This window comes from Chamaea fasciata, unplaced genomic scaffold (assembly GCF_029207755.1).
Source record: "Chamaea fasciata isolate MVZ Bird 193981 ecotype frontalis unplaced genomic scaffold, bChaFas1.0.hap1 SCAF_28, whole genome shotgun sequence".
Lineage (NCBI taxonomy): Eukaryota > Metazoa > Chordata > Aves > Passeriformes > Sylviidae > Chamaea > Chamaea fasciata.
The window spans coordinates 1,867,406-1,978,539 of NW_027094113.1; the positions used below are offsets into that span (position 1 = coordinate 1,867,406).

A 111,134-nucleotide genomic window follows, 5' to 3' on the forward strand; every position below is an offset into this window, starting at 1 on the left:
TGACTTTGCATTCAGAATATAAAGGGCAGAACCCAACACAGTCATGCCGAAAGCTTGGATTTCAGTAAAGCAGCATTTTGTTTTTTGAAGAGGAAAATGTAGAAAATCCGGATCAGCTGCACAAGGGCTCCGGATTGAGTCGTTCCTGGCTGATCCCATTTGGCAATTCCCAAATCCTTTGCCTTGGCTTTGCTCTCAGTGAAGGTACAAACACTCCTTGGGGCCAGGTGGGAGATGTGCTCTGTGATGGTTCTGGCTTCTTTTTGTGCCAAGGTCGGGATTAACACACGAGAGTCACGGTTTTGTGTTCGGACTCGGCGTTTATTAACTCTTATCTATTTACAGCCTCACGAACCATGAGCAAGGTAGAAAGCGAAGGTAAAATGGAGCACCTCTCTATCTCTACAAGGTCTTTTGAAGGACAATCCATCCAATTACGAAATACCCCCTCGATTATTTTTACTTTAAACCCAATAACTAACTACTTGAAGTCTCCAGTGCCGACTCTATCAACCAATTACAGAAAACCACCCGAACCCATGGAGGAGAAGGAAGAATAAGATAAAGAAGAAGGACTCAGACAACGCCCAAAATCCTCCATCTTGCCCCATATACATTTCTATATACTAAAATCTTAGATCTGAGTTTTCCACCCAGTGAGATCACACAATACCATTCAAATCACACCCCCACAACCCCAGTGCCGTCACTCAATTTCAGAACGCTGTTCCACGGCCTCAGATCCCATGCAGTGCCTGCCTGAGGGTCAGTGCCCTTTGGAACAGAAAGCCTGAAATTTTCAGCCTCCAGAGTTCCAACAGTTTACCTCAAACATTCCATATATTCAGTAACCCCCAAAGAAGATTTGACCAGATGGGAGAAGCTCTGGGCTGGCTGGACCTGGCAATAGCTGGGAATGAAAATCTCTTCCCCTTGACTAGTTCAAGATACCCTGGGGAGGGGGTGGAGGATTCCAACCTGCTCACATCAGGCCTGGCTTGTTGGAAAAAACCTAAAAAAAGGTCCACTTTAATATTAAATATTTCCACTACCACCCCTTTCTGTGTCATTGAGAACTGGGGTGTGACAGAGCTGGTTCTTGTAGTCACCGCTCTCTTTTGAAGGGCACCAGCCCGTGCTGCCCTAATTAAACAGGTGGAAAACAGAGGTGCATACCAAGAAATCCTTGGGATCAGTGACATTTTCATCTCACTTCAGTTCATTAAATGCTCTCATTTTTGTCCATTACAGCCTCCCTGCTCTGTGCTGGTTGAACTCACCTGTTTTGCAGCACAGGGACAAAACCTCACAGCTTATTCCTGTCTAAACAAGGTGTCTGGAGCTTCCCGGCTCTAAAGTGGCCGCAGGGTGTTAAATCCTTGGGAGAACTTAATGCCCATAAATATCTGCCAGCAGGAACCCCCAGAGGAATTCCCTGGCTGCTGCTGAAGGAGCAGAGTCCTGGAGAGGGGAAGGACTCCAGTCCTCTCCAGGTGAGGTTTCCCAGCACGGAGGGATCCATCAGCAGGATCACGGCTTTTCAGGGGCAGCTCCCAGCAGGGAAGAGAGCTGCACAGGGAAGAACTCTCTGGAAAACAGGGACAGGAGCCCAGGAAGGGCTGGAGCTGTGTCAGGCCTTGGGATGGAGCTCAGGGAAAGGTTCTTCCCCCTGAGGCTGCTGGGGCACTGCCCAGGCTCCCCAGGGAATGGTCCCAGCCCCGAGGCTGCCAGAGCTCCAGGAGCGTTTGGACAACGCTCTCAGGGATGCCCAGGGTGGGATTGTTGGGGTGTCTGTGCAGGGACAGGGGCAGGACTGATGATTCCTGTGGGTCCCTTCCCGCTCAGGATATTCTGGGATGCTGAGAAAGGCATGGCCCAGGTGAAGAGGAAGGTCACCAACTCACCTGAGATCTCCTCAGTCAGGGAAGAAGCAGCTGTGAGGCTGGGGGTGCCAAAGCTCCACAGGGCATTCCTACCCTCAGAGCCCTCCTGCCAGGCCCAACCTGTAAAAAGGATCTTTTTCCCTTTATAAAGTCACAGAACTGTTTGGATTGGAAGAGACCTTGAGGATCATCCCATTCCACCCCCTCCATGGGCAGGGACACCTTCCCCAGGACCAGGTTGCTCCAAGCCCTGTCCAACCTGGCCTTGGACACTTCCAGGGACAGGACATCCTTTCTCTATTCCTCTCTATTCCTGGAAAAACATGAATTTAACTTCCCCAGGCCTTCATCGTGATTAATCCCTTGAAGGTGGCGAAAGAGATTTTAGAAAGAATGACTGTTACGAAACTTTGGGTCATTAATAATGCTCTGGTTCCCCACAGCCCCCTGGCAGACACACACAGAGTCTCCCATGACTCACAGCCTCACGAACCCTGGCGTTGCTCCTTCTCCAAGGATTTTTGCTGTTCCCTCTCATTCCTTACAAGGTTGGCCTCTGACTCTTCTCACACCAAGAATGATGTGGCGTGGGCAGGGGCTCATTGCTGTGCTGGGATCACTGAGTTTGTCCTTTCTCAAACAGCTCAGAACAGGTTTGTGTCACACAGAGGCCAAAATTCTGCAGTTTGTGCTCTTCTGTGCTCAGCCAAGGAAGGAATTTGGGTTGAAGATAATTTATATTAACATTACATCACCTGCAGCATCATTTCAGCAAGAATTTCTGGGCTGGAGAGAGACAAATGGGCTGCGGGGGTCAGACTGCTCAGGGATGTCTGCAAGAAGATGCAGGAGTCTAAAAACCAGCCCATGAACCCTGGGGGCAATGACACCGACACAATTCTGTTCCCTCCCCTGCTCAGAGCCCCTCCGTGAAATCTGCAGCTGCTCCTGCTGATGGAGAAGAAAAAGGAAGACAGATTTCCCTCTTCCTGCAGGGGCAGGTGAGAGCTGGGTGCAGGAAGGGGAATCTGCTTTACCTTGAATTTAAGCTGAGGCAGCGCCTTCCTCAAGTGTTATATCCTCCGCCTGGGCCTGATAACACACTCGCAATTTAGATAACTATGTGCTAATCGATCCCTGGAGTTCCTTAAAGGAGCTCCCACCAAGGGAATCCCTCAGAAGAAAACGCCCTGCAGCCTTCCAGAGCAAAGCCCCGATCAGGAGGCGTTAATTACCCCGAGAGGAAAGCCTTTGTGAGGAATGCAATGCCAGAAATGCGGGTGTGCAGGACGCACACACATCCCCGAAGGCTTGACCTTCACTCTGCACTTCTCACCACGCCCCAAGGCAGGAGCTTCCAGTAGAACTTCATGCCTCAGGGCTCGGTCTTCCCTCTGCGCTCTGAGCTGCGACATCTCCCTGTCTGCTCTTTCCCTCTCTTGCCATTTGTCTCCCCAAACTTTCCCTTCGTTATTCCCCTCTTGTGATATCTGTTATGGAATTAATTCGTGTTTTATTGTGATACACGGTATAAAGTCGTTCATGCTTGAGAAATAAAAGGTGTCTGGGAATTTTGCCGCCCTTGACGGGAACAGGGGAAGCGATCCATTTGCAACAGAAAGAAGGGTGGCACCGGGAGGAGATGGGTCTCCTCCGAAGATGGGTCTGCCAACAACCCAATGATCAACACCCGACATGCAGCTTACCTACATCGGCAAGGGCGTGCATCCCAATACCTGGTTCCCGTAAATGTGATCAAGTGTCCATCCCTTCACCGGAAAACTGTTCATCGCGAGGAAAAGAGGCTACATGAATACGCAAGGAGAACAAGAGGGACAAAAAGAATGAGGCAACCCACTGTCCAGGTGAAAAACTGTATAAAAGCAGACCCTGGGAAGACCAGATTTGTGAATGGAGGGGGATTCGGTGCGATAGAGGCCGAATCTGAGGTTCACCCAATGCCAATCCCGGGATCGACTCTGCATTTTGCTTGTGGCTTTCTCGGACTTTTATATCACCATTCATCAATAAATCTCTTTATTGATAAAATTGGCTGATCACTTATTACACCTCTTAACCTTTGATTGCTGAGCAGTGGAGATCACCACTGGCAGAGCAGACCTTGGATTTCAATATTTGTTAAATACGGAGGGGTCTTGGGCTGGGTTTCACAGGATTATTGAGGTTGGAAAAGACCTCCAAGATCATCCAATCCAACCTTTGACCAAATCCCCCTATTCCCTCTAAACCACATCCCCAAGTGCCACATCTGCTTGTTTTGTGAGCTCTTCCAGGGATGGTGGCTCCACCACTTCCCTGGACAGTCTATTCCAATGCCTGAGCACTCTTTCACTGAAGACATTTTTCCTGATATCCAACCTGAACCCCCCCTGGTACAGCTTGGGCCCTTTCCCAGTGCAATGCAGCAGGGAGAGAGGTGACACTTGGAAAACCAAGAGGCTGAGCTGCGCTTATGAGTCACAGATTTCAGTGGAACTCATGTTTTAGGTCAGGGTTTGGGCTCAAGATCTCCAGGACAACGCAGTGCTCACACATCCACATCCAAGTCCATTGCCTGGGGCGAGGCTGAGCCTTTCTACAAAGAGGGTTGGAAAAGCACCTGGAAAAATCTTAATTTCTGAAAAAATCTTAAAATCTTAATGCCGCCATTATTCATGTTTGCTCCCTGTGCAATAATTCTGTATTTGCGTAGGAATTTCACACTGCAAGGAGGTTTAAAATGAACTCCAGGCATTTGTGCCATTTTCTTTCAGAAAAGCCCTTTGGGCTCGTGATCAGGTCTAGGATTTAGCTGTATTATTTCCAGGCTGAATGGAGGGAAAGGCCCCACCCAGGAGGTCCTGGGTGAGACAATGCAGAGCCCCTGCTCACACTGACCCAGCTGGGCTGGGAACTGCCCAGGCACGGCTCTGCCCTCCCAAAATTCCTGGCTTGGAGAGCCAGCGCTTGGAGAGCAGGTCAAAACCATCAGGGTAAGGTTCTTTGGGCTACTGCAAAGTTTACACCTCATTTCTCGTGAGGGGAAAGTGCCCACAGGGGATGGCAACACATCCTGGCTCCTCGCCTTCAAATCAAGTGACTTTTCCAAGAAATCACTGCAGTGGGAAGAGCTGGAGCTGTGTCTGGGAGCATCACCTGCGTGCTCTGACTCCCCCCGCTGTGTTTTCCATGGAGGGGTTTTCCATGGGGGTGTTTTGTTTTTCCCAGTGAAGAGTCTGTGGAGACACGGTGCAGCGCTGCGGGTTTTTTTTTTCAGAGACCAGTGGAGACTTAAACATCGACTCTGCACCCTAAATATCCAGGGCCCCAGTTCACTGAATGTCTTGAGGAACCGTGGGATGTGAGTGGCAGCTGAGGGAGCTGGGAAAGGGGCTCAGCCTGGAGAAAAGGAGGCTCAGGAGGGACCTTGTGGCTCTGCACAACTCCCTGACAGGAGGGGACAGCCGGGGGGTCGGGCTCTGCTCCAGGGAACAGGGACAGGAGGAGAGGGAACGGCCCAGGGGAGGCTCACGTTGGACATCAGGAGGAATTTCTCCACGGAAAGGGTAGTCAGGCCTTGGAACTGCCCAGGGAGGTTTGGAGTCCCCATCCCTGGAGGTGTCCAAGGACAACCAGGATGTGGCACTCAGTTGCTCTGGGCTGGGGACAAGGTGGGGATGGGGCACAAGATGGACTCGATGACCTTGGAGCGATCTTCCAACCTAAATGATTCTGGAATTCTGTGATTCTCTCCTATTTTCTGCTTCTAGGCCAATCCCACCCCAGCCTCCCCCTTCCAATCTGCAGTTCGGGAACTCCTGGGATTATTTTTGCTTTAGAAATGCAAATCCGAGATCCTTTTGTGTTCTGGGGCAGGTGCTGCTAGACCAGAGACCTGAGACTTTTGTCTTCTCCCACCTCCAGCACCAACAACATTCCTGCCCCTGGAATGGCCCAGGGAAAACACAGGAGGATCTCAGGAGCCGTTTCTGGCTGTCGGTGCTTCTACTTCCAATCAAGGTTCACACAGCAGGTAAAAAATGGATTTATCTCAATAATTTTCATTAATTCTTTTATTAGTCAGGCTGGAAATCAAGTATTTTCCAATATTATATAATCAAATTGTCTTTCTTCTCACAAAACCTTTCTGTATAATAATTTCTCCAGGTTTTTGTCCACGTGCATTAAAAAAAAAAAAAAAAACAAACCAAACAAAAACTCCAATAAATCAAGAGGCTATTTTCTAGATATTTGTTACCTGCAAATAATCCCTACTGAAGGCAACTCTGCACAGTTTCACTGTAGCTGCTTTTCGGATAGAGGAGCTTAAAATAATTCTAAAATTAGCATAGGAACAATTAATCCTCAAAATCCTACTGTCAGTAAGTGGCCAGAAAATAATAATTTACATATAAAGATGTGGGAAGAGCTTCAGGGTGTTATAGTGGGCTGATCCATGTGTGAATAAATACTCCCCAAAAAATAAGGAGCACTTCAAGGTTTTAATCAAGGAACAATTTACCTCTAAAACCTTTCAGCCTTGAGCAATATTCCCACCTGTAATTCCTTTTAAGTATTTAGTAGTAAACTTGTGAAGGCTTGGTAATAATTGTCATGTTTGCAGAGATCCTGAGAGGGGAGGGTAAAGAAATATTTTGGTCAGATATTTTTGCTAAAAAGTTGCACGGAGATATCAGGGAGCAGCTTTTTTCCAATCGCTGTCTGAAGTCAGTGTTGTAAATGGCAATTTCAAGGTTGCTATCAGAGTAGCAGGTTATTAAAATCCTTATTGTTGTAATTAGTGTGAAATAAAGGCTGTAAAGACTCTTAGGGAAAATATATTTATGTGTTTAAATGATGAATCATAATGCATCAACACTTGACATCACCACTCCCTTTCTTCTGGAAGAGCATTGTCTCTCTGTTTTACTGTTTTGGATCTGTAAAAAGAAGCTTCTCAAAGAGAAAATTAATGCACTTTCTGCCTAAAACCTTCAAACTTCAGGCCTGAAACTTCAGCCCATCCTCTGCATCCTCTAAAGACATGGAAAGGTGCTTTTGGGAGGCTTTAGGATAATTTTCGGGGATGTTTGGGAGAGATGAGAATCTCAATAAGGGATTTATTTCATTATTCTCTATGTCAAAGTGACCCTCTGGCACTGAAACAACTCTGAATATAATAATTTTCTGGTCAAATAATGTGGAAACCAGAGGCCCTCAGCCCACAGGTCTGAGATACTTCACTGGAAGGGCTTTTCCCCAAATCCCAGAGGAACAGGCTGGATGTGGATCCAGAGAGCTCCCTGGATCCATGCTGGGAATCCTTGAACTGGAGGAGCCGTGAAGGTCCATTGCCTTCAGTGGCATTTCCAAGAAATTCTCTCAGACACATCCTCCCCCTCACGCTGCAGGAATGTTTTCTGGGGGTCAGTCCCAATGGATTTGTGCAGTTTTGCTGCCACAGTGCCCAGGGGGATCATAAATGGGAATTTGGGGCATTTCCTCCCCAGGGATGCTGGGGAAACCAGGGTGTTCCAGCTGGAGATTTTAGGTGAGAAATGAAACCAAAGGGATGCTGAAGTTCTTTTTAGGATTAATTTATCCCTCCAAGCAAAGGGAGGGATCCACTGGCAAAGGGAGAGGACAATTCCCACTCAGCCCAAGCTCCTGACCTCTGGCTTGCTTTTCCCGGAGCTTTTCTACCTGGAATGAGTTCACCTGAGCCCAGAACCAGAGCTCAGTGAGAAGCCAGGTAACAAAAGATTCCTAATCCTTCAGGAGGCTCCTTTGTCGTTAAATCTCTTCATAATTTCCTGTGAATGGGCCACGTAACTGCCCTGACCTCGGGATGGTCAGTGGAGCATTAAGGAAGAAAATTCCTCAGTTTTGGGGCTGTGCCAAATCCTCCTCTGCTGAGAGAGGCAAAGCCAGTCCCTCTCCTGGGCTGCGCTGCCACCGCTGCTGCTGCAGCCCCAGCGCAGCCTCTGGGGGCTGCATCTGCACAGGGTTCAGATCCTGGAATGCAGCCTGTTCCATGGGCACCACCCCAGCCTGTTCCATGGGCACCACCCCAGCCTGTTCCATGGGCACCACCCCAGCCTGTTCCATGGATATCCCAGCCTGTTCCATGGGCACCATTCCAGCCTGTTCCATGGGCACCATCCAGCCTGTTCCATGGGCACCATCCCAGCCTGTTCCATGGGCACCATCCCAGCCTGTTCCATGGGCACCATCCCAGCCTGTTCCATGGATATCCCAGCCTGTTCCATGGGCACCATCCAGCCTGTTCCATGGGCCCCACCCCAGCCTGTTCCATGGGCACCATCCCAGCCTGTTCCATGGGCACCATCCCAGCCTGTTCCATGGGCACCATCCCAGCCTGTTCCATGGGCACCACCCCAGCCTGTTCCATGGGCACCATCCCAGCCTGTTCCATGGGCACCACCCCAGCCTGTTCCATGGGCACCATCCCAGCCTGTTCCATGGGCACCATCCAGCCTGTTCCATGGATATCCCACCCTGTTCCATGGGCACCATCCCAGCCTGTTCCATGGATATCCCACCCTGTTCCATGGGCCCCATCCCAGCCTGTTCCATGGGCACCACCCCAGCCTGTTCCATGGGCACCATCCCAGCCTGTTCCATGGGCACCATCCCAGCCTGTTCCATGGGCACCATCCCAGCCTGTTCCATGGGCACCACCCCAGCCTGTTCCATGGGCACCGTCCCAGCCTGTTCCATGGGCACCACCCCAGCCTGTTCCATGGGCACCACCCCAGCCTGTTCCATGGATATCCCAGCCTGTTCCATGGGCACCATTCCAGCCTGTTCCATGGGCACCATCCAGCCTGTTCCATGGGCACCATCCCAGCCTGTTCCATGGGCACCATCCCAGCCTGTTCCATGGGCACCATCCCAGCCTGTTCCATGGATATCCCAGCCTGTTCCATGGGCACCATCCAGCCTGTTCCATGGGCCCCACCCCAGCCTGTTCCATGGGCACCATCCCAGCCTGTTCCATGGGCACCACCCCAGCCTGTTCCATGGGCACCATCCCAGCCTGTTCCATGGGCACCATCCAGCCTGTTCCATGGATATCCCACCCTGTTCCATGGGCACCATCCCAGCCTGTTCCATGGATATCCCACCCTGTTCCATGGGCCCCATCCCAGCCTGTTCCATGGGCACCATCCCAGCCTGTTCCATGGGCACCATCCCAGCCTGTTCCATGGGCACCATCCCAGCCTGTTCCATGGGCACCACCCCAGCCTGTTCCATGGGCACCGTCCCAGCCTGTTCCATGGGCACCACCCCAGCCTGTTCCATGGGCACCACCCCAGCCTGTTCCATGGGCACCATCCCAGCCTGTTCCATGGGCACCATCCCAGCCTGTTCCATGGGCACCATCCAGCCTGTTCCGTGGGCACCATCCCAGCCTGTTCCATGGGCACCACCCCAGCCTGTTCCATGGGCACCACCCCAGCCTGTTCCATGGGCACCACCCCAGCCTGTTCCATGGGCACCACCCCAGCCTGTTCCATGGGCACCACCCCAGCCTGTTCCATGGGCACCACCCCAGCCTGTTCCATGGGCACCATCCCAGCCTGTTCCATGGGCACCACCCCAGCCTGTTCCATGGGCACCATCCCAGCCTGTTCCATGGGCACCATCCAGCCTGTTCCATGGATATCCCACCCTGTTCCATGGGCACCATCCCAGCCTGTTCCATGGATATCCCACCCTGTTCCATGGGCCCCACCCCAGCCTGTTCCATGGGCACCACCCCAGCCTGTTCCATGGGCACCATCCCAGCCTGTTCCATGGGCACCACCCCAGCCTGTTCCATGGGCACCATCCCAGCCTGTTCCATGGGCACCATCCCAGCCTGTTCCATGGGCACCATCCCAGCCTGTTCCATGGGCCCCACCCCAGCCTGTTCCATGGACAATCTCTTCTCTGCTGCATGTATTCCCCTCCCCTTCACAGACAGCCCAGTGCTCATTTACCCCAACACTGAGCCATGTGGGCTCATCCACTTGTTTGAAGAGAATCCCAGGATGGTTTGGGTTGGAAAGGAACTTAAAGCCCATCCAGTCCCACCTCTGCCATGGCAGGGACACCTTCCACTGTCCCAGGCTGCTCCAAGCCTTGTCCAGCCTGGCCTTGGACGCTGCCAGGGATCCAGGGGCAGCCACAGCTGCTCTGGGCACCCTGTGCCAAGGCCTCCCCACCCTCACAGCCAACAATTCCTGCCCAATCTCCCATCCAGCCCTGCCCTCTGGCAGTGGGAAGCCATTCCCTGTGTCCTGTCCCTCCATCCCTTGTCCCCAGTCCCTCTCCAGCTCTCCTGGAGCCCCTTGAGGCCCTGGCAGGGGCTCTAAGGACTCCCTAGAGCCTTTTCTTCTCCAGGCTGGACAATCCAAATTCCCTTGGCATTTCCCTGTCGCTAGGTTCTCCATGACTCCAATCCTCTCCACGGCCTCCTCTGGACTCTCTCCAGCAAGTCTCTGTCCCTGCTCTGTTGGGGGACACGGAGCTGGCACTGATGCTCCAAGTGGGGATTCACCAGAGTGGAGCAGAGGGACAGAATCAAAGCAGTTTTGTTCCTCTCTGAAATATCCCAAACTCCACAGGAAAACTTGGATCTTCTCCCAGGAGAGAAGGGCAGCAGGTGCATTCCTTGTATCTGCATCACTGCCACAATTATTCACGTTCGCTCCCTGTGCAATAATTCTATATTTGTGTAGGAATTTCACACTGCAGGGAGGTTTTAAATACTTCTCCTCACTGCAGAGCTGATCCCAGCACGGAATGTACTGGGAAAGGAAAGGAATGAGCACAGTCAGAGGCACAGGCCCTGGGAAGCACATCCATGTGTGCACAGCCATGGCCCGCAGGAGTTCCAGGAACAGTCTTTGCCTCCAGCTAAATTGGTCCTTACTGGCTCTAAACGTGCTTGGGTAAAATATCATCATTTATCTGCATTGCTGAGCTGGTGACATCAACACAACTCATCATTTTGGATTCTTTCCCTGCTGACCTCAGGGATTTAATTGGTTGGAAAGGGCCGTGGATTTCTTCTGTCCACCTGCATTTCCCAGGACAGCTGAGGCGGTCTCTGCTGAGCTGGCCCTTGGCTGAGGCAAGAAAAGCCTCAGATAATTGATTATCAGCAGTGTGGAGTTGGATTCCTTCTCATTTATTTTAAAATCTGCAGGAGCAGCTCCTTTCCCGAGGCCTCCCCATCCCAAAATCTCAGCCAAGACAAAGATGTCACGACAAGATTCACTGGAGGATTAAAGCAAGACAAATATTTGAGTTTAGAACGTCACTGTTTCCTGATGGGTCTTTTCTATCCCTGAAGGGCCACAAGAGGCCAACACAAACTTTTCCGTGTAGAAATATTTAGTTTTGTTTGCAGAACTGACCAATTGTTTCAGATGGCAGTGAGATTAAGAGCTGTGCAATCCACAGATTTCCTTAAAACTAAGAAAAAAAAAAATCAGTAAATCCTGTCCTTTGATTCCCGACATAAAAAAACTACACACAACTTACTAGATATTAAAAGTGGATTTAAGTTGAAGGAGAATTGCCTTCCTTGCAGGTTTTGCATTCCTACTTTTTCAGTCAGCAGGACAAACACCCAGTGTTGTGTTCTGGCCTCATCATGACTAATTTCAAATTAAGTACATGTAAGAAGCCAAACTTAAGGGTAATAGAGAAACTGGAGGGTTTATCTCCAATTTTTCCTCAGTCTCTGCTGTCTGAAACAGAAGAAATGCAGTTGGCAACTCTTGGGGCAGAGATTTGCTTGGACTAATTCCTGTTTGTATGAACAAAATCTCAGAGTAATGTGATATAAGGCAGATTGATGTTCAACCAGAGAGGAACAAACATCCTTTGATGGTGCTTTTATCCCCTGAGTAAATAACGCTAAGAAACTGCAGAGTCCTTTAAGACATTTCCTGCTTCTTTCTTGGATCATTCCCACATTAGGGACACTGCTCCTTTGAACTCAATTTATATTTCATTTAGTGGGGTTCAGAAAAATCCTTCCAGTTTGAAAATGTAAAAGGGGAGGTGAAACAGGATAAGCAGAATATGGACAGATTGTTCTTCTCATATCTTTAATGCCTGTTATTCCCAGATTGTTGTTGTCAGAACTGCAAGAGGCAAGAAATGTAGGTCCATATGTTAATTTCATGAAAGGCTTAGTGAGTTTTGTGTAAAACTATCTGAACTCTTGCTTTTGGAGAATTCTTTGCTTTCCATATTTATTTATTCCCAGTTGGAACGAGTCTGTAGGGACGACATGTGGCCAAGGAGAACCTGAGCAGGAGCTAAGAGACCAACGTAAAACAGGGTGACAAAATCACAGAATTAAGGCTGGAAAAGACCCTTAAGATCATCCAGTCCAACCACTAACCCAGCACTGCCAAGGCCACCACTAAACCACGTCCCCAAGTGCCACATCCACATCTTTTTTTGGGCAATTCCAGGAAAGTGACTGCACCACTACCCTGGGAAGCCTTGTCAGTGCTTTGAACCATGAAAAAATGCATCCTAATATCCAATATCTGAACCTGCCCTGGTACAGCTTGAAACCACCCAGTGCCTGAAGGAACCAGCAGGAAAGACGGAAAGAAACTATTTTCAAAGGTCTGGAGTGCCAGGACACAGGGAATGGCTTCCCACTGCCAGAGGGCAGGGCTGGATGGGAGATTGGGAAGGAATTGTTGGCTGTGAGGGTGGGCAGGCCCTGGCACAGGGTGCCCAGAGCAGCTGTGGCTGCCCCTGGATCCCTGGCAGTGTCCAAGGCCAGGCTGGACAGGGTTTGGAGCAGCCTGGGACAGTGGCAGGTGTCCCTGCCATGGCAGGGATGGCACTGGATGGGCTTTGAGGTGTCTCCCAACCCAAACTAATCTGGGATTCCATAATTCTCAGATTTCCATGAGATGAACAGCAAGCAGAAGTACAAGAACCTGTCACAAATCCAGGAATTGGATCTACGCAAGGACACGTGGATCGGGGGGGTGTCTGCACCACCAGGTTTTGTTCTTTTCATTGTTCACGATTTTCACTCCAATTCCCCAAATGTCTTTGTGACATCACAGCCTGGGAGCAGAATCATTATGGCTGGAGAAGATCAAGTCCAAGCTTTGCTCCCCCCTGGGTGGGTCTTTGTCCCAGATGACTGATGCTGGTGGCAGGGCTGAAACCCCCACCCGCCCCTCCCTCCAGCCCAACACTTTCAGACCCACCTCGAGCTGAGCCAGACCTTGGAACAGCCATGAAGGGATTCCAGTTTTAGCTGGGGGTGAAAAACAGGCTGAGGAGCTGGGAAGGGCTGAGGAAGGGAAGCCAAAGCAAGACATGAGGTGTCTGTCCCTGCCTTGGGCACAGCGGTGCCACAGCGCTCTCTGGCATGGGGCACCACCAAAAATGGGCTGGTGTTGGAATTATGGCTCCTCCAAAGAGTCAAGACAAGGTTTCTGGGAACTTCAAATCATTTGCAAGACTAGAAACATTCAGAGTAAAAAAAAAAAAAAAAATAAATCTCCCCCTTTTTTCTTCAGATGAAAGGTAAGGAAAGAGGAAACTGGTTGGGAACTTACCTTATTATTTTACTTATCCTAAAATAATAGGATAAGTTCCCAAGCAGCCTTAGGGGAGAATATCTGCTGTCTAAAATGATGCCAGTTTCAAGATTCTCCAAGAAACGGTGTTTTTTTGGGTCTGCAAATAAAAGTCTTCTCCAATCCTAAGGATTCTGTGATTCCATGGATCTCCTCTGTGTTTGTCTCTATGCTCGTGCTAAGGCTTGTCTTGGGCACATTAAAGATGTCAAGTGTCACAAACCCAGGAAAGCAAGGAATTAGATCATGGAAAGGACATGAATATCTCAACAAGTGCTGTCAGGGTGAGAAAGGAAGAGCAAACTCAGCTAAGAAATGGTATCAAATATTCAGGCATGAGGGGAAGAGGATCAGCCTGGCTGGGACTTGGGGGAAAACAAGTTGAACACCTTTGGAACGTGGGAGAGACAACTCAGGAGGGCTGCAAGAACCACTGAGGGTGGAAAAGGTCTCTCAGACCATCAGGTCCAACTGCTCACCCAGCATGGCCAAGCCCACGGCAAACCATGTCCCCAGGCGCCACATCCACAAAGCTTTTAAATCCTTCCAGGGCTGGTGACTGCACCACTGCCCTGGGCAGCTGTGCCAGGGCTGGACAATCCTCTCAGGGAAGAAATTTTCCCAATATCCAACTTGAACCTGCCCTGGCCCAGCCTGAGGCCGTTCCCTCTCCTCCTGTCCCTGTTCCCTGGGAGCAGAGCCCAACCCCCCCGGCTGTCCCCTCCTGTCAGGGAATTGTGCAGAGCCCCAAGGTCCCCCCTGAGCCTCCTTTTCTCCAGGCTCAGCCCCTTTCCCAGCTCCCTCAGCCCCTCCTGGGGCTCCAGACCCTTCCCAGCTCCATTTCCTTCCCTGGACACGCTCCAGCCGCTCCAGGTCTTTCCTGTGAGAGCCCCAGCTCTGACCCCAGGACTGAAGAGGTCCCTCAGCAGGGTCAGCACTGGGGTCACTCCCTGCTCTGGGGCTGTGGCCACACCATGGCTGGGACAAGCCAGGTGCCATTGGCCTTCCTGACCCTCTGGCACAAGTTCATTGTCACCACCTCTCCCAGGACCTTTTGCAGCCTTCCAGCCCCTCTTCCCCCAGCCTGGAGCTGCAGGGGGCTGGTGTGACCCAAGGCCAGGACCTGGCCCATGGCCTTGTTGAACCTCCCAAAACTGGCCCCGTCAGCTGAGGGATCCTGGCCTTCTTTTAAACTGCAGAGCAGAACTGAATTTTCCACAGTGTCTGTGTCAGGTATGGAATAATCCTGGGATCTACCAGCTCCTACAGGCTGGCATTTTGTATTTCATTGGAACAGACTGGAAGGATCCAGCTAATTCAATGATGCCACAAAACAAAGGCTCCCTTTGAACTGTGCTGTTATAACTCATTAGACAAAGTGTCCTTACTTTAATTATTCCAGATGATGGCAAAAAGATTAATTTAATGTTCTACACAAAAGATGTCAAGGTTAATGATTCAATCAGAAGCAAAACTGCTGGCAGGGAGAAGCCTCCATATGAGAGATGTTTTGATGTGAAATTAATAAAAAGAATTAAAGATTTAAGATTTTAAGATGGCACAATAACCCAACCTCCCCCACAAATGCTGTATTTTCCACTGAAGTTCTTCAAGTAAACAAACCTTTGCTCTCCCCATTATATATTTCTCCAAACAAATTCACTCAGACCTTTATTTATTCCACAAAATGCTGGAAAAAAACCCCAAACCCTTCAAACATGGAGCTGGTTGCAGGGGGTGGTGTGAAAATCAGCCTGTTCAACGGCAGCGTGTGTCACCCAATCTGTCCCTTGGCTCTGTGCCTGCAGGGGCTGTGCACAGCCAGGCTCAGGGTGGTATTTAAAACTCTAATTCATCCCACAATCTCCTTACTACAGGAGCTGAGCGGAATGAAGGGTTTTTTCCGATCAAATCTGACTGTCTGTTTTCCATGAGTGAAGGAATCACTGGGCTGGATACACCAAGGGGAACTCCCCCACTGTGGGAATTGTCGCTGCTCTCTGAGTTTCTCACTTCTGCTTAATTGGAGCAAATCCAGGGGAGGCCACCAGGATGTTCAGAGGGATGGAGCAGCTCTGCGGTGAGGAAAGGATGGGAGAAATGGGAATGTTCAGCCTGGAGAGGAGAAGCTCTGGAGTGACCTCGTTGTGGCCTTGCAGGGCCTGAAGGCAGCTACAAGAAACATGGAGAGAGACAATTTCCAAGGGCCTGGAGTGACAGGACACAGGAAATGGCTTCAAACTGAGAGAGAGTAGGGATAGATTGGATATTAGGAAAAAATCCTTGGCTGTGAGGGTGGGGAGCCCTGGCACAGGGTGCCCAGAGCAGCTGTGGCTGCCCCTGGATCCCTGGCAGTGTCCCAGGCCAGGCTGGACAGGGCTTGGAGCAGCCTGGGACAGTGGGAGGTGTCCCTGCACGTGGCAGGGATGGCACTGGATGGGCTCTGAGGTCCCTCCCAGCCCAGGCCATTCTATGATCATAGGGTCGTAATTAATTGTAAAATCACCACTAGGATCCTAATTTTAAACATATGGCTTTAGTAGAGCCATTGGAGGATGTTTAGATGTTTAATTAAAGAGGGATTGAAGCCTCACTGAATTAAAATATTGACATGGTCAAGGCTGGGCTTTGGCCCAGGGATGGTCACCAGGGCCGTGCTTTGCCTTGACCCCAGCTGACCTGGATCTGCCACTGCACCAGCTGGGATTTCGGGAGAACAAGAACCAAGCTCTGGTTTCCCACGCTAAACACGAGGTTTGCCAGGTCCCTTGAATTTTTGAAATTGAATCATAGAACCATGGAATGTCCTGAGCTGGATCCCACAGGGACCATCAATCCAGCCCCTGTCCCTGCACAGACACCCCAACAATCCCACCCTGAGCATCCCTGAGAGCGTTGTCCAAACGCTCCTGGAGCTCTGGCAGCCTCGGGGCTGGGACCATTCCCTGGGGAGCCTGGGCGGTGCCCCAGCAGCCTCGGGGGGAAGAACCTTTCCCTGAGCTCCATCCCAAGGCCTGACACAGCTCCAGCCCTTCCTGGGCTCCTGTCCCTGTCCCAGAGCAGAGCTCAGCCCCTGCCCCTCTGCCTCCCCTCGGGAGGAGCTGCAGACCCCGAGGAGCCTCCCCTCAGTCTCCTCTGCTCCAGCTGAACCAGCCATGTGCCCTCAGGTTCTCCTCAGACCCTTCCCCAGCTCCGTGTCCCTCCTTTGGACACTCTCCAACAGCTTTGGATCCTTCTGATCTTGTGGTGACAATTTTTAGTTAAATCTGTAAAAACTGGATGTAAAATATACCAGAAGATCTCATTATAAAGCCCAGCACAGCTGATTAAGCTTCTGTTCCTTTTTCCTTCTGGTAAATGTTTGCCCCTTTCATTCTGAATTGCTCCAACAAAGCCCCAAACACTTTGTGTTTTCCTGCTGTGTGGTGACAAGGGCCGACCTCTCCCTGCACTCCTCCCACAAAGGCTTTTGTGTTTCCACGTTGCTAAGGAGGGAAGAGCCGGGAGCTCTGTACCTTGTTGGCTTTCCCTTCTCCTCCCTCACGCCCCAAAGTGCTCTGTGTGACTTCAGTCTCTGCCCCTTGGCAGCCTCCACGAGAAGGAATGGATTCCTGTACAGAATTTAATCTGTAGTTAAACAACACGACAGAAGGGAATGGGCAGAGGGAAAAGTTTTCAATGCTGTGCTGTGAAACTACAACAATACCCGAGGTGCTGTTGAATTCTCCCACTAAAGGGAGCCCAGGTTGGGGCACTGCAGGGCAGGGACACCTTCCACCATCCCAGGCTGCTCCAAGCCCTGTCCAACCTGGCCTTGGGCACTGCCAGGGATCCAGGGGCAGCCACAGCCACTCTGGGCACCCTGTGCCAGGGCCTCCCACCCTCACAGCCAAGGATTTTTTCCTAATATCCAATCTATCCCTACTCTCTCTCAGTTTGAAGCCATTTCGTGTGTCCTGTCACTCCAGGCCCTTGGAAATTGTCTCTCTCCATGTTTCTTGTAGCTCCCAATATCCCATCCAATCCCTTCCCAATCTCCCATCCATCCCTGTCCTCTGGCAGTGGAAGCCATTCTTTGTGTCCTGGCACTCCAGGCCCCTCCAGTCTCTCCCTCTTTCAATCTTTCTTGCAGGCTCCCTTCAGGTCCTGGAAGGCCACAATGAGTTTCTCTTCTCCAGGCTGAACAATCCCAACGCCCTCAGCCTTTCCTTACAGCAGAGCTGCTCCATCAGCAGCAATTCCAGCAGGAAAATCCACACCAAACTCATGAGGGTGCAAGTACAGGACAACTAATCCTGAAATAAACTGCCGGCCCAGCTTTAAAAATGCCTGAGCTTTAATTAATGTTTTATGATTGATGTTGTCTTTTATTTGCACACGTTTTTTACTGCTTTGTTTCCTGAGGTTTAGGATGGCCTCTAGTGGCCCACAGGATGTGCAAGGTGAGACCCCGTTTGGTTTGGCTGAGCAGAGCAGGCACAGAGCAGGGACACGGGGACAAAGCCAGGCTGTGCCCAGAGAGCAGCCCAGGCTGGCACTGAACGAGCTCCAGACAGCAAATCCTCCCCTTGTGAAATGTGAAACATTAGACCAGCTCGATAGGAAAAGGGGAATGGATTTAAGGTGAGGACGGGGAGATTTAATTGGGATATGGGGAAGGAATTGTTGGCTGCGAGGTGCTGCAGGAGTGGCACAGAGCAGCTGTGGCTGCCCCTGGATCCCTGGCAGTGTCCAAGGCCAGGCTGGACAGGGCTTGGAGCAGCCTGGGATGGTGGAAGGTGTCCCTGCCCATGGCAGGGGTGGCACCGGGTGACTTTAATGTCCCTTCCAACCCAAACCATTGGGGATAACCTACGAGATGCATTTATCTCTCTGCAAACAAACACTGAGCGTTTCCCAGCTGTAATTTAATTTCTCCAGTCTGGAAAAGCTGCCTTTGCAGAATCTCTGCCCAATTAGGGCAGCAGGGACGTGATCAGGTTTAAGGTTTGTGTTTAACGGCGTCACTTGGGGATGAAATGAGATCAGTGAGCTCACTGTGGTCCCCAAAGGACACATTTGAACATCTCCAGGCACTGCTGGGACATTCAGGTACCTGAACATCCCCTGGAGCAGGGCCAGAGGGAGTCACAGCCCAGTGGGTTCATTGCGAAGCTGGAAATCAGGAGGAAAAGCGGCTCCTGTTGTGGAACTCATCCCAGTTCATCCCTCTGTGGTCAGAATGCAGCAGGAGAGGAGGTGATGAGCATCCCAATCTCCTCCAGAGTCTCTGGCTCAGCACATTTCTGTCCCAAGTCTGTTTGAGTTGGATTTTAATCACAAAATCACACAGGAATATGTTTTTCACTAGCAATTTCCTTTATTTGAGGAAAAAGTGGTGAGGGGGACTGCTCCTGCAAAGCCAAATCATCTCCACGTGCTCTGGGAGAGGTTTTTTGGGTGACCTGAGTGACCCCCTGCCTCTTCTCTCACAGTCATTTTGTGTCACCCAGCACATCTCCTCATGGTCAGTAAAGGTAATGCTGCTGTTGGAGATCAACCTGTTGCCCAAAATTCGGCCCATTAACCCCATTATTTATTTACTGATTTAAAGTCCAAATGTTTTTCCATTAATGTTGCCACAACCCCATTTTTACACCCGGAATTTCCCCAGACGAAGCCTTCTCCAGGCGATGTGGGCGCTCCTGAGGCCGTGGAATGGATTCCCAACCCAAAGTGCATTTCTGTACCTGTAGTCCAGCCCACTGGGCCCCCAGTTCTGCCCAGATAACAACAACTTCCTAAACCAAGGAAGGTTTAAGGTGTGTCAGCTGCTCAGCCAACCCACCTCAGCCTGCATTACCTGAGTGACTTCCATAACATTTGGAATTTGCTTGCAGAGGGAGCAGAGTTGTGAGGAGTCCGGAACAGCCTCTCACTTGGACAAGGAGCCTCAAGGCAACGACATGACCTGGAAACGTTGCTCTGGGCAGTATCTGCCACAAAGTATATTCATAGCCCTGGCATTTTATTTCAGCACCTGCACAGCAACAGGTAGGATGGACCTTGTGGGAATTTTTTCATGGAATTCTCCAGGGAAACTGAAATTTTAATTGAGGTGGAGGGGTGAAGTGTTGGGTTTTTTTTTTTTAAAATTTATTTATTATTTTTTTTTTAAAGGGAGTTATGAATGTGCATTTATATGTCAAATCTGTGTCTAAGTATTTTTAAGTTGGGATTGATACTAGCAGAGTGCATTCAAAAATTCCTGAAAAATATCTGTACCTGCACGTGCACGCAGTGCAGAGGCAGGAACTCAAGGCAAAAGTTAATGAAACACTTTCTAATCATTGTGGATGGTTTTGGGGATGAAAAAGAGAGAAAAAAACTACAAATAGTTAAGGCTTGAGCATGTTCCCCGTGGTGGGAGGGGAGGTTTGCTGTGTATTCTCAAAGCTGTAAAAGGGGACAAGGGTGTGGACTGACACAGTCACACATGCACTGAATCCTTTGGAACTGGAAGTTGTCCTTGGTATTTTCCCTCTGGGTACCCAAAGGAAGGAGACCTGACTCTTTCAAATCTCTTTCAGACTGAAAAAAAGGGAAATTTAGGTGAGATATTGGGCCGGAATTGTTGGCTGGGAGGGTGGGGAGGCTCTGGCACAGGGTGCCCAGAGCAGCTGTGGCTGTCCCTGGATCCCTGGCAGTGTCCAAGGCCAGGCTGGACGGGGCTTGGAGCAGCCTGGGACAGTGGGAGGTGTCCCTGCCCATGGCAGGGGGTGGAATGGGATGGGCTTTGAGGTCCCTTCCCACCCAAACCATTCTATGATTCCATGAACGTACCTGGATCAGGCAGCAGTGAGGCCCAAATTTCTTCTAGGAAGAATTCAGAGAGAGACATTTTAACACGCGCTGGGATTGTGCCCAAATTCCATTATTTGGATAAGCACAAACCCCAATTATCTGCCGTGATTTCTTTACCCCTGACTGCAAATATCTGATATCTGGGAGTTGAGCACAAGGAAGAAAATGTGCCTGAAATTTCTTCCTACATAAACCTGTCTTGATGCTTCAGCACTCAGGGGTAAAAATGCGGTCAAGTCTAGGAATACAAGAATATAAAAATTATTGTGGTGTAAGAAATAACTCCTAGAAAAAAGGTTTCATTGCATTTTTAAAGCCCTAACTCCCCCAAATTTCTCTCACATAAAGGTTCTACCAATATCAGACATTTTAAAATGCTAGAATTAGGTGACTAAAGCAACAGCCATGAGGTGGAAATTCAGAATAGAAAGAAAAAAGCAAAACAGAAAGAGAAACTCTTTACATGAGGTTACAAAACAAACCAAAAAAGTTTCAATCCAGACAGGTTGGATGAGGCTTGGAACAACCAGGGGTAGTGGAAGGTGTCTTTGGCCATGGCAGGGTGTGGGACTGGATGAGCTCTGTGGTCCCTTCCAATTCAATTGTATGATTCCATAAATATATAAATTATTGCAGAGAAGCCTCTGCCTCCTGAGGGGCTGAGGAGGAGCTGCTCCCTCCAATGTGCCTCCCACTCCTGATACTGGAGGATTCCTTGGGCAAGAGGGATTCCAGTCCCTGGCTAGAAGGGTCTTGGCTCTTCTACATCCAGTGGCTGTGTTTGGAGCATATGGCTCAGGATAAAGGATCCCAAAAGAAAAGCAGCCAGCTCAAGTCTCCCCAAAACCTCCAAAATCTCACAGAATCCCAGCATATCCTGAGCTAGAAGGGACCCACAGGGATCATCAGTGCAGCCCCTGGCCCTGCACAGACCCCCCAACAATCCCACCCTGGGCATCCCTGAGAGCGTTGTCCAAACGCTCCTGGAGCTCTGGCAGCCTCGGGGCTGGGACCATTCCCTGGGGAGCCTGGGCAGTGCCCCAGCATTGATTAACTAAATCAATCAATCAATCAATCAATTAACTGAAAAAAAGGAAAAAAAAAAGAAAATTACAAAGTCTTCTCCTCATGTCCCTAATCCCATAATTTCCACTGGCTCCTGAGCCATCTCCGTTTCCCTGCAGGTCTCAGCAGGTTGGTGCCTGGCGTGAAGGCAGAGATTGGGGTGAAGCTGCCAGAGGTCAAACCCCCCTCTCTGGGATTTGTGACAGCGTCAGAGGGGAACTGCGGCTCTGGGACAGGCACAGGTACAGCCCTGGGTGACAGCTCCCTGCCCTGGGCCCTTCTCCTTGGGCAAAGCACCGTGGATGAGGTGGCCCCACGGCCCCTCAAGCCCTCGCTGGTGCCTTCAGAGCCCTCGAGGCACGGCCCAAAGCTCCCCATGGCACAAAGGGCACACACATCGTTGTCCCCCCACCACCAGGGTGACAGTGGGGACCCTCGCCAGCCTCCCCCTGCTGCAGCCCCTGGTGCTGAAGGATCTTCTCCCCTTCCAGCCCTGCACATCTCCGTCGGTGCCAGAGCCCGGGGTCTGCAGCGCAGGAGGAGCAGAACTTGGGACCCTTCTGCAGCAGCCCTTTGGGCACTGACAGGCCTGGTGGCACCGGACACTGGGGACACTGGGGATCCTGGAGGGAGCTCCTTGTTCCTCAGCCTCGGGGGGCTGCCCAGACCCACTTGGGACACGAGGACTGAGTGCAAGAGGCCACTGAACTCCAGCGACCCCTCTGGGATGGACGTCCTGCCGTGGCAGCACAGCATCACAGCAGGTGAGGGCTTTTATGGATTTATTGAGAGTGACCTGCTGATTCTTTTAATTTATTTAGTGTTTTGGCACAGTTTATCTGGGGGCAGATCGTCATCCTCCTAGCCAAAGGTGTCCCTGCCCATGGCAGGCTGAGGAATAAGATGTTCTTTAAGGTTTCTTTCAACCTGACCCATTCTGGGATCCTGTGAACTGTGTCTTCCTTTTAGAAGTGTTTCCTCTCCTCTTCCAGTGTCATCTGAAATGTGTCCATTCCCCTTAAATCAGGGAGATTTCGCATGATTTTCTGGAAACTTTTCCTCTCTGGTGCATTGTCTGTGTCTGGTTACTCCCTCAGGAACTCTTCCCGGGCTGTGGAATTGTTTCAGTTCTCCATTGCAGGTTCTGGATTCCCCCCATGATGACCAGGGGATGTTGGGGTCACTCAGCAGCCAAAGGTTTTTGTTTGAGCACCCACTCACAGGAAACATTGTCCAGATTCTCCTTTTAGCTGGCAACATTGCATCATGTTCTAATTTTAGGGAGTCACCTGCGTCACAGGTGGGTTTGGGTGTGGGGTGCACCTGGCAGAGGAGCTGCTGAGAGGATTTCTGTTCAGGCAGCAGCAATAAACTGAGAGGGTGCCCTAATCCAGACGTAAATGAGAATAAATTAGGGGGAACCACTTCCTTCCACAGCCCTGGAATGTTTTGGATTTCAAATGCAGTTCTCGGTTAATGCCAGCAGAAGGAAGTATTTGGTTACAAAACCAACTGGTAAAACCTGATAAATCAATCAGAGTTTAGTGAGTGTTCATTGACAGGAGACAGGCAAAGAATGGAAGTTGTTATTAATTCCTTCTCGAGCTACTTCATTCCCACTGAGCTTTCCTTTGCCCCAGAAGCACAAGCACAGGAATTATCCTTGTTTCAGAGCCGAAGTTCTCTTAAGGAAGTTAATTCCTGGTTCAAATGGCAGGTTTAAAAAGGAAATTGTAAAAGAACCCACAGTTTTTCTTAAGGTGCTGCATCCCTCCCCAACCAGTCAGGCCTTTCCCTTCACTTTCATTCACTGGGTGGAATTAGGAGGGTGTGCAGCCAGGTGTCCCTGCCAGGGAGGTGCAAACACCCGGTTCTGATAAAAGGAAACGATGCTGGATTATGTAAACGTGACTGCAGAGACATCATGGAAGAACAGCTTTTGTTTCAAGGGCTCTCATGTCATCCCCTGTGGCAGTCATCACCTTTATATCACAAAGGTGTTTGGGAGATAGAACCTATTGCCACGAGGAGGTTTTGCCAGCAAAAATTAATTGAAGTCTTAATTTTTAACAGTGTCAGGCCTCCTTCTTGGTGCAGGTGTGTGCAGAGCTCTTCCATCCAGGATTTTGAGACTCAAAACAAGCAGAGTCCACTGGGCTGTTTGTACTTAAAATTCCAAGTGGAAACAGGGGGGTTGTGCCTTTTTGCTTAACCGTGGAGACCCCCAGAATCATCCTCAAAGCTCCTTTGTTTCAATGTTATTATTTTATTTACGTTGGAGGTTTATTTACCTCCAAAGCTGGGATGATTCCTCTCCAAAGCTGGGATGATCTTCCCCCTCCCCTCCAATTTATCAACCTTTTTTTATGCAGGAAGATGAAGCCAAAGACAGATCACGTCAAAGAGGCGACCCAGGCAGAAATGAGTCGTGAATCACAAATTTTTTCTCCCTTAGTAACACTTGAGGAAAGGTCAAGGATGTTCAATTTACCCAGTTCTTGCACAACCAGGCGGGAATGGGCGCACGTCAGTCCCTCACATCGTGACAGGTGTGCTTGAGGTAATTTCAGCAGCCCTGGGAGGAACTTTGAATCTTTCTGTGTTATCCAAGCAGTGAAGAGGGTCTTTGTATCACAGAAATTTGACAGAGAAATAACATTTATGTGAATGAATCCAGGCTTCTAACACCTATTTAGTTCCTCAGTTAGAAAAACTAAATTTACATTAATTTTGCTGTTAATGTATATGCCAGTGTTTACTGGTTCTTTGCCTGTGAAAAAGGTACTTTTAATATAAATTATCTCCAGCGTTTACACAAAACCCCCTTGGATATTCAAAGCAGAACTGTCCCCTACAAGTTGCACAAGCATAAAATAACTTCTCAATCCAATCAAACGAAACATTTAATCAGTAACTCATAAAAACTCTAACCCTAGAACTGAGCTGGTGATGAAGCCTCTCCATCAGGGATAAAAAAGGTTTGGGGTCTTTCCTGAGTGCAGGGCTTAGTGAGAATTAAATAAAAAGTGATGGAAAATGCAAATGAGAATTTCTTTTCCCTGGGTTCATCTTGAACAAGAAATGTTGGGTTTGGAAGAGATGTGAGAGGAAAGAGGAGCAGGATTCTGGAAGGAGAACATGGACAACGCTTGAGGGATGAAGGAACCGAAACCCAAAGAGAGTCTGTTCACCTGTAGATCAATCCTGATCAAGAATTTAAAGGATAAAGCATCAAACTCATTTATTGGTGATGGCTCAAAATAATTGGAAACCTTTTTAATTCTCATCTGGATTCAGAGGTGTGGCAGTTCCTCCTTAAACTTTATCCACTGCCCCATGGACTTGCAAGAACAACGTGCGGATTTGCTGGTTTTTGCCATTTTACCTGTGGGTTTACCCCTGGGCATTCCCTCAGAGAAGTTCTCCTGCATCCCCTTGTCCATCCTCCAGGGGAGAAATCCCAGGGGATGGACCGAGACCGTGCCAAGCTGTCAGTTTGCAGTTTTGGCAGGTTGGTCTCAAGGAATTAGTGCTGGGAAGGAAGGATGAGCCCAGTGGGGTTTTCTTGTCGATCACCCCGGGCTCCTGGTGCTCAGAGCGACCCACAGAGAGCATCAGGAAATGTTTGCTCGTTGTTCAGAGCAGAGCTGTGCCACTGAAATGTAAACTCAAAGCCCAGCCAAACTCCTGTCTCCGTGTCCACCCTCAACTTAAATATCTGCGAGATGAATGTGTGATTGTGGCCTTCAAGGGTGTAGACCTGTCCCCATTCCTGCTCATTTCATGCTCAGATTCACTCCCGCTGACCTTTTCAAGCAGAGAGTTTCTTATTTACCTTCCCTAGAGGGAAAGTACCAGGTTCTAATTTGAAAATCCTCAGGTTGTCAGGTACAGGTGTGGCCCAAGCCTCCACCAAGGGCTGGCGTTATGCAAGGGGCTGGAGTTTAAGAGCATTTCCCCCTTGACCATCACACTCATCTCGTCCTCTCCTGTGTGAGGGTCACTCCCGTGCTGCCCAGAGCTGCAGATCACAAAGGGAGTTTGGGAGAACTTTTAATCTTGTCAGAAATTTCTAATTGTGTAAGAAAAAAGGATGGATTGGACGATAAATTTATCCCGATCTAAGATGAAGGTTTTGTGTGTTGTCATTGTATTGTGCTGCTCCATTGGTAAGTAAAATGTTTTTAATTATTTAATTTATTAGATACTTAATTACTTAATTGAAAAAATAAATCTAATTTACTTTTTTGTTAGGAAAACTGTCAGTATGTTTTTGTACAGTTTAACAGGTTTTGTAAATTAAATGATGACCACTAAAACTAAAAACAAAGCACGTTTTATTCCCATCTAATCAAACAACACTGATGATCAAATCTACCCAGAATTTGTGATACAACTGAAAAAGTCCAAATTACTTTGGAGTAATGGGCTGATCATGCTCATGGTCTTGCCAACTTTTAGCACTTCTACATATCAGTTAAAAGAAGAAAATAAGAGAGACGACAACATTTATTTTTCAGATTTATTGAATATAAATACAGAGGAATTGCCGAAGCTGAGCTGATATAATTTCATGTCGCAAAAGCCAAAGTATAAATTGCCACATTTATTTTAGCACACAAAGTTAATTTTGTTTTCTGCAAAGAGATGAATGAGACGTTAATATTTACTTTATGAACAGCTCATCTACATTCCTCAGCTGAGTTTTGAAATCATTAAAAGGGGGGGGGCGGGGAATTCAAATCATAATTGTTAATAGAAAATAATCAAGCTAAAAGTATTTTGAGAATTTTACAATATTTTCCAGTTGTGTATTTTTTGAAGAAGTGGGTAAAAATAACATTTTTAATGGCAATGAAATGACAGAGGGTCTGGAGTGCTCCAGTCTCTGAAATTATATTTCTTATAACATAAAAATTAGCTTTGGAAATATCTCTGAATTTAAAATCTAGAAGGCATTTTTTCATCTAAAATTAACTTTTTTTTCTTTTTAATCAAGCTGGAATTACTCGATTTCCAAATGGAAAAGCAGTTTTGTGGTAGTGGTTACTCAAAGGTTTATAAATTTCCTTTTATGGAATAAATAGGACACTTAGGAGTTGAAGTCCAAGTGACTTACAGAACTCTCCCAGAGTAAATTAATTAATTAATTAATTGATTAATTCAAATTACTAGAGACATTTTAAGTGCATTGGTGCCAACATATAAAATGCCTTTTTTCACACAACCAGCAGCATAATTGAAATTAGTTTTAAATCAAAGGCAATTAAGGCTGTTTTAATTCTGAATCAGAGGGTAAACACTGGAACCTAACTTTATTGCTTTAAAGTATGTGGGCTCAAAAACACTTGGAGTTTTTAATATTAATAAAATTATATTTATTTCAAATAATTTGCCATGTCTTGGTAAGATTTAGGCTGGTTCTGTCTGAGCTGGTGAACAGAGATCTGCACGAGGATTCCTGCCCAGAGCCAGATTTTAAGTGCAGGTGGAGGTGAAAATATTCCACTTTCCCCACTGCACTGAAAAGCAATCCAGCTTTGATGTAGAGCATGGAAACTCCTGTTAGGAATTTCTGACTGGGATCAGGAAATCCCTGCTGCGGGATTGCAGTGAGGGAACTTTGATATTTTGGTGAATTCTCGGTGCATTTACCAATTGACCCTTTAGAAGGACAAGGGTCACAAGGAATTCTGGAGTTTGCAATTCAGTCTGAATATTTTAATGTCTGCAAAATTACTGCTTAAATATGAATATAGCCAATTAGTGTTAGAAATGTGTCATTCCAGGTGGCTTCCCAGAGGACTTTGGGATACAGAGAGGTGGGATATGAAGAATTTAGCTCTGTGCATCACCAGATCCCTCTGCCAGGGGAGTCTTTGGTCCCCTCTTTTAGTATTCTGAAAAATCCCTCATAACAAGTCTATCAGGCATGGCCAGGAATGGCTGAAAACCTCCAGGTAGTACAGAAAAAAAAGGAGGAATTTAGCCATTCTCTAGATGTTCGTACAGCAAATAATGTGTATGTTAATCTAGAAAATAATATATAAAAATATAAATGCACCAAGGTACAGGGATTCCAGTATTACACATTTCAGGAAAAACCCTGCTTATTACTGACATTTACAGAGATTTGTATCCTTTTTCAAATAAATACATATATATATATATATATATATATATATATACACACACACACACACTTATAGATTTATATTTATATGTATATTTGTATGTATATTTATAGGTATATTTACATTTATAGGTATATTTAGATTTACACTTATACTTACATCATTATTATTATTATTATTATTATTATTATTATTATTATTATTATTATTATTATTATTTTTGTATCACACAGAATGGTTTGGATTGGAAAGGACCTTAAAGCCCATCCAGTCCCACCCCCTACCAAGAGCAGGGACACCTTCCACTGTCCCAGGTTGCTCCAAGCACTGTCCAACCTGGCCTTGGACACTTCCAGGGATCCAGGGGCAGCCACAGCTGCTCTGGGAATTCTGTCCCAACCCCTCCCCACCCTCACAGGGAAGAATTTCTCCCCAATATCCCATCTCTCCCTGGCTTCTGGCTGTGGGGAGCCATTCCCTGCATCCTGTCCCTCCAATGTTTTTTACGTGCATGCTTAATTCTGAAAACTCTGCAATGTTCAATGTCGTGACCGTTAATGTGAATTTAAAAGACAAGGACAGGTCTGTGCGTAGAAACAAAGCTTGAGGAGCTACTACAAATTTACTCATTGCCACACTGGCTGTCCCTTCCTTTCACTGACTGTCCTGTGACCTCCCATTCTGTTCTAACATTAATATAACCACACCTGTTATTTGTGATATTCTGCTCTTTTCTAAGCCCTCTCATGCGCATCACTTGACTGAGTCTGGAATCCAGAACGACAACAAAGATTTAGGAATGGGGAAGAGACAGGGCATTATTTTTGTATATAACAGACAGAGCTGGGCCTTGCTCTGGGCTGGATCACAGGTGACAAGTCCTGCTGAGAGGGGCAGCTCAGTGCTTTGCTTTGCACTGTGTTCATGTGGCCACACAGCCCCTGACACTGCAGGTGGCTCCAGGTGGGTGCACAGCAAACTCAGGGAGTGCAGGTAGAACAAATAATACCTGCAAAAACCCCACAGAAATTCTCCCCTTCCATTGTGTCGCTGGTCAGTTGCGACAACAAAGAGATTTGGTGTGACTCTGCCTGGCTCAGGTGAGACCCCCACCTGCAGAGATGCCTCCAGTTTGGAAGATCCCAGCACAGGAGAAAGAGTCCAGAGGAGGCACCAGGAGGATTAAAGGGATAGAGCAGCCCGGCTGGGAGAACTGGGGTTGTTCAGTCTGGAGAAGAGAAGCTTTGGGGTGACCCTCTGGCCTTCCAGAACCTGAAGGGAGCCAACAAGAAAGATGGAGAGAGAGAGAGAGAGAGAGAGAGCCTCTTTCCAAGGATCTGGAGTGACAGGACGAGGGGGAATGGCTTCAGAGTGACAGAGATGAGATCTAGCCAAGAATCCAGAGGATGATGAGGCCCTGGCACAGGTGGAGCTGTGGCTGCTCTATCCCCTGGCCTGGAAGTGTCCAAGGCCAGGTTGGACAGGGTTTGGAGCGACCTGGGATAGTGGAAGGTAGAGATGAAACAAGATGGGCTTTAAGGCAGGGAGGATCCAAACTATGGCTAAACTATGATTCCATGATGCCATGAAGTTGTTTGTGAGGATGCTGGGATGTGATAGTGATTCCTTGCATTTGAAAGAGCTTGGTGTGAGTCCCTCTCTCCCTCTCCCCATCCTTCCTCCGCTAACGGCACTACCTGAGGCAGGATGCCAGCCCTGCTCATTTCCTGGTGGGTGTCAGGCCCCAGCATTACTAATGAGCCAGGAATGCTTCACCAGAAAGAATCTCCTGAAGTGACACAACCAACCTGACAGGGGAGAGACCAGGGTGTGATTCCAGTGGCGGTTTATTATAGAATGAGCCCCTCCTTAGAACCACACCATAGAGATGGTTTGGAACATTTGTGTGCACCTCAGGGGAACAGGGGAATTTAATTGGGGTGACAAACCCACGGCTATTGTGTTGTCATCACTGAAAGAGCTATGGATGAATAGCAGATTTTTTTAGGTGTTGCCAATTCAGAAAGCTTGAAAAAAACCAGAGTAGGAATATGTAATGCTTACATAAAAAGCAGCTGGAAAAATGTTGGACTTGTTCAGCGTATTTTGAAAAATGTTGGAGTGTTCAGAGTGTTTTTCTTGACCCCTATATTCACCTATTTAGGTATCTGCTACTCCTTTGAAATCTGGGAATTACAGACATGACTGAAGTCCCTCAGTGAAACATATATTTAAATCCTGAACAGCTCAGTGTTCTTGAGAAGCTGTTCCAGAAAACTCTGAGCAGTCTTTGACCCTCTTTACCATGGGAAACTGGGGACATCAAAAAGATGGGGCTAGGTAGGGATGTGATTTCTCATTGGAAAGGAAGGAGTTTGGGGAGTTCTCTGCTAACTGGCTTTACTGCAAAAAGCAGAAGAATCTTAAAATTAATTACTAAAATAATAAAGTGTTAAGAAATAAGAAAAAGAACAAATTGGTACAGCCTGATTCAATTCCTTTTTGACAAAAGGCTTCAGCCAAAGGGAAACCCTCAGCTGGACTAAGAATTTAATCTGAGAATAAATTTTAACAGTGATTGACACAACACTTTCCTAAAAGAAGAAATCATCCAGGGTAGAGGCAAATCCTCATAGATGACTGTTACTGTTCTTTTCTGGGTTTGGATGAAAAAACTTGGATTAAAAAATCTGTAACAATTAATGCCTAGCAGTAAGTGACATTACATTTTAAATGCCACCAGTTCTCCACCTTAGGGACAGTTTCTCCTAAAGAATTTGAAAGGTTATCTATGGAAAGATAACTGTAAGGAATCTTGCAAGTATTTTGGAAGATAGGATCAAAATTCAAATTATTTGGAAAAAACAATGAATGGCTCTTCCAAATTGCAGTGGAGGAAACTGGGTTACCTTGCACATGCAAATGCTCATGATCAGCTGCAAAGAACATTCTGGTTTTACTGTTCGTCAAAGATCTCTTCGGAGAACATCCAGCTGGACATGTCTATTGATTTGAGTGCAGGAAGGAACAGATGAAGTGCAAGAGCTTTTGTGACAACACCATTGTTGAAGGGGTAAAGGTCCAGTGATCACTCAGTCTGTTGGACTGAGTCCAGAGGGAGCCACCAAGATGAGCAGAATGACAGAGCATTCCTGATATGGAGCCAGGTTGAGGCACCTGGGATTGTCCAGCCTGGAGAAAGAGAAGGCTGCAGGGAGAACTTAGAGATGCTCCCAGTGCCTAAAAGGAGTCCAAGAGAGCTAGAGAGGGACTTGGGACAAGGGATGAGGGAAAGGACATGGGGGAATGGCTTTAAGATTAGAGAGGGTTGACTAAGGATAGGTATTAAGAAGGAATTGTTCCCTATGAGGGTAGTGGCAAAGGGTGCCCAGAGCCGCTGTGGCTTCCCCCGGATCCTTGAAAGTGTCCAAGGCCAGGTTGGATGGGACTTGGAGCACCCTGGGACAGTGGAAGGTGTCACTGTCCATGGCAGGGAGTGGAAAAACCCCTGATTTTCTGGGTCCCTCCTGACACAAACCATTCTGCGACTCTATATTAACATCATATAAGACAGCTGTTCACCAGCAAGTGATTCTTCAGTCTCCTCAGTAAGGAATATTCAATGAGATGTAAATATAAAGATGTATTTCCAAAAAAACTTGGATAAAAGAAATCTCAGAAGTGTGACTTGGTGAAAATAGAAAAAATGCAGCAAGAGAGTATATAAATAAAAAATGTATGCAAAGGAATACATCTGAATAAAACAGAAAGAAAAGAAAAAGAGAAGTTCTAAAAAAACCCTAAAAAATGAAATTATTTTACAGGAAATTCACAGCAAGAAGACATCACAATGACAACAACGACCACTAAAGTAATAAACTCCACAATCCTGTCGACCACAAAACAAAGCTCCAGCCCAAGGGCTTCTGCCACCACGCCAATCCAATCCAACCTTCCTGAGACATCCACTCTTTCCCAGGTCACCACTGCCACAACAGAGGCCACATCCGACACCACTATGGTCCTTGCAACAACAGCGACCTCGGCTCCAGGGACAAGCCCAGCTTCTGCCACCACTTCTGCGCTTCCTCTGACCTCTACTCCGGAGATCACTTTGCCAGCTTCCACGACAACTTCACCCACCACCAGCATCGAATTGGAGAAAACCTCCTCAGCTGCTGCTCTGGACACATCCACAGTTGGGTCCACCCCTGTGTCTACCATGACAAAGTTGGAAGGCACCACCTCGGCTGTGCAGTCCGTATCTCCGCCTGAGTCTACGGCTTCAGCCTCTTCAGCTCGGCCAGAGACGTCTCCACTTGTGCCAACCTCCACAATCCTCTCCAGCACAGCAGAAAGCTCCAGCCCAAGGGCTTCTGCCACCACGCCAATCCAATCCAGCCTTCCTGAGACATCCACTCTTTTCCAGGTCACCACTGCCGCAACAGAGGCCACATCCGACACCACCACGGTCCTTGCACAAACAGCAACCTCGGCTCAAGGGACAAGCCCAGCTTCTGCCACCACTGCTGCTCTTCGTAGGAGATCTACTCTGGGGACCAGCTCAGCAGCGCTCACCACAACTACAAGCGGCAGTACCCTGCTGGAGACAACCTCAACTGCTGCTACTACATCCACCTCCACCTCTGAGCCCAGCACTGTGCCCACCTCCATGACAACAGAATTCTCCACCTCGACAGCACAGTCCACAGCGCGGCCCGAAACAACGGCTCCAACCTCTTCCCCGAGAGCAGACACGTCTCCATTTGAGACGAGCGCCACAGCCTCGACAGCAGAACAAACCTCCAAACTACAGACTGCAGCCACCACTACAATGCAATCCAGCCCCACGGAGACTTCCATGCCTGAGCAGGTCACCTCTCTAGCAACAGAGGAACCACCTGCCACCACCACGGTCCTTGCACCAACGGCGTCCTCTGCTCCAGGGACAAGTCCAACTTCTGCCATCACTCTGACCTCTTCTCCGAAGATCACTTTGCCAGTTTCCACCACAACTTCACCCACCACCCGCATCGAATTGGAGAAAACCTCCTCAGCTGCTGCTCTGGACACATCCACAGTTGGGTCCACCCCTGTGTCTACCATGACAAAGTCGGAAGGCACCACCTCGGCTGTGCAGTCCGTATCTCCGCCTGAGTCTCCGGCTTCAGCCTCTTCAGCTCGGCCAGAGACGTCTCCACTTGTGCCAACCTCCACAATCCTCTCCAGCACAGCAGAAAGCTCCAGCCCAAGGGCTTCTGCCACCACGCCAATCCAATCCAGCCTTCCTGAGACATCCACTCTTTCCCAGGTCACCACTGTCGCAACAGAGGCCACATCCGACACCACCACGGTCCTTGCACCAACGGCGACCTCGACTCCAGGGACAAGCCCAGCTTCTGCCACCACTGCTGCTCTTCGTAGGAGATCTACTCTGGGGACCAGCTCAGCAGCGCTCACCACAACTACAAGCGGCAGTACCCTGCTGGAGACAACCTCAACTGCTGCTACTACATCCACCTCCACCTCTGAGCCCAGCACTGTGCCCACCTCCATGACAACAGAATTCTCCACCTCGACAGCACAGTCCACAGCGCGGCCCGAAACAACGGCTCCAACCTCTTCCCCGAGAGCAGACACGTCTCCATTTGAGACGAGCGCCACAGCCTCGACAGCAGAACAAACCTCCAACCTACAGAATGCAGCCACCACTACAATGCAATCCAGCCCCACGGAGACTTCCATGCCTGAGCAGGTCACCTCTCTAGCAACAGAGGAACCACCTGCCGCCACCACGGTCCTTGCACCAACGGCGTCCTCTGCTCCAGGGACAAGTCCAACTTCTGCCATCACTCTGACCTCTTCTCCGAAGATCACTTTGCCAGTTTCCACCACAACTTCACCCACCACCAGCATCGAATTGGAGAAAACCTCCTCAGCTGCTGCTCTGGACACATCCACAGTTGGGTCCACCCCTGTGTCTACCATGACAAAGTCGGAAGGCACCACCTCGGCTGTGCAGTCCGTATCTCCGCCTGAGTCTCCGGCTTCAGCCTCTTCAGCTCGGCCAGAGACGTCTCCACTTGTGCCAACCTCCACAATCCTCTCCAGCACAGCAGAAAGCTCCAGCCCAAGGGCTTCTGCCACCACGCCAATCCAATCCAGCCTTCCTGAGACATCCACTCTTTCCCAGGTCACCACTGTCGCAACAGAGGCCACATCCGACACCACCACGGTCCTTGCACCAACGGCGACCTCGACTCCAGGGACAAGCCCAGCTTCTGCCACCACTGCTGCTCTTCGTAGGAGATCTACTCTGGGGACCAGCTCAGCAGCGCTCACCACAACTACAAGCGGCAGTACCCTGCTGGAGACAACCTCAACTGCTGCTACTACATCCACCTCCACCTCTGAGCCCAGCACTGTGCCCACCTCCATGACAACAGAATTCTCCACCTCGACAGCACAGTCCACAGCGCGGCCCGAAACAACGGCTCCAACCTCTTCCCCGAGAGCAGACACGTCTCCATTTGAGACGAGCGCCACAGCCTCGACAGCAGAACAAACCTCCAACCTACAGAATGCAGCCACCACTACAATGCAATCCAGCCCCACGGAGACTTCCATGCCTGAGCAGGTCACCTCTCTAGCAACAGAGGAACCACCTGCCGCCACCACGGTCCTTGCACCAACGGCGTCCTCTGCTCCAGGGACAAGTCCAACTTCTGCCATCACTCTGACCTCTTCTCCGAAGATCACTTTGCCAGTTTCCACCACAACTTCACCCACCACCAGCATCGAATTGGAGAAAACCTCCTCAGCTGCTGCTCTGGACACATCCACAGTTGGGTCCACCCCTGTGTCTACCATGACAAAGTCGGAAGGCACCACCTCGGCTGTGCAGTCCGTATCTCCGCCTGAGTCTCCGGCTTCAGCCTCTTCAGCTCGGCCAGAGACGTCTCCACTTGTGCCAACCTCCACAATCCTCTCCAGCACAGCAGAAAGCTCCAGCCCAAGGGCTTCTGCCACCACGCCAATCCAATCCAGCCTTCCTGAGACATCCACTCTTTCCCAGGTCACCACTGTCGCAACAGAGGCCACATCCGACACCACCACGGTCCTTGCACCAACGGCGACCTCGACTCCAGGGACAAGCCCAGCTTCTGCCACCACTGCTGCTCTTCGTAGGAGATCTACTCTGGGGACCAGCTCAGCAGCGCTCACCACAACTACAAGCGGCAGTACCCTGCTGGAGACAACCTCAACTGCTGCTACTACATCCACCTCCACCTCTGAGCCCAGCACTGTGCCCACCTCCATGACAACAGAATTCTCCACCTCGACAGCACAGTCCACAGCGCGGCCCGAAACAACGGCTCCAACCTCTTCCCCGAGAGCAGACACGTCTCCATTTGAGACGAGCGCCACAGCCTCGACAGCAGAACAAACCTCCAAACTACAGACTGCAGCCACCACTACAATGCAATCCAGCCCCACGGAGACTTCCATGCCTGAGCAGGTCACCTCTCTAGCAACAGAGGAACCACCTGCCGCCACCACGGTCCTTGCACCAACGGCGTCCTCTGCTCCAGGGACAAGTCCAACTTCTGCCATCACTCTGACCTCTTCTCCGAAGATCACTTTGCCAGTTTCCACCACAACTTCACCCACCACCAGCATCGAATTGGAGAAAACCTCCTCAGCTGCTGCTCTGGACACATCCACAGTTGGGTCCACCCCTGTGTCTACCATGACAAAGTCGGAAGGCACCACCTCGGCGGTGCAGTCCGTATCTCCGCCTGAGTCTCCGGCTTCAGCCTCTTCAGCTCGGCCAGAGACGTCTCCACTTGTGCCAACCTCCACAATCCTCTCCAGCACAGCAGAAAGCTCCAGCCCAAGGGCTTCTGCCACCACGCCAATCCAATCCAGCCTTCCTGAGACATCCACTCTTTCCCAGGTCACCACTGTCGCAACAGAGGCCACATCCGACACCACCACGGTCCTTGCACCAACGGCGACCTCGACTCCAGGGACAAGCCCAGCTTCTGCCACCACTGCTGCTCTTCGTAGGAGATCTACTCTGGGGACCAGCTCAGCAGCGCTCACCACAACTACAAGCGGCAGTACCCTGCTGGAGACAACCTCAACTGCTGCTACTACATCCACCTCCACCTCTGAGCCCAGCACTGTGCCCACCTCCATGACAACAGAATTCTCCACCTCGACAGCACAGTCCACAGCGCGGCCCGAAACAACGGCTCCAACCTCTTCCCCGAGAGCAGACACGTCTCCATTTGAGACGAGCGCCACAGCCTCGACAGCAGAACAAACCTCCAAACTACAGACTGCAGCCACCACTACAATGCAATCCAGCCCCACGGAGACTTCCATGCCTGAGCAGGTCACCTCTCTAGCAACAGAGGAACCACCTGCCACCACCACGGTCCTTGCACCAACGGCGTCCTCTGCTCCAGGGACAAGTCCAACTTCTGCCATCACTCTGACCTCTTCTCCGAAGATCACTTTGCCAGTTTCCACCACAACTTCACCCACCACCCGCATCGAATTGGAGAAAACCTCCTCAGCTGCTGCTCTGGACACATCCACAGTTGGGTCCACCCCTGTGTCTACCATGACAAAGTCGGAAGGCACCACCTCGGCTGTGCAGTCCGTATCTCCGCCTGAGTCTCCGGCTTCAGCCTCTTCAGCTCGGCCAGAGACGTCTCCACTTGTGCCAACCTCCACAATCCTCTCCAGCACAGCAGAAAGCTCCAGCCCAAGGGCTTCTGCCACCACGCCAATCCAATCCAGCCTTCCTGAGACATCCACTCTTTCCCAGGTCACCACTGTCGCAACAGAGGCCACATCCGACACCACCACGGTCCTTGCACCAACGGCGACCTCGACTCCAGGGACAAGCCCAGCTTCTGCCACCACTGCTGCTCTTCGTAGGAGATCTACTCTGGGGACCAGCTCAGCAGCGCTCACCACAACTACAAGCGGCAGTACCCTGCTGGAGACAACCTCAACTGCTGCTACTACATCCACCTCCACCTCTGAGCCCAGCACTGTGCCCACCTCCATGACAACAGAATTCTCCACCTCGACAGCACAGTCCACAGCGCGGCCCGAAACAACGGCTCCAACCTCTTCCCCGAGAGCAGACACGTCTCCATTTGAGACGAGCGCCACAGCCTCGACAGCAGAACAAACCTCCAAACTACAGACTGCAGCCACCACTACAATGCAATCCAGCCCCACGGAGACTTCCATGCCTGAGCAGGTCACCTCTCTAGCAACAGAGGAACCACCTGCCGCCACCACGGTCCTTGCACCAACGGCGTCCTCTGCTCCAGGGACAAGTCCAACTTCTGCCATCACTCTGACCTCTTCTCCGAAGATCACTTTGCCAGTTTCCACCACAACTTCACCCACCACCAGCATCGAATTGGAGAAAACCTCCTCAGCTGCTGCTCTGGACACATCCACAGTTGGGTCCACCCCTGTGTCTACCATGACAAAGTCGGAAGGCACCACCTCGGCTGTGCAGTCCGTATCTCCGCCTGAGTCTCCGGCTTCAGCCTCTTCAGCTCGGCCAGAGACGTCTCCACTTGTGCCAACCTCCACAATCCTCTCCAGCACAGCAGAAAGCTCCAGCCCAAGGGCTTCTGCCACCACGCCAATCCAATCCAGCCTTCCTGAGACATCCACTCTTTCCCAGGTCACCACTGTCGCAACAGAGGCCACATCCGACACCACCACGGTCCTTGCACCAACGGCGACCTCGGCTCCAGGGACAAGCCCAGCTTCTGCCACCACTGCTGCTCTTCGTAGGAGATCTACTCTGGGGACCAGCTCAGCAGCGCTCACCACAACTACAAGCGGCAGTACCCTGCTGGAGACAACCTCAACTGCTGCTACTACATCCACCTCCACCTCTGAGCCCAGCACTGTGCCCACCTCCATGACAACAGAATTCTCCACCTCGACAGCACAGTCCACAGCGCGGCCCGAAACAACGGCTCCAACCTCTTCCCCGAGAGCAGACACGTCTCCATTTGAGACGAGCGCCACAGCCTCGACAGCAGAACAAACCTCCAACCTACAGAATGCAGCCACCACTACAATGCAATCCAGCCCCACGGAGACTTCCATGCCTGAGCAGGTCACCTCTCTAGCAACAGAGGAACCACCTGCCGCCACCACGGTCCTTGCACCAACGGCGTCCTCTGCTCCAGGGACAAGTCCAACTTCTGCCATCACTTCTGCGCTTCCTCTGACCTCCTCTCTGGAGATCACTTTGCCAGATTCCACCACAACTTCACCCACCACCAGCATCGAATTGGAGAAAACCTCCTCAGCTGCTGCTCTGGACACATCCACAGTTGGGTCCACCCCTGTGTCTACCATGACAAAGTCGGAAGGCACCACCTCGGCTGTGCAGTCCGTATCTCCGCCTGAGTCTACGGCTTCAGCCTCTTCAGCTCGGCCAGAGACGTCTCCACTTGTGCCAACCTCCACAATCCTCTCCAGCACAGCAGAAAGCTCCAGCCCAAGGGCTTCTGCCACCACGCCAATCCAATCCAGCCTTCCTGAGACATCCACTCTTTCCCAGGTCACCACTGTTGCAACAGAGGCCACATCCGACACCACCACGGTCCTTGCACCAACGGCGACCTCGACTCCAGGGACAAGCCCAGCTTCTGCCACCACTGCTGCTCTTCGTAGGAGATCTACTCTGGGGACCAGCTCAGCAGCGCTCACCACAACTACAAGCGGCAGTACCCTGCTGGAGACAACCTCAACTGCTGCTACTACATCCACCTCCACCTCTGAGCCCAGCACTGTGCCCACCTCCATGACAACAGAATTCTCCACCTCGACAGCACAGTCCACAGCGCGGCCCGAAACAACGGCTCCAACCTCTTCCCCGAGAGCAGACACGTCTCCATTTGAGACGAGCGCCACAGCCTCGACAGCAGAACAAACCTCCAAACTACAGACTGCAGCCACCACTACAATGCAATCCAGCCCCACGGAGACTTCCATGCCTGAGCAGGTCACCTCTCTAGCAACAGAGGAACCACCTGCCGCCACCACGGTCCTTGCACCAACGGCGTCCTCTGCTCCAGGGACAAGTCCAACTTCTGCCATCACTCTGACCTCTTCTCCGAAGATCACTTTGCCAGTTTCCACCACAACTTCACCCACCACCAGCATCGAATTGGAGAAAACCTCCTCAGCTGCTGCTCTGGACACATCCACAGTTGGGTCCACCCCTGTGTCTACCATGACAAAGTCGGAAGGCACCACCTCGGCTGTGCAGTCCGTATCTCCGCCTGAGTCTCCGGCTTCAGCCTCTTCAGCTCGGCCAGAGACGTCTCCACTTGTGCCAACCTCCACAATCCTCTCCAGCACAGCAGAAAGCTCCAGCCCAAGGGCTTCTGCCACCACGCCAATCCAATCCAGCCTTCCTGAGACATCCACTCTTTCCCAGGTCACCACTGTCGCAACAGAGGCCACATCCGACACCACCACGGTCCTTGCACAAACAGCGACCTCGGCTCCAGGGACAAGCCCAGCTTCTGCCACCACTGCTGCTCTTCGTAGGAGATCTACTCTGGGGACCAGCTCAGCAGCGCTCACCACAACTACAAGCGGCAGTACCCTGCTGGAGACAACCTCAACTGCTGCTACTACATCCACCTCCACCTCTGAGCCCAGCACTGTGCCCACCTCCATGACAACAGAATTCTCCACCTCGACAGCACAGTCCACAGCGCGGCCCGAAACAACGGCTCCAACCTCTTCCCCGAGAGCAGACACGTCTCCATTTGAGACGAGCGCCACAGCCTCGACAGCAGAACAAACCTCCAAACTACAGACTGCAGCCACCACTACAATGCAATCCAGCCCCACGGAGACTTCCATGCCTGAGCAGGTCACCTCTCTAGCAACAGAGGAACCACCTACCGCCACCACGGTCCTTGCACCAACGGCGTCCTCTGCTCCAGGGACAAGTCCAACTTCTGCCATCACTTCTGCGCTTCCTCTGACCTCCTCTCTGGAGATCACTTTGCCAGATTCCACCACAACTTCACCCACCACCAGCATCGAATTGGAGAAAACCTCCTCAGCTGCTGCTCTGGACACATCCACAGTTGGGTCCACCCCTGTGTCTACCATGACAAAGTCGGAAGGCACCACCTCGGCTGTGCAGTCCGTATCTCCGCCTGAGTCTCCGGCTTCAGCCTCTTCAGCTCGGCCAGAGACGTCTCCACTTGTGCCAACCTCCACAATCCTCTCCAGCACAGCAGAAAGCTCCAGCCCAAGGGCTTCTGCCACCACGCCAATCCAATCCAGCCTTCCTGAGACATCCACTCTTTCCCAGGTCACCACTGTTGCAACAGAGGCCACATCCGACACCACCACGGTCCTTGCACCAACGGCGACCTCGACTCCAGGGACAAGCCCAGCTTCTGCCACCACTGCTGCTCTTCGTAGGAGATCTACTCTGGGGACCAGCTCAGCAGCGCTCACCACAACTACAAGCGGCAGTACCCTGCTGGAGACAACCTCAACTGCTGCTACTACATCCACCTCCACCTCTGAGCCCAGCACTGTGCCCACCTCCATGACAACAGAATTCTCCACCTCGACAGCACAGTCCACAGCGCGGCCCGAAACAAGGGCTCCAACCTCTTCCCCGAGAGCAGACACGTCTCCATTTGAGACGAGCGCCACAGCCTCGACAGCAGAACAAACCTCCAAACTACAGACTGCAGCCACCACTACAATGCAATCCAGCCCCACGGAGACTTCCATGCCTGAGCAGGTCACCTCTCTAGCAACAGAGGAACCACCTGCCGCCACCACGGTCCTTGCACCAACGGCGTCCTCTGCTCCAGGGACAAGTCCAACTTCTGCCATCACTCTGACCTCTTCTCCGGAGATCACTTTGCCAGCTTCCACCACAACTTCACCCACCACCAGCATCGAATTGGAGAAAACCTCCTCAGCTGCTGCTCTGGACACATCCACAGTTGGGTCCACCCCTGTGTCTACCATGACAAAGTCGGAAGGCACCACCTCGGCTGTGCAGTCCGTATCTCCGCCTGAGTCTACAGCTTCAGCCTCTTCAGCTCGGCCAGAGACGTCTCCACTTGTGCCAACCTCCACAATCCTCTTCAGCACAGCAGAAAGCTCCAGCCCAAGGGCTTCTGCCACCACGCCAATCCAATCCAGCCTTCCTGAGACATCCACTCTTTCCCAGGTCACCACTGTCGCAACAGAGGCCACATCCGACACCACCACGGTCCTTGCACCAATGGCGACCTCGACTCCAGGGACAAGCCCAGCTTCTGCCACCACTGCTGCTCTTCGTAGGAGATCTACTCTGGGGACCAGCTCAGCAGCGCTCACCACAACTACAAGCGGCAGTACCCTGCTGGAGACAACCTCAACTGCTGCTACTACATCCACCTCCACCTCTGAGCCCAGCACTGTGCCCACCTCCATGACAACAGAATTCTCCACCTCGACAGCACAGTCCACAGCGCGGCCCGAAACAACGGCTCCAACCTCTTCCCCGAGAGCAGACACGTCTCCATTTGAGACGAGCGCCACAGCCTCGACAGCAGAACAAACCTCCAAACTACAGACTGCAGCCACCACTACAATGCAATCCAGCCCCACGGAGACTTCCATGCCTGAGCAGGTCACCTCTCTAGCAACAGAGGAACCACCTGCCGCCACCACGGTCCTTGCACCAACGGCGTCCTCTGCTCCAGGGACAAGTCCAACTTCTGCCATCACTCTGACCTCTTCTCCGAAGATCACTTTGCCAGTTTCCACCACAACTTCACCCACCACCAGCATCGAATTGGAGAAAACCTCCTCAGCTGCTGCTCTGGACACATCCACAGTTGGGTCCACCCCTGTGTCTACCATGACAAAGTCGGAAGGCACCACCTCGGCTGTGCAGTCCGTATCTCCGCCTGAGTCTCCGGCTTCAGCCTCTTCAGCTCGGCCAGAGACGTCTCCACTTGTGCCAACCTCCACAATCCTCTCCAGCACAGCAGAAAGCTCCAGCCCAAGGGCTTCTGCCACCACGCCAATCCAATCCAGCCTTCCTGAGACATCCACTCTTTCCCAGGTCACCACTGTCGCAACAGAGGCCACATCCGACACCACCACGGTCCTTGCACAAACAGCGACCTCGGCTCCAGGGACAAGCCCAGCTTCTGCCACCACTGCTGCTCTTCGTAGGAGATCTACTCTGGGGACCAGCTCAGCAGCGCTCACCACAACTACAAGCGGCAGTACCCTGCTGGAGACAACCTCAACTGCTGCTACTACATCCACCTCCACCTCTGAGCCCAGCACTGTGCCCACCTCCATGACAACAGAATTCTCCACCTCGACAGCACAGTCCACAGCGCGGCCCGAAACAACGGCTCCAACCTCTTCCCCGAGAGCAGACACGTCTCCATTTGAGACGAGCGCCACAGCCTCGACAGCAGAACAAACCTCCAAACTACAGACTGCAGCCACCACTACAATGCAATCCAGCCCCACGGAGACTTCCATGCCTGAGCAGGTCACCTCTCTAGCAACAGAGGAACCACCTACCGCCACCACGGTCCTTGCACCAACGGCGTCCTCTGCTCCAGGGACAAGTCCAACTTCTGCCATCACTTCTGCGCTTCCTCTGACCTCCTCTCTGGAGATCACTTTGCCAGATTCCACCACAACTTCACCCACCACCAGCATCGAATTGGAGAAAACCTCCTCAGCTGCTGCTCTGGACACATCCACAGTTGGGTCCACCCCTGTGTCTACCATGACAAAGTCGGAAGGCACCACCTCGGCTGTGCAGTCCGTATCTCCGCCTGAGTCTCCGGCTTCAGCCTCTTCAGCTCGGCCAGAGACGTCTCCACTTGTGCCAACCTCCACAATCCTCTCCAGCACAGCAGAAAGCTCCAGCCCAAGGGCTTCTGCCACCACGCCAATCCAATCCAGCCTTCCTGAGACATCCACTCTTTCCCAGGTCACCACTGTTGCAACAGAGGCCACATCCGACACCACCACGGTCCTTGCACCAACGGCGACCTCGACTCCAGGGACAAGCCCAGCTTCTGCCACCACTGCTGCTCTTCGTAGGAGATCTACTCTGGGGACCAGCTCAGCAGCGCTCACCACAACTACAAGCGGCAGTACCCTGCTGGAGACAACCTCAACTGCTGCTACTACATCCACCTCCACCTCTGAGCCCAGCACTGTGCCCACCTCCATGACAACAGAATTCTCCACCTCGACAGCACAGTCCACAGCGCGGCCCGAAACAACGGCTCCAACCTCTTCCCCGAGAGCAGACACGTCTCCATTTGAGACGAGCGCCACAGCCTCGACAGCAGAACAAACCTCCAAACTACAGACTGCAGCCACCACTACAATGCAATCCAGCCCCACGGAGACTTCCATGCCTGAGCAGGTCACCTCTCTAGCAACAGAGGAACCACCTGCCGCCACCACGGTCCTTGCACCAACGGCGTCCTCTGCTCCAGGGACAAGTCCAACTTCTGCCATCACTCTGACCTCTTCTCCGAAGATCACTTTGCCAGTTTCCACCACAACTTCACCCACCACCAGCATCGAATTGGAGAAAACCTCCTCAGCTGCTGCTCTGGACACATCCACAGTTGGGTCCACCCCTGTGTCTACCATGACAAAGTCGGAAGGCACCACCTCGGCGGTGCAGTCCGTATCTCCGCCTGAGTCTCCGGCTTCAGCCTCTTCAGCTCGGCCAGAGACGTCTCCACTTGTGCCAACCTCCACAATCCTCTCCAGCACAGCAGAAAGCTCCAGCCCAAGGGCTTCTGCCACCACGCCAATCCAATCCAGCCTTCCTGAGACATCCACTCTTTCCCAGGTCACCACTGTCGCAACAGAGGCCACATCCGACACCACCACGGTCCTTGCACCAACGGCGACCTCGACTCCAGGGACAAGCCCAGCTTCTGCCACCACTGCTGCTCTTCGTAGGAGATCTACTCTGGGGACCAGCTCAGCAGCGCTCACCACAACTACAAGCGGCAGTACCCTGCTGGAGACAACCTCAACTGCTGCTACTACATCCACCTCCACCTCTGAGCCCAGCACTGTGCCCACCTCCATGACAACAGAATTCTCCACCTCGACAGCACAGTCCACAGCGCGGCCCGAAACAACGGCTCCAACCTCTTCCCCGAGAGCAGACACGTCTCCATTTGAGACGAGCGCCACAGCCTCGACAGCAGAACAAACCTCCAAACTACAGACTGCAGCCACCACTACAATGCAATCCAGCCCCACGGAGACTTCCATGCCTGAGCAGGTCACCTCTCTAGCAACAGAGGAACCACTTGCCGCCACCACGGTCCTTGCACCAACGGCGTCCTCTGCTCCAGGGACAAGTCCAACTTCTGCCATCACTCTGACCTCTTCTCCGGAGATCACTTTGCCAGCTTCCACCACAACTTCACCCACCACCAGCATCGAATTGGAGAAAACCTCCTCAGCTGCTGCTCTGGACACATCCACAGTTGGGTCCACCCCTGTGTCTACCATGACAAAGTCGGAAGGCACCACCTCGGCTGTGCAGTCCGTATCTCCGCCTGAGTCTCCGGCTTCAGCCTCTTCAGCTCGGCCAGAGACGTCTCCACTTGTGCCAACCTCCACAATCCTCTCCAGCACAGCAGAAAGCTCCAGCCCAAGGGCTTCTGCCACCACGCCAATCCAATCCAGCCTTCCTGAGACATCCACTCTTTCCCAGGTCACCACTGTCGCAACAGAGGCCACATCCGACACCACCACGGTCCTTGCACCAACGGCGACCTCGACTCCAGGGACAAGCCCAGCTTCTGCCACCACTGCTGCTCTTCGTAGGAGATCTACTCTGGGGACCAGCTCAGCAGCGCTCACCACAACTACAAGCGGCAGTACCCTGCTGGAGACAACCTCAACTGCTGCTACTACATCCACCTCCACCTCTGAGCCCAGCACTGTGCCCACCTCCATGACAACAGAATTCTCCACCTCGACAGCACAGTCCACAGCGCGGCCCGAAACAACGGCTCCAACCTCTTCCCCGAGAGCAGACACGTCTCCATTTGAGACGAGCGCCACAGCCTCGACAGCAGAACAAACCTCCAAACTACAGACTGCAGCCACCACTACAATGCAATCCAGCCCCACGGAGACTTCCATGCCTGAGCAGGTCACCTCTCTAGCAACAGAGGAACCACCTGCCGCCACCACGGTCCTTGCACCAACGGCGTCCTCTGCTCCAGGGACAAGTCCAACTTCTGCCATCACTCTGACCTCTTCTCCGGAGATCACTTTGCCAGCTTCCACCACAACTTCACCCACCACCAGCATCGAATTGGAGAAAACCTCCTCAGCTGCTGCTCTGGACACATCCACAGTTGGGTCCACCCCTGTGTCTACCATGACAAAGTCGGAAGGCACCACCTCGGCTGTGCAGTCCGTATCTCCGCCTGAGTCTCCGGCTTCAGCCTCTTCAGCTCGGCCAGAGACGTCTCCACTTGTGCCAACCTCCACAATCCTCTCCAGCACAGCAGAAAGCTCCAGCCCAAGGGCTTCTGCCACCACGCCAATCCAATCCAGCCTTCCTGAGACATCCACTCTTTCCCAGGTCACCACTGTCGCAACAGAGGCCACATCCGACACCACCACGGTCCTTGCACAAACAGCGACCTCGGCTCCAGGGACAAGCCCAGCTTCTGCCACCACTGCTGCTCTTCGTAGGAGATCTACTCTGGGGACCAGCTCAGCAGCGCTCACCACAACTACAAGCGGCAGTACCCTGCTGGAGACAACCTCAACTGCTGCTACTACATCCACCTCCACCTCTGAGCCCAGCACTGTGCCCACCTCCATGACAACAGAATTCTCCACCTCGACAGCACAGTCCACAGCGCGGCCCGAAACAACGGCTCCAACCTCTTCCCCGAGAGCAGACACGTCTCCATTTGAGACGAGCGCCACAGCCTCGACAGCAGAACAAACCTCCAAACTACAGACTGCAGCCACCACTACAATGCAATCCAGCCCCACGGAGACTTCCATGCCTGAGCAGGTCACCTCTCTAGCAACAGAGGAACCACCTACCGCCACCACGGTCCTTGCACCAACGGCGTCCTCTGCTCCAGGGACAAGTCCAACTTCTGCCATCACTTCTGCGCTTCCTCTGACCTCCTCTCTGGAGATCACTTTGCCAGATTCCACCACAACTTCACCCACCACCAGCATCGAATTGGAGAAAACCTCCTCAGCTGCTGCTCTGGACACATCCACAGTTGGGTCCACCCCTGTGTCTACCATGACAAAGTCGGAAGGCACCACCTCGGCGGTGCAGTCCGTATCTCCGCCTGAGTCTCCGGCTTCAGCCTCTTCAGCTCGGCCAGAGACGTCTCCACTTGTGCCAACCTCCACAATCCTCTCCAGCACAGCAGAAAGCTCCAGCCCAAGGGCTTCTGCCACCACGCCAATCCAATCCAGCCTTCCTGAGACATCCACTCTTTCCCAGGTCACCACTGTCGCAACAGAGGCCACATCCGACACCACCACGGTCCTTGCACCAACGGCGACCTCGACTCCAGGGACAAGCCCAGCTTCTGCCACCACTGCTGCTCTTCGTAGGAGATCTACTCTGGGGACCAGCTCAGCAGCGCTCACCACAACTACAAGCGGCAGTACCCTGCTGGAGACAACCTCAACTGCTGCTACTACATCCACCTCCACCTCTGAGCCCAGCACTGTGCCCACCTCCATGACAACAGAATTCTCCACCTCGACAGCACAGTCCACAGCGCGGCCCGAAACAACGGCTCCAACCTCTTCCCCGAGAGCAGACACGTCTCCATTTGAGACGAGCGCCACAGCCTCGACAGCAGAACAAACCTCCAAACTACAGACTGCAGCCACCACTACAATGCAATCCAGCCCCACGGAGACTTCCATGCCTGAGCAGGTCACCTCTCTAGCAACAGAGGAACCACTTGCCGCCACCACGGTCCTTGCACCAACGGCGTCCTCTGCTCCAGGGACAAGTCCAACTTCTGCCATCACTCTGACCTCTTCTCCGGAGATCACTTTGCCAGCTTCCACCACAACTTCACCCACCACCAGCATCGAATTGGAGAAAACCTCCTCAGCTGCTGCTCTGGACACATCCACAGTTGGGTCCACCCCTGTGTCTACCATGACAAAGTCGGAAGGCACCACCTCGGCTGTGCAGTCCGTATCTCCGCCTGAGTCTACAGCTTCAGCCTCTTCAGCTCGGCCAGAGACGTCTCCACTTGTGCCAACCTCCACAATCCTCTTCAGCACAGCAGAAAGCTCCAGCCCAAGGGCTTCTGCCACCACGCCAATCCAATCCAGCCTTCCTGAGACATCCACTCTTTCCCAGGTCACCACTGTCGCAACAGAGGCCACATCCGACACCACCACGGTCCTTGCACCAATGGCGACCTCGACTCCAGGGACAAGCCCAGCTTCTGCCACCACTGCTGCTCTTCGTAGGAGATCTACTCTGGGGACCAGCTCAGCAGCGCTCACCACAACTACAAGCGGCAGTACCCTGCTGGAGACAACCTCAACTGCTGCTACTACATCCACCTCCACCTCTGAGCCCAGCACTGCTGCTCTGGACACATCCACAGTTGGGTCCACCCCTGTGTCTACCATGACAAAGTCGGAAGGCACCACCTCGGCTGTGCAGTCCGTATCTCCGCCTGAGTCTACGGCTTCAGCCTCTTCAGCTCGGCCAGAGACGTCTCCACTTGTGCCAACCTCCACAATCCTCTCCAGCACAGCAGAAAGCTCCAGCCCAAGGGCTTCTGCCACCACGCCAATCCAATCCAGCCTTCCTGAGACATCCACTCTTTCCCAGGTCACCACTGTCGCAACAGAGGCCACATCCGACACCACCACGGTCCTTGCACAAACAGCGACCTCGGCTCCAGGGACAAGCCCAGCTTCTGCCACCACTGCTGCTCTTCGTAGGAGATCTACTCTGGGGACCAGCTCAGCAGCGCTCACCACAACTACAAGCGGCAGTACCCTGCTGGAGACAACCTCAACTGCTGCTACTACATCCACCTCCACCTCTGAGCCCAGCACTGTGCCCACCTCCATGACAACAGAATTCTCCACCTCGACAGCACAGTCCACAGCGCGGCCCGAAACAACGGCTCCAACCTCTTCCCCGAGAGCAGACACGTCTCCATTTGAGACGAGCGCCACAGCCTCGACAGCAGAACAAACCTCCAAACTACAGACTGCAGCCACCACTACAATGCAATCCAGCCCCACGGAGACTTCCATGCCTGAGCAGGTCACCTCTCTAGCAACAGAGGAACCACCTGCCGCCACCACGGTCCTTGCACCAACGGCGTCCTCTGCTCCAGGGACAAGTCCAACTTCTGCCATCACTCTGACCTCTTCTCCGGAGATCACTTTGCCAGCTTCCACCACAACTTCACCCACCACCAGCATCGAATTGGAGAAAACCTCCTCAGCTGCTGCTCTGGACACATCCACAGTTGGGTCCACCCCTGTGTCTACCATGACAAAGTCGGAAGGCACCACCTCGGCTGTGCAGTCCGTATCTCCGCCTGAGTCTCCGGCTTCAGCCTCTTCAGCTCGGCCAGAGACGTCTCCACTTGTGCCAACCTCCACAATCCTCTCCAGCACAGCAGAAAGCTCCAGCCCAAGGGCTTCTGCCACCACGCCAATCCAATCCAGCCTTCCTGAGACATCCACTCTTTCCCAGGTCACCACTGTCGCAACAGAGGCCACATCCGACACCACCACGGTCCTTGCACAAACAGCGACCTCGGCTCCAGGGACAAGCCCAGCTTCTGCCACCACTGCTGCTCTTCGTAGGAGATCTACTCTGGGGACCAGCTCAGCAGCGCTCACCACAACTACAAGCGGCAGTACCCTGCTGGAGACAACCTCAACTGCTGCTACTACATCCACCTCCACCTCTGAGCCCAGCACTGTGCCCACCTCCATGACAACAGAATTCTCCACCTCGACAGCACAGTCCACAGCGCGGCCCGAAACAACGGCTCCAACCTCTTCCCCGAGAGCAGACACGTCTCCATTTGAGACGAGCGCCACAGCCTCGACAGCAGAACAAACCTCCAAACTACAGACTGCAGCCACCACTACAATGCAATCCAGCCCCACGGAGACTTCCATGCCTGAGCAGGTCACCTCTCTAGCAACAGAGGAACCACCTACCGCCACCACGGTCCTTGCACCAACGGCGTCCTCTGCTCCAGGGACAAGTCCAACTTCTGCCATCACTTCTGCGCTTCCTCTGACCTCCTCTCTGGAGATCACTTTGCCAGATTCCACCACAACTTCACCCACCACCAGCATCGAATTGGAGAAAACCTCCTCAGCTGCTGCTCTGGACACATCCACAGTTGGGTCCACCCCTGTGTCTACCATGACAAAGTCGGAAGGCACCACCTCGGCGGTGCAGTCCGTATCTCCGCCTGAGTCTCCGGCTTCAGACTCTTCAGCTCGGCCAGAGACGTCTCCACTTGTGCCAACCTCCACAATCCTCTCCAGCACAGCAGAAAGCTCCAGCCCAAGGGCTTCTGCCACCACGCCAATCCAATCCAGCCTTCCTGAGACATCCACTCTTTCCCAGGTCACCACTGTCGCAACAGAGGCCACATCCGACACCACCACGGTCCTTGCACCAACGGCGACCTCGACTCCAGGGACAAGCCCAGCTTCTGCCACCACTGCTGCTCTTCGTAGGAGATCTACTCTGGGGACCAGCTCAGCAGCGCTCACCACAACTACAAGCGGCAGTACCCTGCTGGAGACAACCTCAACTGCTGCTACTACATCCACCTCCACCTCTGAGCCCAGCACTGTGCCCACCTCCATGACAACAGAATTCTCCACCTCGACAGCACAGTCCACAGCGCGGCCCGAAACAACAGCTCCAACCTCTTCCCCGAGAGCAGACACGTCTCCATTTGAGACGAGCGCCACAGCCTCGACAGCAGAACAAACCTCCAAACTACAGACTGCAGCCACCACTACAATGCAATCCAGCCCCACGGAGACTTCCATGCCTGAGCAGGTCACCTCTCTAGCAACAGAGGAACCACTTGCCGCCACCACGGTCCTTGCACCAACGGCGTCCTCTGCTCCAGGGACAAGTCCAACTTCTGCCATCACTCTGACCTCTTCTCCGGAGATCACTTTGCCAGCTTCCACCACAACTTCACCCACCACCAGCATCGAATTGGAGAAAACCTCCTCAGCTGCTGCTCTGGACACATCCACAGTTGGGTCCACCCCTCTGTCTACCATGACAAAGTCGGAAGGCACCACCTCGGCTGTGCAGTCCGTATCTCCGCCTGAGTCTCCGGCTTCAGCCTCTTCAGCTCGGCCAGAGACGTCTCCACTTGTGCCAACCTCCACAATCCTCTCCAGCACAGCAGAAAGCTCCAGCCCAAGGGCTTCTGCCACCACGCCAATCCAATCCAGCCTTCCTGAGACATCCACTCTTTCCCAGGTCACCACTGTCGCAACAGAGGCCACATCCGACACCACCACGGTCCTTGCACCAACGGCGACCTCGACTCCAGGGACAAGCCCAGCTTCTGCCACCACTGCTGCTCTTCGTAGGAGATCTACTCTGGGGACCAGCTCAGCAGCGCTCACCACAACTACAAGCGGCAGTACCCTGCTGGAGACAACCTCAACTGCTGCTACTACATCCACCTCCACCTCTGAGCCCAGCACTGTGCCCACCTCCATGACAACAGAATTCTCCACCTCGACAGCACAGTCCACAGCGCGGCCCGAAACAACGGCTCCAACCTCTTCCCCGAGAGCAGACACGTCTCCATTTGAGACGAGCGCCACAGCCTCGACAGCAGAACAAACCTCCAAACTACAGACTGCAGCCACCACTACAATGCAATCCAGCCCCACGGAGACTTCCATGCCTGAGCAGGTCACCTCTCTAGCAACAGAGGAACCACCTGCCGCCACCACGGTCCTTGCACCAACGGCGTCCTCTGCTCCAGGGACAAGTCCAACTTCTGCCATCACTTCTGCGCTTCCTCTGACCTCCTCTCTGGAGATCACTTTGCCAGATTCCACCAGAACTTCACCCACCACCAGCATCGAATTGGAGAAAACCTCCTCAGCTGCTGCTCTGGACACATCCACAGTTGGGTCCACCCCTGTGTCTACCATGACAAAGTCGGAAGGCACCACCTCGGCTGTGCAGTCCGTATCTCCGCCTGAGTCTACGGCTTCAGCCTCTTCAGCTCGGCCAGAGACGTCTCCACTTGTGCCAACCTCCACAATCCTCTCCAGCACAGCAGAAAGCTCCAGCCCAAGGGCTTCTGCCACCACGCCAATCCAATCCAGCCTTCCTGAGACATCCACTCTTTCCCAGGTCACCACTGTCGCAACAGAGGCCACATCCGACACCACCACGGTCCTTGCACCAACGGCGACCTCGACTCCAGGGACAAGCCCAGCTTCTGCCACCACTGCTGCTCTTCGTAGGAGATCTACTCTGGGGACCAGCTCAGCAGCGCTCACCACAACTACAAGCGGCAGTACCCTGCTGGAGACAACCTCAACTGCTGCTACTACATCCACCTCCACCTCTGAGCCCAGCACTGTGCCCACCTCCATGACAACAGAATTCTCCACCTCGACAGCACAGTCCACAGCGCGGCCCGAAACAACGGCTCCAACCTCTTCCCCGAGAGCAGACACGTCTCCATTTGAGACGAGCGCCACAGCCTCGACAGCAGAACAAACCTCCAAACTACAGACTGCAGCCACCACTACAATGCAATCCAGCCCCACGGAGACTTCCATGCCTGAGCAGGTCACCTCTCTAGCAACAGAGGAACCACCTGCCGCCACCACGGTCCTTGCACCAACGGCGTCCTCTGCTCCAGGGACAAGTCCAACTTCTGCCATCACTCTGACCTCTTCTCTGAAGATCACTTTGCCAGTTTCCACCACAACTTCACCCACCACCAGCATCGAATTGGAGAAAACCTCCTCAGCTGCTGCTCTGGACACATCCACAGTTGGGTCCACCCCTGTGTCTACCATGACAAAGTCGGAAGGCACCACCTCGGCGGTGCAGTCCGTATCTCCGCCTGAGTCTCCGGCTTCAGCCTCTTCAGCTCGGCCAGAGACGTCTCCACTTGTGCCAACCTCCACAATCCTCTCCAGCACAGCAGAAAGCTCCAGCCCAAGGGCTTCTGCCACCACGCCAATCCAATCCAGCCTTCCTGAGACATCCACTCTTTCCCAGGTCACCACTGTCGCAACAGAGGCCACATCCGACACCACCACGGTCCTTGCACCAACGGCGACCTCGACTCCAGGGACAAGCCCAGCTTCTGCCACCACTGCTGCTCTTCGTAGGAGATCTACTCTGGGGACCAGCTCAGCAGCGCTCACCACAACTACAAGCGGCAGTACCCTGCTGGAGACAACCTCAACTGCTGCTACTACATCCACCTCCACCTCTGAGCCCAGCACTGTGCCCACCTCCATGACAACAGAATTCTCCACCTCGACAGCACAGTCCACAGCGCGGCCCGAAACAACAGCTCCAACCTCTTCCCCGAGAGCAGACACGTCTCCATTTGAGACGAGCGCCACAGCCTCGACAGCAGAACAAACCTCCAAACTACAGACTGCAGCCACCACTACAATGCAATCCAGCCCCATGGAGACTTCCATGCCTGAGCAGGTCACCTCTCTAGCAACAGAGGAACCACCTACCGCCACCACGGTCCTTGCACCAACGGCGTCCTCTGCTCCAGGGACAAGTCCAACTTCTGCCATCACTTCTGCGCTTCCTCTGACCTCCTCTCTGGAGATCACTTTGCCAGATTCCACCACAACTTCACCCACCACCAGCATCGAATTGGAGAAAACCATCTCAGCTGCTGCTCTGGACACATCCACAGTTGGGTCCACCCCTGTGTCTACCATGACAAAGTCGGAAGGCACCACCTCGGCTGTGCAGTCCGTATCTCCGCCTGAGTCTACGGCTTCAGCCTCTTCAGCTCGGCCAGAGACGTCTCCACTTGTGCCAACCTCCACAATCCTCTCCAGCACAGCAGAAAGCTCCAGCCCAAGGGCTTCTGCCACCACGCCAATCCAATCCAGCCTTCCTGAGACATCCACTCTTTCCCAGGTCACCACTGTTGCAACAGAGGCCACATCCGACACCACCACGGTCCTTGCACCAATGGCGACCTCGACTCCAGGGACAAGCCCAGCTTCTGCCACCACTGCTGCTCTTCGTAGGAGATCTACTCTGGGGACCAGCTCAGCAGCGCTCACCACAACTACAAGCGGCAGTACCCTGCTGGAGACAACCTCAACTGCTGCTACTACATCCACCTCCACCTCTGAGCCCAGCACTGTGCCCACCTCCATGACAACAGAATTCTCCACCTCGACAGCACAGTCCACAGCGCGGCCCGAAACAACGGCTCCAACCTCTTCCCCGAGAGCAGACACGTCTCCATTTGAGACGAGCGCCACAGCCTCGACAGCAGAACAAACCTCCAAACTACAGACTGCAGCCACCACTACAATGCAATCCAGCCCCACGGAGACTTCCATGCCTGAGCAGGTCACCTCTCTAGCAACAGAGGAACCACCTACCGCCACCACGGTCCTTGCACCAACGGCGTCCTCTGCTCCAGGGACAAGTCCAACTTCTGCCATCACTTCTGCGCTTCCTCTGACCTCCTCTCTGGAGATCACTTTGCCAGATTCCACCACAACTTCACCCACCACCAGCATCGAATTGGAGAAAACCTCCTCAGCTGCTGCTCTGGACACATCCACAGTTGGGTCCACCCCTGTGTCTACCATGACAAAGTCGGAAGGCACCACCTCGGCTGTGCAGTCCGTATCTCCGCCTGAGTCTCCGGCTTCAGCCTCTTCAGCTCGGCCAGAGACGTCTCCACTTGTGCCAACCTCCACAATCCTCTCCAGCACAGCAGAAAGCTCCAGCCCAAGGGCTTCTGCCACCACGCCAATCCAATCCAGCCTTCCTGAGACATCCACTCTTTCCCAGGTCACCACTGTTGCAACAGAGGCCACATCCGACACCACCACGGTCCTTGCACCAACGGCGACCTCGACTCCAGGGACAAGCCCAGCTTCTGCCACCACTGCTGCTCTTCGTAGGAGATCTACTCTGGGGACCAGCTCAGCAGCGCTCACCACAACTACAAGCGGCAGTACCCTGCTGGAGACAACCTCAACTGCTGCTACTACATCCACCTCCACCTCTGAGCCCAGCACTGTGCCCACCTCCATGATAACAGAATTCTCCACCTCGACAGCACAGTCCACAGCGCGGCCCGAAACAACGGCTCCAACCTCTTCCCCGAGAGCAGACACGTCTCCATTTGAGACGAGCGCCACAGCCTCGACAGCAGAACAAACCTCCAAACTACAGACTGCAGCCACCACTACAATGCAATCCAGCCCCACGGAGACTTCCATGCCTGAGCAGGTCACCTCTCTAGCAACAGAGGAACCACCTGCCGCCACCACGGTCCTTGCACCAACGGCGTCCTCTGCTCCAGGGACAAGTCCAACTTCTGCCATCACTCTGACCTCTTCTCCGGAGATCACTTTGCCAGCTTCCACCACAACTTCACCCACCACCAGCATCGAATTGGAGAAAACCTCCTCAGCTGCTGCTCTGGACACATCCACAGTTGGGTCCACCCCTGTGTCTACCATGACAAAGTCGGAAGGCACCACCTCGGCTGTGCAGACCGTATCTCCGCCTGAGTCTCCGGCTTCAGCCTCTTCAGCTCGGCCAGAGACGTCTCCACTTGTGCCAACCTCCACAATCCTCTCCAGCACAGCAGAAAGCTCCAGCCCAAGGGCTTCTGCCACCACGCCAATCCAATCCAGCCTTCCTGAGACATCCACTCTTTCCCAGGTCACCACTGCCGCAACAGAGGCCACATCCGACACCACTATGGTCCTTGCACGAAGGGCGACCTCGACTCTATGGACAAGTCCTACTTTTGCCATCGCTTCTGCACTTACTCTGAGCTCTACTCCGGAGATCACTTTCCCAGCTCTCACCACAACTACACCCACCACTAGTATTGCATGGAAGACAACCTCTACTTCTTCTGGTCTGGCAACATCCACAGTTGAGTCTTCCACCACAAGGCCAGAAGGCACTACCTTGCGTGAGCAGTCCACATCTCAGTCTACGGCTTCCGTCTCTTCAGCTCGGCCAGAGACATCTCCGCTTGTGACAACCTCCACAATCCTGGCAACCACAGCAGAAAGCTCCACCCTAAAGACTTCAGCCACCACTGCAATCCATTCCAGTCCTGCTGGAACATTCCCTGGTGACTATATATTCGCACCAGTGACAGCCGTAAGTGCCATGACCACCACGAGCCTTGCACAAACGGCATCCTCTGCACCAGGGACAAAACCAAATTCTGCCACCACCGCTGGTCTTCCACTGAGCTCGACTCTGGAGATCACGGCCCCAGCTCTCACCACAACTGCACCCAGCACCAGCACCACGTTCAAGACAGCTTCTACTTCTCCTGGTCTGGCAACATCCACAGTTGAGGCCACCACTGTGTCCATCACCACAATTCTGGAAAGCACCACCTTGCCTGAACAGTCCACATCTCACTCTGTGGCTTCCGTCTCTTCAGCTCGGCCAGAGTCGTCTCCACTTGTGACAACCTCCACAATCCTGGTGACCACAGCAGAAGGCTCTACCCTAAAGACTTCAGCCACCACTCCAATCCATTCCAGTCCTGCTGGAACACCTTCTCTTTCACAGACCACCACTGAGGAAACAGAGGCCTCATCCGCGACCACCAGGAGCCTTGCACCAATGGCGTCCTCTGCTCCAGGGACACAACCAACTTCTGCCACCACCGCTGGCCTTCCACTGAGCTCAACTCTTGAGATCACTGCCCCAGCTCTCACCACAACTGCACCCAGCACCAGCACCACGTTCAAGACAGCTTCTACTTCTCCTGGTCTGGCAACATCCACAGTTGAGTCCTCCACCACAAGGCCAGAAGGCACCACCTTGCATGAGCTGTCCACATCTCAGTCTATGGCTTCCGTCTCTTCAGCTCAGCCAGAGACGTCTCCACTTGTGACAACCTCCACAATCCTGGTGACCACAGCAGAAAGCTCCACCCTAAAGACTTCAGCCACCACTGCAATCCATTCCAGTCCTGCTGGAACATTCCCTGTTGACTATGTCTCCACACCAGTGACAGCGGGAAGAGCCGCAACCACAACGACATTTGCACAAACAGCCTCTTCTGCTCCAGGGACAAGACCAACTTCAGGCACCACTTCTGCGCTTCCTCTGAGCTCTACCCTGGAGATCTCTTCCCCAGCTCTCACCACAACTACACCCAGCACCAGCACCACGTTCAAGACAGCTTCTGCTTCTCCTGGTCTGGCAACATCCGCAGTTGAGGCCACCACTGTGTCCACCACCTTACCTGAGCCGTCCACATCTCACTCTACGCCTTCCGTCTCTTCAGCTCGGCCAGAGTCGTCTCCACTTGTGACAACCTCCACAATCCTGGCAACCACAGCAGAAAGCTCCACCCTAAAGACTTCAGCCACCACTCCAATCCATTCCAGTCCTGCTGGAACACCTTCTCTTTCACAGACCACCACTGAGGAAACAGAGGCCTCATCCGCGACCACCAGGAGCCTTGCACCAACGGCGTCCTCTGCTCCAGGGACACAACCAACTTCTGCCACCACCGCTGGCCTTCCACTGAGCTCGACTCTTGAGATCACTGCCCCAGCTCTCACCACAACTGCACCCAGCACCAGCACCACGTTCAAGACAGCTTCTACTTCTCCTGGTCTGGCAACATCCACAGTTGAGTCCTCCACCACAAGGCCAGAAGGCACAACCTTGCATGAGCTGACCACATCTCAGTCTACGGCTTCCATCTCTTCAGCTCGGCCAGAGATGTCTCCACTTGTGACAACCTCCACAATCCTGGTGACCACAGCAGAAAGCTCCACCCTAAAGACTTCAGCCACCACTGCAATCCATTCCAGTCCTGCTGGAACATTCCCTGTTGACTATGTCTCCACACCAGTGACAGCGGGAAGAGCCGCAACCACAATGACATTTGCACAAACAGCCTCTTCTGCTCTAGGGACAAGACCAACTTCAGGCACCACTTCTGCGCTTCCTCTGAGCTCCACCCTGGAGATCACTTCCCCAGCTCTCACCACAACTACACCCACCACCAGTACTGCATTCAAGACAGCCTCTACTTCTCCTGGCCTGGCAACATCCGCAGTTGAGTCCTCCACTGTGTCCACCACCACAATGCCCGAAGGCACCACCCTGCTTGTGAAGTCCACATCTCATCCTCATTCTACGCCTTCCGTCTCTTCAGCTCAGCCAGAGATATCTCCACTTGTGACAACCTCCACAATCCTGGCAACCACAGCAGAAAGCTCCACCCTAAAGACTTCAGCCACCACTCCAATCCATTCCAGTCCTGCTGGAACACCTTCTCTTTCACAGACCACCACTGAGGAAACAGAGGCCTCATCCGCGACCACCAGGAGCCTTGCACCAATGGCGTCCTCTGCTCCAGGGACACAACCAACTTCTGCCACCACCGCTGGCCTTCCACTGAGCTCAACTCTTGAGATCACTGCCCCAGCTCTCACCACAACTGCACCCAGCACCAGCACCACGTTCAAGACAGCTTCTACTTCTCCTGGTCTGGCAACATCCACAGTTGAGTCCTCCACCACAAGGCCAGAAGGCACCACCTTGCATGAGCTGTCCACATCTCAGTCTACGGCTTCCGTCTCTTCAGCTCGGCTAGAGACGTCTCCACTTGTGACAACCTCCACAATCCTGGCGACCACAGCAGAAAGCTCCACCCTAAAGACTTCAGCCACCACTGCAATCCATTCCAGTCCTGCTGGAAAATTCCCTGTTGACTATGTCTCCATGCCAGTGACAGCGGGAAGAGCCGCAACCACAACGACATTTGCACAAACAGCCTCTTCTGCTCCAGGGACAAGACCAACTTCAGGCACCACGTCTGTGCTTCCTCTGAGCTCTACCCTGGAGATCTCTTCCCCAGCTCTCACCACAACTACACCCACCACCAGCACCACGTTCAAGGCAGCTTCTGCTTCTCCTGGTCTGGCAACATCCACAGCTGAGGCCACCCCTGTGTCCACCACCTTACCTGAGCAGTCCACATCTCACTCTATGCCTTCCGTCTCTTCAGCTCGGCCAGAGTCGTCTCCACTTGTGACAACCTCCACAATCCTGGCAACCACAGCAGAAAGCTCCACCCTAAAGACTTCAGCCACCACTCCAATCCATTCCAGTCCTGCTGGAACATTCCCTGTTGACTATGTCTCCACACCAGTGACAGCGGGAAGAGCCGCAACCACAACGACATTTGCACAAACAGCCTCTTCTGCTCCAGGGACAAGACCAACTTCAGGCACCACTTCTGCGCTTCCTCTGAGCTCCACCCTGGAGATCACTTCCCCAGCTCTCACCACAACTACACCCACCACCAGTACTGCATTCAAGACAGCCTCTACTTCTCCTGGCCTGGCAACATCCGCAGTTGAGTCCTCCACTGTGTCCACCACCACAATGCCCGAAGGCACCACCCTGCTTGTGAAGTCCACATCTCATCCTCATTCTACGCCTTCCGTCTCTTCAGCTCAGCCAGAGATATCTCCACTTGTGACAACCTCCACAATCCTGGCAACCACAGCAGAAAGCTCCACCCTAAAGACTTCAGCCACCACTCCAATCCATTCCAGTCCTGCTGGAACACCTTCTCTTTCACAGACCACCACTGAGGAAACAGAGGCCTCATCCGCGACCACCAGGAGCCTTGCACAAACGGCGTCCTCTGCTCCAGGGACACAACCAATTTCTGCCACCACCGCTGGCCTTCCACTGAGCTCGACTCTTGAGATCACTGCCCCAGCTCTCACCACAACTGCACCCAGCACCAGCACCACGTTCAAGACAGCTTCTACTTCTCCTGGTCTGGCAACATCCACAGTTGAGTCCTCCACCACAAGGCCAGAAGGCACCACCTTGCATGAGCTGTCCACATCTCAGTCTACGGCTTCCGTCTCTTCAGCTCAGCCAGAGACGTCTCCACTTGTGACAACCTCCACAATCCTGGTGACCACAGCAGAAAGCTCCACCCTAAAGACTTCAGCCACCACTGCAATCCATTCCAGTCCTGCTGGAACATTCCCTGTTGACTATGTCTCCACACCAGTGACAGCGGGAAGAGCCGCAACCACAACGACATTTGCACAAACAGCCTCTTCTGCTCCAGGGACAAGACCAACTTCAGGCACCACTTCTGCGCTTCCTCTGAGCTCTACCCTGGAGATCACTTCCCCAGCTCTCACCACAACTACACCCACCAGCAGTACTGCATTCAAGACAGCCTCTACTTCTCCTGGCCTGGCAACATCTGCAGTTGAGTCCTCCACTGTGTCCACCACCACAATGCCAGAAGGCACCACCCTGCTTGTGAAGTCCACATCTCATCCTCATTCTACGCCTTCCGTCTCTTCAGCTCAGCCAGAGATATCTCCACTTGTGACAACCTCCACAATCCTGGCAACCACAGCAGAAAGCTCCACCCTAAAGACTTCAGCCACCACTGGAATCCATTCCAGTCCTGCTGGAACATTCCCTGTTGACTATGTCTCCATGCCAGTGACAGCGGGAAGAGCCGCAACCACAATGACATTTGCACAAACAGCCTCTTCTGCTCCAGGGACAAGACGAACTTCAGGCACCACTTCTGCGCTTCCTCTGAGCTCTACCCTGGAGATCTCTTCCCCAGCTCTCACCACAACTACACCCACCACCAGCACCACGTTCAAGGCAGCTTCTACTTCTCCTGGTCTGGCAACATCCACAGTTGAGGCCACCACTGTGTCCACCACCTTACCTGAGCAGTCCACATCTCACTCTACGCCTTCCGTCTCTTCAGCTCGGCCAGAGTCGTCTCCACTTGTGACAACCTCCACAATCCTGGCAACCACAGCAGAAAGCTCCACCCTAAAGACTTCAGCCACCACTCCAATCCATTCCAGTCCTGCTGGAACACCTTCTCTTTCACAGACCACCACTGAGGAAACAGAGGCCTCATCCGCGACCACCAGGAGCCTTGCACCAATGGCGTCCTCTGCTCCAGGGACACAACCAACTTCTGCCACCACCGCTGGCCTTCCACTGAGCTCGACTCTTGAGATCACTGCCCCAGCTCTCACCACAACTGCACCCAGCACCAGCACCACGTTCAAGACAGCTTCTACTTCTCCTGGTCTGGCAACATCCACAGTTGAGTCCTCCACCACAAGGCCAGAAGGCACCACCTTGCATGAGCTGTCCACATCTCAGTCTACGGCTTCCGTCTCTTCAGCTCGGCCAGAGATGTCTCCACTTGTGACAACCTCCACAATCCTGGCAACCACAGCAGAAAGCTCCACCCTAAAGACTTCAGCCACCACTGCAATCCATTCCAGTCCTGCTGGAACATTCCCTGTTGACTATGTCTCCACACCAGTGACAGCGGGAAGAGCCGCAACCACAACGACATTTGCACAAACAGCCTCTTCTGCTCCAGGGACAAGACCAACTTCAGGCACCACTTCTGTGCTTCCTCTGAGCTCTACCCTGGAGATCACTTCCCCAGCTCTCACCACAACTACACCCACCAGCAGTACTGCATTCAAGACAGCTTCTGCTTCTCCTGGTCTGGCAACATCCACAGCTGAGGCCACCACTGTGTCCACTACCACAATTCTGGAAAGCACCACCTTACCTGAGCAGTCCACATCTCACTCTACGCCTTCCGTCTCTTCAGCTCGGCCAGAGTCGTCTCCACTTGTGACAACCTCCACAATCCTGGCAACCACAGCAGAAAGCTCCACCCTAAAGACTTCAGCCACCACTCCAATCCATTCCAGTCCTGCTGGAACATTCCCTGTTGACTATGTCTCCATACCAGTGACAGCGGGAAGAGCCGCAACCACAACGACATTTGCACAAACAGCCTCTTCTGCTCCAGGGACAAGACCAACTTCAGGCACCACGTCTGTGCTTCCTCTGAGCTCTACCCTGGAGATCTCTTCCCCAGCTCTCACCACAACTACACCCAGCACCAGCACCACGTTCAAGACAGCTTCTACTTCTCCTGGTCTGGCAACATCCACAGTTGAGTCCTCCACCACAAGGCCAGAAGGCACCACCTTGCATGAGCTGACCACATCTCAGTCTACGGCTTCCGTCTCTTCAGCTCGGCCAGAGACGTCTCCACTTGTGACAACCTCCACAATCCTGGCAACCACAGCAGAAAGCTCCACCCTAAAGACTTCAGCCACCACTGGAATCCATTCCAGTCCTGCTGGAACATTCCCTGTTGACTATGTCTCCATGCCAGTGACAGCGGGAAGAGCCGCAACCACAATGACATTTGCACAAACAGCCTCTTCTGCTCCAGGGACAAGACGAACTTCAGGCACCACTTCTGCGCTTCCTCTGAGCTCTACCCTGGAGATCACTTCCCCAGCTCTCACCACAACTACACCCACCACCAGCACCACGTTCAAGGCAGCTTCTACTTCTCCTGGTCTGGCAACATCCACAGTTGAGGCCACCACTGTGTCCACCACCTTACCTGAGCAGTCCACATCTCACTCTACGCCTTCCGTCTCTTCAGCTCGGCCAGAGTCGTCTCCACTTGTGACAACCTCCACAATCCTGGCAACCACAGCAGAAAGCTCCACCCTAAAGACTTCAGCCACCACTCCAATCCATTCCAGTCCTGCGGGAACACCTTCTCTTTCACAGACCACCACTGAGGAAACAGAGGCCTCATTCGCGACCACCAGGAGCCTTGCACAAATGGCGTCCTCTGCTCCAGGGACACAACCAACTTCTGCCACCACCGCTGGCCTTCCACTGAGCTCGACTCTTGAGATCACTGCCCCAGCTCTCACCACAACTGCACCCAGCACCAGCACCACGTTCAAGACAGCTTCTACTTCTCCTGGTCTGGCAACATCCACAGTTGAGTCCTCCACCACAAGGCCAGAAGGCACCACCTTGCATGAGCTGTCCACATCTCAGTCTACGGCTTCCGTCTCTTCAGCTCGGCCAGAGATGTCTCCACTTGTGACAACCTCCACAATCCTGGCAACCACAGCAGAAAGCTCCACCCTAAAGACTTCAGCCACCACTGCAATCCATTCCAGTCCTGCTGGAACATTCCCTGTAGACTATGTCTCCACAGCAGTGACAGCGGGAAGAGCCGCAACCACAACGACATTTGCACAAACAGCCTCTTCTGCTCCAGGGACAAGACCAACTTCAGGCACCACTTCTGTGCTTCCTCTGAGCTCTACCCTGGAGATCACTTCCCCAGCTCTCACCACAACTACACCCACCAGCAGTACTGCATTCAAGACAGCTTCTGCTTCTCCTGGTCTGGCAACATCCACAGCTGAGGCCACCACTGTGTCCACTACCACAATTCTGGAAAGCACCACCTTACCTGAGCAGTCCTCATCTCACTCTACGCCTTCCGTCTCTTCAGCTCGGCCAGAGTCGTCTCCACTTGTGACAACCTCCACAATCCTGGCAACCACAGCAGAAAGCTCCACCCTAAAGACTTCAGCCACCACTCCAATCCATTCCAGTCCTGCTGGAACACCTTCTCTTTCACAGACCACCACTGAGGAAACAGAGGCCTCATCCGCGACCACCAGGAGCCTTGCACAAACGGCGTCCTCTGCTCCAGGGACACAACCAACTTCTGCCACCACCGCTGGCCTTCCACTGAGCTCGACTCTTGAGATCACTGCCCCAGCTCTCACCACAACTGCACCCAGCACCAGCACCACGTTCAAGACAGCTTCTACTTCTCCTGGTCTGGCAACATCCACAGTTGAGTCCTCCACCACAAGGCCAGAAGGCACCACCTTGCATGAGCTGTCCACATCTCAGTCTACGGCTTCCGTCTCTTCAGCTCGGCCAGAGACGTCTCCACTTGTGACAACCTCCACAATCCTGGTGACCACAGCAGAAAGCTCCACCCTAAAGACTTCAGCCACCACTGCAATCCATTCCAGTCCTGCTGGAACATTCCCTGTTGACTATGTCTCCACACCAGTGACAGCGGGAAGAGCCGCAACCACAACGACATTTGCACAAACAGCCTCTTCTGCTCCAGGGACAAGACCAACTTCAGGCACCACTTCTGTGCTTCCTCTGAGCTCTACCCTGGAGATCACTTCCCCAGCTCTCACCACAACTACACCCACCAGCAGTACTGCATTCAAGACAGCTTCTGCTTCTCCTGGTCTGGCAACATCCACAGCTGAGGCCACCACTGTGTCCACTACCACAATTCTGGAAAGCACCACCTTACCTGAGCAGTCCTCATCTCACTCTACGGCTTCCGTCTCTTCAGCTCGGCCAGAGTCGTCTCCACTTGTGACAACCTCCACAATCCTGGCAACCACAGCAGAAAGCTCCACCCTAAAGACTTCAGCCACCACTCCAATCCATTCCAGTCCTGCTGGAACACCTTCTCTTTCACAGACCACCACTGAGGAAACAGAGGCCTCATCCGCGACCACCAGGAGCCTTGCACAAACGGCGTCCTCTGCTCCAGGGACACAACCAACTTCTGCCACCACCGCTGGCCTTCCACTGAGCTCGACTCTTGAGATCACTGCCCCAGCTCTCACCACAACTGCACCCAGCACCAGCACCACGTTCAAGACAGCTTCTACTTCTCCTGGTCTGGCAACATCCACAGTTGAGTCCTCCACCACAAGGCCAGAAGGCACCACCTTGCATGAGCTGTCCACATCTCAGTCTACGGCTTCCGTCTCTTCAGCTCGGCCAGAGACGTCTCCACTTGTGACAACCTCCACAATCCTGGTGACCACAGCAGAAAGCTCCACCCTAAAGACTTCAGCCACCACTGCAATCCATTCCAGTCCTGCTGGAACATTCCCTGTTGACTATGTCTCCACACCAGTGACAGCGGGAAGAGCCGCAACCACAACGACATTTGCACAAACAGCCTCTTCTGCTCCAGGGACAAGACCAACTTCAGGCACCACTTCTGCGCTTCCTCTGAGCTCTACCCTGGAGATCACTTCCCCAGCTCTCACCACAACTACACCCACCAGCAGTACTGCATTCAAGACAGCCTCTACTTCTCCTGGCCTGGCAACATCCGCAGTTGAGTCCTCCACTGTGTCCACCACCACAATGCCAGAAGGCACCACCCTGCTTGTGAAGTCCACATCTCATCCTCATTCTACGCCTTCCGTCTCTTCAGCTCTGCCAGAGATATCTCCACTTGTGACAACCTCCACAATCCTGGCAACCACAGCAGAAAGCTCCACCCTAAAGACTTCAGCCACCACTGGAATCCATTCCAGTCCTGCTGGAACATTCCCTGTTGACTATGTCTCCATGCCAGTGACAGCGGGAAGAGCCGCAACCACAATGACATTTGCACAAACAGCCTCTTCTGCTCCAGGGACAAGACGAACTTCAGGCACCACTTCTGCGCTTCCTCTGAGCTCTACCCTGGAGATCACTTCCCCAGCTCTCACCACAACTACACCCACCACCAGCACCACGTTCAAGGCAGCTTCTACTTCTCCTGGTCTGGCAACATCCACAGTTGAGGCCACCACTGTGTCCACCACCTTACCTGAGCAGTCCACATCTCACTCTACGCCTTCCGTCTCTTCAGCTCGGCCAGAGTCGTCTCCACTTGTGACAACCTCCACAATCCTGGCAACCACAGCAGAAAGCTCCACCCTAAAGACTTCAGCCACCACTCCAATCCATTCCAGTCCTGCTGGAACACCTTCTCTTTCACAGACCACCACTGAGGAAACAGAGGCCTCATCCGCGACCACCAGGAGCCTTGCACAAATGGCGTCCTCTGCTCCAGGGACACAACCAACTTCTGCCACCACCGCTGGCCTTCCACTGAGCTCAACTCTTGAGATCACTGCCCCAGCTCTCACCACAACTGCACCCAGCACCAGCACCACGTTCAAGACAGCTTCTACTTCTCCTGGTCTGGCAACATCCACAGTTGAGTCCTCCACCACAAGGCCAGAAGGCACCACCTTGCATGAGCTGTCCACATCTCAGTCTACGGCTTCCGTCTCTTCAGCTCGGCCAGAGATGTCTCCACTTGTGACAACCTCCACAATCCTGGTGACCACAGCAGAAAGCTCCACCCTAAAGACTTCAGCCACCACTGCAATCCATTCCAGTCCTGCTGGAACATTCCCTGTTGACTATGTCTCCACACCAGTGACAGCGGGAAGAGCCGCAACCACAACGACATTTGCACAAACAGCCTCTTCTGCTCCAGGGACAAGACCAACTTCAGGCACCACTTCTGTGCTTCCTCTGAGCTCTACCCTGGAGATCACTTCCCCAGCTCTCACCACAACTACACCCACCAGCAGTACTGCATTCAAGACAGCTTCTGCTTCTCCTGGTCTGGCAACATCCACAGCTGAGGCCACCACTGTGTCCACTACCACAATTCTGGAAAGCACCACCTTACCTGAGCAGTCCTCATCTCACTCTACGCCTTCCGTCTCTTCAGCTCGGCCAGAGTCGTCTCCACTTGTGACAACCTCCACAATCCTGGCAACCACAGCAGAAAGCTCCACCCTAAAGACTTCAGCCACCACTCCAATCCATTCCAGTCCTGCTGGAACACCTTCTCTTTCACAGACCACCACTGAGGAAACAGAGGCCTCATCCGTGACCACCAGGAGCCTTGCACAAACCGCGTCCTCTGCTCCAGGGACACAACCAACTTCTGCCACCACCGCTGGCCTTCCACTGAGCTCGACTCTTGAGATCACTGCCCCAGCTCTCACCACAACTGCACCCAGCACCAGCACCATGTTCAAGACAGCTTCTACTTCTCCTGGTCTGGCAACATCCGCAGTTGTGGCCACCACTGTGTCCACCACCACAATGCCCGAAGGCACCACCCTGGCCGTGGAGTCCACATCTCATCCTCAGTCTACGGCTTCTGTCTCTTCATCTCGGCCAGAGACGTCTCTACTTGTCACGTCGTCCACATTCCTTCCTTCTAGAAGAGAGACTTTGAACACATCTCCTGCAATCACCACTTCCCCCCAACTTCATTCCAGTGTTGGAGCATTTACTACACTGACTTCTCACACCTCTTTTCTCAGTCTTAACAGCACAGCACAATTTGAAACAACAGCAATGCCTCGCAGCAGTCTTGGGGTCAAACTTAGTAAGTTCTATCACTTTCATGGAATTTGAATAAACTTTTAATGTAATATTTTATAAATTATTATTAGTAGTGTGGTACCATCAATACTTTGTATTTTTCTATTAAAACGCATGATTATTGAAGAATGACTTTCTAAATACATTTTAGAAACTGCTCATTCATTTTGGCAATTTTTGCGGTATAATATCAGATTATATTATTATATTATAATAACAACCTCAATTAAAGGTCATAGAACACCCTAAGAGATTTTTTTTTCTCAGCTGTAAATTTAAACTTATCAATATTGGACTTCAGTGTATTTCACTGGAAAAATATACAGCTATAATACTGAGATAACTGTTTATATATAATTATCTATACATTCATATATTAATGCCTAAAAGCTGTTAAAATAAAATGGAGGAAATCTTAACGTGAATCCTAAAAGAAAAAGTTTACATTCATAATTCAGACTGGGAATAAAAAAAACCAATATGATTGAATACAGACAGAGGACAAAAGGAGGCACGGATGGCCAACCCCACGGCTGGAAAGAGCGACCTGTGAATTCTGTGGGATTGTCTATCTAGAGCCTTGACACCTTGGCTCTTGCCCCCTGTAATTTCATGTCTGTACTTCTTCCAGCTCCCACCCAGCTGCCAACAACCAAAGCTGTCATCCTTGAGCATTTCACCATCAACTTCACCATCACCAACCTGCCCTACACTTCTGACCTGGAGAATCCTGACTCGGCCAAGTTCAATGCTACACAAAGGGTTATGAACACTCTGGTATGTGGACCATCACTGCATGGCCATGGCCTTGCTCCTGCTCTCATCTGCATGGAGAGAGCTCAGGGAGCTGGCCATGGCTTGACTGTGAAACCTCTCCCATTGGCAGGTTGACAACTTGCTGAAGGAAAGCAGCATTGGCCCTGATTTCCATGGATGTGTGACAACCGCCTTCAGGTATGGGTCATTGTCTCATTGCAGGTCTCTTTGTCGGGGGAGGGTGCACATCATGCTCAAGCCCTGGATACCTCTTCTATGAAGGCAGTAGTGTCTCCATAATGCCCTCCTCTCTTGGAGCCTCCGCTCACAGTCTACGCCCTAATCTCTGACTGGGGATGGAGCAGCCCCAGGATGAGGCCTAAGTTCTAGAAGCCTCGTTGCTTCCTGAACAACTCCATGGTGTCAGTGAAGTTTGACTGCAGGGGTTGACCAAAACACACACGCATTTTAGGACGGCACAGATTGCATACCAACTCAGGACTAGGAATAGCTGCCCCAGGTCCAGCCATGAGTAGAGAATGTGCAGAGGATTTCTGAGGGAGGTCCCTGTGTTTTGCAGGCCGGGCAGTCACAGGGACGAGACCCGGGTGGACGCCGTGTGCACCTACAGCAAGGAGCCCTCGGCTGAGCCTCTGGACAGGGTGGGGCTGTACCACCAAGTGAGCAACAAGACCAGAGGCATCACCCAGCTGGGCCCCTACAGCCTGCACAAGGACAGCCTCTACATCAACGGTGACCGCCGCTCCTCCCTCGGCCTCCTCTGCTCTCCCATGGCAGCCCTGCCCCAGTGCTGCCCCTTGCCCAGCTCCAGCTCCTGACCCTCTGTCTCTCTCTTTTCCCAGGATACAACGAGCAGCCAGTGCTGACCAGTGAGTACCTTGCAGGAGTGGGATGGGTTTGCCAGTGAGCAAGTGCCTCAATGGGGTCTTTCCTCAACAGAGTAGAGCCGGGGCTTGAGGTCCAGGGTGCCTTCCAGCCTTCCCCATGGAGAGCAGGGCTCCCAGGAGACCTCTCTCCTTGTCCAGGCACACCTGTAACAACCAAGTCTTTGCCCCTTGTCATTCCTCATCTGTGCTTCTTCCAGCTCCCACCCAGCCACCAACAACCACAGCTGTTGCCCTTGAGCATTTCACTGTCAACTTCACCATCACCAACCTCCCCTACACTTCTGACCTGGAGAATCCTGACTCGGCCAAGTTCAGAGCTACTCGAAGGGTTATGAACACCCTGGTAAGTCAACCAGCACTGGGAAATTCGCTTGCCCTCCCTGGTCTCTGTACACTTGGCGGAAGAGTGGTGGGATGGCCGTGGCATAACTGATAAACCTCTTCCCTTTGCAGCTCGACCGCCTGCTGAAGGAAAGCAGCATTGGCCCTGTTTTCCGTGGATGTGAAACAACAGACTTCAGGTATGGGTTACACCCCAGAGTCTCTTTGCAATGCCTTCACTTACTTAAGACCACTAGTAACTTACACATTTCTCCTCTTTTTTGGAGAGGTGCTTCTCATTTTGCCATTCTGCTCCACAAAATTCTAACTGAAACTTCACCCTCAGTGACCCCCGTCACTTCCAGCACAAGGCTCTAGGGGTGGCGAAGGCCCAACCCCTCTATGGCACAATGTCCGTTCAGGCCTCCTCCTCATGAACAGGCCCATGGTATAAGTGAAGGGGGACAGAAGTTTCCAGACAAAAAGTGCACATACTTTGGAAAGGAGAAGCTTCCATTCCCATGCAGCGATGGCCATAGCAAGCCAGGCATCAAGCCCTCAGGACACGAAGTGCAGAGAAGGATTGTTGAGGGATGTCCCTGTGTTTTGCAGGCCAGGCAGTCACAGGGACGAGACCCGGGTGGACGCCGTGTGCACCTACAGCAAGGAGCCCTCGGCTGAGCCTCTGGACAGGGTGGGGCTGTACCACCAAGTGAGCAACAAGACCAGAGGCATCACCCAGCTGGGCCCCTACAGCCTGCACAAGGACAGCCTCTACATAAACGGTGACCGCCGCTCCTCCCTCGGCCTCCTCTGCTCTCCCATGGCAGCCCTGCCCCAGTGCTGCCCCTTGCCCAGCTCCAGCTCCTGACCCTCTGTCTCTCTCTTTTCCCAGGATACAACGAGCAGCCAGTGCTGACCAGTGAGTACCCTGAAGGAGTGAGGTGGGATCACAATGCAGCAAGTGCCTCACTGGGGTCTTCTTTAGGGCAGTGGAGGTTGGAGGCTGGGGGATGAGATCCTGGGGATATTGGGAGCTGCCAAGCCATCCCCGTAGAAAAACGGGCCAGCAGGAGACCTCTGCAGTCATCCAGCCAGGGCTGTATTGACCAAGGCTTTGCCCATTGTCATCCCCCATCTGTGCTTCTTCCAGCTCCCACCCAGCCACCAACAACCACAGCTGCTGCCCTTGAGCGTTTCACCGTCAACTTCACCATCACCAACCTCCCCTACACTTCTGACCTGGAGAATCCTGACTCGGCCAAGTTCAGAGCTACTCGAAGGGTTATGAACACTCTGGTAAGTCAACCAGCACTGGGAAATTATTTTTCCTGCATGGGCTTTGTACACTTAGAGGGAGAGCACTGAGATGTCCATGGCTTAACTGCAAAACCTTTTCCCTTTGCAGCTCGACCGCCTGCTGAAGGAAAGCAGCATCGGCCCCGATTTCCAAGGATGTGAAACAACAGATTTCAGGTATGAGTGGCCCTCCAGCATGCCTTAGCAGTTCCCCTGATTATGCAGGGAGACCGGTCAAGTTCTTCCCTGCTTTTCTGGAGCAAGGACATTCCTTGTCCTTCTTAGGATCTTCTTCCTGTTGTACCTCTCTTTTGCATCTCCGCGTTACTTACTGAACTCTCCTCTTGAGGTGGTAAAGGCCCAATCCCAAGTTGACTCCAAAGTTCTTCCAGGCTCTCGTCTTCCTTTATATGCCCATACTGTTATTGAATTGGGAGAGCAATGTCTGGTCACCTAACACACTCCAATTTTGGGATGCCAAAACTGGCATTCCCACTCTGAAATGACCAGGGCAGATCCAAGGCCCAGGCTCAAGAGGAAAAGAGGCAGAGGAGGGTACTGAAGGAGGTCCCTGTGTTTTGCAGGCCAGGCAGTCACAGGGACGAGACCCGGGTGGACGCCGTGTGCACCTACAGCAAGGAGCCCTCGGCTGAGCCTCTGGACAGGGTGGGGCTGTACCACCAAGTGAGCAACAAGACCAGAGGCATCACCCAGCTGGGCCCCTACAGCCTGCACAAGGACAGCCTCTACATCAACGGTGACCGCCGCTCCTCCCTCGGCCTCCTCTGCTCTCCCATGGCAGCCCTCCCCCAGTGCTGCCCCTTGCCCAGCTCCAGCTTCTGACCCTCTGTCTCTCTCTTTTCCCAGGATACAACGAGCAGCCAGTGCTGACCAGTGAGTACCCTGAAGGAGTGGGATGCGGTCAGAAGGTGACAGGTGCCTCACTGGGTTCTCTGCTTGGGCATTAGAGAAAAAGGCCTAAAGATCTCCATATTGAAATTCAGGTTCCAGACAGCATTTCCCATGGAGAGCAGGGCGGGTTAAGAGACCTCAGTTAATTTCCAACCAGACGCTCTTTCTCTTTCCCCGTGTCATTCCCCATCTGTGCTTCTTCCAGCTCCCACCCAGCCACCAACAACCACAGCTGCTGCCCTTGAGCGTTTCACCGTCAACTTCACCATCACCAACCTCCCCTACACTTCTGACCTGGAGAATCCTGACTCGGCCAAGTTCAGAGCTACGCAGAGGGTTATGAACATGATGGTATGTGAACCAGGACTTGAACATTACTGCACCCCCTCTGGCCTCATCAGCTGCGATGGAGTAGAGAGAGCTGGTCATGGCTTAACTGGGAAACCTCTTCCCTTTGCAGCTCGACCGCTTGCTGAAGGAAAGCAGCATTGGCCCTGTTTTCCAAGGATGTGAAACAACAGACTTCAGGTATGGGTCATGATCAACTATCCTGGCAGGACACTTGGTCAGATACATGGGCTGTCTCAAATCTACGGTTTGTTGGTTCCAAGTTTATTAGCTAGGACCTCCACCCTGGTGTCCTCCGTCTTAAGAGTATCCTCTCTCTTCTGGTGCTCTTCCCCCAGATGTTCGTATTGTTTCCTTACTTGACCCTCAAGTCCTCCCAGGAAGGGCCATAAAAACCCCAAAATACAGCCTTGAACGAAGAATGTGAAGAGAAGGATTGTTGAGGGATGTGCCTGTGTTTTGCAGGCCAGGCAGTCACAGGGACGAGACCCGGGTGGACGCCGTGTGCACCTACAGCAAGGAGCCCTCGGCTGAGCCTCTGGACAGGGTGGGGCTGTACCACCAAGTGAGCAACAAGACCAGAGGCATCACCCAGCTGGGCCCCTACAGCCTGCACAAGGACAGCCTCTACATCAACGGTGACCGCCGCTCCTCCCTCGGCCTCCTCTGCTCTCCCATGGCAGCCCTGCCCCAGTGCTGCCCCTTGCCCAGCTCCAGCTCCTGACCCTCTGTCTCTCTCTTTTCCCAGGATACAACGAGCAGCCAGTGCTGACCAGTGAGTACCCTGAAGGAGTGAGGTGGGATCACAATGCAGCAAGTGCCTCACTGGGGTCTTCTTTAGGCCAGTGGAGGTTGGAGGCTGGGGGATGAGATCCTGGGGATATTGGGAGCTGCCAAGCCATCCCCGTAGAAAAACGGGCCAGCAGGAGACCTCTGCAGTCATCCAGCCAGGGCTGTATTGACCAAGGCTTTGCCCATTGTCATCCCCCATCTGTGCTTCTTCCAGCTCCCACCCAGCCACCAACAACCACAGCTGCTGCCCTTGAGCGTTTCACCGTCAACTTCACCATCACCAACCTCCCCTACACTTCTGACCTGGAGAATCCTGACTCGGCCAAGTTCAGAGCTACTCGAAGGGTTATGAACACTCTGGTAAGTCAACCAGCACTGGGAAATTATTTTTCCTGCATGGGCTTTGTACACTTAGAGGGAGAGCACTGAGATGTCCATGGCTTAACTGCAAAACCTTTTCCCTTTGCAGCTCGACCGCCTGCTGAAGGAAAGCAGCATCGGCCCCGATTTCCAAGGATGTGAAACAACAGATTTCAGGTATGAGTGGCCCTCCAGCATGCCTTAGCAGTTCCCCTGATTATGCAGGGAGACCGGTCAAGTTCTTCCCTGCTTTTCTGGAGCAAGGACATTCCTTGTCCTTCTTAGGATCTTCTTCCTGTTGTACCTCTCTTTTGCATCTCCGCGTTACTTACTGAACTCTCCTCTTGAGGTGGTAAAGGCCCAATCCCAAGTTGACTCCAAAGTTCTTCCAGGCTCTCGTCTTCCTTTATATGCCCATACTGTTATTGAATTGGGAGAGCAATGTCTGGTCACCTAACACACTCCAATTTTGGGATGCCAAAACTGGCATTCCCACTCTGAAATGACCAGGGCAGATCCAAGGCCCAGGCTCAAGAGGAAAAGAGGCAGAGGAGGGTACTGAAGGAGGTCCCTGTGTTTTGCAGGCCAGGCAGTCACAGGGACGAGACCCGGGTGGACGCCGTGTGCACCTACAGCAAGGAGCCCTCGGCTGAGCCTCTGGACAGGGTGGGGCTGTACCACCAAGTGAGCAACAAGACCAGAGGCATCACCCAGCTGGGCCCCTACAGCCTGCACAAGGACAGCCTCTACATCAACGGTGACCGCCGCTCCTCCCTCGGCCTCCTCTGCTCTCCCATGGCAGCCCTGCCCCAGTGCTGCCCCTTGCCCAGCTCCAGCTCCTGACCCTCTGTCTCTCTCTTTTCCCAGGATACAACGAGCAGCCAGTGCTGACCAGTGAGTACCTTGCAGGAGTGGGATGCGGTCAGAAGGTGACAGGTGCCTCACTGGGTTCTCTGCTTGGGCATTAGAGAAAAAGGCCTAAAGATCTCCATATTGAAATTCAGGTTCCAGACAGCATTTCCCATGGAGAGCAGGGCGGGTTAAGAGACCTCAGTTAATTTCCAACCAGACGCTCTTTCTCTTTCCCCGTGTCATTCCCCATCTGTGCTTCTTCCAGCTCCCACCCAGCCACCAACAACCACAGCTGCTGCCCTTGAGCGTTTCACCGTCAACTTCACCATCACCAACCTCCCCTACACTTCTGACCTGGAGAATCCTGACTCGGCCAAGTTCAGAGCTACGCAGAGGGTTATGAACATGATGGTATGTGAACCAGGACTTGAACATTACTGCACCCCCTCTGGCCTCATCAGCTGCGATGGAGTAGAGAGAGCTGGTCATGGCTTAACTGGGAAACCTCTTCCCTTTGCAGCTCGACCGCTTGCTGAAGGAAAGCAGCATTGGCCCTGTTTTCCGTGGATGTGAAACAACAGACTTCAGGTATGGGTCATGATCAACTATCCTGGCAGGACACTTGGTCAGATACATGGGCTGTCTCAAATCTACGGTTTGTTGGTTCCAAGTTTATTAGCTAGGACCTCCACCCTGGTGTCCTCCTTCTTAAGAGTATCCTCTCTCTTCTGGTGCTCTTCCCCCAGATGTTCGTATTGTTTCCTTACTTGACCCTCAAGTCCTCCCAGGAAGGGCCATAAAAACCCCAAAATACAGCCTTGAACGAAGAATGTGAAGAGAAGGATTGTTGAGGGATGTGCCTGTGTTTTGCAGGCCAGGCAGTCACAGGGACGAGACCCGGGTGGACGCCGTGTGCACCTACAGCAAGGAGCCCTCGGCTGAGCCTCTGGACAGGGTGGGGCTGTACCACCAAGTGAGCAACAAGACCAGAGGCATCACCCAGCTGGGCCCCTACAGCCTGCACAAGGACAGCCTCTACATCAACGGTGACCGCCGCTCCTCCCTCGGCCTCCTCTGCTCTCCCATGGCAGCCCTCCCCCAGTGCTGCCCCTTGCCCAGCTCCAGCTCCTGACCCTCTGTCTCTCTCTTTTCCCAGGATACAACGAGCAGCCAGTGCTGACCAGTGAGTACCCTGAAGGAGTGAGGTGGGATCACAATGTAGCAAGTGCCTCACTGGGGTCTTCTTTAGGGCAGTGGAGGTTGGAGGCTGGGGGATGAGATCCTGGGGATATTGGGAGCTGCCAAGCCATCCCCGTAGAAAAACGGGCCAGCAGGAGACCTCTGCAGTCATCCAGCCAGGGCTGTATTGACCAAGGCTTTGACCACTCTCATCCCCCATCTGTGCTTCTTCCAGCTCCCACCCAGCCACCAACAACCACAGCTGCTGCCCTTGAGCGTTTCACCGTCAACTTCACCATCACCAACCTCCCCTACACTTCTGACCTGGAGAATCCTGACTCGGCCAAGTTCAGAGCTACTCGAAGGGTTATGAACACTCTGGTAAGTCAACCAGCACTGGGAAATTATTTTTCCTGCATGGGCTTTGTACACTTAGAGGGAGAGCACTGAGATGTCCATGGCTTAACTGCAAAACCTTTTCCCTTTGCAGCTCGACCGCCTGCTGAAGGAAAGCAGCATCGGCCCCGATTTCCAAGGATGTGAAACAACAGATTTCAGGTATGAGTGGCCCTCCAGCATGCCTTAGCAGTTCCCCTGATTATGCAGGGAGACCGGTCAAGTTCTTCCCTGCTTTTCTGGAGCAAGGACATTCCTTGTCCTTCTTAGGATCTTCTTCCTGTTGTACCTCTCTTTTGCATCTCTGCATTACTTACTGAACTCTCCTCTTGAGGTGGTAAAGGCCCAATCCCAAGTTGACTCCAAAGTTCTTCCAGGCTCTCGTCTTCCTTTATATGCCCATACTGTTATTGAATTGGGAGAGCAATGTCTGGTCACCTAACACACTCCAATTTTGGGATGCCAAAACTGGCATTCCCACTCTGAAATGACCAGGGCAGATCCAAGGCCCAGGCTCAAGAGGAAAAGAGGCAGAGGAGGGTACTGAAGGAGGTCCCTGTGTTTTGCAGGCCAGGCAGTCACAGGGACGAGACCCGGGTGGACGCCGTGTGCACCTACAGCAAGGAGCCCTCGGCTGAGCCTCTGGACAGGGTGGGGCTGTACCACCAAGTGAGCAACAAGACCAGAGGCATCACCCAGCTGGGCCCCTACAGCCTGCACAAGGACAGCCTCTACATCAACGGTGACCGCCGCTCCTCCCTCGGCCTCCTCTGCTCTCCCATGGCAGCCCTGCCCCAGTGCTGCCCCTTGCCCAGCTCCAGCTCCTGACCCTCTGTCTCTCTCTTTTCCCAGGATACAACGAGCAGCCAGTGCTGACCAGTGAGTACCTTGCAGGAGTGGGATGGGTTTGCCAGTGAGCAAGTGCCTCAATGGGGTCTTTCCTCAACAGAGTAGAGCCGGGGCTTGAGGTCCAGGGTGCCTTCCAGCCTTCCCCATGGAGAGCAGGGCTCCCAGGAGACCTCTCTCCTTGTCCAGGCACACCTGTAACAACCAAGTCTTTGCCCATTGTCATTCCTCATCTGTGCTTCTTCCAGCTCCCACCCAGCCACCAACAACCACAGCTGCTGCCCTTGAGCATTTCACTGTCAACTTCACCATCACCAACCTCCCCTACACTTCTGACCTGGAGAATCCTGACTCGGCCAAGTTCAGAGCTACTCGAAGGGTTATGAACACCCTGGTAAGTCAACCAGCACTGGGAAATTCGCTTGCCCTCCCTGGTCTCTGTACACTTGGCGGAAGAGTGGTGGGATGGCCGTGGCATAACTGATAAACCTTTTCCCTTTGCAGCTCGACCGCCTGCTGAAGGAAAGCAGCATTGGCCCTGTTTTCCGTGGATGTGAAACAACAGACTTCAGGTATGGGTTACACCCCAGAGTCTCTTTGCAATACCTTCACTTACTTAAGACCACTAGTAACTTACACATTTCTCCTCTTTTTTGGAGAGGTGCTTCTCATTTTGCCATTCTGCTCCACAAAATTCTAACTGAAACTTCACCCTCAGTGACCCCCGTCACTTCCAGCACAAGGCTCTAGGGGTGGCGAAGGCCCAACCCCTCTATGGCACAATGTCCGTTCAGGCCTCCTCCTCATGAACAGGCCCATGGTATAAGTGAAGGGGGACAGAAGTTTCCAGACAAAAAGTGCACACACTTTGGAAAGGAGAAGCTTCCATTCCCATGCAGCGATGGCTATAGCAAGCCAGGCATCAAGCCCTCAGGACACGAAGTGCAGAGAAGGATTGTTGAGGGATGTGCCTGTGTTTTGCAGGCCAGGCAGTCACAGGGACGAGACCCGGGTGGACGCCGTGTGCACCTACAGCAAGGAGCCCTCGGCTGAGCCTCTGGACAGGGTGGGGCTGTACCACCAAGTGAGCAACAAGACCAGAGGCATCACCCAGCTGGGCCCCTACAGCCTGCACAAGGACAGCCTCTACATCAACGGTGACCGCCGCTCCTCCCTCGGCCTCCTCTGCTCTCCCATGGCAGCCCTGCCCCAGTGCTGCCCCTTGCCCAGCTCCAGCTCCTGACCCTCTGTCTCTCTCTTTTCCCAGGATACAACGAGCAGCCAGTGCTGACCAGTGAGTACCCTGAAGGAGTGAGGTGGGATCACAATGCAGCAAGTGCCTCACTGGGGTCTTCTTTAGGGCAGTGGAGGTTGGAGGCTGGGGGATGAGATCCTGGGGATATTGGGAGCTGCCAAGCCATCCCCGTAGAAAAACGGGCCAGCAGGAGACCTCTGCAGTCATCCAGCCAGGGCTGTATTGACCAAGGCTTTGCCCATTGTCATCCCCCATCTGTGCTTCTTCCAGCTCCCACCCAGCCACCAACAACCACAGCTGCTGCCCTTGAGCGTTTCACCGTCAACTTCACCATCACCAACCTCCCCTACACTTCTGACCTGGAGAATCCTGACTCGGCCAAGTTCAGAGCTACGCAGAGGGTTATGAACATGATGGTATGTGAACCAGGACTTGAACATTACTGCACCCCCTCTGGCCTCATCAGCTTGGATGGAGCAGAGAGAGCTGGTCATGGCTTAACTGGGAAACCTCTTCCCTTTGCAGCTCGACCGCCTGCTGAAGGAAAGCAGCATTGGCCCTGTTTTACGTGGATGTGAAACAACAGACTTCAGGTATGGGTCATGATCAACTATCCTGGCAGGACACTTGGTCAGATACATGGGCTGTCTCAAATCTACAGTTTGTTGGTTCCAAGTTTATTAGCTAGGACCTCCACCCTGGTGTCCTCCTTCTAAAGAGTATCCTCTCTCTTCTGGTCCTCTTCCCCCAGATGTTCATAGTGTTTCCTTACTTGACCCTCAAGTCCTCCCAGGAAGGGCCATAAAAACCCCAAAATACAGCCTTGAACGAAGAATGTGAAGAGGAGGATTTCTGAGGGAGGTCGCTGTGTTTTGCAGGCCAGGCAGTCACAGGGACGAGACCCGGGTGGACGCCGTGTGCACCTACAGCAAGGAGCCCTCGGCTGAGCCTCTGGACAGGGTGGGGCTGTACCACCAAGTGAGCAACAAGACCAGAGGCATCACCCAGCTGGGCCCCTACAGCCTGCACAAGGACAGCCTCTACATCAACGGTGACCGCCGCTCCTCCCTCGGCCTCCTCTGCTCTCCCATGGCAGCCCTCCCCCAGTGCTGCCCCTTGCCCAGCTCCAGCTCCTGACCCTCTGTCTCTCTCTTTTCCCAGGATACAACGAGCAGCCAGTGCTGACCAGTGAGTACCCTGAAGGAGTGAGGTGGGATCACAATGTAGCAAGTGCCTCACTGGGGTCTTCCTTAGGCCAGTGGAGGTTGGAGGCTGGGGGATGAGATCCTGGGGATATTGGGAGCTGCCAAGCCATCCCTGTGGAAAAATGGGCCAGCAGGAGACCTCTGCAGTCATCCAGCCAGGGCTGTATTGACCAAGGCTTTGACCACTCTCATCCCCCATCTGTGCTTCTTCCAGCTCCCACCCAGCCACCAACAACCACAGCTGCTGCCCTTGAGCGTTTCACCGTCAACTTCACCATCACCAACCTCCCCTACACTTCTGACCTGGAGAATCCTGACTCGGCCAAGTTCAGAGCTACTCGAAGGGTTATGAACACTCTGGTAAGTCAGCCAGCACTGGGAAATTATTTTTCCTGCATGGGCTTTGTACACTTAGAGGGAGAGCACTGAGATGTCCATGGCTTAACTGCAAAACCTTTTCCCTTTGCAGCTCGACCGCCTGCTGACGGAAAGCAGCATCGGCCCCGATTTCCAAGGATGTGAAACAACAGATTTCAGGTATGAGTGGCCCTCCAGCATGCCTGAGCAGTTCCCCTGATTATGCAGGGAGACCGGTCAAGTTCTTCCCTGCTTTTCTGGAGCAAGGACATTCCTTGTCCTTCTTAGGATCTTCTTCCTGTTGTACCTCTCTTTTGCATCTCTGCATTACTTACTGAACTCTCCTCTTGAGGTGGTAAAGGCCCAATCCCAAGTTGACTCCAAAGTTCTTCCAGGCTCTCGTCTTCCTTTATATGCCCATACTGTTATTGAATTGGGAGAGCAATGTCTGGTCACCTAACACACTCCAATTTTGGGATGCCAAAACTGGCATTCCCACTCTGAAATGACCAGGGCAGATCCAAGGCCCAGGCTCAAGAGGAAAAGAGGCAGAGGAGGGTACTGAAGGAGGTCCCTGTGTTTTGCAGGCCAGGCAGTCACAGGGACGAGACCCGGGTGGACGCCGTGTGCACCTACAGCAAGGAGCCCTCGGCTGAGCCTCTGGACAGGGTGGGGCTGTACCACCAAGTGAGCAACAAGACCAGAGGCATCACCCAGCTGGGCCCCTACAGCCTGCACAAGGACAGCCTCTACATCAACGGTGACCGCCGCTCCTCCCTCGGCCTCCTCTGCTCTCCCATGGCAGCCCTCCCCCAGTGCTGCCCCTTGCCCAGCTCCAGCTCCTGACCCTCTGTCTCTCTCTTTTCCCAGGATACAACGAGCAGCCAGTGCTGACCAGTGAGTACCTTGCAGGAGTGGGATGGGTTTGCCAGTGAGCAAGTGCCTCAATGGGGTCTTTCCTCAACAGAGTAGGCCCGGGGCTTGAGGTCCAGGGTGCCTTCCAGCTTTGCCCATGGAGAGCAGGGCTCCCAGGAGACCTCTCTCCTTGTCCAGGCACACCTGTAACAACCAAGTCATTGCCCCTTGTCATTCCTCATCTGTGCTTCTTCCAGCTCCCACCCAGCCACCAACAACCACAGCTGCTGCCCTTGAGTGTTTTACCGTCAACTTCACCATCACCAACCTCCCCTACACTTCTGACCTGGAGAATCCTGACTCGGCCAAGTTCAGAGCTACTCAAAGGGTTATGAACATGATGGTAAGTGAACCAGCACTGAGCCACATCCTTCACTTCACTGACCTCATAAACTTGGAAGCAGTGCCAAAAGCTGGTCATGGCTTAACTGGGAAACCTCTTCCCTTGGCAGCTCGACCGCCTGCTGAAGGAAAGCAGCATTGGCCCTGTTTTCCAAGGATGTGAAACAACCGACTTCAGGTATGGGTTGCACCCCAGTGTCTCTGTGCAAGACCTGATGTCCCATAACACTTCTGGGTTTGGGCTGGAGAACACTCATGTTCTCCTCCTTGTGGAGGCAGCTCCTTCTTGCTAACACTGTCCTGCTCCAGGATGTTCTCCCTGATGCCATTTCCACTTAAAGTTCTCTCTCTAAGCCTAGGCTTCCAGCCTCGCACAGTGTAGACTACGATAATTTAGAAAACTCAAGAATCGTTTTAATGGCCTTCCAGGCAGTCTCTGTAATTCCAAAGCATTATTGAACATGCAGAACTGTATCTGTCTGCAGAACACATACACATTTTAAGAAGGCAGACCTAATATTTCAACTTTCAAATGGATATGAAAACAGCAAGACCCAGCCTTGAGTATAGACAGCGCAGAGGTGGATTTCTGAGGGAGGTCGCTGTGTTTTGCAGGCCAGGCAGTCACAGGGACGAGACCCGAGTGGACGCCGTGTGCACCTACAGCAAGGAGCCCTCGGCTGAGCCTCTGGACAGGGTGGGGCTGTACCACCAAGTGAGCAACAAGACCAGAGGCATCACCCAGCTGGGCCCCTACAGCCTGCACAAGGACAGCCTCTACATCAACGGTGACCGCCGCTCCTCCCTCGGCCTCCTCTGCTCTCCCATGGCAGCCCTGCCCCAGTGCTGCCCCTTGCCCAGCTCCAGCTCCTGACCCTCTGTCTCTCTCTTTTCCCAGGATACAACGAGCAGCCAGTGCTGACCAGTGAGTACCTTGCAGGAGTGGGATGCGGTCAGAAGGTGACAGGTGCCTCACTGGGTTCTCTGCTTGGGCATTAGAGAAAAAGGCCTAAAGATCTCCATATTGAAATTCAGGTTCCAGACAGCATTTCCCATGGAGAGCAGGGCGGGTTAAGAGACCTCAGTTAATTTCCAACCAGACGCTCTTTCTCTTTCCCCGTGTCATTCCCCATCTCTGCTTCTTCCAGCTCCCACCCAGCCACCAACAACCACAGCTGCTGCCCTTGAGCGTTTCACCGTCAACTTCACCATCATCAACCTCCCCTACACTTCTGACCTGGAGAATCCTGACTCGGCCAAGTTCAGAGCTACGCAGAGGGTTATGAACATGATGGTATGTGAACCAGGACTTGAACATTACTGCACCCCCTCTGGCCTCATCAGCTGGGATGGAGCAGAGAGAGCTGGTCATGGCTTAACTGGGAAACCTCTTCCCTTTGCAGCTCAACCGCCTGCTGAAGGAAAGCAGCATTGGCCCTGTTTTCCGTGGATGTGAAACAACAGACTTCAGGTATGGGTCATGATCAACTATCCTGGCAGGACACTTGGTCAGATACATGGGCTGTCTCAAATCTACGGTTTGTTGGTTCCAAGTTTATTAGCTAGGACCTCCACCCTGGTGTCCTCCTTCTTAAGAGTATCCTCTCTCTTCTGGTGCTCTTCCCCCAGATGTTCATATTGTTTCCTTACTTGACCTTCAAGTCCTCCCAGGAAGGGCCATAAAAACCCCAAAATACAGCCTTGAACGAAGAATGTGAAGAGGAGGATTTCTGAGGGCAGTCCCTGTGTTTTGCAGGCCAGGCAGTCACAGGGACGAGACCCGGGTGGACGCCGTGTGCACCTACAGCAAGGAGCCCTCGGCTGAGCCTCTGGACAGGGTGGGGCTGTACCACCAAGTGAGCAACAAGACCAGAGGCATCACCCAGCTGGGCCCCTACAGCCTGCACAAGGACAGCCTCTACATCAACGGTGACCGCCGCTCCTCCCTCGGCCTCCTCTGCTCTCCCATGGCAGCCCTCCCCCAGTGCTGCCCCTTGCCCAGCTCCAGCTCCTGACCCTCTGTCTCTCTCTTTTCCCAGGATACAACGAGCAGCCAGTGCTGACCAGTGAGTACCTTGCAGGAGTGGGATGGGTTTGCCAGTGAGCAAGTGCCTCAATGGGGTCTTTCCTCAACAGAGTAGGCCCGGGGCTTGAGGTCCAGGGGAGCCTTCCAGCTTTGCCCATGGAGAGCAGGGCTCCCAGGAGACCTCTCTCCTTGTCCAGGCACACCTGTAACAACCAAGTCTTTGCCCCTTGTCATTCTCATCTGTGCTTCTTCCAGCTCCCACCCAGCCACCAACAACCACAGCTGCTGCCCTTGAGCGTTTTACCGTCAACTTCACCATCACCAACCTCCCCTACACTTCTGACCTGGAGAATCCTGACTCGGCCAAGTTCAGAGCTACTCAAAGGGTTATGAACATGATGGTAAGTGAACCAGCACTGAGCCACATCCTTCACTTCACTGACCTCATAAACTTGGAAGCAGTGCCAAAAGCTGGTCATGGCTTAACTGGGAAACCTCTTCCCTTGGCAGCTCGACCGCTTGCTGAAGGAAAGCAGCATTGGCCCTGTTTTCCAAGGATGTGAAACAACCGACTTCAGGTATGGGTTGCACCCCAGTGTCTCTGTGCAAGACCTGATGTCCCATAACACTTCTGCGTCTGGGCTGGAGAACACTCATGTTCTCCTCCTTGTGGAGGCAGCTCCTTCTTGCTAACACTGTCCCGCTCCAGGATGTTCTCCCTGATGCCATTTCCTCTTAAAGTTCTCTCTCTAAGCCTAGGCTTCCAGCCTCGCACAGTGTAGACTACGATAATTTAGAAAACTCAAGAATCGTTTTAATGGCCTTCCAGGCAGTCTCTGTAATTCCAAAGCATTATTGAACATGCAGAACTGTATCTGTCTGCAGAACACATACACATTTTAAGAAGGCAGACCTAATATTTCAACTTTCAAATGGATATGAAAACAGCAAGACCCAGCCTTGAGTATAGACAGCGCAGAGGAGGATTTCTGAGGGAGGTCGCTGTGTTTTGCAGGCCAGGCAGTCACAGGGACGAGACCCGGGTGGACGCCGTGTGCACCTACAGCAAGGAGCCCTCGGCTGAGCCTCTGGACAGGGTGGGGCTGTACCACCAAGTGAGCAACAAGACCAGAGGCATCACCCAGCTGGGCCCCTACAGCCTGCACAAGGACAGCCTCTACATCAACGGTGACCGCCGCTCCTCCCTCGGCCTCCTCTGCTCTCCCATGGCAGCCCTGCCCCAGTGCTGCCCCTTGCCCAGCTCCAGCTCCTGACCCTCTGTCTCTCTCTTTTCCCAGGATACAACGAGCAGCCAGTGCTGACCAGTGAGTGCCTTGCAGGAGTGGGATGCGGTCAGAAGGTGACAGGTGCCTCACTGGGTTCTCTGCTTGGGCATTAGAGAAAAAGGCCTAAAGATCTCCATATTGAAATTCAGGTTCCAGACAGCATTTCCCATGGAGAGCAGGGCGGGTTAAGAGACCTCAGTTAATTTCCAACCAGACGCTCTTTCTCTTTCCCCGTGTCATTCCCCATCTCTGCTTCTTCCAGCTCCCACCCAGCCACCAACAACCACAGCTGCTGCCCTTGAGCGTTTCACCATCAACTTCACCATCATCAACCTCCCCTACACTTCTGACCTGGAGAATCCTGACTCGGCCAAGTTCAGAGCTACGCAGAGGGTTATGAACATGATGGTATGTGAACCAGGACTTGAACATTACTGCACCCCCTCTGGCCTCATCAGCTGGGATGGAGCAGAGAGAGCTGGTCATGGCTTAACTGGGAAACCTCTTCCCTTTGCAGCTCAACCGCCTGCTGAAGGAAAGCAGCATTGGCCCTGTTTTACGTGGATGTGAAACAACAGACTTCAGGTATGGGTCATGATCAACTATCCTGGCAGGACACTTGGTCAGATACATGGGCTGTCTCAAATCTACGGTTTGTTGGTTCCAAGTTTATTAGCTAGGACCTCCACCCTGGTGTCCTCCTTCTTAAGAGTATCCTCTCTCTTCTGGTGCTCTTCCCCCAGATGTTCATATTGTTTCCTTACTTGACCTTCAAGTCCTCCCAGGAAGGGCCATAAAAACCCCAAAATACAGCCTTGAACGAAGAATGTGAAGAGGAGGATTTCTGAGGGCAGTCCCTGTGTTTTGCAGGCCAGGCAGTCACAGGGACGAGACCCGGGTGGACGCCGTGTGCACCTACAGCAAGGAGCCCTCGGCTGAGCCTCTGGACAGGGTGGGGCTGTACCACCAAGTGAGCAACAAGACCAGAGGCATCACCCAGCTGGGCCCCTACAGCCTGCACAAGGACAGCCTCTACATCAACGGTGACCGCCGCTCCTCCCTCGGCCTCCTCTGCTCTCCCATGGCAGCCCTCCCCCAGTGCTGCCCCTTGCCCAGCTCCAGCTCCTGACCCTCTGTCTCTCTCTTTTCCCAGGATACAACGAGCAGCCAGTGCTGACCAGTGAGTACCTTGCAGGAGTGGGATGGGTTTGCCAGTGAGCAAGTGCCTCAATGGGGTCTTTCCTCAACAGAGTAGGCCCGGGGCTTGAGGTCCAGGGTGCCTTCCAGCTTTGCCCATGGAGAGCAGGGCTCCCAGGAGACCTCTCTCCTTGTCCAGGCACACCTGTAACAACCAAGTCTTTGCCCCTTGTCATTCTCATCTGTGCTTCTTCCAGCTCCCACCCAGCCACCAACAACCACAGCTGCTGCCCTTGAGTGTTTTACCGTCAACTTCACCATCACCAACCTCCCCTACACTTCTGACCTGGAGAATCCTGACTCGGCCAAGTTCAGAGCTACTCGAAGGGTTATGAACACCCTGGTAAGTCAACCAGCACTGGGAAACTGACTTGCACTCTCTGGGCTCTCTAAACGTGTAGAGTGTGCAGTGAGATGGCCATGCCCTAAGCGGAAAACCTTTCCTCTTTGCAGCTTGACCGCCTGCTGAAGGAAAGCAGCATTGGCCCTGTTTTCCGTGCATGTGAAACAACAGACTTCAGGTATGAGGTGCCCTCCAGTGTGCCTCTGCAGTGCCCTCACTTACATGAGAGGACCAGTCACGGTCATCTTCTCCTCTTTTATGGAGCAACAAACTTATACAGTCTTCCCAGGATTTTCTTCCTGTTTTACCTTTCTCTTATATCTCCCCCTCACTTGCTGAACTCTCCTCTTGGGGTGGTGGTGGCCAAATCCCAAGGTGAGTCCAAAGTTCTCCCAGGCCCTCTATTTCATGAACACGTCCAGTCTGATATTGAAGCTTGAGAAGAATGTCCAGACAGTAAAAACACACTCAAAGTTTGGGAAGGCAAAGGTTGAATTGCCACTCTGAAATGACCATGGCAGTTCCTAGCCCAGCCTTGAGAGGAAAACAGGCCGAAGAAGGTGCTCAAAGGGGTCCCTGTGTTTTGCAGGCCAGGCAGTCACAGGGACGAGACCCGGGTGGACGCCGTGTGCACCTACAGCAAGGAGCCCTCGGCTGAGCCTCTGGACAGGGTGGGGCTGTACCACCAAGTGAGCAACAAGACCAGAGGCATCACCCAGCTGGGCCCCTACAGCCTGCACAAGGACAGCCTCTACATCAACGGTGACCGCCGCTCCTCCCTCGGCCTCCTCTGCTCTCCCATGGCAGCCCTGCCCCAGTGCTGCCCCTTGCCCAGCTCCAGCTTCTGACCCTCTGTCTCTCTCTTTTCCCAGGATACAACGAGCAGCCAGTGCTGACCAGTGAGTACCTTGCAGGAGTGGGATGGGGTCAGAAGGTGACAGGTGCCTCACTGGGTTCTCTGCTTGGGCATTAGAGACAAACGCCTAAAGATCTTCATATTGAAATTCAGGTTCCAGACAGCATTTCTCATGGAGAGCAGGGCGGGTTAAGAGACCTCAGTTAATTTCCAACCAGACGCTCTTTCTCTTTCCCCGTGTCATTCCCCATCTCTGCATCTTCCAGCTCCCACCCAGCCACCAACAACCACAGCTGCTGCCCTTGAGCATTTCACTGTCAACTTCACCATCATCAACCTCCCCTACACCTCCGACCTGGAGAATCCTGACTCGGCCAAGTTCAGAGCTACTCAAAGGGTTATGAACATGATGGTAAGTGAACCAGCACTGAGCCACATCCTTTACTTCACTGACCTCATAAACTTGGAAGCAGTGCCAAAAGCTGGTCATGGCTTAACTGCGAAACCTCTTCCCTTGGCAGCTCGACCGCCTGCTGAAGGAAAGCAGCATTGGCCCTGTTTTCCAAGGATGTGAAACAACCGACTTCAGGTATGGGTTGCACCCCAGTGTCCCTGTGCAAGGCCTGATGTCCCATAACACATCTGGGCCTGGGCTGGAGAACACTCATGTTCTCCTCCTTGTGGAGGCAGCTCCTTCTTGCTAACACTGTCCCGCTCCAGGATGTTCTTCCTGATGCCATTTCCTCTTAAATTTCCCTCTCTAAGCCTAGGCTTCCAGCCTCGCACAGTGTAGACTACGATAATTTAGTAAACTCAAGAATCGTTTTAATGGCCTTCCAGGCAGTCTCTGTAATTCCAAAGCATTATTGAACATGCAGAACTGTATCTGTCTGCAGAACACATACACATTTTAAGAAGGCAGACCTAATATTTCAACTTTCAAATGGATATGAAAACAGCAAGACCCAGCCTTGAGTATAGACAGTGCAGAGGTGGATTTCTGAGGGCAGTCCCTGTGTTTTGCAGGCCAGGCAGTCACAGGGACGAGACCCGGGTGGACGCCGTGTGCACCTACAGCAAGGAGCCCTCGGCTGAGCCTCTGGACAGGGTGGGGCTGTACCACCAAGTGAGCAACAAGACCAGAGGCATCACCCAGCTGGGCCCCTACAGCCTGCACAAGGACAGCCTCTACATCAACGGTGACCGCTGCTCCTCCCTCGGCCTCCTCTGCTCTCCCATGGCAGCCCTCCCCCAGTGCTGCCCCTTGCCCAGCTCCAGCTCCTGACCCTCTATCTCTCTCTTTTCCCAGGATACAACGAGCAGCCAGTGCTGACCAGTGAGTACCCTGAAGGAGTGAGGTGGGATCACAATGCAGCAAGTGCCTCACTGGGGTCTTCTTTAGGCCAGTGGAGGTTGGAGGCTGGGGGATGAGATCCTGGGGATATTGGGAGCTGCCAAGCCATCCCCGTAGAAAAACGGGCCAGCAGGAGACCTCTGCAGTCATCCAGCCAGGGCTGTATTGACCAAGGCTTTGCGCATTGTCATCCCCCATCTGTGCTTCTTCCAGCTCCCACCCAGCCACCAACAACCACAGCTGCTGCCCTTGAGCGTTTCACCGTCAACTTCACCATCACCAACCTCCCCTACACTTCTGACCTGGAGAATCCTGACTCGGCCAAGTTCAGAGCTACTCGAAGGGTTATGAACACTCTGGTAAGTCAGCCAGCACTGGGAAATTATTTTTCCTGCATGGGCTTTGTACACTTAGAGGGAGAGCACTGAGATGTCCATGGCTTAACTGCAAAACCTTTTCCCTTTGCAGCTCGACCGCCTGCTGAAGGAAAGCAGCATCGGCCCCGATTTCCAAGGATGTGAAACAACAGATTTCAGGTATGAGTGGCCCTCCAGCATGCCTTAGCAGTTCCCCTGATTATGCAGGGAGACCGGTCAAGTTCTTCCCTGCTTTTCTGGAGCAAGGACATTCCTTGTCCTTCTTAGGATCTTCTTCCTGTTGTACCTCTCTTTTGCATCTCCGCGTTACTTACTGAACTCTCCTCTTGAGGTGGTAAAGGCCCAATCCCAAGTTGACTCCAAAGTTCTTCCAGGCTCTCGTCTTCCTTTATATGCCCATACTGTTATTGAATTGGGAGAGCAATGTCTGGTCACCTAACACACTCCAATTTTGGGATGCCAAAACTGGCATTCCCACTCTGAAATGACCAGGGCAGATCCAAGGCCCAGGCTCAAGAGGAAAAGAGGCAGAGGAGGGTACTGAAGGAGGGCCCTGTGTTTTGCAGGCCAGGCAGTCACAGGGACGAGACCCGGGTGGACGCCGTGTGCACCTACAGCAAGGAGCCCTCGGCTGAGCCTCTGGACAGGGTGGGGCTGTACCACCAAGTGAGCAACAAGACCAGAGGCATCACCCAGCTGGGCCCCTACAGCCTGCACGAGGACAGCCTCTACGTTAATGGTGACAATGTTTTTTGATTTCTTTAATTTTCATATTCTTCATTTTCTATATTTAAATGATTTCATGTCTTGTTGTATTCATACCCCAAATAATTCCTTTGTTTTTAGTATTTTTTTTCTTTCACTCTATTGTATCTTTCATTCTTTTTGCTGTGCCTTCTCATACATTCTACATACATTTTTAATTCTACCTCCTTCTATCTATTTTTTAATATAGTAAAATTAACCTTTTTCAGGTATACTTTTTCTGTTACGTTCATTTAAAGTATTCCATTTACAAACATCTTTGAAAATATAGGGATTGATCTCTCAAGGTCAAGGAACAGCACTAGAACTCATCACCACTTGACAAAATCATGCATAAATTTTCCATGTCGAAGGTAAATGATGCTTTGGCCATGGCTGTGTGGTTGGAACTTGGTGATCTTTAAGCTCCCTTCCACCCCAACTCATTCTGTGATTCTAAACTGGATTTAGGGAATCTGTAAATTCACTTTAAACATTTCGAGGAAAGGAAGAATTCTGTGCACTGCAAAGAAAAGCAGCACCTTGCCAACAATGTAATGTGCATTTATGCCTGGACAGTCACCAAATCAATCTTTCCTAAGAAATGTGTACACAGGAGCTCTCAGACATGTTCTGTATTCTAGTGTGTGCCAAACCTTCCCAACTGTCAGGCACTTCCTCAAATCCTGTCCCTTTTCTTCTCCCCACAGGTCACCATGAAGTGCAGCCTGAACTATGTAAGTACTGTTAAAGAGAATCTGAGGGGTGGGAAGACTATTAATTACTAATTAGCAACAGCCAAAACAGCAAGTTGGATTAATCAAGCAAGAGCACTGCTGGTCTATAACACAGTGTTAAAAGGATTTGTGAGCCTGTTGGGGAACCACATTATATCTAGCCTTGAAGCCACCTAAAATATCTGGGAATTTTACCTAGAATAAAATTGTCATTTTTGTTCTCTCTTTTGTTTCCTCTTGGGATGTTGAACATAAATGGTATTTTCAAGCAATAACTTTCCCATTACAGCTGCTGATCAAAGCACCCAACCTCTGGCACCAGCAGTAAAGAACTTCACGCTGAACTTCACAATAACCAACCTCCAGTTCACTGCAGATCTGCAGAACCCAAATTCCAGGAGATTCAAGTCAACAGAAAAAGTCATGTACCACTATGTAAGTCTCACAAACAATGCCCTGTTGGGGCACAGTTCCCTCAGTGTCTCTCATCTCTTACCTTCATGGGGACATCTTGCTTACTTCCATGTTGTTATTCCATTTCCAGGTTGATCCTCTACTCCAAAGGAGCAGCATTGGCCCAGCTTACATTGGCTGCAAAGTAATGGCATTCATGTAAGAGCCATGTCTGGGAAAAGTCCCCATTCCCTGTTTCTTAAAATTCCCATTTCTCAGCATTTAACTCATCTCTGGGTATTCTCTTACGCGGTAGCAATGCCTGAGGGGTTTTTCTGATGCCTCTCTTTGACTGTATACTAGAAGTTAAGATAGATTTCTCAATAATGATGAAACCAATGCCTCATTTCCTAGGTCCACAAAGAACAGGCATGACACAGGAGTAGATGCCATGTGCAGCTGTAGGGATGAGCCTTCAGATCCCAAATTCAACAGAACAACCATTTACCGTGAGCTGAGCAAAATGACCGATGGCATCACCAAGCTGGGACACTACAGCCTCAACAGCCAGAGCCTCTACGTCAATGGTAATGAGACCTTCTCAAGGCATTTTTCTTAATGAAATTGTGGATTCCCTGTCCTTGGAGGTGCTTAAGGCCATGTGGGATGGAGCTCTGAGCACTCTGGTCAAGTTAAAGTTGTCCCTGTCCAGGGCAGAGAGGTGGAACTGGATGGTCTTTAAGGTCCTGTCAGTCTCAAACCATTCTGGGATTCTGTGTTGGAATCAAGGAGCCATTATGGTTGGAGAAGACCTCAGAGACCAAGTCCAACCTTCAGGGTTGAAAGACTAATTTGAAATTAGAATGAAGAAGATTTAATTCACCTCTCAAAACAGAGAACAAAAATTAGAGGACAAAACCCTGTCAGTCACCAAGTTAAAAGTCTTGGAATCAGTAACCACAATCTTGTAATAGAATCCCCTGTATTTAGTCCTGCTGAGACTTTCTTGGACTATTTTCCCAATAATTTTCCATTTGTCTTTCAGGTTACAATGAACCTCACGGTCCATCCTGTAAGTATATTTAAAACCAAATACAGGTTAAGGCTACTTAAGGCATAAACTGATTTTCTTTCCTGCTGATTTGGCAATGTGTGTAACACTGCAAAATGTCTGAAGGGTGGGACCCCGTTCACATGGGTTTTTTCTCTAAGAAACCCCGTAACAGCAATGTCTTGTGAAGATCCTGTTCTTATTTTATCATTGTCATTTTTGTTCTCTCTTGCAGCAGTAAAATCAACCACCACTCAAATCCCAGGAGCAGTCACAGAGCACTTCACCCTGAACTTCACCATAACCAACCTCATGTTCACCACAGACCTGCAGACACCAAATTCCCGTAAATTCCAGTCCTCTGAGAAAATAATGAAACACTATGTAAGCCAAAATTCTGTTGTTTTTCACTGAAATCACCCAGGATTTTGGGGCTCCCTTATTCACAAAGACTTTTCCTTGCCAGACTGACTCCCTGCTTCAGAAGAGTAGCATTGGCCCCTATTTCACTGGCTGCAAAGTGACAGGATTCAGGTGAGCAATAACCACAGAGATTCAATTGGAACTGCAGCAAATGGATTTCCTTGCATTTGACTGACTCTTTAATAATTGTTCTCCTTTTTCAAGCAGTTGCTTTCATTATAATAAGGCTTCATTTTGTATGGTCTTTTATCTTACAAAGCCTTTTTCTTCGTAAGGCCATATCTCGGTGGTTCCTGCAGCTGGTCTGAGAATTGTGGGCAGATTTATTTGGAGGGTTTTTTAATCACAATAAAACAAACAAACAAACAAAAAACCACCCCCAAAATATTTTTAATAACTAACAGAAGCTCTGTGATATTAAATTCCTCAGGCCTGGGAAGAACAGGGATAGCACAGGAGTGGACACCATCTGCAGCTATAGAAAGAGCTCCCAGGTGCCAATGTTTAACCCAGCTGAGGTTTACCAAGAGCTGAAGAGAATGACAGATGGCATCACCAAGTTGGGAATCTACAGCCTGGACAACAAGAGCCTCTATGTCAATGGTGAGTGTTTGATTTTCCCACTCCTCCAGGCACTGGAGTAGTTTGGGACCACCTTAGCTCTCAGGGATCACCCTAATGTTTAAAAAGTCACCTAAAGGAGGTCTGAAGTTTTCTGCATATTTTCTCTGTGTAAGAGAAAATTTCAAGTGTAAGATTTAAAATTTTTTCATGCTGACATTTTTGAAGATTTTAATTTCTATAATACATTGAAGAGTGAACTTAATTTTAGTCTTGACCTCAATCATTCACCTGCCTGAGAACACTTCACCTGATTCCTTTCCACAATGTTTAATTAAACATTGGCACACACATTTTCTCATTGTACCCCTGCTCTTTCAAAGCACGTAGTTCTGCCTAAGCTTTGTTTGTTTAACACATTCACACCCTTGGGGCCTGGTTCTGATGATTCACTCCCAAGTCAGCCTTTTAATCACCCCCTCTCCACTTCCATTCTCCAAAGTGGATGCTCTCTTACATAACTCTTTCTCTTGCACTTCCTTTCCAGGTTACAACGAACCCCTTGAGAGATCCCGTAAGTATCCCGCCAAATTCATTTTGCCGCGTTCATTTCAGGGGAAGCTCTCAAAGGAGCAATGCCCTGAGAAAATCAGAGGGGAAGAGATTATTCAGAGTAGCCTTGAGACGTGCTGGGATTAGGAATGTTTTGAAAGTGAAAACAGCTATTTTTTTGTAGGAAATTCCTGATCTTTTTCCCTTTTGATTACAGCCCGGAGTACCACAGCTGCACCAAAACCAACATCCGGGAATTTCACACTTAACTTCACCTTGACCAATCTCCGCTACACCGCAGATCTGGACGCCCCAAATTCCCGCAGATTCCTTTCCACAGTGAAAGTTATGAACCACTATGTGAGTCTGGCTCTGCTTGTGCCCCTTTTGGGTCTCAGTGGTGACCTCCATCCACCTGCTTTAAACTCTGGATGTGATTCCCAGCTCTCAGTCGTCCTCTTTTTTTGACAGCTTGACCCTCTTTTCAAGAGGAGCAGCATAAGCTCTGCCTACACGGGATGTAAAGCCATGAGATTTAGGTAAGATTTGGAATTCCAGAATCACAGGATGGGTCAGGTTTGAAGGGACCTCAGTGGGTCACCTGGTCCCACTTCTCTGCTCCAGCAGGGTCATCCTAGGGAGCACATGGATTGTGTCCAGACGGCTCTGGAATATCTCCAGTAAGGAGATTCCACAACTTTTCTAGACAATCTGTTCCAGTGCCTGGTCACTGCATAAGGAAGTTCTTCCTCATGCTCATGAACTTCCTGGGCATCAGTTCCTGCCTTGTTCCTCTCGTCCTATTCCTCAGCACCCTGATCCCTGCTCTGAGCCCTCCCTGCAGACACTAAAAATATCTGAAAGAATACTAAAAGTGTCTGAAATACTAAAATACCCAAATATAAGACACCTAAAATACTCCTAAAATTGCAATGAACCATTTCTTTATCCACTCTCACACACCTTCAATTCATGGCTGTTCTGAGGCCAGAAAACAGCAGCCAGAAACAGCAGCCAGGGACACCTCCCTGTCCTGCCAGGATTCTTTTTAGCTGGTAAAATCCTTTTGGTATCTAAATGTCATCACCCCAGTTCTGGAGAGCCTGATGAAGGGTGCAGGAGCCCACTGGCACTGAGGGTTTGGTGTCTGTCCTAAGAACCCCACAGGAAGTTATGCCAGCAGAGCAGTGTCCCAAAGAACATGCCCGACATTTTCCCCCAGGTCTGGAAGGCACAGGGATGACACAAACGTGGACGCTGTGTGCAGCTACAAGGACAGTGCCAGCCTGGCCAGGTTTGACAGAGAAAAGCTTTACCAGGAGCTGAGCACCATGACAAACAATGTCACCAAACTGGGCCACTACAGCCTGGACAGGAGCAGCCTGTACGTCGATGGTAAGCATCCATGGGGATAAGGAGGATTTTGGGATCTCCTGGAGATTATTCCTCATCACTGGGGCCTGAACACTGATGGACCCTTTGGTTTGCTGGTTTTCTTTAAGTTTGACACAATGACAAAACCAATCCTACAGGATATTGCCATTCTGGCAGCATTTCCATTCCTTAAATCAGACAAATCCCTGGCGAATTTCACTGTCACAGTGTATGATGTAAGCAGGGATGTATCTATATTGCTATTACGATATGAACAGACGTAAAAATAAATGCACTCTACCCTTTTTATTCAGGTTTCACTCTCGCAGACACAGCTGCCACCAAAAAGCCTCTCTTGACTGCAGTCAAACAGGGCTACAGACTGAGCTTTAGAATAGTCAATGAAAACCTCACCAACCCTGACTCCCAGTCTCCAGAATACAAAGCAGCAGTAGAAAGCATCACCAACAAGGTAAGGATGTATTTAAGAATATGTCTGGCTAGTCAGTTTTTGAAGCAACTACCAAAGATTTATGTCTGAATTGAAAAAAAAAAAATTAAAAATCAACATTTGGGAGCAAAAATTTGTAGACTCTGAAAGATAAGATTGACTTTTGATTCAGTTTTGGTTTTAAGTTGTAGCTGGTGGGCGTCATCCCTGCCCATGGCAGGGGACTGGGACTGGAGGATCTTTAAGGTCCTTTCCAACCCAAACCATTTGATGATTCCTTGTGGTCTTATGAAATTCTCTCATGGACTGCAAAATGCCAGAGCTGATCAGTTAAATGAACACACCCTCAGCAGTTCACTCCCAACTCCAGAAGTGCATCCAAGGCCAATCCCTGCAGGCAAATCCCTGGTCAGCACATCCATGATTCATTCCTAGAATCCAACATTTTCTCTTCAGCACCAATCCAATTTATCAGCCTGATAAGACCCTGATTGGGTGGGTTTTGCTCTCTTTGAGCTCTGGGTCTGTGAGGTTGGGATGTCCCTCAGGACACTGCTCTCCCACACTGGCATCCTGCTTGGATAGGACAGGAATGTTTGCCAGGCTGGAAGTCAGACGCCATCACCAGAAGGTGCCAATTCCAAAGTAAAACCCAACCTCCATGAAATCCAACCAGCAAAAAATAACCCCGGTGTTTCTCCAGAGCTCAAGTCCCTCCTGCTGGCCGAAAACCTCCACCACAGTGCCCAAACTCATTAATATTTAATGTGACTTTTTAATTTCAGATGAATCACCTGTACCGTCAGAGCGACCTGCGGGACCAGTTCCTGACCTGCAGGATCACTGGGCTGAGGTTTGGGATAAAATCTGATTTTGTTTAAAGATTGCTGCACCCTGGCACTGCTCCCCCATGGCTGAGTACCACTGGCCCCAGTGGAATTCCTTCCTTCCATTCTCCTGTTGGAAACTGATGCCCTAAGGAGGCATTTCCAGGCTTCCCAGAATTCAGTCTGAATCTTTTTCGGACTAGGGTTTCTCAGTCAGGGTTTCTGTAAGGCACCCTCAGGTCTCTGAGCATCCCAGGAATTACAGATTCCATCTTTTTACTGGGACTTTGTGATCCTGTGACCTCTGCACTCCTCAACCTGAACTCCACTAGATTTCAAAAGTGAGCTGTGGTGTCCTGCACAGGATGGAATGAGGCTTGGACAAGGGACCCTCCCACAGGGCCAAAGCTTTAAAAACCCCCAAAGTGCTGCTCTTTCCTTGCATTCATGCAACACAAGCTAAATTTGTCCAGAGAGAAGGCAAAATTTTAATTCCTGTCCCTGTCCAAAGGAAAAACCCCAACCAGCCCCTTCCACACAATGGTTCCACCACACATTTAAACTCCTCAGCCTTCAGAACAGCAGGAACCCTTCAGGAAACTCCTTCCCACACAGAGCTGCCCGCCCATCCTATTTATCTCCAAACCTCTGTCCCTCTGCCCACAGGCCTGGATCCATAGTGGTCGACTGCCAGTGCTTCTTCCAGCCCGACCCCAGCGTCAACAGGGCCGTGGTTGAAAGGACTTTCCAGGACAGGACCTCCAACACCACGGGGCTGTGGCTGGGGAGCAGCTACAGACTGCAGGAATTCTCAGTGGACAGTACGTGCATCCAATCCCTTCCCAGTGCTCCCCACATGGATAACTCACTTTGCCACAGCACACCCAGAATCTCCCAAACTCTGCCCCGTCAGAGCACAAATAAATCTATTATTACGGTTATTTTTACTATTATAATATTATTATTAATTTCTATTATTTTAATTAAAAATAATTATTTTCAAAAATAAAAATAGTAAAAAATTAAAATTAAAATTATTTAAATTTAAAAATATTTTAAATTTAATTTTTAAAATTTTCATGATTGAAAATTAATTTATTATTATCATTATTATTATTATTATTAGGTTGAATCACTGGACTCTGAGTTAGGCCATTCACACATTCAGTCCTCTTGTCATCGATGGCTTAAGGGGTTATTCAATATTAAGATGTTCTTCAATATTAAGGTGTCATTCAAAATTAAATTGTTACTCAAAATTAAGGTGTTTTCAGCATTAAAAAAAAAATCAGAAAAATGAAGTGTGAACTGCTCACCACAACTTCAACCACCTAGAGAAAAATGGACTTTCAGCTTTTTTCCCCAGTGTGCAGCATCCCAAAGAAATGAATGGCCTGGTACATTTGGAGTTCCCTGTCAGACCCCAGTGCAACTCAAGTCCTGCCAGTCTAAGACTTCAAGCTAAAAGGCTGCAGCTCAGAGCTGCTTGGTAGGAAAGCCTCAGTTTCTCTCTGCTACAATTTAATTTTCCTCTCCATTTCCAGACTTGGAACTCTCGGTTGAGGCAGCAACTCACGAGACACCCCTGGAGTCTAGCAAGGAAAACTTTGGATTAAATTTCCGAATCTCCAACCTTCCCTACTCGCCAGAACTGCAGGATTCCAGCTCCCAGATGTACCAAGAGAACAAAGAGAAGATTGAGAAAGAGGTGAAATGAACAGCAATAGCTTGAGCTCCCTGTCCAAAGGATGTGTTCAAGTAACTCAGCTTTCCTCAACTGTTTTGTTTCTCCCCATCAGCTCGAGGTATTCAGGACCAGCCACCTGAAGAACCAATTTGTGGGTTGCACTGTGGAGAACTTTGGGTAGGTCCAGGTGCTTTTTTCAAGTCCCAAAAGAGCAGTTCAGGAAGACATTTAAGGTGTCCAGCCCTCCCTGCCAACCTCCGTGCCGCCAGTGACACACGGGAGTCACTTTATCCTCCCTCAGTCAGTTTTGCCTTCACCACAAAAGGTTTCTGTCCAAACAGAGCTGGTTTTGTTTTGGTGCTTGCAGAGCTGTTTCCATGCATGAACAATCTCAGGGTAAACACGTTCATTCTCTCATTTAATGTGTTCAAATAAGCTCAAATTCCACTGACACACAGCAGGAAAACCAACTGACCACACAACTGACCAGCCTGAGGACAAAATCTGCCTGTGTGAGGGTCTTCCAATGACTCTCTGGAGGAACAAAGCAGCAGAGTAGATTTAACTGGTAGAAATAGAGCTGATTTAACTCCTAGAAATAGAGTTGATTTTCCTCTTAGAAGCAGAGCTGATTTAACTTTTAAAAATACCTTGCTAGGGATTAAATCAGTGGATGGATTTCACAAGGCTGCAGGAGTTCCTGTCTCACCCAGAACAAACTGCTAAAAGGGATCCCATCCCAATAAAAAAATCGCTGGGACATCTGCAAACCTGAGACTCCAAATCCCTCTCCCTGCCCTACTCAGCTCTGCTTCATTTTCTCTCCTCTCTGCCTGTCACCCTCCAGGCCTGTCCATGGCAAAGGACACACAGAGGTTGCCTCAATCTGCAAGTTCACCCTGGATCCCCTCTCAGGGGCTTTACAAGAGCAGGAGGTGTTTGAGGAGCTGAAACTCCTGACCCAGGGCTTCACCAGGCTGGGCCCCAGCTACCAGCTGGAGGAACAGAGTGTGGTGGTGGAAGGTGAGATCTGGAGGGACATTTTGGGGTATTCTTCCTAATTTTGTTTAAATCAGCTCCAGAGTTCTACTCCTCATCTGTCTCATTTCTCATTTCCAGGTTACTCTCCACTCAAGACAGATGAACCACAGTCCATAAGATCTGGTAGGTGCTTTTTTGGCAAGGATTGACCCCACAGCCACTGAATACTTGAGCTCTAAATAAATAATTGAACCCTGATAAATACTTGAGCTGTAATAAATCAGCATCAGGTATCTTGGAATGGGACTAAACCCATGGAAAAGACCAAAAATCCAGGGCTCTTGGCAGCAAACAGCAGGTGCCACCAGCCTGAGGGGAATGGAATTGAAGGACAGGCAAAAGCAGCGCCGTTTGGGAACTGTTTGAAAACTTTGGCACCAATAAATTTTGATAACTGCATTATTTCTAAAAAAAGACCAGACCAGATTTGGTTTAGCTTAGCTACAACCCCAGACTAACAGCAAACAAGAGAGAGAGAAGAAAAAATACCCTGAACTGTTACTTTCTCATTCACCACAAACACTCTGGTAAAACAACTACAGCTTTTGCTGACACTCTGAGCCCTGTCCCTGTCCCCAAAAGAGTCCAGAAGCAGTGCAGACAGAACTTTGTCCTTCTGAACATCCCAGAAATTGGCCCTCTGAACATCCCTGGAATCAGCTGGGGGCTCTGCTGCTCCCTGCAGTGGCATTTAAGGTTGTGAACCCCCGAACCCTCACTCCATTTTCCCACATTTCTGTAACTTGCCCTGACCCACAGAGTGCTCAGCACTTCTGAACTTTGCCAGGGTGAGATCTCCCTCTCATAATCCCACACGGAAGAGTCTCTAAACCTGACGTGCCTTTTTTTTTTTCCCCCCCTTTTCAGAGCTTCAGTTCTGGGCCATCATCCTCATCTGCCTTTTCACCCTGCTGGGCTTCATCCTCCTCCTCCTGTTGTGCTTCCTGGTGAGTGTCCCCTTGGCCGTCCCACCTGTCCCTTGACTCCGGCAGAGTCACAGGAGGGACATTCAGGCACATTCCCAAGGATCCCAGCGGGAGCAGTGCCTGGAAACAGAAAAAACCAAATCCTTCAGTGCCTGCCAGCTCTTCCCAGCACTGGGGATGGGGAAGGGAATTGACAGTCAGCTGAGCAGATTTTTAGAAAAGGAAGCCGAATTTTCCTTCAGGGAAAGCAGCAGGATCATGGCTGGCACTGGGTTTTTGCAGAGGGAAAAACACAAACCCCAAGATGAGGAGCAGGAATTAGGGAATCCACAGGTGGAAATAGGGAATCCTCTGCAGCATTTCCTAAACCTCTTCCCTGTCCAGATACCTGCAGGATGAGCGGGTTCCTGGTGAGGGAGTGCCGAAACCAACATTTTTAACATCCTGTGGGAACCACGTTGAGAGTTTTGTATTCAGGGCTCTTAACCTACAGACTGCTGCAGCCTGGCAGGGCCATGCTCCAGCTGCAAACCCTTGGAAAAGGCAGAGAGATCCTCTTCCCACCTCTGGTGGTGTGTTGATGGGGAGCAACATCCTAAAAGCACGGCTTGAAAACATTGCTTTGCACCAGCTGAGGAGAAGAGCTAAATCTGCAGAGAGCAGGAGGTTCAGGAGACAAAACTACAGCCAGCAGGATTTAGGAAAGGAAACTCCCCTGCTGCAGAGCTGCCTCACGGCTTTAGGCATTTTGGGATTTTTATTCCCCAAATCCCTCCCTTCCCACCTGACAACGTGATTTGGGGACACCTAATGGTGGGCAGAGCATGGATTCAAATTTTTGCCCATAATTTTGGTCTTTTTGACATTAATTTTTGCTCTTTCCCTCACCAGGTCCTCTCCTGCCTGAGGAGGAAGTCCCACCTGTACCAGGTGCAGCAGGGCCTGTATGGGCTGTACTTCCCCCACCTGAGCACAGGGAAGGTTCACTGACACCTCACCTTGGTCTTCCCAGACCTGTTCGTCCACTGATGAAGGAAAAATAGCTACAAAAACTAGAAAACATTTCTTTTATAAATTATTTTAGCGTTTTCTCTCGCCTTGAGACAAATCTTTGCACTATTGCCATGATTCTTTTCATACTCCAGGAAACTGCCAACAGTGCAAGTGCTGAGGAAAATATTTTTTTTAAGCACTGCAGTGTTTTATATGGATATAAATTTTATATAAATATTACACAACCAAAGGAAAATAAAAACTACCAGGAGCTGCAGTTCGCAAAGCCCTTCAGTGTTAACGTCAGTTTTCTGAAAAAGGCTTAAAAATATACAAATTTACAGATTTTTGGGGACTGACTGTTGTAGACTTAGAAATCCCACCTAGATTTTTAGCTTTTTAAACCACTGAGCTTTAAAAATGTAAATATCTTAAATTAATTCAACTATTTAATCTATTTATAATTATGTCATTATGATGTAAAGAGACGTCGTTACATATGCGTGTGACACAGCCAGGCTGTGTTTTTTGAGATTGCTGCTGATTTTCAGTTCAATAAATGCTATATTTTACTGCCATGAAGTGGTGTTTCCTCTGTATCAGCACGTTTATCATCCCAAAAGAGAAACTCTGCGGAAATCCTGGAGGTTTCGCTCCTCAGCTCTCATCCCACAGCACAGCATCTGTTTTTGGAGTTCAGCACCTTTCCCTGCCCCTCTCACCCGGCCAGAATTGCCCCAAAACTCCCATTTCATGCCCCGATTTCCTGCCAAGCACAAGACTCGGGGCTGTTTCTCTGCGATTAGCTGATCCTATCGTTAAAGGAACTCTCGGCAAGTGAAAGCGTTCGATCAGAATTAACGAACCCACGATTAGTCATTAATCCTTTCACTGCAGGTAATGTCTCCACGCAACCAAAGCCGGGTTTTGCTTTCAAAGCCGAGCTCCTCCGGGGCAGGTCCGACCAGTTCGGCCCCAGCTCAGAGTTTCCTGCAGAGGATTAGGATCTGTTTGCTCGCTCAAACAAAGGCCTTGAGGCACCAATTATGTCAGCAAACGTCCATTAAAAGCTCTCAGAGCTCTTGCAAAACACCTCTGCGTTGTCCCCGGCACCCCGAGCGTCCTGAGCGCGGCTGCCACCCTGTGACAGGGACGGCGGCAGTCGGGAGGAATTCCCAGCTCCCAGGCGGACCTGGAAAAGCCGAGCGAGCCTGCTGCCTGAGGTTTTAGTTTGCATCTATTTCAGATTCTGTGCTGCCCAGGAGGTGTAATTCTGAGCCTCACATTCAGTGTCACTCAGCTCTTTACAGAGTAGAGAGACAAAACAAATCCTTTTCCTGGCTAAGGACAACTTTTAGGTCCAAAAGCACAAACAAGGGTGGGCTGAAGGGAGGAACAAGGAGGATGGGACCTCACAACCTACAGTTGGAATTGGACAATTAACCCCAATGTGCAAATGGACCAAAACTTATCAAAACTTATCAAAAATGACTCGTGACCGGTCGTCTATTTTGTGACCATTTTGGGTCCACCTTGGCCCTGTCCTGCCCAAGGTGGATCCTGGAGGCCTTTCAGTAAATACCTACTTTATTCTCTGTCCAGTCTCTGCTCCAGGTCAGTCTTCCCAAGGCATCAACACAGCAGGGCTGAGTCCAGCCACGAGAATCATAAAATCCTGGAAGGGACCCCCAAGGACCATCAGTGCAGCCCCTGTCCCTGCACAGACACCCCAACAATCCCACCCTGAGCATCCCTGAGAGCGTTGTCCAAACGCTCCTGGAGCTCTGGCAGCCTCGGGGCTGGGACCATTCCCTGGGGAGCCTGGGCAGTGCCCCAGCAGCCTCGGGGGGAAGAACCTTTCCCTGAGCTCCATCCCGACCCCTGGCACACCTTTGTGCCATCAGAGCAGCAGCTCCTGCCTTGGCAGCCCTGGGGAAAGCCCTGGATCTTCAGCTGTCTGTCCCTGCTGTGCCTCAGTTTCCCTCCTCCTGGGGAGTCTCTCATTGCCAAAAAGCTACGAGTGAAGCCAACAGCAGAGATGAGAAGGTGGCTCGCACTGGGAGGGGAAAGTGCTGGGTTTTGGACTCGCTTCCTGGATATTCTGAATTTTCCTTTTCCCACCATGTCCCCAGGGGAAGAGCTGCCTCTCCCACCAGGAGCCACCATCACCTCCTGCCCAGGGTTTGGAGAGGAGAGGCCCAGCACACCCTGCAGGGCAGAGCTGGCACCGCTGTCCCATCCAGTCCAGGGACAAATGGGAATGCAGAAAATCCAGGAGTTTCCCAGGGAAGCTCCAGGAGCACTCCAGGCCCAGGACTAACTGGGAGCACAGGGCACATTTCTCACAGCCAGGCACAAGCAGCTGATCTGATGCAGAAACTCCTCGATGCAGCTCTGCATGACCTGTTTGTGGGGCTCCAAAATGCCAAGGGAAGCTTCCCAGCGCCACTCGAGACTCCCCCTTCCCAAAGGAATTGTTCCTTTCTGCAGGAACAGCAGCAGAGCATCCCCCTCTGCCTAGCCCAGCACCAGCCTGCCCAGGACGTGCCAGGTACCCCCAACCCCACCCACCCGTGCCATCCTGGGCAGGGGCCAAACCCCAGCCCTGCCAGGGGTCTGCCACAGCTGAGCCCCAAAACCAGAACCAAAATTAAAGCCGGAAAACAATGAGAAAGAAGCACCAATACCACTGTGAGGGGCCAGAGCAGCAGTTTGAGGCAGAAAGGGCTCAAGGGTGCTCTGGGGGTGGCTGGTGCCCACGAGCCTCAGTCCAGGGCTGCTTTCCAAGGAATTGGCCTCACGTTCTGCGGTGCTCCTGAGCATCCCCTGTGCTGTGTCAGCATGGGCTTCGTGCTGGGCCTGCAGGGCTGGGCCAGCTCAGCACCGGCCAGGGGCTCAGCCTGTGCCCTGGGCAGGGATTGGGCTGGGGAAGGTCACAGCAAGAGGGTGGAGAAGCTCCAGAATCTGCTCCCAGCTCCTGCTGCAGCCCCTCCCTTAACCCCCTGCACAACCTTGGCCTCCCTCTGCCTTTCTTGTCCCCTTCCTGCAGCTGCACCAGGGCGGCTCCTCAGCGTTCCTGTCCTTGTGTTTGTCCCCAGGGCGCCCAGCTGAGCCCCTGCTGCCACCAGAGGGTGAACTGGCCGCTGGCAGCACCCATCCCACCGTGCCTGGGAATTGCAGGTCACAGCCACTGGATCAGTCTCTCTCCAACACTGGAAACCAGCCTGAGCTGCACAGAGAAGATTCAGCTCCTCCTCATCCTCCTCCCCCCCCCAATTCCTATTGCATTTGGCTCTCAGAGATGGAAAAATGCTCCGTCTGCTTTGGAAGCAGCCGTCAGAAATGTCTTTGTGCAGCAAGGCCCCTTCAGGGAGTCACACTCTCAGACACCTCTGCCACCTCCTGCTCTCAGCACCAACCCAGCACCACTTCCCAGGGCCAGAATTCCATCCTGCCCCACCTTTCATGGAGGGAACAGGGGCAACCTGAGCTGCTTGTCCAGAGCAGGGTCCAGACCACCCAGCCCCAGCTGGGATTGACAGCTCCAGAGACAGCTCCTCCTTCCTGCTCACCCCCTCAGTCCTTCCTCTAGTTAATTAATCTAATTGCACCTCATCTGCATTTCTCCACTGGGAACCTCATCCTGGGATAGCCAGGAGATCTCCACCATGCCCAGCCAGGAATTTAATTTGGGAACTGGTTGTTTTAGCTGCAAAGGCATCATTTTCTTACTGCAAATTGCTGAATTTACTGGCATGGCTTGGTGTCACCTCCATGGCTTGGTGCCACCTGCAGGGTTTGGTGTCTCCTGCAGGGTTTAGTGTCACCACGATGCCAAACAGCCCAAGGGACACCTACCTGTGCTCAGCCAGGGCAGCTCAGCGATGCCAGTCCCCCAGCAAGGTGACACCTGTGGCTCAGGGCAGGAGCACCTGGTGACAGCTGGTGGCCAGTGCAGCCTCTGGGCACAGTCCAGCAGGATGCCACAGGAAGGGGTTCCACTGACCCCACCCAGCCCACGGTGATGTCACAGAGCCCTCGGGCACATGCCACATTCCATTCCCAGAGCTGCCCCAGGAGCCAGGAAAGGCCCTGCCAGGGGCTGAGCACTGCAGGGAACATGGCAGGGCCATGGGATGGGGCAGGGGGGGTCACAGGGCCAGGGCAGGGGCAGAGGGGAGGCTGCAGGAGTGTGGGAGGGATGCAGGAGGGGCCAGGGATGCTGGCGGGATGCTGCAGGACGATTTCTCCCGGCTCTCTGACCACCAGAGAACTTGAGTCTCAAATGGACCCCAAGTGGTCACTGCAGCACCCCAGAACTTCCCAGAGAAAACCAGTTCATCCCTCCCTGGGAACCCGGCCCCAGCTTGGGTCCCTGCAGGAAGGAGCAGCCCCTGGGACCCCCCAGAGCAGCAGGACTGTCCCTGTCCTGAGCTGTGGCACCGTGTGCCCGTGGGTGTCACCTCTGCTGGAGGTGGCATCACTGAGCCCCGGCATTGCAAGGACCAAGAGTATTCGAAATCTAAATAATTTCAGTCTTACACTGCCTGATTTCACAGCCCCAGGGAGGGCAGAGCATCAACATTTGCATTTCAAATCCAGCTCAGCTCCTTTGGCTTTGGCAGCAAAGGCTGAACAGCAGCGCCCTGCTAGGGGCACTGGGGCTTGGATTGAGATTCAGAAATTCAGTAACAATAAACAATAAATTCTAATAAATACAAACAACCCCCAGAGTGTTTACAGGAAATGAATCCCCATCTCTCAGCTGACTTCTAAGCTGCGGGGATGTGGTCTGACAGGTCCCACCTCAGCCCATCCCCAGGGCAGCCACACTCAACATCCTCAACATCCTCTGAGCACCACCAGCATCCTCCAACCACTGTGCCCGAGCTGTGGCACTGTGTCCCCATGGGTGTCACCTCTGCTGGAGGTGGCATCACTGAGCCCCAACACTGCAAGAAACACCACCAAGAAAATCCCCAAATGAGACCACAAAACACCTCCCGACCCTTGAGCACCCTTTGTGGTTTTCTCACCACACTCCCGCCCAAAGCAGAGGATCCCATGGAGCATCCTGGGGCTGCTAAACCTGCACAGGGCACAGAGCTGGAAAATCCCATCCCTGGGGCTGGAGGTGCCTCCCCCCTCCCTGTCCCTGTCCCTGTCCCTGTCCCTGTCCCTGTCCCTGTCCCTGTCCCTGTCCCTGTCCCTGTCCCTCTCCCTGTCCCTCTCCCTGTCCCTGTCCTGTCCCTGTCCCTGTCCCTGTCCCTGTCCTGTCCCTCTCCCTGTCCTGTCCCTGTCCCTGTCCCTGTCCCTGTCCTGTCCCTGGCCCTCTCCCTGTCCCGTCCCTGTCCCTGTCCTGTCCCTCTCCCTGTCCTGTCCCTCTCCCTGTCCCGTCCCTGTCCCTGTCCCTGTCCCTGTCCCTGTCCTGTCCCTGGCCCTCTCCCTGTCCCTGTCCCTGTCCCTGTCCTGTCCCTGTCCCTGTCCCTGTCCCTGTCCCGTCCCTGTCCCTGTCCTGTCCCTGTCCCTGTCCCTGTCCCTGTCCCTCTCCCTGTCCCGTCCCTGTCCCTGTCCCTGTCCCTGTCCCTGTCCCTGTCCCTGTCCCTGTCCCTGTCCCTGTCCCTGTCCCTGTCCCTATCCCTATCCCTGCCCCTGTCCCTGTCCCTGTCCCTGTCCCTGTCCCTCTCCCTGTCCCTGTCCCTGTCCGTCTCACCGTGGCACAGCCTCGCTGGCACTCCAGTCCTGCAGTGCCGTCCTGCAGCCACGCGGAGCCCCAAAGGTGGCCCTGCCAAGGCCATCCTGGGGTTGGGGACATCCTGCTGCTGCCACTGCCCCAGCTGGCCCTGCCAGCAGCTGGGCTGAGCGGCAGGGCCACCGCTGCTGGCCCTGGGGACAGGGGCTGTGCCCGGAGGGACACTGAGCCCCTGCCAGGCCCAGCTGGGTCCCCTTTGGGGCAGGGACCCCCCAACACCGGGGTTGCCAGGGCAGGGCTTCCACTGACCCCGCCCTGACCCGGCTGATGTCACAGTGCCCTTGGGGACATCCCCCAGTCCCACTGGATTCCATGGGGAATTCCAACCCCATAGGATGTGTTCCCTGCCCCAGGGAATTGTCCAGCCCTGCAGGGGCTCCCCAGTCCCTGGCCGAGGCCCAGCCTGGAGCAGAGACTCCCCCCAGTCCCTGCCCTGCTCCAATGGAGCACGCAGGCTCCGGGATCACCCTGGCAGCACCACAGCTGCAGGACACCTCTTCCAGAGTATGGGAAGCATTCCTAGAGCTGCCCCAGGAGCCAGGAAAGGCCCTGCCAGGAGCTGGGCACTGCAGGGAACGTGGCAGGGCCATGGGATGGGGCAGGGGGGTCACAAGGCCAGGGCAGGGGCAGAGGGGAGGCTGCAGGAGTGTGGGAGGGATGCAGGAGGGGTGCAGGAGGGAGGCCAGAGGGGTGCAGGGGGGAGGGATCAGGGATGCTGGAGGCATCTTTCCCAGGGCAGGATACTTTCCCAGGGATTTCTGACTAGCAAAGAGTGTTTCGTTCTCAAATAGACTCTAAGCGCTTGCTTCATTTCCCCTGAAACTTCCAGAGAAAACCAGTTCACCTCTCCTTACACACCCCAATCTGAGCTCTCTGGAGGAAGGAGCAGCTCCTGGGATCCCCCAGAGCCCCACACAGCCCCTGGCTGCTGCCTGCCCAGGGCTGTCCCCGGGGCTGAGCTGTGGCACCGTGTCACACAAACCACGGCCCATGTCCTGTGGAGCAAAGAGCTGCAATTTATTTCCTGTGAGCTGCAAGGGGAGCCAAGGGGTGGGGGAGGAGACCAGGCACACCCCGGGGTGTTACTGTACCCCCGGTATCAGCTGAGGAATCACACCTTTGTTTTTCAGGCTGCTCCTTTTTCTGGTAAAAGCTTATCATGGTCAGGGCTCTCTTTGTGCTCCTGGTCATCGCTGCAGTGACCACAGCCCTGAGCGGGCACAGCTGCAGCCCCACAAATCCCCTTTTTCCTTCTGCTGCTGCTGCAGCAGCTCCTTTCCCTGCGGATTCAGCCCCAGCACCCCGTGGGGATGGAGGCAGGAGCAGGGAGTTCATCTCTGCTTTGTGCTCTCCATCCCCACGAGCTGGGAGTGCCCTTGGAGCAGCTCCTCTGCCCACTCTGTCACATCCCCTGTGGGGGCCTGGGCACTGCCACCACCGCAGGTGATCAAACACCTCCAGCACCTCTTCATCTTCCCTTTCCCTGGAGGAGGATGGCTCCTTTGAGTGTTTGGGAAGAGGTTTCACAGCAGCGGTGATGGCCGTGGGGCTTCTGGGAGCAAAACCTGCACGGAAACACCCACCTGGCGCTCTGGGTCCCTGCACATCAGTGGGGACATTGTGCAGATGGGAATTTGGGGACAAGGGCACAGCCCAGCAGGATGCCAGGGGCTGGGGACAAGGGCACAGCCCAGCTGGATGCCAGGGGCTGGGGACAAGGGCACAGCCCAGCTGGATGCCAGGGGCTGGGGACAAGGGCACTGCCCAGCTGGATGCCAGGGGCTGGGGACAAGGACACAGCCCAGCTGGATGCCAGGGGCTGGGGACAAGGACACAGCCCAGCAGGATGCCAGGGGCTGGGGACAAGGGCACAGCCCAGCTGGATGTCAAGGGCTGGGGACAAGGACACAGCCCAGCTGGATGCCAGGGGCTGGGGACAAGGGCACTGCCCAGCTGGATGCCAGGGGCTGGGGACAAGGGCACAGCCCAGCAGGATGCCAGGGGCTGGGGACAAGGGCACAGCCCAGCAGGATGCCAGGGGCTGGGGACAAGGACACAGCCCAGCAGGATGCCAGGGGCTGGGGACAAGGGCACAGCCCAGCTGGATGCCAGGGGCTGGGGACAAGGGCACAGCCCAGCAGGATGCCAGGCGCTGGGGACAAGAGCACTGCCCATCTGGATAGCAGAGGCTGGTGCTCACGTTCCAATCAGGGTCAGCAGCCCCTTTGGCTCCGAGCTGACGGCAGCTCCCAAGTTACCCTGAGCCCTTTTTGGGGATAAGAAGCAAACACGCTAAACACGTCCCCCTGCGGCACCTCCCAGCCCAGACCCTGCAGGGCTCTCCCCGTGCTCAGAGCCCTTCGCTCCTCGCTCGCAGCGACGCCCCACGTGTTTTTAGCGGGATGCAAAACCCCCGATCCAGCAGGGCCGGGAGGGAGCAGGAAGAAAGGCACGGTGTGATTTTTGAGGTTACTCAAAACATTGAGGTAATTCAGCGGAAAGTCTTTTTCTGCTGTAATTTCACTCTCCATGCCAGGTTGTTGCTGCTGTATTAGAGAAAGGCAGCGCGTGTGGGAGGTGTGAATTAATGTTACCGCACTGGGAAGGTGGTGACGACTGGAGATCTCACAATGATGCACATCACATCAGGCTCCCTCCTCAACAGGGCTGTGAGTGAGTGCAGTGGAAAAAAAAAAGGACATAATTGGTCTTTTAAGAAAAAGCCCAAACCAAAGAGCTGCGAGACACCGGCGTCAGCAGATGCTATTTCAGAGCACAGACACTCAACTCTCTCCCGGGACAAGTGTTAACCTTTAAATGCAGCCTTTCCACTCCCTTCCCTTTCACTCACATATTTTTTTCCTCCCCCTGCTCCCCACTTGCCAAAATCACTCGAGTTTCCCCACTGAGAGCCCGTGGCTGTCGTGTGCTGGGAGCTGCTCCATCCACGCCGCCCGCACCCCATCCCTGTGCTGCCAGGGGCCTTTCCAGCGGCAAAATCTCCCTGTGGCACCCAGGACTTGGACATCAGCCTCATTTCTTGTTCCTTCCTGGGCCAGTTCTCCTGGAGATGTGGCTGGAGCTGCCCAGCTCTGGTGCCAAGGGGAGCTGGCCAGGAGCAGCTCTGATCTCTGTGGTGAGCAGGGACAGGAGCCCAGGAAGGGCTGGAGCTGTGTCAGGCCTTGGGATGGAGCTCAGGGAAAGGTTCTTCCCCCCGAGGCTGCTGGGGCACTGCCCAGGCTCCCCAGGGAATGGTCCCAGCCCCGAGGCTGCCAGAGCTCCAGGAGCGTTTGGACAACGCTCTCAGGGATGCCCAGGGTGGGATTGTTGGGGGGTCTGTGCAGGGACAGGGGCTGCACTGATGGTCCCTGTGGGATCCAGCTCAGGATCTTCTGGGATTCTGTGGATTATTTGAACTCTCCTGGCATCCCATCTTCCCCAGGGTTTCCAGTTCAGGTGCAGAGCGCTGGGTGTAGGCAGGTCTGGAGAACAAGGGCTTGGTGACCCACAGGCTGTCACAGCTCTTCCCAGTCCTCTCCAGCACAGCTGGGGATGGCTGTTGGCAGCCCCTGCCCCAATTTTCCACCCCCTCAGAGCGTCCCCGTTCAGGGGAAATGGAAGTTCCTTTGCACATCCTGTACCCAACCCGCAGCAATTCAGGAGAAGCGGGATGAGGCTGAGCCCCCTCCTGCACCCAGCAGCGCCCCGAGGCCGGGCAGGACCGAGGGGCTGAGCCCGGGGAATGACAACAGGAGCTTCGGGAAGGTGCAGAAAACCGGGAGGATCCCTGGGATACCGCAGGGAATTGTGCAACTTCTCGCTCACATCCCAGATCTGCTTCCCGAGGGAGGAGCGGGGGTGGAGGGGGATGTGCAAACCCCCCGGGCCGGGAGGAATCGCTGTGCTGCTCCTCATCCTCCCACTCCCACTCTCTGGGCATCCAGCTCCCTGTTTACTTGCAATAAGAGGATTTAGTGATCGAATTGCCTTTTGCTGCTGAAGTTGCCGCCTCTGCTTCAAAGGCCTTAAGAACAAAGAGGATTTTTTCTGATGAAAGTGCCTGACTCAGGCACTGAGAGTTCTCAACTGCTGCTTCAGGGCCAAGTGCCTCGGAAAATGAGGAGAGGAAGCTGCTGTGAGAGGCTCAGCTCTCAGCACTTGTCACCAAATGTCCCCAAAGTCTTCCCTGTCCCACCCAATGGAGCAATCCCCAGCTCTTTAGGATTTGGGTCAAAAAGATTATTAGAAAGTAAACAATTTAAATCTTACAATGTTTGATTTCCTAACCCCGGGGAGGACAGAGCATCAATATTTGCTCCCTAAATCCAGCTCAGCTTCTGAACTTCTGCAGCAAAGGCTGAACAGCAGAGCCCTGCAAGGGGCACCTGGGCTTGGAATGAGATTCAGAAATTAAATGATACTAAATAACGAATTGTACTAAAATAAACAACCCCAGAGTGTTTACCGGAGGCAAATCCAATCTCCCAGGTGACGTCCAGGCTGTGGGGATGTGGTCAGTGAGGTGCTGTGACAGGTCCCACCTCAGCCCCTCCCCAGGGCAGCCACACTCAACATCCTCTGAGCACCACCAGCATCCTCCAACCACTGAGAAAACAACACCTTTTAACTGAAATCTCCCAAATTCTGCCCAGTTAGGCGGGGACAGTCCTTGTTCCCACAGCGAGGGGCTCAGGAACCTCAGCCCTGTGGTCGTGCTGCTCCCACAATGTTCCCACGATGAATCACCGAATGACAGACGTGCAGCCACCGGCACTTTGGGGCTCTTCTTCTGTTCCTGTGAAGTTGTGCAGAATTTCAGGGCTCAAACACAAGTCCCCCACTTCTCTCCCCTGCTGAAATTTTCCATTTCACAGCGGTGCTCTCCAAAAAAGGATTATTTTGCCCCGGGCTTATCGAGGCATGGCATAAATAATGCTGCAGCATTTCCATTCCCTTCTGGATTTTGTGTTTTGCTCTTCCTTTTTCTTCTCATTTTCAAGCTGTTTTTTTACTCACAACTCTCAAGCACTGAGGAATTCAGGAAGGTCGTTTATGCCACAGGAAAATGCAGAAACAAGTAAGAAAATTGCCTGGGTTGTATTAAAACTCTAATTTTGTCTAATTTGCGGGACCAGGTCAGACTGGGGATGTCCTGGTTCCCCTCAGCTGTGTTTCCCATGGATGCATTTCCATTTGCTCCAAGGAGACGGTGGGAATTAGGGAATTAAAAAAAATCATGCCAGCCAGCTCCAAGCATTTCCTAGAAAAGTTATTTTATCCTGAAAAAAAGAAAACCCACCATTTTTTTTCCAAGTAAATTCCAATACAGAGATTACTCTCTGCTCATTTTGGTCACAGAAATAAGAACCAAAAGTGCAACTTAACATCTAAACCTTTGAAATTCAGTGGGGTGGAGGGAGGGAAATGCTGACAATAAGAAAAGCAGGGTCAGATCATGCCTCTTTCACCTGTCAGGGAGGAAAAAGGAATTCCCTGAGCAGCTGTAATTGCTGAGGAGCAGGAAAATTGCCCAGGAAGGATTTTCCTGCCCTTCAGCTGGGGAGCAAAGAGAGCAGAGGCAGCACATCTGGAGCTGGGGGTGACCAGGAGGCCACATCTGGATGACTGCACTGACATCCTGTGGCTGCATTCCAGAGGAAATCTGGGGGGATCAATAAAAGCCTTAATTTTTTCCCTCTGATCTCTTCCAGAAGAGGAACCTCCGGCAGCTGAAGCAGCGACCTTGTGCCACCAGAAAATATTCAGACTTTCTGACATGGGAACCAAACAGAGATGGCAGAGCAGAGGGAGGCTCAGGGCATCCCGGCCATGGGAAGGGACAATCCTGGAGCTCAAATTCCTGACCAGCAGAGCCTCCTCTGCAGGGTTTGGTGGCTGTGGGGGACACGGGGGCGTCTCTCCCGCTCAGAGACAGAACAAACTCCTCACACCTCGTGCCACTGCTCCATCTGCAAGGAAAAACCTTTCCTTCTGCCTGGGCAGCACTTCCCTCTCTCCTGGGGTGCAGAGAACCCAGCTGGACTTCCCAAAAGCTGGGCTTTGTTGGGCCAGAGCGGCACTTGCACATAGAAAAATTGGAAGGGACCTTAAAGATCATCCAGATCCAACCCTCAGCCATCCAATATTGTCCCCCACACCTCTGTGACCCTTCCAGCTGTGCACCAGATGTGTGCTGGGTGTTGATCTCTGCAGGCACCAGGGCTGAGGCAGCCCCAGAGCTCTGGGTCTGTGCAAGGGAGGGATAAACCAGCAGGAAGAGCAGACAATTCCCAGGTTTAAACACAGCAAACCGAGAATTCTGGGGAGATTTGGGGGATTTTACCCAGAAAAGTGACATTTGGGGCTGTAGCTAGACTTGGTTCACATTTCAGGCCAAGTCATCAATAACTGAGAGAGTCTGGGCAGAAAAAAAGAGCAGAAATAAAGACCACAAAACCCTGAGTGAGATCTGGGGAGTTCAGCACAGCTCTGCCACAGCCCCCTGCAAAACAGAGAGGGGGAAAGTCAGGAAAAAGCCACACCTGAGTAGGGCACTGGGGCTGGGTCTGCTCCAGCGAGCCAGGGCTGCACCAGGCCTGGGGAGAAATTGGGATGGAGACACTTGGGCCGCTTTGTGAGAGGTTTGGGGACCAAGGTTGAGCTGGGAGCAGTTTTCAGCTGTTCCTTTGCCCCACCCAGCCCGAACGCCTCCCAGATGTGAAGACTTTTAATACCTGAAAAGAACAAAAATCAGATCCAGGCCAGCTCAACTCACCCTGGAGCGCTGCTCTCTGAACAGTTTTGACGTCGGGGAGTTGCCAAACCTCCCCTGCTCCCTCTGATGTTTTAACACTTGCCAGGTCTGAGTAAGGCTGTGAGAAATGAGAGCTTGTGGCCTTCAGGAGAACTGAGACCACAAACCTGGCCTGGGATAAATAACTCGATGTGGTCACACCTCTGCAGCTGCATTTTAACAGATTCCTGGAGAAACCTCTCTGTTTCTCTTTGTTTTCTGTAACAGGGGCAGGAATTTATAGGATGTGGTAAGAGAAAGGTCGAAGCTGGAAGGCAGCTCCATAAATCTGAGTGTCCTGTGCTCA

At 52.4% G+C, this 111,134-nt stretch overlaps 1 protein-coding gene and 1 long non-coding RNA gene across 2 annotated transcripts; both read left to right on the forward strand.

The window, feature by feature from the left end:
- Positions 1–356: 356 nt before the first annotated feature.
- Positions 357–95,352, forward strand: MUC16 (mucin 16, cell surface associated). The gene is made up of 99 exons (XM_066205407.1): positions 357–378; positions 21,547–21,669; positions 31,541–31,791; positions 31,991–54,788; positions 55,797–57,537; positions 57,678–57,866; positions 58,101–58,256; positions 58,983–59,138; positions 59,433–59,621; positions 60,288–60,481; positions 60,792–60,957; positions 61,164–61,352; positions 61,875–62,174; positions 62,895–63,083; positions 63,771–63,926; positions 64,221–64,409; positions 65,076–65,269; positions 66,672–66,817; positions 66,927–66,994; positions 67,377–67,549; positions 67,660–67,686; positions 67,902–68,047; positions 68,158–68,225; positions 68,638–68,831; positions 68,921–68,947; positions 69,179–69,324; positions 69,434–69,501; positions 69,909–70,081; positions 70,192–70,245; positions 70,442–70,587; positions 70,697–70,764; positions 71,050–71,222; positions 71,333–71,359; positions 71,591–71,736; positions 71,846–71,913; positions 72,321–72,493; positions 72,604–72,630; positions 72,854–72,999; positions 73,109–73,176; positions 73,462–73,634; positions 73,745–73,771; positions 74,003–74,148; positions 74,258–74,325; positions 74,733–74,905; positions 75,016–75,042; positions 75,258–75,403; positions 75,514–75,581; positions 75,994–76,166; positions 76,277–76,303; positions 76,535–76,680; positions 76,790–76,857; positions 77,143–77,315; positions 77,426–77,452; positions 77,684–77,829; positions 77,939–78,006; positions 78,414–78,586; positions 78,697–78,723; positions 78,939–79,084; positions 79,194–79,261; positions 79,699–79,871; positions 79,982–80,008; positions 80,232–80,377; positions 80,487–80,554; positions 80,840–81,012; positions 81,123–81,149; positions 81,365–81,510; positions 81,620–81,687; positions 82,125–82,297; positions 82,408–82,434; positions 82,658–82,803; positions 82,913–82,980; positions 83,266–83,438; positions 83,549–83,575; positions 83,790–83,935; positions 84,046–84,113; positions 84,525–84,697; positions 84,808–84,834; positions 85,058–85,203; positions 85,313–85,380; positions 85,818–85,990; positions 86,101–86,127; positions 86,359–86,504; positions 86,614–86,681; positions 87,089–87,261; positions 87,911–88,003; positions 88,293–88,438; positions 88,548–88,615; positions 88,811–88,983; positions 89,683–89,831; positions 89,914–89,981; positions 90,301–90,473; positions 90,979–91,005; positions 91,201–91,343; positions 91,455–91,522; positions 92,206–92,378; positions 92,687–92,829; positions 93,594–93,661; positions 94,302–94,456; positions 95,180–95,352. Exons 1-99 carry the CDS (start codon positions 357–359, stop codon positions 95,350–95,352), a joined length of 36,081 nt encoding a protein of 12,026 aa, XP_066061504.1.
- A 912-nt stretch (positions 95,353–96,264) lies between these two features.
- Positions 96,265–98,860, forward strand: LOC136302265 (uncharacterized). Its single transcript, XR_010724025.1, has 4 exons — positions 96,265–96,345; positions 96,442–96,486; positions 97,231–97,310; positions 98,181–98,860. It is a non-coding gene; the product is annotated as an uncharacterized lncRNA (long non-coding RNA).
- Positions 98,861–111,134: the final 12,274 nt, after the last annotated feature.

What these genes read in the sequence shown, in the direction of transcription:
- MUC16 (XM_066205407.1), top strand. Translation starts at nt 357, where the DNA reads ATGAGCAAGGTAGAAAGCGAAG. An exon ending in CACAACTACACCCACCACCA is followed by an intron (nt 58,257 to 58,982) that starts GTACTGCATTCA and finishes TCTCCACACCAG; the next exon opens with TGACAGCGGGAAGAGCCGCA. An exon ending in TGTGAAACAACAGACTTCAG is followed by an intron (nt 80,555 to 80,839) that starts GTATGGGTCATG and finishes TGTGTTTTGCAG; the next exon opens with GCCAGGCAGTCACAGGGACG.